This window comes from Theropithecus gelada, chromosome 13 (assembly GCF_003255815.1).
Source record: "Theropithecus gelada isolate Dixy chromosome 13, Tgel_1.0, whole genome shotgun sequence".
Lineage (NCBI taxonomy): Eukaryota > Metazoa > Chordata > Mammalia > Primates > Cercopithecidae > Theropithecus > Theropithecus gelada.
In genome coordinates this window covers 62,224,876-62,369,054 of record NC_037681.1, presented here as the reverse complement: position 1 = coordinate 62,369,054, position 144,179 = coordinate 62,224,876, and the positions used below count along the sequence as shown (strand labels likewise).

Here is a 144,179-nt window from a genome sequence, read left to right as displayed (position 1 = left end):
ATTTTTAAAAGATGTGATTAACATTTAAATCAGTGGGCATTGAGTAGAGCAGATTGCCACCCATAATGTGGATGAGCCTCATCCAGTCACTTGAAGGCCTGAAAAGGAAAAGAAGGAATTCTGTCTCTAGGCTGCCTTTGACTTGAACTATGACATTGTCTCTTCCCTGGGTCTCTAATTTGATGGCTTCTCCTGAAGATTGTGGATTTGCCAGCCCTGATAATTGCATGAGCTAATTCCTTAAAATCAATCTCTTTCCCCATCTCTCTATCCCCCATCCCTCCCTCCCCTCATCTCTTTGTCCTATTGGTTCTATTTCTCTGGAGAACCCTGACCAATATGCCAGGTAAGCAGTGTAAATTTGTAGAGCACACTTGTGTTTGGTATGGATTTGAAGTTTTGTGGGCTATCAAAACTCTAGCCTCTAGACATTAGGACCTATATTTGGATAAATATAATCTTGGACCATCAAGACATCAGCTGAGGTTTTCTACTCTGACTAGGAGTTTTCTTTTTAATTTCTGGCACCTAGAAATTTTACTTTATTTATTTATTTATTTATTTATTTATTTAGAGACAGAGTCTTGCTCTGTTGCTCAGGCTGGAGTGCAGTGGCATGATCTTGGTTCACTGCACCCTCCACCTCCTGGGTTCAAGTGATTCTTGTGCCTTAGCCTCCTGAGTAGCTGGGATTACAGGGGCACTCCACCATGCCTGGCTAATTTTTTGTGTGTTTTTAGTAGAGATGGAGTTTCACCATGTTGGCCAGGCTGGTCTTGAACTCCTGGCCTCAAGTGATCCACCTGCCTTGGCCTCCCAGAGTGCTGGGATTACAGGTGTGAGCCACCACACCTAGCCAATTTTACTTTATTTTTATGAGCTTAGCTATGTTTACAAAATTGGTTTTTTTTTTTTCTTTCTTTCTTTCTTTTTTCTTTTGCTATGTATTACCAATATTTTAATGGGTTAGTAGAGGGAGTGGAAGTCCATGTTAGCTCAGTGTGTAATGTTTCTAGAAACTGAAAATCTGACTGGGTTTTAGATTGTTGAAAACAGCTTTCATATTCCTCCCTAAGACTTCTCTAACCAGTTGCCCTTCACATGATGAGGTGCGTTATCTCCATTGGACTTTTCTTCTGCGGTCCAGTTTGTTCATGTGCTTCCTGAAGAGTGGGACCCCAGACAAAGCTGCGTTCCTCACTTATGGTTAGACTAAGAGGTCAGAACCCACTGTCACTCTACATTCTGGATTCCACACTCTTCCCCATGAGGTCTTAGGTTCCAAGAAGTCTTTGGGCTAAAACATCACAGTGCTGGCAAAGAATCAGCTTCCAAAACCCGTAGTGGGTAGAAAAAGAGTAAGAACTATCAAAAGAAGCTGGGAAGTGTGAAAGGGTAACTAGCATTTAGAGAAGTTAAGGTAAATGAGATGTGGCCCAGCCTGTGGAGCCCTGCAGGGACATTCCTAGCCCTTTCTCAGAACAAATCATTTCATGGCAGAAAGCTGCAAGAGACAGTCTCAGTGATTTTTTAAAAAAAATTATTATTTAGGTTATTATTTGCATTTGGTCTACTTTTTTTCAGGCTTAGATTTTTTTTTTTTTTCAGGATTTTGTGCAAGCACCTGAAATCTCTGTTTAGAAACCTTGCTGTATTCTGTTTGCTGTGTTTTGTTCTGATAAGCCTGGATTTTATAACTGCCAGGTCTTTCGTAGAATGGCTGGAAGCAGGGACCTGTAGCCTGATGAAGATAGTTGCTAAGGAATAATTCATTTAGTGTAGATTAAGAATCACACCAGTTATCATCTCAAAAGGGAAGGACAGAGGGAGATGGAGAGGTGGGGAAGGAGAGAGAGAGAGAGAGAGAGAGAGAGAGTTATCAGGTAGAGAAAACCTGCCATGTGACCTTTCTAAATCCCTTAACCTCTCTGAGTCTCAATTTCTCTGTCTGTAAATAGAAAGCATTTGACATTGACTCCCCTGCCTCAAATGATCTGAGCTCTGATTTCTCTGGTAGCAAAAAAAAAAAAAAAAAAGACAGTGATGTAGGGTTGTGCTGCTGGGAAGAAAATATGCTGCCTGCCTGTCCGCCTGCCTGCCCGCCATCCGTCTGTCCCTCTCTCCCTAGTTCCTTCCTTCCTTCCTTTCTCTCTTTCTCTTTCTTCCCTCCCTCCCTCTCCCTTTCCTTCCTCCTTCCCTCACTTTTTCCCTCTTTCTTTCCTCCTTCCCTTCCTTTCTCTTCCCATCCTTTCCCTTTCTCTTTCTCTCCTTCTCACTCTCTTTCTCTTTCTTTCTTTCTTTCAACAGATTCTTGCTCTGTCACCCAGGCTGGAGTGCAGTGGCATGATCTTGGCTCACTGCAACCTCCACCTTCCAGGTTCAAGCAATTCTCCTGCCTCAGCCTCGTGAGTAGCTGGGATTACAGGTACCTGCTGCCACATCCAGCTAATTTTTGTATTTTGAGTAGAGCCAGACTTTTACCATGTTAGCCAGACTGGTCTCGAACACCTGACCTCAGGTGATCGACCTGCCTCGGCCTCCCAAAGTGCTGAGATTATAGGTGTGAGCCACCGTCCCCAGCCGCATATGTTGCTCATGTTGCAGCTCCATGTCTTAGAATGGCAGTTTTAAATTCTCGAACTAATAGTAATAGCAGAATTTTCTCTAGCGCTCACAGTGGGCCCGACACTGTCCTAAGCACTATATCAGCTTGTCTCATTTAATCCTCACAATATCCGCATGAGCTAGGTACTGCTATTATCTTCATGCTGGAGGTAAGAAAACAAAGACACAGAAAAGTTAAGTCACTTGTCCAAGGTCCCACAACTAGAATGTGCCGGAACTGGATTCAAACACGAATCATGGGACTCTAGAGTTCGTGCTGTTAGCCCATAGATGTAAGAGCTGAGAGGCAGGCAGCTTGGGGGAATTCAGAAAAGCCATGAAGATACTTTTTTGTTTGTTTGTTTCTCAGATGGAGTCTTACTCTGTCACATGCCACCACAACTGGCTAATTTTTTGTATCTTAGCAGAGACTGGACTCCACCATGTTGCCCAGGCTGGTCTTAAACTCCTGACTCAGGTAATCTGCTCGTGTGGGCCTCCCAAAGTGCTAGGATTACAGGTGTGAGCCACCACACCTAGGCCCATGAAGATACTTTAAAAGCCCTGGAAAAAGAAAGAATAAAGGGGAGACAGCACAGAATGGGGGATTTGACTTAGTCTCGATGGGAAGGCATCTCAAGAAAGTATGTATTGAGGTGAGCTCTGGGGGAGAAGAAGGTGTTAACTAGGCATGGCAAGGAAGAGCCTGGCAGGCAGAGGGGTTGGATATGCTGAGGGTACACAGTGAAGTCAGGAACTGGAAGGTGTCTATGCACTTGGGGTTCAGAGAATGGGGGAGTGGGGCAAAATAAGACTGGGCAGGTGGGCAGGGGCCTGCCCATTCAGGGCTTTCTGTGCCTCTGTGTGTCTCAGGGTTTCTTTACCTTACCACAATTGGCATTTGGGGCTGAGTTAGTCTTTGCTGTGGGGACCACCCCGTGCAGTGTAGGATGTTTAGCAACATCCCTGGCCTCTACCCAGTAGGTGCAATAGTATTCTGGCTCTGAGTTGTGACAACCAAAAATGTCTCCAGTTATTGCCAAGTGTCCCCCAAGGGGAAAAATTGTCCCTGGTAGTACATCACTGAGCAAGATATTTCACTCTCTTGGTATCCTTTCTCACGAGATGTCTACACAAGGGACCCTGAGTCACAGGGTGACTTTCTAGACATAGGTATTGACTTGGGTCTCCTTTGGCCAGGTTGCACCCCAGCCCATCCAGGTAGGTACAACCTCTTGAATTCCCTCCTTGGAACCTGCCACGCTCAAGCAGAGGTATTATCGTTGTCAGGGTGGACAATGCTGAAATTAGTGCACTGAACTAGGAAATGAAGACCAGAAAAATACATCAGGTTCAGAGCAAAAACAAAGGGTTTCTTTACAACCAGGCCATCTAATGTTTCGGCACAATACGATACTTTCCCAACTTGCCCAGTCCTCTTTCTCCTGAAACCAACGTCAATGTGTAGTGCTTAACAAAGCAGGCCTTTTACAGAGAAAATGACCTTAAGTCACAAAGAATAGAAACAAGATACTTGGCATAAATGGTAATAATAACCAGATTCCTGTGAAGGGCTAAAATATTGCTACTTTAGTCAGTGATTGTTGTGGGAATTTGTACTTTTCAAACTCAATATCGAGCCCTTCTGGAACTTTTTGTCAAGTGTTTTCTGCTGCTGCCAAGTAACCCAGGGAAAAGGAGAAAGTTGTTTTGTCTACTGTGTTTCTTCTATCACCGGAAAAATCAAGTTCTAGGTGGGTTGTTTTTTTTCTTTGTCTTTTTTTTTTTTTAATGGCATGAGTTGATGCAAATGCTATAGTCTGCCCAACCTGAGATGTCCTTGAAGGATGATGTTTATCTAGGAGCTATCCCAGGCCTTCTGTTTTTTTTGTTGTTGTTGTAGAGATTCTGACTTCCCTTGCCTTCAACCTGTAGGACTTCCAAGCAGGGCACAATTTGACTAAAACATTGTAATGCCAAAAAGATTGTCCACAAAGAAAACTGTGCACTAGCCTTATTCACATTTCCTGGCCTGTTCCCCTGATTACTCGCACCTCTGACCTGAGATCATGACCTCTTCCAGACGAGCTGGGTCCTGCCTGGAGGCCACCCCCGCAGAGGAAACCCTGCTCAGAAAAGCCACTTTGTCTCTTAGCCTGGAGATCATTTGGGGCAGACTGTGGCTCTGGGCAGGGAGCCAGAGCACTCTGTCCAGGTCATAACTAACTTCTAGTTATCTGTCTCTCCTGTTAAATGATTATCCCTTTTTCACAGTTGAAAAAGGAGGCAACTCAAAATTAGAGTTGAACTTAACGCAAAAAGTCTGTGGTGTCAACAACAACCATCATGATACTAGTGAATATTAAGTAGTTATTGTCAGCCCTGTTAGGTGGTCTGTATACATTGTCTCATTTAATTATTACATTACCTCTATGAGGTAAGTACTATCATAATGCTCATTTTACAGATGAGAAAACTGGGGCTTAGGGAAGTTAAATAATTTGATCAAGGTCACACAATTTTAAAGTGGCGGAGCCAGGGCATTCAAAGCTGAAGTATTCCTTGTGCCCTCTACTCTTTGTTGCCTCTCTTGACCCTTTTAGAGACTTTACAAAAATATTTGGAGGAGGCTCATGGTGTTTCTATAGAATTCCACCTTTGGACATATGGAAGTCTTGATAACAAATCTTAAGTATTTCTGAAAAAGTTGATCTCATGTATGGCTTTTGGGCTGTGCTGGGATGGGCATATTCTCTGCCCCTTATTTAAATTATGTTGATATTCATCCAGACGCCGTGGCTCACACCTGTAATCCCAGCACTTTGGGAGGCTGAGGTGGGTGGATCACCTGAGTTAAGGAGTTTGAGACCAGCCTGGCCAACATGGTGAGACCCTGTCTCTACTAAAAAAAAAAAACAAAAACATCAGCTGGGCATGGTGGTGTGTGCCTGTAATTCTAGATACTTGGGAGGCTGAGGCATGAGAATCACTTGAAACTGGAAGGTGGAGGTTTCAGCGAGCCGAGATCGCACCACTGCACTCCAGCATGGGCAACAGAGCAAGACTCCTTCTCAAAAAAACAAACAAGAAACCAAAAAAAACCCCAAAAATTCCAAAGAAAGCTTTATAGTTATAAATATCAGTTTCATTGATCAAGTTTATCATCATCTTTGTGGGTACTATTTATAAAGATAATATGGATTTTTACCTCTTGGCATCATGGAAAACCGAGGTGATATCACTGGGCTTTGGTTTCTTTATTTGTAAATGAAGGATTTGGGCAGCTTGATCTCTACGGTCTCTTGCCTTTACACTCCAGTGTGCACATGGACATATGTACCTGTGAAGCCCACTTAAAGACCTGGCATCCTCTTCGTGAGGCATCAGTCATGGCCCACTGGCTCCCAAAATGTAGAATTCAGGTTCCAGGTGGCCAGTCAGCATGTCTGAGGATTTGTAAGCCCAGTCATCTAAGCAGCTGGACTCTTTGCCCAGGAGGGTGCTGTCCACGTACAGCCACCAGCCCTCATTATAGCTCAGGATCTATAGATCCTGTTTATAAACAGTGACAGGTATAAACTAAACTAGTTTGCCTTCAAGGAGCTCCTGCCCTTCTTAGGGAGGGCACTTGAACCAGTCTTTTCACTCTGTAGGTTAAAGAAGAAACTGAACCCAGTCCCCATCTTCCATGGGCCACAGAAAGATCAGGTCGTAGAGCTACCATTCCAGGCATGAGTTTCCTGGGGACAAACTTGCCATGGAAAAGGCCCAAGAGAGGAAGCACGCGAAGCCCAGAGTAAAGGAAAGAGGGAAGGATGATGGTTAATCCTGTTTAATGGTTAATTCTGGGTATCCTGGTTAATCCTGGGAGTCTCAGAAGATGACCCATCCCAGAAAGTTGCCTCCCCACAAGGTCTGTTGGTACTGATCTCAGGTGCAGGTAAAGAAGGACCCAGGGGAGGAAGAATGGGCTTAGCTGAGCACATTCACACGTATGAGAGAAAACTTTGCCACAGCGTAGGAAGGACTAAGTGGGTGTGGGAAGCCAAGTTGGTCATTGTCCCAACAATCCTGATGCGTAAGAGGTAAAGAGGAGAGAAAAAAGTAGTCATCTAAAATTGATTGAGGGTCAAAATTATGGCATCCCAATTGGAGGCAAACTGTGATAGACTTAAAAAGATTGGAAAGTGTTTGTTGTGCGGTGTAAAGCAGGGGTTAGCTTGCAAAGTATAGCCCGTGGGCCAGATATGGCCCATTGGCCTAGTTCTATAAATGCAGTTTATTGGAACATCCATCTACTCATTTATGTATTACCTATGGCCGCTTTTGTGTTGCAATGGCAGAGTTGAGGAGTTGCAACAGAAACCATCTGGCATACAAAGCCTGAAATATTTACTATCTGGCCCTTTACAGAAAAGAGGAAAGGACACATTGTTCCAAGTCCTGGATCCACAACTTTGGATGCATACTAGCTTTTGTAACCCACCTTTCAACATCTGAATTTCTCATCTGTAAAATGGGGCACTATGTCATGTGTGCCTGCTAACCACTTAACTCACTGAAGAGTTAAGACACTGAATGAAACGAGTGTGAAAATGTAAGTATTTGGCAAAAGAGAAAAGACAGAGAAAGTTGGTTTTTTTCTCCAATGGGGCTAAAGAGAAAATAAACAAGAAAAGTTGCCAAAGGGCATGTGTACCCTTTTATTTGTGTCAGTGAATGTATAGTTTCCAGTCAATGGAAGCTTGGTTATTAAAATTAAAGAGGAAGAAATAAAATTCACAGTCACTTTGAAAGGACTGAAGAGATTCGTTAACAGTGAGGTACAGTCACAGCGGGTACAGGTACAGGTCTGAGGTGTGCTGACCCACCTGGGAGCAACAAAGTGGGACTGAGGGAAGGGAAGAATGAGAAGACAAATCAGGAAATATCGCCTGGGATATGCTTATATGAGCAATTATTCACTGTTTATCTGGAATTCAGTTTAGCTGGACATCCTGTATTTTTATTTGCTAAATGTTGCAACCTTCCCACACCGTGAGTGGTTTTGGTAGGGCAGCCAATCACAGGACTCTGCTCCCTGATCACGGGGCTTGTTGATGTTCAGTCCTGAAATTCTGAATCTTAAGGAGAGAGAAATGAGGAGAGAAGGCAGTTGGAGCTGATCATTTGATGACAATGTTCCAGAAGATCTTCAGAGCTGTCCAGTTCTGTCTTTTCCAGGACTGTAGTTCAGGCTTGCTTTTAATTCTCCAAACTATGCCATTCGTTTCCAATCTATCCCTTTCTGTTCCTTAAACTAGTCCGGGTTAGTTTCTGTTGCTTGCCGTCAAAGAACCTTAACCCAATATCTCGAGACACCCAAAACAGTATCCAATAAACTGTGGGGATGGGTAAAGGGGTGGACAGAGAGGGGAGGAGATTAAGTAGGGAAGGCTTTTTTTGAGTGTAGATCTGGACATAGGCAGAAGAGGGGTTGGGGGAGTGGTGACAGTATTTTCAGAATCTGCCGAGTTATTTATATCTGCTATAACAAGAAGAAATAGGGAGCCACTAAAGGCTCTTGAGTAGGGGAAGGACTTGATAAAAATGACATTCAATTTAAAAAAATATTTCCAAAGTTGGCCTTTAAGTGTCTCGGAGGGGAAAATGGTGGTAGGGAAGCTGGCTGGGGGGCTGGCTCCATGGTCCAAATGATAGTCCAGGAGTCTAGTGTGTAGAAGTGAGGCACTAAGGATGAAGAGGAAGAGAAAAATGGCAAGAATCAGCTCAGAAGGAGACTGTGGGATTTTAATGACTTTCTGGTCATGGGGAATATCCAAGAGCAGGGAGGGAAGAGCTCCAATTGGGTCATGAGCTGCAGTAACTCAGCCGTAGGGGCTCCATGACCATAGGCTTCCCAGGACCTGTGGCTGCAGGGTGGGCCCATGGTGGGGGCAGTCTGAAAGGAGCAGCTCTTGGAGGCCCTTGGGCCCATGATCCTCGTTGGCTGCGTCTCCACTCTGGGGGAGGGCTGTGGTGAGTACAGGCTGCAGCCGAAAGTGACAGGGATGATTAAAGGGATGGAAAATCAGGCCCATGAAGAGAGGTTAAAGGACTGTAGCTATTTAGCCTGGGGAAGAGAGGCAGTCATGTAACAGCTCCCTTCAAGTCCATGTGGGGTGACTGGTAGACGCGTGCTAGGCAGCTGCCCAGCGCAGCTGCCCGGCACAGCTGCATACAGGGGGAGAGAGCACCCCTGGAGCAAGCACCTCTGCAGCGAGGGAAACGCATGCTCTCAGGGGAGGAGGGAGGCGGAGGCATAATTCTAAAGGCTCTTTTGTGGTTTCTGAAGGCCCCTCTCCCCTCCCCTTTGTTTTTTGCATCTGTCATTATGCTGTGCAAACCACAGCCAGGCCTCTTGACAGCACCAATATCTGCTTTCCTGAACACTCGGAAGGTAATGTGGCTATAAAATTGACAAGTTAGATAAATACCAGTACAAAGGGGAGACTGTGTGTAGCTTTGTGCAGCCTTCTGACTGGTCTCCCAACCCGACCCGGATAAATCCTCTGTCTGCCTCCCTCCAGTCACCCCCAGCCTCGTCCATTCCATCTGGGCTCCTTCTGACGGACTCCCCAGGAGCTCACATTTGCTCGGCCTCTTTGTCTAATTTGTCACTTTGACAACGTGAAAGGTCTTTTATTTCTTCCCAGGTCAAATATGTTTCATTTCATTTAAAAAAAAATTTTTTTTTTAAAGCTTCTTTTTTTTTCTGGCCGGGCCACACTCTTGCTGTCCTGGCTGTGCTGCCACAATTTTCCCGGAGGAGGCCCCAAAGCCCACACTCCTCAGATCGCTGCTAGGGCAACTGAGGGCCTACTCCTGTGGTGACTGTGTTGCCCTGATCCTCAGTGGAGGCCATGTGGGCAGCATGGTCATGGATGGAAGGCAGCTTATGAACTCTACATTCGGACACTTCAGAAATGGAGCTGGGCGGGGTGGGTTGGGGAATGGGAGGAGGAGGGATGGGGCAGGAACATTAGTCAGGATTCACCACCAAAGTGTTGGAATCTGGCTGTCCAAAAGCCCAGAGCTAAAACTCACTTGGTTTTGGTCCTGTTGTTAATGAATGGAGGGTGTCAGCAAACCTCACTCAGTGTTAGCCCAGTCTCCTGAGGGGGTGAGGAGAACCTGGAAGCCAAATCCCCACCAAGAAGTTCTGTCAGGAAGCAGGGAACTTAGACCTCACCAGATGCCTGTGGAGTGACAAGAGATCACATTCACCACCGACAGCCTCCAGCTTATATCCTAGCAGCGATCGAGGAGGTGTGGGCAAGAGATCTTTGGGGCCTCCTCTGGGAGAGACTGTGGCTTGCTGGACCCATTTTTATGTGCTGTGGCCAAAGCAGCCGACATGGATGGGGAAGGGGTACGGCAGAGGAGCAGGCACAGAGTCCGCTCATCCAGGGATTCCCAGACGAGCTGAGCCTCTCCCTAAACAGGAGTAAATGCTCTGTCCCCTTCTGCCAGGGATGTGGGGATACCCTAGGGGTAGGCCTGGCTCGTACTTCCCCTGTGAGTCCACAGCATGCAGCACGCGGCTGAGCACCCAGCGAGCAGATGGCTCTGAGGCTGGCAGTTCAACCAGTGGGGCCTCAGAAACAGGCAGAACTGCCCGCCATTCTCCAGCTGCGACTGCCCTCCTCCGCATCTGCCAAGTGGGCATGACTGGCACCCACCTCTAGAGCTGTTGTGAACATTGAGTAGCACCACACATGACCTGGGTTTGGCATGCTTGGCATGGAGTGAGACCCAATAATGTGAGCTACCATTGTATTAATAATTTATTTTCAATATGACTTCTTGAATGGAATGGATGAAGCAAAGGACAAGACTCAGCAGGAAAGGCTGGGCTTCTGAAACCTGATCATTTCTCATTTTAATCCTGCTCCCTCACTGTGGTCAGCCTGAGTGGGATCGGCTGGCCCAGCCTTTGTTTTACTTTTGTTGCCATCTCTCTTTGTGGTGGTTCTTTCTCTTCCTCCTCTACCTCCTCCTCCGCCTCAGAAGCAAAGGGTAAGGCACGGTTCTGAATCTTTGGTTCTGTAAAGAGGCGTGCCCATCTCTGTGCTCGATTCCACTGGAAAAATAAGAACAATTCCTATTATTTTCGGTTCCCAGACCTTGAATGTGTCAGGCTTCAGGTTCACTTCCTACATCTCTCCACGTCGCTTGGATCTGCAAGTAATTTAACCTTGTTTTCATAGAGCGCAAAGACGTTCCGCTTGTTTACACTGGAGACAAATTTTCCTCAATTGACGCAATCCTATTGATTAAATAATGACCTTCTTCCTCATTTAAAGGTAATTTCGGTTGGTATCATGACGTGGAGGAAGAAAATGAATGCCTTTTCTGTCTTGCTGTCTGAAGGGCAGGCAGTGAGGGCCGACTCCCAGAGCTCTGGACAGGACCCTCTCATTTTTCTCACCTGTTCTGGAGCTTCATCAGGCGTTGGAGTGGGGCTGGTGCTGGGACCCCTTGAGGAGGTTGGCTAAATAGGAACAGCCTTGATTAGGGAAATTAAAGAGCCAGCATTTGCTTTGTAATAGATGTCAAGGCTGCGACAGAGTAGGTGCTACTTTGTTTTAAAACTTGATTTGCTTTCAAGACTTATATGTAAATTATTTTTCAAGGTCACATCACGCGATATAGTCCGGGCATGTCATCTGAGCCAAGAATTTAAAATCAAAGGGAAAGGCAATGTGCCTATCAGGAAGAATTTCAGGGAACAGCCCACACAGGAAAGACACAAAGATGGGAGCCTGGGGGTGGCCAGAGAGTTGTTGGGTACTCTTGGGTAAGTCCTTTAACTTCATCTGGGTCTAGATTCCTCATTGGTAAACAGGGGTGACTGGATCAGATAACTTCTTTTTTTTTTTTTTTTGGGACGGAGTTTCGCTCTTTTTGCCCAGGCTGGAGTGCAATGGCACGATCTCAGCTCACCGCAACCTCTGCCGCCCGATTCAAGCCATTCTCCTGTCTCAGCCTCTCGAGTAGCTGGGATTACAGGCATGCGACACCATGCCTGGCTAATTTTTGTATTTTTAGTAGAGACTGGGTTTCTCCATGTTGGTCAGGCTGGTCTTGAACTCCCGACCTCAGGTGATCCACCCGCCTCGGCCTCCCAAAGTGCTGGGATTACAGGTGTGGGCCACCACGCCCGGCCTGGATCAGATAACTTCTGAGGTACTTTCTTGGTTCCATGTTCTGTGATATGATGGAATCTGGAGACCTGGTTGTTATTTGCTTCCATTCCAGATCCGTGTGCTGTCTATTTCAATAAGGATAAAACCAGTGGATGACATTTGGAAGGATGGGACCTCTGTTCCATCACCTTTCTGTGAGGTCAGGTCAGTGCATTCTGCGTTAGCAATGCCATTTAGGCACTAGGTATTCCCATGTGTTCTGTAGGAGGATGCATATTTTGTAATGATCTAAAAAATTATCCTGATGCAAATACAGAGCGGCATAAATATCATGGCTGGACAGGAGCTAGATATTAATAAAAGAAAATGAGAGCTGACATTTTAAAGGTTTTTGCTCTATTATAGGCACATCTAGGCATTCCTTCATTTTCTCTTTACCAGAGGTTGGCAAACATTTTCTATAAAGAGCCAGACAGTAAATATTTTAGGCTTTGTGGGCTATAACATCTTGGTTACAACAATTCAACTTTGCTGTAGTAGCAGAAAAGCAGTCACAGGTAACATGTAAACAAATGTGTGTGGCTATATTCCAATTAAACTTTATGACCCTGACATTTGAATGTCATATCCTTTTCTGTGTCACAAAATATTTTCTTGATTTTTTTCAATCATTTAAAATGTAAAAACCATTCTTAGCTCATAGGTCTTCACAAAAATAGATGGTGAACCAGATTTGGCCCCATAACCACAGATTGCTGACCTCTTTTCTTTATTGCAGTCCTTTACGGGAGGAACTATTTTACCGTTGAGAAAAATCAAGGCTTAAAGGGGTTAAATAACTTGCCTAGGTTTACCAGTTAGAAGCAATAGAGCTGGGAGGTAATCTAAAAGGCCAGGTTCAGGCTGGGCATGTGGCTCATGCCTGTAATACCAGCACTTTGGGAGTCCAAGGCGGGAGGATTACTTGAGGCCAGGAGTTCGAGACCAGCCTGGGCAACATAGTGAGACTCTGTTTTTATATATTTAAAAAAAAAAAAAAAAGCAAGCATGGTGGTGCATATCTGTAATCCCATCTGCTTGGGAGGCTGAGGTGGGAGGATCACTTGAGCCTAGGATTTTGGGGCTGCAGTGAGCCGTGATCATGCCCTTGCCCCCTCCAGCTGGGGTGACAGAGCAAGAACCTGTCTCAAAAATAAAAGAAAAGCCAGATTCAAGAGCTTAAACACCTACCCTTTAGGGATATCCAGCTAGAGTAGTAGAATGTGAAGGATTTTGCTCCCTCTGACACTGATGAATAGTTACAAAATCTCCTTTTTAATCATTCTTACTTTTTCATGATGGTTCACATTCCAAACATTAGAGCAAGACTGGTGTCTCACAAGGCTGGGATACCCAGCTGGCTGAGAAATTACATGGGACAATAGCTCGAAAGGTGACTGAGCAGGAGAGAGAAGCGAGATGAAGGAAACGAAGAGTTAGTTCCGTGAGTACCAGGATCCGGGGAGAGGCTTGGCCACCCTTGTTTGGCCTGGGGGCTGGCTCAGCTTCTGCATCCCAAGGAGGAGATGCCACGCCTCCACTGCCTCCCATTCGTGTTCTTGAAGATGATGCATCTTGGAAAGTTCTCTAATGCTTGCTTTATTTTTATTTTTATTTTTATTTTTTAAGACGAAGTCTCACTCTGTAGCCCAGGCTGGAATGCAGTAGCACAATCTCAGCTCACTGCAACCTCCACCTTCTGGGTTCAAGTGATTCTCCTACCTCAGCCTTCTGAGTAGCTGGGACTTCAGGCATCCACCATCATACCTAGCTAATTTTTGAATTTTCAGTAGAGACAGGGTGTCACCATGTTGGTCAGGCTGGTCTCAAACTCCTGACCTCAGGTGATTTGTCCGCCTTGGCCTCCCAAAGTGCTGGGATTACAGGTGTGAGCCACCATGCTCGGCCCCCTTAATGCTTTTTAATATTTCAAGAATGGCCAGACTGTCTCCAGAGCTACACTGTCACCTTCCAGGGGTGGCCTGTGTCTTCTCCTGTCCTCTGCACACTTGGTACACGAGGCCAGGTGAGTGAGGCCTTTCAATTCTGAAACAGGGTGCTTCAGGAAGTCGTGAGCTGCCTAATTCTGGAAGTGTGTGGTGATGCTGCTGTCAGCAGATGCTGGTGTAGAGGACCACTGCGGGTGGGAGGTGAGAGTGGAGGAAGGTTTGAAGATCCTCTCCATCCATGTAATAAACATTTGCTGGGCACCTAATGCATGTTGGATCCAAAGTCAGAAGCCCCCACATATATGATTTCTTTTGATTTTCACAACTAGCGTCTGAGAGAGGCATGTGATCCCAGTGGCTAGATGGAGAAACTGAGGCTCAGAAGAGCTTGCCTTTTTTTTTTTTTTTTTTTAGAGATGCAAGCAGCAGGGGCCAGAGTCAGTGTAGTCTGCTTTCTGCCTTCCACCACAGGCCACTCTAACGGGCTGTGCGGAGAAATGGGCTCCAGTTCTTGCTGTGACCCTTGCTAGATGTGTGGCTTAAACAACTTATCTGACCTCTCTGAGTATGTTTCTTCATCTGTTTAAGGGTTGACTTTTGGAGATTTGTCATGAAACAAAAAGAGATATTATATAAAGGTGTCTAAAACAGTGGCAGGCACGGCACAGGTTATAGTTGCTTTCTTCCTATAGTTGCTATAGTTTGCTTGAAGCAGAAGCTTCAAGATGATTTGGTTTTGTGAAGTTGACTGAGTCATCAGTCTTACTCAGTTTGGGATCTTTAGGGCCTAGCAGAGAGCCGGGCGTGGAGCAGACACTTAATAAATATTTGTTCAATGAATGGATACACAAGGCTTATATCTACTGATGCCAACCATCTGGATACTCAAATGCTTCAACATGATGGGTTCTTGACTTTTCATCTAAATATTGGATGTCATCTTAAAATATAAGCAGCTAAAATGATCTGAAACATAAATATGAACACAGGTCTCGCTGGTGCAGATTTCTTGGGGGGAAATGTATAAATCAGTGAAAGTCTGTATAGGGCTGTAGGGCTGTATTTAACGAAAGTGATCTGTTATTTTCAAATAACTCCAGCTATGTCACCAGGTTTATTTATTTACCATCTATCCACCCATTGGTGTAATCAGTCACCAGTGGCCTAGAGGGGCTCTTTGGGCCTCCTTTAATAAATAAGGAAGAAAGATTATCTGGAGCATGTTGGTTATTTGTAGATAAATAGAAGCAGCTCAGCTGCTTATGGGAGCTTGGAAACAGTTCGTGCTCAAGTGTTTTGGACATTCCTCCAATATTCTGCATACACTGTTTCTGTGCCTTGTCTGTGAAGAATCTTTATGCTAATTTACAGTCATATTCTTTTCTGCTAAGGGAGTGGGAATGCAGAGAGCTTCTGTCCATTGCCTCTGAATGTCTGCAGTGCATGTGAAGAGGAAGAGCCAACACAGGCTAGATTCCCTAGGGAGAATCTCATTCTTGATATTGAAAACAACTTACTGGACTTATAGGAGTAAAAATCCTATGAACTGGATGAGGCTGTGCCATTATTCTTGGGATGAAAGATGGATGGGAGGACTCCTTTTATAGAAATTATGTTTGATGACTCAGGAACATTGTGATACTTTCAGGTCTACTGAAATGTACATGGCTATTTGTCTCTATACTAAAATGACTCCAGATTTCCATGCTTCTGGGATTCCTATTTGTGCTTTTGTTGCTGTCCTGTGTCTTTCAGCTAACCATCCCTTTTTTGATTCCCAGTATGCCTATCACTAGCAGTTCAGTATCTTTTTTTCTAATTTGTTGCCTGCTTCCAATATTCCAGGGACTAAAAAAAAAAAGTAGTGATAATAACAACAACAAAAATTCAGAAGGGTAAGTCTGTTAGAGCTGTTGGTGAAGCAAGGATGAAAAGAATCCAAATGAGTCTGAAAGGCCTTTCTGTGACTGCTTGGCATGAACTTTGGAACCCGGACGTTGTGAGGTCTACAGTGGCTGTTTGGGGGTCTTTTTCACTTCGCTGTCCTTGACCATCAGCTGGAGAGGTGATTTCAGGATTGGTGAGACACTACTGCACATATGTCTTACCATGGCAACCTCAAGGCGTTGCTCTGAGGCCGGGAAGTGGTTTCATTTCTCAGGGGAGCAGACGGGGGGGAAACAGAAAAGTATGAGGATGGCTGTCTATGAGGCATGGCCCTTAGGATCATGCTAAATGAAATGACATGTTGGTGTGTTTACCTGCAAACAGCCACATTGACTATTCATCTATTACAATTTTGAAGCTTATTAAAACAAAAAATACAGAGTCTCGCTCTGTTGCCCAGGCTGGAGTGTAGTGGCATGATCTCAGCTCACTACAACCTCTGCCTCCTGGGTTCAAGCGATTCTCGGAACTCTGGATGTGGTGGCGCATGCTGGGATTACAGGCATGTGCCACCATGCCCAGCTAGTTTTTGTATTTCTAATAGAGACAGAGTTTCACCATGTTGGCCAGGCTGGTCTTGAACTGCTGAGCTCAAGTGATCTGCCCACCTCAGCCTCCCAAAGTGCTGGGATTAAAGGTATGAGCCACTGAGCCTGGCCTGAAGCTGATTTTTTAATAGTTGGATCAGAGCTGCTTATTTCTTGACCTCTTTCAGAGACCTTCTGGAAAATTCTGGTGTCAGAGAAGGAGCACTCAGGAATCAGGAGTCAAGAGTTGCAAACTAGGCTCGGTACCGTGGCTCAAGTCTATATTTCCAGTACTTCAGGAGGCCAAGGCAAGAGGATCCCTTGGGGCCAGGGCCAGGAGTTCAATACCAGCCTAGGCAACATAGTGAGACTATGTCTCTTAAAAAAAAAAAAAATAGCTAGGCATGTGCCTATAGTCCTAGCTACTTGGGAGGCTGAGGTGGGAGGATCACTTGAGCACAGCAGTTACAGGTTACAGTGAGCTATGATTGCATTACTGCATTCTGGCCTGAGTGACAGAGTGAGACCCGTTCCCAAAAACCAAGAAGAAAAGAGTTGCAGACTAGATCTTGTTCTGTGAGGTTGCTTAACCTCTCTGAATTTCAGTTATAAAATGTGAGGGCATTGGTTAAACCTGCCCTTTGCTAGGATCCGTTTAATAACACCCTATATATCTTTGCTTTTCTGTGAGCTCTGCAGAGCTGACCATCTCCAAGACTGGGGGAAAGTGGTTGTATAAGGGTGGTGACTTCTTGTAGGGAATGGCTGGGGAGCAGGGCTGTCCCCAGAGAGGTGATAGGCATTTGTACAGTTTTTTCAGCATCACAGACACAGGATTGACTTACACTAATGACCACCTACACCCTCCCTTGGCATGAGCCTGGGATTTGGGAGGACCTGGATGGGTGGCAGGGGGCACCAGCTCTTCACATCCATCCTTGGTTTCCCTTGGATCCCTCTCCATCAGTGTCTTTATCCATCTCAGCCTCCCCAAGTTGGAGCCACGGGCAGGCCTGTCCCGTTCTGGAGCCAGTTCTGACCAAGGCAGGAAATGGATGTGGAGCCTCCGCCTGCCACTGGAGGGAGGGGGGGCTGGAATTAGGTCTCATGTTTTCAATCAGCAACAATCGTGCCTCGGTTAAACCTCAGAGGCGACGGTGGTAGCACCACTCAAAGCCGACATTAAGTCGTTTCCTCAGATGTGGGATCCAGAGGCTTAGGCACGACTCACAGGCTCCTGGGTGCCTTTCTCCTGCGCTCAAGTCTCCTTTCCTCAAATCCGAATGAGGATTGGGTGTGTCAGAGGCAGCCTGGCTGCCTGGGCAGCTCCTGAATCCCAGAATTTCCTATTCCTCCTTACCTCCAGTGGCATCCACAGCAATTCCTGAGTCCATAATCTGACCATGGTATTGTCTGGCATCCCAGACCCTTCCTTGAGGCTCAGTTGGAGGCTGGGTGCCCGTGGGACACTGCAGCCTTCCTTCTGACTGCTGGGGATAAATAGCTCAGGGTCCTACCCCAAGCCTGGACTATGCTGACCTCTCTTCTTATCTCGGGGGTCATCTGTCAGTTAAGAACTACCCCGAGGAGTGGCCTCCAAAGACGGAACCATTAGCTCAGAGTTGCAACATACTTGGTTCCATAAGCCTGCCTCTTTTATGGCCCTAGGAAAGCAAGAGCAGATCAATACACACTTTTTGAAAGAATCTCAGAGTTTGTGGCAGAACCATCCTGAGATGTGATTAGGACTTGGGACACACGGGTCTTCCCAAACTCTTCTTGGAGGACATTGTTTGACCTGAACTGTAACTAACACTTGCTAAGCCAGAATCTTGGAAAAGGTAATATGAGGAAGGTTGTAGTGATAGGAGCTTTTGGTGTTTGAGGAGCAGAACTGAAAACGGAGAAGCCAGGGAGGGTAGAGAATTGGTCAGGGTGTCTGCCTAGAGGCAAGTAGACGCTGATCCTAGACAACAGGTGCTAGGCCTCAGACAGCGGGGGAACAGTGTGTGCTGGGACTGGCCCTAAGAGCATGCAGCACCCAGGCTCAGGTTTGGTGTCCCCAAGCACAGCCCTGAACCACTGCTGGCGGCAGGACGTTCCTTCACCTCCAGGCTTCACCGTGGCTCTGCTCTGAGTTTGCTATTTGACGAGGAGAGCCAGGAAGAGGAGTTCCCTCCCTTCCTCTGCCTGTGCCAACCCCATCAGCAGCCTGTGGTCAGAGGGGCCCTTCTACCCCCATTTCCATGGGTGCCCATGGGAGCAGCACTGGAGGGCAAATCCGGGAGGCATCTCCCTCCCCAGCCAGCGCCTCCATCATCCCCAGAGCTGCCTGGCCAGGCTTCTCGCTCACTTTCAGGAAAAGGATCACAGGGAAAGGAACCTCCAGAACCCAAGAAGGGAGACCTCAATGCCATAAGAAAGAGTCTGGCACGGGGGTGGGGTGGGGTAGGGGAGGGAATGAAGCCCACCTGAGCTGCTGAAAATCTTCCTCCCTTTGAGTCTTCCCCAGCCCTAAGGCTGTTGGTGGAGCATTAGCGACCCCTGCTGGCCACCACATCTGAGATTTCCTCTGCCCTCCCGACCTCCACCGCTTTCCCCTCTGCTTTTAAGCCTCTCCTTCTTGCCAGGTTGAGGATTCTCTTCTCCCCAGAGACCCCACTCCCGCTTCCCTACTAGCCTTGCCTGTCTGCCCACAGTTTTCTTCTATCCTTTTCTTTTACATATTCCATTCCCTTTTTCTTCTGGCAGAACTCAGCTTCTGTCTTTTGGAGCCTCCCTGCAGAAAACCATCCTGTAGGGAAGAGATGGATAAAGCAGTTAAAAGGCACCTGGTAAAGCATAACACACAGGAATGTCCAGGAGCTCGTCTGGGCTGGAACAATCGATCCCTTTAAATGTGCTATCTGTCCCTTATATTTCTTCCATTTCACTCCAAGCCTAAACAACTACAGTTTATTATTTTATTATTATTGTTTTGAGATGGAGTCTCACTGTTTCATCCAGGCTGGAGTGCAGTGGTGTGATCTCGGATCACTGCAGCACCCACCTTCCAAGTTCAAGCAGTTCTCCCTGCGCCAGCCTCCTGAGTAGCTGGGATTACAGGTGCCCACTACCACGCCCAGCTAATTTTTGTATTTTTAGTAGAGATAGGGTTTTGCCATGTTGGCCTGGCTGGTCTCGAACTCCTGACCTTAGGTGATCCGCCCGTCTTGGCCTCCCAAAGTGGTGGGATTACAGGTGTGAGCTACCGTGCCTGGCCAAATTATGGTTTACTGAATGCCTGTTCTGTGCCTGTCTCTGTGTAGGGGACATACTTTGTGCCTCACTTTGCTCCTGTCCAGAGGCACCAGTCTCATGTTGAGGCAGGAGAGGAATGGTTGTGGGGTGATGTGGGTGCAGTTGGATGTCCAGCTTGCCCTGCCCCGACCTCTCTATAACTCATGCTGGTCACAGTGATCAGGCTTTCTTCAGTCTCAGGGCACAAGATTCTCAAGCTTGGCTACCTCATTCCATAAAATAGATAAGAAGTAGCTGCCCAAGTGGAGTTCCCTCTCTTAGGCCTTTGTCAGTCTTGCTCTAGCCTTGGCCTCTTCAGTGTCCTCGCTTCTCATGGCTTGCCATCCAGATGCAGGGCACGCATGATGAGGGGTATAGGTAGGGGATACACCCATCTCAGGAGGCCAGGACTGGAGTCACCCGCCCACCCCAAAAGGGCCCCACGTAGGGGCTAAAGGCCATGGTTAAGTCAGAGGATTTTTATTTTTCTTAAAAGGGAAAAAACTGAGACACCCTAATAAAAATGAGGCTTAATGAGAGCAAAAAGCTCTCGGCCTGAGCTCCAGTTCTAACGTAGATAGGCATTCACTTCCTGGCCCAGGCCTTAATTTCCCCACTATATGGGAGCTAGGATACCCCGCAAAGGTCCTTTTTTTTTTCTCTGAAGTTCTGTGGTTCTATTTTTCTTGCTTTTGCATGGCCAGGCAAACTGGGATGCAGCTTTGATCTACCTTGCACCAGCTACCTCCCACTCACTCACGTGGATTCTAGGCTTTCATTTTTGCTGGAGTAATATTTTTCTAATGTTTATTTTTAAAAGTTCTGCATCTGCGGTGACCATCTCCCATTTGGAAAACTAACTACTTACAGATGTGTGTGGCACAACATTCTCCCAGGCAATGAAACCACTGGGGTTTGGCTATCATTTCAAAAGTAAGAGGAGGGAAGGAAAGATGTATGTCTCTGATGTAGGTGGCAAACCTTCTTGACCTTCTGTAAAATGCCCAAATGTGATTTTCTCTCAGAAATTGAAGAGTGGAGAATTTAAGGCTTGAGAGCCCAAGTGTTAAAAGCTCACATGGAAATGGTCATTTGTGGGATGTTTATGGTCATTTGTGGAATGTCTGCAGAGGGAAGGCATTAGTTGCGCGGCTGGGGCTGAGTGAACTCCTACACTGCACATAGAATACAGAGCTTAGCCCTCATCACCTCCATCCCCATGGTCAGCTGTGACCAGTCAAGGCAGCAATTTCTCTTGCTTTCCAGGATCTAGGTAAAGTGCATCCCAGCCTTGAGCAGAACCAGCAGATCCTTCTGACTCTGGGGTACTGTGAAGACTCACTGGTTTTCTACGCTGTGTCATCCACCTGACCTTGACTTTCATTTTTGGTTTCTGCCCTTCCTAGGAACTTGCACACGTCCTCCTCAAGACCTCCATCCACAGGCATCACCCTTGCTCCTCTCCTCTCCTCCCACACAACAGAAAATCATTCCAGGACTAAAAAGACATTTTGTGATATTCCAATGAACTCTCACACAAAGCTCACTTTTTGTTTTCTTATTCATTGGCCACTCCCAGCTTCCGCCTCCTCAACAGTTCTCAAATACAGGCTCAACTCGAGAGAAGGAGCCATAGCCAGCTCTTTGTGTGGATGTTGATGGTGTGTATGTGTGTGGTGTGTGTGTATGTGCAGAGTGCGATTTGTCTACGTCGAGTGTGCACATGTGCTGGTATTTGTGGCTGGGAGGAACCAACAGGACAAGAGCTCCTTTCCCCAGATGGGGCTTGCCCTGGGTCATCTTTCTCATCTGGATCTGGGACAGCTTCCTTTTAGCTATTGTTCCATTTCTCTCTCGCAGTTGATTCCTCTTGTCTTTGTTTCTTTCTACCAGAAGTTTCCGGCACCGTCTGTCCTGTGAGAATAACTAAGGATAAATAAAAATTTGAGCAGCAGAGGAACTCAGACCGTCTCTTGAGTCTAGTGCATCTGACTGCTTTAAATGTGAGAAGACTGAGGACCATTCTGTGCAATGCATTTGAACAGAAAGTTCATGCTTGTTCCACATCAGTAGGTTTAAACATTGTGTTAATGTTTTGTATTTCTGGTAAGATTTTTTGAAAGAGACACTCAAAAAGTGGAGGAGCATATGTACTATTCATTATAGGCAGATGAATGAGGATTTAGAATGTGGAGCTTTGGAAGACAAAACTCAAGCAAGACACAATTTGTTTTTAAGGGAGAAAAATTAGAAGGCAAAAAGTTAATGTCACTTATTCAAGATTGTGTAGAATAAATATGGGCGAAATAAATTGAGTGTGTGGTAAATTTATGAATAATGATAGTGTTTCCTCTTGGAATGTGATAACTATTTTAAAAAGATGGTATGCAATAATAGCAATTCAGTAGGTGATAAGGTTTGGCTGTGTCCCCACCCAAATCTCAACTTGAATTGTGTCTCCCAGAATTCCCATGTGTTGTGGGAGGGAGCCAGGGGGAGGTAATTGAATCATGGGGGCTGGTCTTTCCCCTGTTATTCTCGTTATAGTGAATAAGTCTCACCAGATCTGATGGGTTTATCAAGGGTTTCCGCTTTTGCATTTTCCTCATTTTCTCTTGCGACTGCCATGTAAGAAGTGCCTTTTGCCTCTCGCCATGATTCTGAGGCCTCCCCAGCCATGTGGAACTATAAGTCCAATTAAACCTCTTTTTGTTCTGAGTTTTGCATATGTCTTTATCAGTGGCATGAAAACTTACTAATACAATAGGAAACATTGATAAGTTGTACTCTTAAATCTTCTTTTACATATATAACAAAGAGAAACAATTTTTCAAAGAAATGACATGGAAATTTATCAACCATGTCCATCATTTAAAAGAGGCATGTCTAGACTAAGTGGGAGGAAGAAGGAAAGAAGGAGATAGATGAAGGACAAAGGCCACTGATGGAAAATGATAGCATGTGGATTAGGGTTCCCTTTCAGTAACTAGGCGAATATGGGGAAAACTTTGTTTGCATGTGAGCATACCAGAGAATATGTCTTTATCTAGTATTCTTTCATCTCAAAATAAATATCAAACAGAAGATCCATTTTAGGCTCAAATCTGGGACAAAGAAGGAAATGGATAATTGTTTTCTAAGTGATCACAATCTTTCCTTATTGTGCAAGACTTATTTCTTATTGTGAAGACTTTGAAGGGCTCCTCTGGTTGAAACCACTGCAATCTTGATTGGGGAAACTGGTTAGACATAGCCTAAATTTTAATGCGCCCCATATCTCTCAAAGATAATAGGACCCACGGTTTACACAAACGCGTAGCGTCTCTTTCTTCTGGCTACCATCTATTTTCTAGTTTACTTGGGCTTGGTCCACATGATGCCAAACAACTGGTTTGACTGACTTTTGTTGCACTAAATGGAAGAGACTGACCTATTTGACGTCCCGTGGAGACAAATCCCAGCACTGGGGCCCAGGGCTTGCTGAGAGAACAAGGCTCCCTTTTCTTGAAGGCAAATTTGAGTGTTACTATACGTTTGAGGTATTTTGATATTGTAGACCTGTAAGCATATGTTCTCAGTGGCTTCAGAGTAGGTCTGGAAAAAACAACAACCAGCCAAAGCAAACCTAGACTGGAGGTGCTGGAAACTGGGATTTAGTGACAGGTCCCAGGAGGCACACAACTCTGAAGAAAAAGACATGTAGGTGCTGTAGGCTGTTAGACGATGCTGGTGTGGTCAATGCCAGCCCCTGGGTTGTGGGAAGCTGCTGCCCAGGGCAGGGGCCATGAGAAAAACCGGGTACCAGACAAGGTGAGTGGCCGGCAGTCTCAGCCAGCTGGAGTGCCAGTCTATAGGGGCATCCAGACATTGGTAGACCACATCAGGAATATATTGCCAGTTGACTTATACATGTAAATATGACTTTTTTTTTTTTGCATGACATGTTTATAGGCCACTCCAGTAACTCTGAGTCCAGCTGCTGCTATTTGCTTGATGCTAGGTTTTGCAGTTGCTACAATTCTGAGACAAGTTGGCCCAATATATATGCTAGTTACAAATGATATACTTTATTATGCAAAATTAAGACCTTTTATTATGCTCCCCACTTTCCCCAGTAAATTGGTTTGGAAAATTACGTATGATAGATATCATGTCCTAAGCCTAAAGAAAGAAGTAAAACGTTTTATTGTGAAATAAGGTCGTTTCTAAATATGTAACTAAATGTTAAACAAATAATGAAAGGAGACTGGGCATGGTGGTTTACGCCTGTAATCCTAGCACTTTGGGAGGCCCGGAAATGGGAGGATTGCCTGAGTCCATGAGTTTGAGATCAGCCTGGGCAGCATAGTGAGACCTTGTATTTACAAAAAGAAACGAAATTAGCCAGGCATGGTGGTGTGCGCCTGTAGTTCCAGTTACTTAGGAGGCTGAAGTGGGAGGATTGCTTGAGCCTGGGAGGTCAAGGCTGCAGTGAGCTGAGAATGTGCCATTGCACTCCAGCCTGGGTGACAGAAAGAGACCCTGTCTCACAAAAGAAAAAAAAAAAAAAAAAAAAAAGAGTAGCTATGGAGTGTTGGTAGAGCCCAGGTAGTTGTTTTTGTTTTTGTTTTTGTTTTTGTTTTTTGAGATGGATTCTTGCTCACTCTGTCACCCAGGCTGGAGTGCAATGCCACAATCTCGGCTCACTGCAACCTCCACCTCCCAGGTTCAAGTGATTCTCTGGCCTCAGTCTACTGAGAAGCTGGGAGTACAGGCACACACCACCAAGCCCAGCTAATTTTTGCATTTTTAGTGGGGATGGGGTTTCACAATGTTGGCCAGAATGGTCTCAATCTCTTGACCTCGTGATCCACCCGCCTTGGCCTCCCAAAGTGCTGGGATTACAGGCATGAGCTATCGCGCCTGGCGGAGCCCAGGTAGTTTCTGTATGTCATTGTTTATATGACTCACAACAATGCTATGAGGTAGGTAGGTATTCCCATTTTACAGAGGAGAAAGTTAAGGTTGAGAAACGATACAGAACCTGACTTCAGGTCACACAGCTTGTGTCAGGGTTGGAATTCCAACCCAGGCAGTGGAGCAACAGAGTTCCATGTTTTAAGCTCTCTGCTCCGCTGATTCTGAATATTAAAACAACAACACAACATTGGATGAAGAGCCTACCTGGTTGTCAGTCTGCATGTGTTGCTTGGTCTAGCTTCATTTGGCCAAAATGCCAGAGCAGAACCTTGGTGCAGTGACAGCATCTTAATTGATATGAAAGGGTGAATATTCTTGAGGTAAATAGGGCAGAGAGTCTCAGGCTGCAGATTGGGATGGGTAGGTAGGGTTTTCAAGTGGATCCATAGAGCCTCTGACTCCCAGGAGGGGCGTCTTGAAAAATGCTATGTTAGGGCATGGAGGGATGAAGCCTAGGAAGGGGCTCTCTTGGGCAAGATAAGAAAGTGCCTTTCTCGTCAAGGAGGTGAGGCCAGGGGCTAGGACAGGAGGGCTCTAGAAGACCCACTTGTGATGAGCATGCAGAAAATACCACTCAGGTGTGTGGCGCTTTGCAACCCTAGACTTTTGCTCTCTAACACCATTCAGGCTCCAGCAAATGCTTCTCTATTTGTCCTGAGTGGTATGTCCTAGAAAGGAAAGGTGTCTGTGTTGCCATGTGAAGTATGTTTGTGGGCTGTGTTGCTACAGATATCAGAGGACACTAATCCAAATTCAGGGAGGATTTCAGTGCCAGAAACACAGGTAGGGAAAAGAAAACTACCAATAAACTTTTGAAAACATTCATCTCAGGTAATATAAATGCTATAGATTCTTACTAAATATTTTCTAGGAGTGCTAAGTATCCCTTTTCCTACTTTTCTCCAACTTTTCTCTAACTCCTGGTGCTGGAGTTATTCAGGAATCTGTGTGATATTTGCAACAACTGCATCTAAGGGTTGAGAAATATTTGCAACACCAAACAACTGATGTCACTCTTAACTTGTGTCTATGTACATCTCCATATAACATGTGTGAGGCATAGCATCCATTCTTTACTTCAGAAGGCAACCAACCAGTTAGACTTTGGATGCTAGAATTGCAATGCTGTATTGCAATTTAAAATTAAAGGACTTTGGGAGGCCAAGGCAGGCAGATTGCTTGAGATCAGGAGTCAAGGCCAGCCTGGCCAACATGGTGAAACCCTGTCTTTACTAAAAAAAAAATACAAAAATTAGCCAGCCAGGCATGGTGGCAGGTGGCTGTAATCCCACCTGCTGGGGAGGCTGAAGAAGGAGAATTGCTTGAACCTGGGAGGCGGAGGTTGCAGTGAGCTGAGATCATGCCACTGCCCTCCAGCCTGGGTGACAGAGTGAGACTCCATCTCAAAAAAAAAAATAAATAAAGGATGTTTTATTTTTATAAAAACATTAAATATGACCTAATTAAATTTTCAGGAAATTAAATTGTCACGATTATTTAAAATGTATATTCATTAATTATAATTTATATCTGACTTTTAATTTTAGTAGATAATTTTAAATATTAAAAGACTGTTAAAATAAATTAAAAATATATTGTGATATAGTTTGGCTGTGTCCCCACCCAAATCTCATCTTGAATTCCCATGTGTTGTGAAAGGGACCCTGTGGGAGGTAACTGAATCATGGAGGCAAGTCTTTCCCGTGCTGTTCTCATGATAGTGAATAAGTCTCATGAGATCTGATGGTTTTATAAAGAGGAATTCCCTTGCACAAGCTCTCTCTTTTTGTCTGCTGCCATCCGTAAGACGTGACTTGCTCCTCTTTGCCTTCCACCATGATTGTGAGGCCTCCCCAGCCACGTGGAACTGTAAGTTCATTAAACATATTTTTCTTCCCAGTCTTGGGTATGTCTTTAACAGCAGTGTGAAAATGGACTAATACATATATGTAAAATGTTTATGCATTTGATGAAATATATTTATATTGAACAAATTTGAATCACATTTTATTTTAATCTTCTTTATTATTGAGAATGGATATAAGTCAAGATTGGGGTAAAAAGATAAAATACGGTGAAGTTCAGAAGCTGAAAAGAAACAAAATCAGTGAGGTAATCTGCTTAACACTGGAGAAATAATAAAAGTGAGTAGGCGTTTGTTGGACTAGCCCACAAAAAATTTTTACACAAGACCTTACAAATTGTTTACTTAATGTAGATCTAATTAGTGATCAAAACAATGAGAATGTAAAAGGGAATTATTCATATCAAATTCACAATTCAGAAGCCACAGATGGATGCAACTTGTGCCTGCCTAGGAGACATAAAGGAAGCTACATTCATGAAATTAGCCCAATGAGAGGAGAAAGATGAAACTGAAACCTTGGGGCTTTACTGTACCTGTGGGACCCTGATTCAGGAAAATGGCCTTCTTTATTTATTTATTTTTTTTGAGATGGAGTCTCACTCAATTACCCAGGCTGGAGTGTAGAGGTGCAACCTCAACTCACTGCAACTTCCGCCTCCCAGGTTCAAGCGATTCTCCAGCCTCAGCCTCCTGAGTAGCTGGGATTACAGGCACGTGCCACCGTGCCCAGCTAATTTTTGCATTTTTAGTAGAGACGATATTTCCCCATGTTGGCCAGACTGGTCTTGAACTCCTAGCCTCAAGTCATCCTCCTGCCTCAGCCTCCCAAAGTGCTGGGATTACAGGCACGAGCCACCACACCCAGCCAAAATGGCCTCTTTATGGCAGGGGAGTGTGTCCTCAAAACACAGTCCCATCCAAGTGAATGGTTACAATTTTTGGATGAACATGGCAGAACATCCAATATTCCATTTTACACCAAAATTCTTCTGGCTGGGAAAGACATCATAGAAACTGGCTTTTATATGCTAAGTTTAAATACAAAATATTTTGTGAATTCTATACCAATTATCACCAATCTTGAAGATTAGCTTTGGTTAAATAATGTATTATGGCCAGATGAGGAAAGCCCTGTGCACATACAAAAAGTACACAATCAATTGTTTGAAAAAAAAAAGTTAATAAGCAGCAGACAATGAGTAGTAGTCAGCAAAGACAAGTAAACACCAATAAAGAACATCTGCCATAATATTCCTAAAAGAAACATGTTATTTAGCCAAACAAAATGATGCTTTTTATAGCCTTAATAATACACTTCTTATGGAAAACAGTGAAGTTTTCTGGGTTTTGTATGAATGATTTAAAAATTTGCTGCTAGGATGATCAAACATAAAAGAGATTAAAAACACACAAATGATCTCTATTGAGGATTGAGAATTAAAAGAGATTATTAAATTAAAGGATAATAAAATGATAAAAATATTTAACATTTAAAAAAGCAAATATGACTCAGTTGAACTAGCTTGCAGAGGTCAAAAGTCAAGTTGAGTGACTCACTTTTTTTGTGTGTTTGTGTTCAGGCTGGAGTTCAGTGGCGCTATCTCAGCTCACTGCAGCCTCCACCTCCCAGGTTCAAGAAATTCTCCTGCCTCAGTCTCTCGAGTAGGTGGGATTACAGGCGTGTGCCACCATGCCCAGCTAATGTTTTTGTAGTTTAGTAGAGATGGGGTTTCAACATGTTGTTCGGGCTGGTCTCCAACTCCTGGCCTCAAGTGATCCTCCTGCCTCAGGGTCCCAAAGTACTGGGATTACAGGCGTGAGCCACTATGCCCAGCCTGAATGACTGACATTTATGATACTCACTGTTAAACTATCTGGAGAGGAAAACAAGGAACTTGAAATTAATCAGTATTTTATTGGTTTTACACTTCTGAAAAATAGAGATTTTGTCTTAACTAAAGACACAGCTTTACATTTTAGCCATTGATTTAAAAGATTGTGGGTAAGCCTGTGATAATGATGTTAATGTAGTTGTTAAAGAAAAAGGTATGCAATCCAGAATTATGGTTGAAATTATAGAAACATCCTTTGAACTGTAGTTTGAATTTTAACAAGGAAATGTTGGCTTTACCTGTGCTGATAGCAGTGGTATTCCTTGGAACAATTCAAATATTATTTACATTGTTTTCTATATCTCTGTAAAGGTGGAACATATTGATGAAACACATACCAAATCTGACCTTATAACACGCTTGGATGCACAGTGAAAATTCTAATGAAACACTGTCAAAGCAATTAGATTTTATTAGGCAAGATATGAAATCCATTAATAGAGCTAAACAAAACCATAGAAAATCCTCAAAGAACAAATCTCAGTCTTTGGCAGAATGTGAAATTAATTTTAAATCTCATCATTCAGTTATTTGTTATGAACCACAGCTTGCTGTAAACAATGTTAGCTGAAAAATAAAAAAACAAAACCACGATCTCTTTAAGTTTTATTTCACTTTAAAATGGATTCTACAAATATATCTAAAGATTTAAAGAAAATTGTTATTCTAAATAAAAAAGATGCATGATAAATATGTAACAAAAGTAAAATTCCAGCAAAATACAAGGCAATTTGAACAACGAAACAAAAACATTTGCATGACTATGAAGGAGAAGGTTCACACATCTGCAATCTGGAAACTGACTTCTACAGACTGTTTTGTGGCCATTCTAGATTAAGGTATTGTATTGATTGAAGAGAAATCTAAACAAACCAATATATTGGTATTTTTTTTATTTGTAAGAATCCAGTCCAGAAAAAGTTAAAAAAACTTATGGATTAGAGTATCAATGTAGATATTGTTTTAAAAGAAGCTAAAAATAACTATATAAGTGATATGGTTTGGCTATGTCCCCACCCAAATCTCATCCTGAATTGTAATCCCCACATGTTGGGGGAGGGATCTGTGGGAGGTGATTGGATCATGGGGGCGGTTTCCCCCATGCTGTTCTCATGATAGTGAGTGAGTTCTCATGATACCTGATGGTTTTATAAGTGGCAATTTCGCCTGTGCTTTCTGTCTGTCTCCTGCTGCCTTGTGAAGAAGGTGCCTGCTTCCCCTTCCACCATAATTGTAAGTTTCCTGAGGCCTCCCCAGCCATGCAGAACTGTGAGTCAGTTAAAACTCTTTCCTTTATAAATTACCCAGTCTGGGGTAATATCTTTACAGCAGTGTGAAAACAGACTAGTACAATAAGCAATAGTAATTTCTACAATGGAATTAAAATATTTGGCTGTATTTCCAGTGATAACACTAATTAACCATAGATAACCTCATTACAATGTTTGAAATTGGTTTGAAAATTGTGGTTCATTTCCAATCTAAGTATCATTTTAATAAATTTATTGACAATTCCAATGGCTACTAGCTTAGCAGTGTTTCCCTTAAATGAAATTGCCAGTTCGGCATGACTGTGAACAATTTTGATTATAGCAACAATATTAGTGATTCACTGAAATGAAGAGCAAGAAATATACTTTTTTTTTTTTTTTTTTTTTTTTTTTAAGAGACGGAGTCTTGCTCTGTCGCCCAGGCTGGAGTGCAGTGGCTGGATCTCAGCTCAGTGCAAGCTCCGCCTCCCGGGTTTACGCCATTCTCCTGCCTCAGCCTCCTGAGTAGCTGGGACTACAGGTGCCCGCCACCACACCCGGCTGATTTTTTGTATATTTTTTAGTAGAGATGGGGTTTCACCGTGTTAGCCAGGATGGTCTCGATCTCCTGAACTCGTGATCCACCCATCTCGGCTTCCCAAAGTGCTGGGATTACAGGCTTGAGCCACTAAGCCCGGCCAAAATATGCATATTTATGGAATAAATTATACTAACTAATTACAGTTGACCCTTGAGAAACACAGGTTTGAACTGTGTGGGTCCACTTATATGTGAATTTTCTTCCACTTCTGCCACCCCTGAGATAGCAAAACCAATCCCTCCTCTTCCTCTGCCATCTCATTGTGAAAATGACAAGTGTGAAGACTCTTATGATGATCCACTCCACTTAAGGAATAGTAAATATGTTTTCTCTTCTTTATGACTTGAATAAGATTTTCTTTTCTCTAGGTTACTGTATTGTAAGAATACAGTATATAATACATATAACACACAAAATGTGTGTTAACTGACTGTTTATGTTGTCTGTAAGGCTCCCAGTCAATAGTAGGTTATTAGTAAAGTTTGGGGGAGTCAAAAGTTTTGGATTTTCAACTGTGTAGGGTGGGGAGGTGGTACCCCTAACCGCCTGGTTGTTCAAGGGCCAAGTGTAATTATAGTACACCTTTATTGTATTACCCACATAAACAGTGCATCAAGGTATGCAACCAGACATGTGCAATCAGTTCTCTTTGATATTTTGCCAACTTTTAGTCATGTAAAAACTTAGTTTTGTACACATTTTTCAATCTTGGTGTTACAAAAGTTGTATTTGTCAGGAAGGAGGAAAGGGCATACTGTATTTAACAATTTTTAGCTCAATCTATAACTTTTAAATATTTAGATATATGATATTTTAGGCTTAAATGCTGGGCTGACATCCAGGTGAATGTGCATTCAGCTTTGAGGAAAAAATTTGGGAGCCCACACTTGGAGGGAAGATTAGTAAACAAATTTGAGGTTGAATTAAGAATTCTTCCACATCTGAAGATAGTGCAAACCCAAAGCCCCTTCTGTTAAGATGGCAGTTCTCAACCTTGGTTACCCATTAGAATCACCCGGGAGGCTTTAAAGATGCTGATGCCCAGGCTCCCCACTCTGTAGAACTTTTGATTTAGTGGTCTATGTTGAGGCCTGAGCATCAGCACTTCAAAAAACTTCCCAGGGTTGGGCCAAGTGCAGTGGTGTTTATAACTAGTTGATCACAACCAGCTATAGACTTCTTGGTTTCTTCTCTATCTCCTTTGCTTCACTTGACTAGCCTTAAAAAACAACAAAAAAATCTTCCCAGGTGATTCTAATGTGCAGTCAGCACTGAAACTAGTTATCAGTAACTTGGATAGCAAACAGCAGCCTGACAGGGTTAAAAGAGTTTGAAGCCAGGTCATGCCATGGCTAGATTGTGGTTACATTATGTCAGGTCTGGGTCAAACTAAGGTTGCCAAGATTGAAAGAGACTGTCATTACAAAGAAAGAGCATGTAGACCTTGGTTTCATCCATTCAATTGACATTTAATGCACTTCTACAGTGTTTCCTGAACTGAGGATACAGAAAGGAATAAAGTATTAATTCCAAAAATGGGGAACAGATGTATAAACAAAATCAACAAAGTATTAGAAACATTATGGTAAAAGTGTATAGGGCACAGTAGAGGCACAATTCCATATAGGAAGGAGGATAGGTGGAGGCAGCCTAAGTTGAGTCTTCAAAAACGTGAGGTTATCAGGGGGCTTTCAGGGCGGAAGACCAGGAGTTTATAGGGAGACTTCTTGAATTGGGCAGGACAGGAAACCCAGGTTTATACGAGAACAAGAGGAGGCCCTTGGGAACAGACGCAGTAGAGAGAGGCAGGAACGTGGGAAGGTGTGTTAGTCTGTTCTCACGCTGCTAATGAAGACATACCTAAGACTGGGTAATTTATAAAGGAAAGAGGTTTAATGGACTCACAGTTTCACATGGCTTGGAAGGTCTCATAATCGTGGTGGAAGGTGAAGGAAGAGCAAGGCACATCTTACATGGCAGCAGGCAAGAAGAACATGTGTAGGGGAACTGCCCTTTATAAAACCAGCAGATCTTGTGAGACTTATTCACTATCACGAGAACAGCATGGGAAAGACCCAGCCCCATGATTCAATTCCCTCCTACCAGGTCCCTCCCATGACACGTGGGAGTTATGGGAGCTATCATTCAAGGTGAAATTTGGGTGGGGACACAACCAAATCATATCAGAAGACATTGCTAGGATGAGTGGCCAACTTCTCTTTGGTCTGGAGCCAATTTTATATAGGCCTTGAGTGTGCTTTTTGAGCAACATCTCAGAGAATCTTCAAACTGGGTTTACAGCAGCACTTTTCAGGAGTTTTGATGGCATGGGAAGGGACTGTATTTCCAGATCCTTAATTTCCATAGGTATTTTTCCTAAAATTTCCCTGCCTCAAAGCAGATGCTGGAGCCATTCTCTCAGCAGCTTCAAGCTGTTTGTCCTCCTGTGATTATCCTCTGTGCTTTGCACAGGTCAGCAGTGCTCCTCTCCGTTCAGGATCTTCCTGTAATCTGCTACTCTGCGGTGCTGCCTCAGAGGCACCAAATGAAAAGGTGAGAAATATCAGTTTCAGGGACCTCCTTTACTGTTAATCAAAGAACCCAAGCCTGCTTTCTGGTTTTGTATCTTACACATGTTTCCTATTGTTGATTCCTAGTCCTACTTAGAGTTAACATTTATCCCTTGCTAACCCCTCCACTCTGGCAACTAAGCAAAATGTGAAAGGCATAACGACATAGTTTCATTAATCCTCCCTTTTTGTTGTCCTACATGTTATATCTACATCATTGAGAATGCCACCAGATGATATAATTTTTGTTTTCAACATTCATACTTAGTATAAAGAACTTAAGAGTAAAAAAAAGTGCCTTCCATGATATATTGCTTTAACACCACAGTAACCCTGTATTTTTGTTAGATGGCCCCAGAAGCTATAATTCCCATGGGCACAGGAAAATGATGCCCAGCCAAGAGAAATTAAGAGATTTGTCCTAGTCTACTGCTTGTGAGTGCTGGAACTGGGTTTTATACCCAGATATTTAAAGTCAGATTTCAAAATCCAATATTCTTTTCTACATACTAAACGACTTCTCTTGTAGTGGGCATGTGAGTTTGGTTTAGGAGGCAGCACAGAAACGACATGTTATTCTACTGAGTCTTGAAGGGAAAGAATCAGAATCCCCAAGTGTACTTGTAGGAAGTAAGGAGGGAGAACCACAAGGATGGGAGAACCGGTGTGATGACTGGAATCTGCGGGAGTAACAAAAGGGCTTCCCAGGGAGGGGACCTGGCTTGGGTCAGGGGACTCCCAGGTCCAAATAGGAAAACATCTGCACGTCCCCAGCCCCAGATCTGCTGTCAGACACTGCCCTTACTTTATGCCTCTTGGTGGTAGTGGAGGCTGACAGGTGAGGGTCCTAGGGAAGCTTCTTTGACTCTCAACAGCAGCTCTTCATCAAGGGTCCTCAATATGCAAAATGGCCTGACTTTATTTTTCTGGGCCATTCTAGAAGAAAACCCTGACTTGGCAATGGGAAGGGGAAGGGAGGTTCTATAGGGGAGGAGGGCCTTGCCCGGTAGGAGTCTGAGCTGCAGGCTGAGCTGAGGGGCAGCAGAGAGCTGATGGGAGGATGACTGCAATGGAATGAATGTCTGCTGCAGCTGAATGAATGTTCCACATGTTTTGGGACATTTTCTAGTTCCCACATGTTGGCTCAGAAAATTTGGGGTGAGATGCATAAAAGCTGCAGGTATAGTAAATGGCCCAAGTGTGAATCCCTGATCCATCACTTACTGTCTTGGGGTCTTAGGCAAGTTGATTGACGTCTCTAGGCCCCATTGCCTCATCTGTAAAATGGGGATGATGGGACTCACCTGGTGGGCTTCCTGTGACACTTGGCACGGGCACCTTCATCTTAGATTTTTCTAGACTGGCCGCTGCTGGAGGGCCAGGATGGCATCACCAGTGACTTGCATACTCCCAGACTTACTGTAAGTGCTGCTTGACTGGCTGCTGACTACACATGACTATAGGGAATCAGTAGGTGTTTGTGGATTCTTGAGTCAGACAGGCCTGAGTTCAAATCCTAGCTTCACTACTTGTTAATTGTGCGAGTCCGTTTCCTCCCACCTCCCTTACCTTGTCTGTAAAGTGGAGACAACTGGAGAGCATGCCTTATAGGTAGCTGTGAAAATTAAAAGAGGAAATACATAAAAAATCATCAAGAAATCCCAGAGGCTATTACTGCAGATAGGCGTGAGGGAAAGCAAGAAATGAGGCATCAGGCAGCCTGCAACCAAGTTCCTGATCTGATAAATCACCAGCCCTCTCATCTTGGACAAGTCACCTCCACTTCATCTTTCTGAGCCTTGTTACCTGTCACATAGAGATGTTGAAGCTCGGTTGCCTCAGGACCATTGTATAGTATGGGAAAGTTTGACATGAAGCATTAACCAAATGAGGGAATTATTATAGTCTGACCCCGATGGCCTCAACCACCTCAGTCCTCTGTGGGATGTCAGAATCCTCAGGAAGGGGCCCCAAGAGTTCAGTCAAATTCCTTTCCTTTCCTGAAAATTTCTTTCCACTGGAGTTTGCTGCCCTCTGGTGGGTGTTATTGCCAAATTACCCAAACTTTTCCTGGAAAAGATTAAGCATCTTGGCTTTGCCGGCTGGAGGCTATAGCATATCTGGGAGGTGAACTATGAATAGGGGCGTTGGCCTATCTTCTAGCCCTCCAGCGGAGTAGTTCTTGGAGTGAGGCCTCTACTCGGCATCACCTGGGTGTTTGATAGAAATGCACACTCTCAGACCTACAGCTGACCTATGAAGCAGAAACCCTAGGGGTGGGGCCCAGCAGTCTGTGCTTTAATGTGACCTCCAGGCTCTTGCGTGCAGAGGTTTGAGAACCACTGTTCTAGGGACTCTAGGACCTCAGAATTGGAAGGGAGGGGCTGGAGAAGAGCTGGGAAGGGTGGTAACTTTGATTGTGTGCAGCCACATAGCTATCTAGGGTGTCAAAAATATTAAAACCACACATTTAAAAGAATGGTGGAACTGACTGGGTGCTTTGGCTCATGCCTATACTCCTAGGAATTTGGGAGGCCAAGGCGTGAGGATCACTTGAATAGCAGAGTTCAAGAACAGCCTGAGCAGCATAGCAAGACCCTGTCTCAACACAAACACTAAAGAAAAATTAGCTAGGCAGGGGGGTGGCCACCTCTAATCCTAGCAGCTCAGGAGGCTGAGGTAGGAGAATCACTAGAGCCCAGGAGTTTGAGGATACAGTCAGCTATGATCGTGCCACTGCACTCCAGCCAGCCTGTGTGAAAGAACGAGACACTATCTCAAGAGAGAGAGAGAGAAAAAGGCAGAGTAAATACACAAATATCCTTCACTAGATTTACCAGTTGTCACCAGTTTGCCACATTTCATTAATCTCTTGTTTTCTATACTTCTTTTTTTTTTTTTTTTTTTTTTTTTTGAGATGGAGTCTCGCGCTGTCACCCAGGCTGGAGTGCAGTGGCCGGATCTCAGCTCACTGCAAGCTCCGCCTCCCGGGTTTACGCCATTCTCCGGCCTCAGCCTCCCGAGTAGCTGGGACTACAGGCGCCCGCCACCTCGCCCGGCTATTTTTTGTATTTCTTAGTAGAGACGGGGTTTCACCGTGTTAGCCAGTATGGTCTCGATCTCCTGACCTCGTGATCCGCCCATCTCGGCCTCCCAAAGTGCTGGGATTACAGGCTTGAGCCACCGCGCCCGGCCTTCTATACTTCTTTTATGCTGATACATTTGAAAGACAGCTGTAGAAATCATAGCGCTTCACTCTCACATATTTAGCAGCATTTTGTAAAAGTAAGAAACTTCTATACGGCCACAGCATTATCATTACAACTAAGAAAATTAATAATTTTATAATTAATTTGCATTCTATATTCAAATTTCTACAATTGGCTCCAAAATATTTTTTATATTTGCATGTGTGTTTTAAATCTGAGATCTAATTCAAATTTATGCATTGTATTATGTCTCATATTATGTCTTTTTAAGTACCTTTTAATCTAAAGCAGCCCACTGTCCATGACTTTTCTTTCTTTCTTTCTTTCTTTTTTTTTTTTGAGACAAGCTCTCACTCTGTCACCCAGGCTGGAGTACAGTGGTGCGATCTTGGCTCACTGCAACCTCTGCCTCCTGGGTGCAAGTGATTCTTCTGCTTCAGCCTCCCTAGTAGTTGAGATTACAAGCGCCTGCCACCACGCCTGGTATTTTCAGTAGAGATGGGGTTTCATCATGTTGGCCAGGCTGGTCTCCAACTCCTGACCTCAGGTGATCTGCCCACCTCAGCCTCCCAAAGTGCTAGGATTACAGGGGTGAGCCACTGCATCTGGTCAACTTTTCTTTTTTCTTTTCTTTTCTTTTCTTTTCTTTCTTTCTTTTTTTTTTTTTTAAATGATACTGACTTTTTTAAAGAATTCAGGCCTATTGTGTTATAGAATGTCCCACAACTGGATTTGTCACATTGCATTCTCATGGTTGGATTCAGGTTAGACATTTTTGTCAAGAATGTTTCATTGGTGATGTTGTATGCTTCCTGTTGTATCAGGAGGTCAGGTTATGTTGCTGTGTATCTGAATCACCTGGGGAATTTTTTTCAGACACAGGTTCTTGGGCTATGCACCTGGAGTTTCAGTTTCCTTGGTCTGGGATGTGCTCAGCACATTCACATTATTTGAAAGCATCACAGGGATTCTGTGGTGTGGCCAGGGTTGGATCCCATGAGAGGAAAACCTTCCAGTCTCTGTCTTTCACGAATTTATCTTTTAATGCCTCCATCTCAAAGCAACAACAATTGGAGCAGTGCTACCATGTCCCTCTGCCCCTTGCTTACCCGCCGAAACCTTCCTCCACCCACCTCCTCCCACCTCCAGTGAGATCCTGAGAAATGGTTCACTCTAGGCCAGTTGCCCCTGGGGCTGAGCTGGAGCTTCAGCTCACCATGGGGTAAGATGTATGATGGGGCAGGTGTCAAGGAACCTGGAAGGAGCTCCTCCTGGGGATGGAAGGTGGAGCTGGTACGAACTACCCATTGGAGTGAGAAGGAGGGAGCTAAGGCAATCTGAGCTCCTGAACTTTATTCCCACAGCTGGGAGTGACAGTTCTGGAAAGATGAGTCTGACTTTGAAAATAGGAATTGGAAGATAAGCGGTATTCCCTCTTTATATTGTAACACATCAGTGGCAATTTCTACTATCCCAACATTTGTGTTCTCTCTCTCTCTCTCTCCTCTCTCACCCACACATAGCCATCCCGTACACTGAGGTTACGACATGTATTGATTTATAATCTCTACCTCGGTGGAGAAGATAATAGAAGTGTAAGTGAGCCTTAGAGATGTGATATCAGCATGGATGGAAAAGAGGAAAGAGGAATTGTAGTTTTGGCCTCCTTTGAGTGGGTGACTAGCAGTAGGGTGCAAAAATTAAAAAAAAAATGGCTGTCAGACAGCATGGGAATCTGATCAAAGCAGGGAGACTTGCAGGAACAGCCACTGTGGGGATAGGCACCTGTGGATTTTGGAGGAGAGAAGTGCTGAGTGGAATGGCAGAGGAGGAGCTGCAGGGGGTAAAGACAGAAGCAGCTGTGGAAATGCCCCCAAACTCAGCAAATTTGATAGTGTCTTTTAGGGCTAAAGGTCAAGCTGATGAACCCAGGGTCAAAACATGGAGGTAGAAACAAAATGCCAATAATTGCACTGGGCTAGCTAGATCAGGCAGAATTTGATGGCTGGCTGTGCTCAGTCCTGCCTGGTGCTCCTGAGCTGGAAACAGGAAGCAGCTCACCAGGCTGGACTGGTTTGAGGTAGCCTCATCAGGCTAAGCAAGGAGCATGAGCCCCTGTGATGCAGAGACTGGGGAGGAGGAGGGAGATGTGATCCTTTGAGCATTCCTGTAGCTCCTACCTCCTCACATCTGCTCCCTCCTGCTTCACATCCAAGACTGACTGCACAGCACTCCTGACCTGCATGGATGCCTTAGGAAATGTCTGAGCTCAACGAAAATCTTTACAATATGCCCTTTCCCTGCCACCGCCGAGTCGTGCGGAGGCGGAGGCTTTGGTGCATTCAAGATTGGGCTTCACCCATAACCCACCGCCACAGCCGAGAAAGGCATTTCTGTTGGAGGTGTAATGGATGTTAATACCACTTTACAAGAGGTGCTGAAGACTGCCCTCATCCACGATGGCCTAACATGCAGAATTTGCAAAGCTGCCAAAGCCTTGGACAAGTGCCAAGCCCATCTTTGTGTGCTTGCATCCAACTGTGATGGGCCTATGTATGTCAAGTTGGTGGAGGCCCTTTGTGCTGAACACCAAATCAACCTAATTAAGGGTGATGACAACAAGAAACTGGGGGAATGGGCAGGCCTCTGTAAAACTGACAGAGGCGGGAAACCCCGTAAAGTGGTTAGAAGCAGTTGTGTAGTAGTTAAGGACTATGGCAAAGAGTCTCAGGCCAAGGATGTCATTGAAAAGTACTTCAAATACAAGAAATGAAGAAATAAATCTTTGACTCACACACGCACACAAAGAATCTTTAGAATATGCCACCTTGTCATGTATTCACGTATATGTGCTCACATATACACACACAGCACACATGTAAAAACACACGAACGCTGAGCTAGGCAGGACTCAGGCCCGGCAAGTCTAGTCCCTGCTGCATAGCCTTGGGCAAGTCACGTCATCTCTCTGAGCTACAGCTGTCTTTTCTGAGAGAGAGTAAAGTGAGGTGATTCCTGAGATCGGAGAATGTAAGAGCTGGAAGAAAAGTCAGGCATCATCATCTTCCATCCCTTCATTTTACAGATGTACAATTAGAGATTAGAAGCGGTTCAGAAGCCATGCTTTCTACCCTTTCCTTGGACCACTGGGGAAACTGAGGCCCACATAGGGAAAGAAAGTGACTATTCTGTGGTACTTTAATCCATGGACTTTATCCCAGGGAGCCAGGAGACTATCTCAGAAATATCTCTTTAGTCTCAACTCCTTTCAAGCTTCCAAAGCTAGACTGGAGAGGAAGAAGATAGTGGGTAAGCAGTGAACGAAGGAGAACAATGAGGTGAACAAACCAACCACGGTCATTTTGTGGTGGGACGGCAGAAGGTGTGAGGCTATGAGAGAATGTTGGGCATGCTGCTTCAATCACTGTCTTTCCTACAAGCCCACACCTGAGAAACTCCGTGGGCACGCGTGTGGGGTCACGGAGGCAGTGTTATTTCTGGGTAGCAAGGAGTGTACTTGTGAGGTTGTGCGAGTGGCTGACACGGCCATGTTTCAAAGTGCTTGAGGGTGCAGTTTCAACCTTTTAAAACAGTTCTGTGAAACTTCAAAAGAATTGAGTCTACATTTTGCATTTTTGGTGAGTTCTCAATCTTAGCCATCTGGCTCAAACAAGAAGGCTTTAACTGCCAGGCACGGTGGCTCATGCGCGTAATCCCACTTTGGGAGGCCGAGGTGGGTGGATCACCTGAGGTCAGGAATTCAAGACCAGCCTGGCCAATGAGGTGAAACCCTATCTCTACAAAAATATAAAAATTAGCCAGGTGTGGTGGCAGGCGCCTGTAATCCCAGCTACTTAGGGCTGAGGTGGGAGAATCGCTTGAACCCGGGAGGCAGAGGTTGCAGTGAGCCGAGATTGCGCCGCTGTACTCCAGCCAGGGATATAGAGTGAGACTCCATCTCAACAACAACAACAACAACAACAACAACAACAACAATAACAAAAGCTTTAATTTAGAGCTCCCCAGAGTTTGGTTTTGGTTTTAGTGTGTGGAGTTTTAGTGCATTTCATGGAGTGGGGAAAAAATGGTTGGAAAACACCAGCGTTAATCAAGGCAGGCAGACTTCTTTACTAAGTATAAGTCTTAGGGCCACACAGCTTTGTGAGGCTGTGCTGTGCAGCGTCCCTCAGATGGCTGGATCATGGATGCTTTCCCTTGGGGCAAAGCATCTCAGGAGGCTGGAGTTATGGACCACCCTTGAGGAAACACTATGTAAGCCACAGGCGATTTTTAAGCCATAAAGAATAATACTTTCTTATTTTTAGTATAAAAAATTTTGTACCCATGCAATTGATTTCAAGCAACATTCAACTATATTGAAGGATGATAATTTTAAGTGAATTTAAAGACTCAATTTGATAATTTTTCAATGATTTATAACATTTGTCATGAGAAGTATAGGATTCACTCCTTCCATTTATATTTATATTTTATTTTATTTTTGAGACAGAGTCTCACTCTGTTACCCAGGCTGGAGTGCAGTGGCACTATCTCAGCTCACTGCAACCTCCGCCTCCCCGGTTCAAGTGATTCTTCTGCCTCAGCCTCCTGAGTAGCTGGGATTACAGGCAAGAGCCACCATTCCCAGCTAATTTTTGTATTTTTTAGTACAGATGGGGTTTTACCATGTTGACCAGGCTGGTTTTGAACTCCTGACCTCAGGTGATCCGCCCACCCCAGCCTCCCAAAGTGCTGAGATTACAGGTGTGAGCCACCGCTCCCAGCCTCCTTCCACTTTTCATTCTTCTGATTTGGCAGTTAATTCTTGATGTCTTCTATTTTTTTTAACCTGGAAATTTAACATGTATATTTAGCTTACTTTCTCAAGTTACTATCTTTACTCTTCTCCTGACCAACTCAACGACTTGGGCATGCTTAACCTCTAACCACTCCCCACTGACTTATATGCCATTGTTGCCCGGTATTTTAGTTCTGTCTTATGTCTGGAAGCCCCCAAAGTAGACATTACAACCATGGTTTTATATATCAACATTCCTATAGATTTGTTCACATGTTAACCACTTTGCTTTCTCTCTTTCATTCTTTCGTACATCTCATTCTTTGGAGTTCTCTTACTGAAGGTCTGTTTATAACAAACTCGGTTTTGCTTTGTTTACAAATTTCTTTATATCACTTTTTATTCTTAAAGGGTAGTTTTATTTGGTACTAAATGTAGGTAGTGATTACCATCTCTAAAGCTCAATTCCCTCATCTATGAAAAGTGGAGAGTAAATATCTTCCTTACTGATTTCATGAAGGGATTCTTGGGAGGATCACACGGCATAATGACTAAAAGGTTTCAGTGAACAAAGCTCAGGTGTTGACGCTGTCTTCTGTGCCCTGAGAAAACCTTGGGAGTTGTGTAAGACAGTGCTTGCTTTCAGTAAACATGCTCTTTGCCAAAATGTCCTAACACACTGTTGCTGAACCTTGTTTTCATTATTGATTATTGTTCCTGTAAGGAGCCTTTTTAGATTTTTTTCCCTAACTGCCCCCTCCTCTCAGGAAAATTTAATACCACAGGTAAACTGCAAATCCATGATGCACTGTATGTATATCTGTGCTTTATACCTAAAAGGAGTAAAGACTTTTTTTTTTCTTTTTAATTGGCCACCAAGAACCAACTTTTGCCCTCTTGAGGGCAATATCACCCTTGTTGAGAACGTGTGTTCTAGTGGCATTAGAACATTGGCAGCATTTTCAAACTGCAGTGTACCCTAAACTTTAAAGGATCAGGTGCCGGGTGCGGTGGCTCAGGTGGGTACAGTGGCTCATGCCTGTAATCTCAGCACTTTGGGAGGCCGAGGCAGGTGGATCGCTTGAGCTCAGGAGTTCAAGATCAGCCTGGGCAACATGGAGAAACACCATCTCTACAAAAAATACAAAAATTAGCTGGGTGTGGTGGCTCATCACTGTAGTCCCAGCTACTTGGAAGGCTGAGGTCGGAGGATCCCTTCAGCCCAGGACTTTGATGCTACAGTGAGCCATGATCGTGCCACTGCACTCCAGCCTAGGTGACAGAGTGAGACCCTGTCCCAAACAAAACAAAACAGGATCAGGCTTTGGAATTGGGTAGACCTGGAATTAAATCCCTGCAGTCACATCAGGTAGAGCTACTTCACCTCTCCAACCCTGTTTTGGATCTCAAACGTGGTGACAGTATTTAAAAAGGCATTTAGTACAGTGCCCAGAACATAGTAAGTATTCAATAAATGTTAGTTATTAACAAACATTTCCCAAAGAAGGTACTCGTTAACATTTTTCTTTTCTTATGGAATAACATATTTTAACATTTAGTCATTATAAAAATAAGTTATTTAAGTCCACCCCCTCACCAATTCCCCACACCATAAGGGGCATGGAGCTGGCCCAGTGAGGAGGAGGACTGCCTGAGGGGCTGGAAGGCAGCCCTGTGGCAGGGGAACAGAGAGAGGTCCTGGCAGGTTGACTCTCAGAGTGGCTATGCAGAGACCACCACTAGGATCCAGCTACCTCTAACCACACTGAAGGACATTTCTCTAAAGGTCTTAAAGAAGAATGAGAACTTGCTAAAAGAGGGGCCAGCTGGAGTTCCTCCCAAGGAGAAACAGATTTGAAGTGTAGAAAGCTTTCAACCAGAATTCAGCTTGTGAACATTTGACCACTTTTCGGAGACCTCTAACATATCTGATTAGGTTCAAAAGAAGTTGTTACTTAGAGTTCAGTTTGGTGCTTGGATTGAACAATGACCACCAACAAAAACGTCCAGGTGTTTGCCTATGTGTTAAGGACCTTCTTTGGTGCTGGCTGTGGTGACTCACGCCTGTAATTCCAGCAGTTTGGGAGGCTGAGGCGGGCAGATTGCTTGAGCTTAGGAGTTTAAGACCAGCCTGGCCAACATGGTGAAGCCTTGTCTCTACTAAAAGTACAAAAATTAGCTGGGTTTGGTGGCACGTGCCTGTAGTCCCAACTACTTGGCAGGCCGAGGTGGTAGAATCACTTGATCCTGAGAGGCGGAGGTTACAGTGAGCTGAGATCACCTCACTGCACTCCAGCCTGGGTTACAGAAAAAAAAAAGAAAAAGAAAAAGATCTTCTTTGGCAGAATATTGTTTTCTTTCAGCATGAAAATAGAATGCCAAGGCTATGCCAATGTGTGGTTTAGATAAAGTATATGTTTTGGTCCAAAATGTTTCATGAGTCCAAGGTTAACTTTGTGCTGGTGAACCTGGCCCAGTCATAAGAATGTTCTAATTTATAAATGTGTATTTCTATGTAAGTTAAGATACTTTTAAACGTTGGGAAAGAGAGGCTAGCCATTTAGGAATTAGACCAGGCTGTATATAACAGCCTAAAATGACAGTGACTTATACACATAAGAGTTTGATTTTCTCACACCAAAGAAGTCCACATGTAGGCAGTTCAAGATCTCTGTATGTCAAGACTCAGCGTCCTTTTACATTTCTGCGCTAACATCCTAGTTTGTGACTGCCATCTTTGGTGAAGGTCTTCTCATTCCCAGAAAATAGGAGGCGGGAAGGGGCAAAGGGAAAAGGGGACCAGGCCTCCCTTTACTGTGCGTCCCAGTTTTTTCTTGCATCTCATTGGCCAGTAAACTAGCTGGGAAGAAGTTGGGAAGTGTAGTCTTATTCCGAAAGGCAATGTTCCTCTCTAAAAGTCAGGGTTCTGTTATTACCAAGGAAGAAAGACTGCTCAACAGTATGTGTGTATATATGTGTATATATATATATGTGTGTGTGTGTATGTATGTGTGTATATATATGTGTGTCTATATGTATATATATGTGTGTGTGTGTGTATATATATATAGAGAGAGAGTATTAAGCTACATGATCATAAGGTCCCACAATAGGGTGTCTGCAAGCTTGAGGAGCAAGGAGAGCCAGTCTGAGTCTCAAAACTGAAGAACTGGGAGTCCAATGTTTGAGGGCAGGAATCCTCCAGCATGAGAGAAAGATGTAGGCTGGGAGGCTGGGCCAGTCTCTTCTCTTCATGTTTTTCTGCCTGCTTTATATTCATTGGCAGCTAGTTAGATTGTGCCCACGAGATTAAGGGTGGGTCTGCCTTCCCCAGCCCACTGACTCAAATGTTCATCTCCTTTGGCAGCACCCTCACAGACACACCCAGGATCAGTACTTTGCATCCTTCAATCCAGTCAGGTTGACACTTAGTGTTAACCATCACAGGTTGTGTGTAAATCACTGAAACTGGCCTAGAGTCATTTTGCAAGGGCCTTCTGCCCAAAGATGGGTGGATTCCCTGGGAGTTCGGTCAGCAACACACCAGATTCTTCTGTCTGCTTCTGAAGGCTAACTTGACTTCTGGAGGCTTCTTCCTGGAGCAGGCCTAGTTGGATGAGATAAAAGTACTCTTTGAGATCTCACAGAGTAGGATTACTTGAGTTATAAAATCTAATCATGGACTTAAAATATGTAAATAGGAGCTTTCAGATTCCAAGTTCAACAAGCATTGTTCACAGTTAGTGGTTGCTTTTGTGATATTTTGGGAAGAACATGGGCATACAATTTAGCTCTACCACTTGCTACGTGACCAGCTGCCAGTTCCTGAACCCTCCTGTGTCTCAGTTTCCTCACTGATTGTTGAGAGGAGTAAATGAAATCATTTGTGTGTGGGTTTGTGTGTGTGTCTATGCAATACAGGTTTCAATGTAGTTGTGATAATATCGAACTGATTCTTTTGAATCTTATTTTCTTTATTCAATGCCACATCATACTCATTTTCCATGTTATTACACATGTTTACAGTGTCAATATTCATTTAACCATTTTCCTATTTTTGAATATTGAAGTTGGGTATTTGCTTCCAGACTTTCTTGATGCAAAAATCTTTGAAATTATTCATTTAACTAGATTTTCAGAAATTAAATTGCTGGGTTAAGGAGATTTGGATATGTATTGCCAAATTAGTTTTCCAAAAGGCTTTAACTAATTTATTCTACCAACAGCAACAGAGAACAGAGCACATTTTTGTCATTCTTAAGCATGTCATAAGCCACATTCATACTCCAGCCTGGGAAACAGGAGCGAAACTTCCTCTTAAAAAAAAAAAGAAATGCATATTATAATTTGTAACATGACAATTTTATAGGTGAAAAATAGAATCCTGGTTTTAAGTTTTGTATGTTTTTTTATGACTAGTGAGATTGCATTTTATTCAAATGTATTTTCCAGTTTGAGTTCCATTTTTGTAAGTTGTTTGTCTGGTATGGCTCTAGTGCACTAATCTGTTGAGTATTAGAATACAGAACATCTTCAACATTCAGTTTGGTGTCCTGATTGTGAAATGACTGCATCTGTGTTATATGTGTGTGATTGTATTCAACTGGGAATATGTGCTTTTTGGCTAATGTGCAAAATGCTGGGTGCACCAGAGATGTGTCTGGAATTCATGTGATGAGACCTTTACCTATTTCTCCTTCCAGAGAATCTTTGGTTGTAGCTGGAGAAAAGCCGAGTGAATTCCTTTTGGAGCTGGGTAGAAAGGGCATGGAGTGAAGAGTCATGAAGTCAGCACATTCCCTTGTGGATTTGTGCCTGTAATATGCTGATTTCTACCCTGATTTTCTACCTCTCATTTTGCCTGAAGTGACACTGTCCCTAGACCAGTCCCTGGCCAGCCTGCATCATTTCTTTTGGGGTTATCTGAGGATCTGAGGTCCATGTGTTTCACAAGTACCCACAGGATGTGCCCACCATTCCCCTGCAATTCAATTCCAAGTCTGTGTTCTGAAGTAGAGGTTTCAGCCCTGGGGAGACACTTGTGGGTGTTGGGGGTGAGGGGTGGGCCTGGGGAAGGACTGAGTCATGAAGGTCACTAGGACCTCAAGGAAGAGAATGAGTTTCACCAGGTTTACCTCTTCAGAAGGGATCTCAGCCATGCAGATTCTTGGAGGTAATTATGAGGCTTTTAAAGTTCCAGAGATGTTTTTAGCTCTGAGCAATGTTCTGAGGAGTAAAGTCATCATCAGCCCATTTTGGCCCTATGTGGACATCTTCTTTCCCACTCTTTCCTCTTGGGAGGAAGGACTCCAGTTTCACAGCTTGCTAGGGCCTTGGGCTTGTAGTATGGGAAGAATATGGAGCCAGGTGGAACTCTTGACCATAAGGATTTCATGTCCTGATGACTTGAGTCTTTAGGCCCAGAGACTGTTCAGAATCTAAGCAGCTACAAAATTGGGACTTGAGGGGGACTCAACAAAACTTGGCTTTAAACATTAGAATTAACAACAAGAGAATGGTTAAATGGGTTCAGGTATAAAAGACTGTGCAGTAGTTAAAAAGAAATAGGAATATAGACATAAAAAGATCTTTGAGATGTACTGTTAATTTAAGAAAACAAGTAGTAGAATAAATTTAAAAATACAATCATGTTTATGCAAAAGAACAACAACAACAAAAAACCTAGCTTTCCCCCCAACATGTACACACATGAAACCATACCCAGGAGGTGAGGAAGATGCCACACTCAACGAATAACAGTGGCTGCCTCTGGGCAGTGTGTGTGAGGGTCAACCAGACTTTGTACTTTGTTTTGTTCACATTTTAAAAGATAATGTAATTACGTCTTTCTGCTGTAATCAGAAATAAAACACAGAACAACTGGCTTGAAAATCTGGGATCCAAATCCTTCTGCTTATCTGAGACCCAGGTGGTCACTGGCTCAGTCCTGATGCAGAGCAATGGCACTGACATTGAAATTGCACTCAAAGAAACCGAGCTGCAGCTCACCATGGACATGCTGTAGGATTCCAACAAACCAGGAAGTGCTCTGAGCTTCACAGGGTTGTTGTGAGTATTAAATGAGATAATATATGAATGTGCTTTGCAAAAGTTAAATTGGGAGACAAATGTAAGATAGAAATACTATACTGTGTCATTACATTCTTGTCCTAGCTCCCAAAATGAAAGTGGGATAAGAATGCAAGCACCACAACCCGATGAAGTAGATACTATTATGATCCTCTCCATTCCATAGTTGAAGAGTTAACTTTTAGTTAATTTTCTATTGGTCATTCGGCTGTTCAGCTGCAGTCATAACTTGAACCCAGGCTCCCTTCTGTTCTCAACTGCCACGGCATGTTGAAGCACTTGGACACATTTACAGCAATGTATATATATTTACCGTTTGCTTCTTGTAGCAGTTTCGACAAAGTTGAGATTTAAACCTCCAAGAACAAATATATGAAACTGATTCTAAACACTGTTGAGTATTTATGATGTGTTTGTGCTAGGCATTGTAGGAATAACAAGTGGCCAACATTTTCTGATCATCTGCTGTGTGCAAGACTCTCTTCTAAGCGCTTTACATGTATTAGTGCACACAACTTTATGCAAGAGGTATACACAATTTTATACAAGAGGTACTACTGTGCTCATTTTACAATTCAGAAAAACGCTGCACAGAGAGTTTAAATATCTTACTCAAAGCAAAGACGTTGGAGATATGGTCCCTACCCTGAGTCCAATATGAGTGAAACAAATAAAACAATGGCGCAGTGCTGCAATGCGGCTATTTACAAAGTTCCAAAGGCGCTTAGAGAGGACCATCCCTGCAGGGGAAAGCGAAAAACTTTGTGTGAGATCCTGAAAGGCAGAGGTTCGAGCAGTGGGGCCACATGTGCAAGGCCCTGGGCTGAGTAAGAACCTGATCTCACGTTCTGGGTCAGAACCGAGCTCCATCGGGACCGCAGCGCAAGCCAAAGAAATGCAGTGGCTGCTGTCCTAGGCTGGCCCTTCCGCATAACCCGGGGGCATCCGGCAAGGGGCTCCGTGTGGGCCCCCAGCTCCGGCCACACAGAGCCCCGCTCCCCTTGGGCTGCGGGATTGGTAAGCAGCAAACTGAGCTGAAGCGGCCAGGAACCCCCTTAGAGGGCAGAGTGAGGACTGGTGGGAGAGAAAAGCCTAAAGGGACTATAGCAATTGGCTGCTGCCTTTTCCACCGTGGAAGGGTCGGGCTGACACTCCCAGCGTTGGGGCTTATTCAGGTAAAGATGATGTCTGGAGCCCCCTCTTGCTTCAGAGACCTCCCGTCCTGCGCGTGTCACTACCTCCCCAGAAACCAGATGGCCCTTAAGAGACTTAGCCAATCATCATCCACGGCCATTACCGTGGAGAGCCCAGCGCTGTCAGTGAGTTTCTGATTGGCTGTTGCTGGATGGGGGGGGGCGGGCCCGGAGAGGAGCCCCGCGGCCTTGTGAAGGAGCCCTGCTTCCCATCGTTCTCTCCAACTCAGGACGGATGGTGCCCTCAAGGGGTCTGTAGGGGTAATGCCTCGCGCTGTTGCCCCGCGGAAGGCAGACTTGGCTTGCCAGACTCCTGGAGAGGAAAGCCTTTTAACCTAAATGAAGTAGAAAGAGAAAGACCTAAACTTGAATAGGAATCAGTCGTGCGGAATATTTATTTCTCAGAGAGCTCTCAGCCAGAATGCCTGTCGTCGGTTCCAGCTCTACACTAACTCAGTTTCCTTTTTTTCTTGGGCCTCATCTGTCAGATGGGGACAATGATAACACCTATCTCCAAGGGTTGCCATGAGGTTTCAATGAAATTAATATGTTTAAGGTTCACACAGTGCCAGGCACACAGTAGGTGCACGATAAGCAATAACTGGTGGGGATCAGTACACTGGTTAAGAATGAGCATTCTGGATCAGGTGTCATGACTCACGCCTATAATCTCAGCATTTTGTGAGGCTGAGACAGGAGGATAACTTGAGTTCGAGAGTCTGAGACCAGCCTGGGCAACATAGTGTGACCTTCTCTCTGCGAAAAATAAAACAAAATTAGCTAGACGTGTGATGTGTGCCTGTAAGTCCCAGCTACTTGGGAGGCTGAGGTGGGAGGATCACTTGAGACTGGGAGGTCAAGGTTGCAGTGAGATGAGATTGTACCACTGCACTACAGCCTAGGAGATAGAGTGAGACCTTGACTTAAAAAAAAAAAAAAAGCGTTCTGCTGTTTGAAAGAATGGCTGTTGAGTCCCAGCCCTGCTTAGCACTAGCATGGTGGGATTACATAGCCTCCCTGTTTCAGTTTCCTCATCTGGAAATGAGACTAACAATAACACCTACTTCATGGAATTGTGGTTTAATTGTGATAATACTGATAAAATACCCAATACAAAGCAACCAATAAATGTTGGCTCCTATTATTCATATCATTTAACTATTATGATGATTATTTCCCTCCTTCCTCCCCCAGGCAAGAGGCCATTCATCCTGAGTTGGCCCTTCTGAAAGAGGAATAGTGGCTTGCTTTGTCTGGAGTTAGTCTGTAAACCTATGACATTCACATGTATGAAGATAGGACTTGGAAAATCTGTATATCACACTCTTGTCCACAATGTGCATTATTCTTTTAGGCACTGTTTTCTTAAGCCTCACTGGTACCCAACAAAAGCATAACATTGTAATTATTAACTTTTTGGTGCAGAATTAGTTTATTAGTTTATTAGAGTATCTTTTAAGTCGACTCTAGTGTTGAACAGTATTCTGAGGGCAGTGTACATAGAAGGACATGTACTGATGAAGATAAGGGTTTCAGGGGTTTGAAATCAACGGACATAAGTCAGCATATACTCTAGGGTGAGCCTGGGTTGGGACCAATGATGGTGAGGTGTGTGGTGGTGTTTGGGTCATTGGCTGGAAGCAGGGAAGTCTGGAGTCTGAGTCATGGGAAGATTACTGGACTAAGACTTGGAGATTTGAATTCTGGCTATAACTAAATCACTCTCTGGCTGTATGATCTTGGACAGTCACTTATATTTTCTGAGAACTGATTTCTTTGAAGTAAAATGAAAATAGAATATGATTCTTTTGTGTAGTGCATTATAAGCACTCTATAACTGCTAGTTATTATTCATAGTGTTATGAATAATTCCTCCTCAAAAGTATGTTGCAAGAATCATGGAAAAATGTAATCTGTTAAATTTTTATATTTCAAGAGTGATGAGTGCCTAAGATCACCAAATTAACAGTTTGGGAGCTTGGCAAGGGTTAGTCTACCTTTCCTTGCTTTTCCATTTTGTAGTTCTTATCTCCTCTTCTGTCCTTAGTTAAAAGTCTATCCTTCAAGTCACACAAGTGACCCAGTTCAATAAGGACCTTCATAGTTCTTTGGATGCCTTCCTACTCTGCCATACATTTGACCACCTTCCATCATTTGCCCCACATACTTCCTTCCCTTCTGGCCTATAAGAGAGGACTCTAGCCAGAGCTTAGGGCCTGCATACAGTGGTCTCATGTATATTGGCAGCCCCAGGATTCCTGGGTTCTTCTTCGGGTGAATGACCTTGTAACTGAAGCCCAAAATTTAAGGGTGGTACTGCTAAGCACATATTGTGGAGGTAGGTGGGTAGGACAGCTGACACCCTCTCCAATTAATCCTCCAACTACAATTTTTGGTGTGGTTACTATAGCCTGGTGACTTTGGAGGCCACATTCTTTCATTCTGAAGATATATGTAGAGTTATTTCTCAGTTAAAAATGAAGAGAGGCATACTTTTTAGTGGGAAAATAAGGGGCTTTTGTGTTGGGCAGATTTAAATTTGAATCTGGTCCTTTACTGTGTAATCTCAGAACTAGTTGCTTATTTCCACAGTTTGCTTATCTATAAAATGGGGACAATTGGAATGCCATTCAGCAGTAAAAAGGAGTGAACTTTTGATAAATGCAATAACATAGATGAATCTTAAAATAATCATGTTGGGTATAAGATGCAAGACAAAAGGATTACACACAGAGATTATATAAAGTTCTAGAAAATGCAGACTAATCTGTAGTGTCAGAAAGCAGGTCAATGGTTGCCTGGGGATGAGCAAGTGGAGGGGCAGGAGGAAGGATTACAAAGGGAGACGGGAAAACTTTTGGAGCTGAGAGATATGTTCATTACCTTGATTGCAATATGGCTTCCCAGGTATATACATATATCTAAACTTATTAAATTGCACATTTTAAATATGCACAGTTTATGATATGTCAGTCTTTCAATAAACCTGTTAAAATGGGGTAATAAAATCTATTCATAAATAGTTGGTGATATTTTAATGAAGAAAACATGTTAAAGTGCCAGAAATACAGCAGGCGATCAGTAATGGGCACTGTCTTCTTCCCCATTTTCATACCTTAAAAAAGAACACTAGGGAATTAAGTTTGGCATCATAGTTATATGACAAAGCCTATAAATGGCACTAATACCTTAAGCAATATAGAATATACATTTTCCTGTCTTTCTTGGTCTCATAGGTACAGTATTATAAAGATTAAATGATGCAATCACATAAGGAACTTTGAAGAGTTCTGGGCATATAGTAAGCACTCATTAAATATTTTTTTGTTGCCTTTACTACTATTGTTATGATGGGTTTGATGGAAGGCATGGAGTGAATAATCAGTAAATATTGGTTACCCATAATTGTACTTCTTTTCATTATTAAAGTGGATAAGGAGGAAAGATTTGTGAAAAGATCAAGGAAGTTGACTTTCAAAAGAGTTTGCTTTTCTTGAGATTTGATAGGGCTTGGATTTTTATGTTTGGTTGGTGCTAAATTGTGACAGAAAACATCTGGAAGAAAGTTGGTCAATGTCTTCTACAGGAATATAGCAACTCATTATGATTGTTAATATAGATGGTATTAAAGGTAGCAGGAGCATTTATAATGATCAGTGAATTTAAATGGGATTAAATGGTTTCCAGCCGTAAACAAAGTGGTACCAACATTTGGTAGACATTATCTTAGCGTCAGACATAAGAATATCCTGAGGCACTCCTTAAAATGCAGATTTGTGGGACCTACCCTCAAAGTTTCTGATTCAATGGTTCTTGGATGGATCAGGAATCTGCAGTGTAATGCACACACTCAGTTGATTTTAATGCAGGTTATCTGTAGATCATATTTGGAGAAGCACTGGTCTAAGACATTTGGGACCTTGGACAGCTCCTTGTGACCTTGGACCTAGGTTTCAGGACCCGAGACAGAGCCCAGAATTTCCAACTCCATACCTTGTGGGAAATTTACTTTAATTCTCAAGGAAGCATGCTCATTTTCCTAGAAACAACACCACCACCACCAGAATTCCTTAAATCAATAATTTTGGAGACTGAAAATTCTGATTTCTGATGGCCAATAAGGAGAAGGCACACATGGTGCACCCATAGGAGAAAATAGTCTAAACCCAGAGTGCTTAGCTTGGAAACTCTGATGTTGTGAGGGTGCATGTAGTTTTCAGAGGATCTGAGACCCTCCTGAAATTGTATGTAAATTTGTGAGGAAGCTTATGCACGTATATTTTCATGGATGGGGAAATTTTTCTCCACTTCAGAGTGGAAATATTCTGGATACACCAATGTACATGCTTTTAGGTACAACTTATGTACTTTGATGGACCTCTTAAGATATGTGTGGGTGGCTAGAAAATTTTATTTAAATTCTTCCTTGTAACTCAAGCAACTAAAAAGTATATGTATCCCTTCAAATATGAACATATCAATGAAAACAAGCAAACGATCTCTGAAGGTGTCCAACTCTGACATTTCAAGCTATAATTTGAAAAACTCTCAAGTATTGTGATTGAAGTCTATTAAAGTTGGTACAGAATTCAATATATCTCACCTTGGCTAATCTAGAAACTTTATATTACTGAAAGAACTGTCTTATTATAAGCCACAGCTAATGTGAGAAATGAGGTTATTTGGATGACTAAGGAATTTTTTTCATATATTATTTGATCATTAAATGTTCTTATTTTTGACAGCCTTACCAAAAGACAAGGAAGTGATAATGGAGTATTGAATTAGGTAACATTTGCAGCAGGTCAAACTATTTCCATAGACAAGGTGATAGCCATTCACAATATTTCACTTAGAATATGTTCTCAAAGGCAACCCATTTAATAGCAAGCAAACCATCACATTCATCATCTGTGACCTGTCTGGTTGTAAACCATAGCTTAATATTCTAATATGTGCAATATATCTGTAAAGATAAATTTATTCTCTCAAAGGCATAGCTGATTTGAACTTCTGTCTTGAAAGTGTTGTTCTTTGACTATGAAGAAAATTCTCTTGAGTCAGTGCCCCAAAGACATGAACTATTCCAGTGATAGGAGGAAGCAGGGCTGTTAACATGTTCATTAACTCCACAAGAGACTACAGCTATACATTAGGAGGCAGATTGTCTCAACAACCCTGACATTTTTCTTCCTATGAGGAATAGTGAGATAGAAATTACTGGCTCAAGGCTCCAAGCAACTCAGATAGCTTTGTAAAATTATCTGTACTAATTTCAAAGCAAAGATAACCCAGAGAGTTTGTTTTCCTGGCTTCTATGACACCAGCTTCTCATGTTTCATTCCCCACTTCTAATCTCCTTGGATGCTCCCTTTCAGTCTCTTTACTGGATCCATCTTCCTTGCTTGACCTCCTAGGCACCTTTCTGGCTCTTATGTATGCCATCTCCCTGGTGGATTTCATTTAGTCCCATAATTTCAATACCATCTATATGCAGATGACTCACAAGTGTAAATCTCCATTGACCTTCCCTTGAGCCTGCGGGCTCATAAATCAAACTGTCTACTTGATGTCAGACTGCCTACCTGACTTGAATGTCAAACAGGCATCTGAAATGTAAAGTGCCCTACACAGAACTCTTTATCATCTGCTTTTTCCTCTCCCTAAACTGTCTCTGGTCTCTTACTTGGAAAATGGCACCATCTTCCAAGTTTCTTAAGATAAAAACCTGGGAGTCACTCTGTTCTTTTCCTTGCATTTAACATCCAGTTAATCTGTTTTGTCTTTAAAATATATCCCCAATATGTTAGCTTATTTCCATTTCTACAACTATCGCTTCAGTTTGAATAATCAACTTCTCTCCTCTGGACTATTTTAATGGTCTTTTAATTATTCTCTCAGCTTCTGTTTCTGTCCCATTCCAATTCTTTCTCCAAAGAGCAGCCAAAATAAAGGATAAATGACATCATATCACCCTTCTTAACACTCACCAATGGCTTCTCATTGCATTTTGTACAAGATTTGGACTTCTTTTTTCTTTTTTCTGTGGCCTTTAGAACCCTACATGATATGGTTGGGTCCATATCCCTGACTCTTCTCACACTCTCTCTTGCTGCTCTGCACCAGCCACATTGGCCTTCTTTCAGTTACTGAAACAAGGCTGTTTCCTCTGTTCCTCTTAAAATGCTTTGAATGACCATGGATTACCAATAGGATGCTGCTGACATTTGGGGACCTCTTAGCCGACCCTCTCTTTAGACGCCATCATATAAATACTTTCTATACTGAGCTCAAGTCCTTTTCTGAAGCAAAACGGTATACCAGGGATGCACATGGATTGCTAATGCAGACTTCCCTTAAGGGAGTCTCTTCTAATGATTAGAATGGAAACAAAATGAGGTTTTGTTATCCAGAAATTAAAATAACTTAAGAAGACAGGACTCAAATATACACATGCTTTGTTCTATAACACATTTTCTTTACCTTATTTTAACTTTTGTAGTATTAAACTAGTTTGGGCCTGACAGTCATCTTACACATATTTAAATGACTTAATAAAATGACATGTTATATGGTTTAAGAGAGGTAAATGCTTTACAAATTTGGAGAGAGAAAGAAAACAAAGGGGATCTACTTCTTTTCCTAGGCACCTAATTTTGTGGCTGTTAGAATTTTGTTCCCAAGTCACAACCAGACTCTCATATATGTCTCCAACACTCTTTTCCAAGGTTGTCTCCTGAAGTTCTCTGCATGGACCCGACCAGCCCACTATTTCCAATCTTTTTATTACCTGGGTCATGCCATCCTCACAGCCTGGAGATTGTTCACTTTAAGGCTCAGCCTAAATTCTACCTCATTTTTGATTCCTTCCCATCAGAATGAAATGTTTCTTCCTCCCCTAGCATGTTTCTTTTACCTCTGCTTAGCATGTATTTCATTCTGTCTTGTGTTCCAGTGGGTTGAAGACATGGTTCTCTCTTCCCAGCCTGCAAGTCTCTGGAGAGCAGGGATGACTTTCTGTCCATCTCGGCATCTCTCACTATGCCTACCCTATGCTTTGCATCCAATGATGAATGTTTTCGTTCAACAAACAATTATGTGTCTATCATACTCCAGGCACTGGTCTAAGCCCTTTAATATAACTATATAGAGAAAGCTCTCTGCCTGTGACTAAAGTTTACATTACATTATTATTTTCAATTAAATAGATTTGCATTTTACTTCAATATTGCAAGACAGGTGGCTTCTCTTCTATTTTTTATATTTTAGATGCTGGACTTAAACAGATGGCTATATTTTTGATTATATGTCATCCCCAGATTTATTCATTTTTCTGCCCTGTTCTCACTGTTCAGAAATGGAGCCAATTTCTTTATACACATGAATACACAGAGACACTTCTAGTTCAGTGGGAGGGGACACGGGTGGGTGTCTAAATCTGTATTCACCCTCTGTCATTTTAGTTGAATTACTTTATCAGAGTCTGTCTAAAAACTTTTGTTAATTGAATAAATCTGTATTGAGCATCTTCTCTGCACAAAGCACTGTGACCAGTTCTCCTGTCATTTGTTTTTCACTCATAGGAGGCACTATTTCCCCTAAACAGACACTTCCAGTCTGGCTTTTAGAGCTGGTAGTGACCGGAGAGGTGAGACTCCTGGTCATAAATGGTTTGTGTTGGGGTGAAACTAGAATTCAGGATGCTTGACTTTCAGTCCAGCACTCTTTTTACCTTATCAGTGGTTTGTTTTATTATTTTATTGTGTACTTCTCATTATGCCTGGTAGTTTGAAATGCAATGATAGTTGCAAACTGCAACTGTCTGTGATTATTATCACTACTATTACAGGTCAGCCTGAATTGAATAATAATATCTAAATGTCATTTTACAGTAAAAATCAAGTAATACTCTTCTTCTTTGTTGTCTTTCTCTTCTATTTTTAAGATGGGATTTTACTCTGTCACCCAGACTGGAGTGAAGTGGCCTGATCATAGCTCACTGTAGCCTCAAACTCCTGAGCTCAACTCCTGCCTTGGCCTCCCAAAGTGCTGGAATTACTGGCAGGAGCCACTGTGCCCAGCCTATACTCTTCTTACTATCAGCATTCACTCTTGAAACAAACCAGCATAAAACCAGCATAAAATAAACCAGCATAAAATCACCACTGAAGTGATTATTAATTTTTTGTCAAATTCAGCCTTATATTGACTGTATTAACTTATTAATTATAACATTAATAGTTGCTAAAAAGGGCAAGCCCTGAAAATCTCAGTGGTTTAACTCACAGGAGCTATTGCTCACACAGTGACAGTTTAGTGCAAGTGTTCAGTGAGAGGCCTTCCATGTGGTCTTTCACAGATCCAGGCTCCATTCCGTTTTGCGGTTCTGCCATTTTTTAGGGCTTCAGAATCTTTTTCTTTCACTGGTAGTTGGAAAACAGAGAAGGTAGAAAATGTGTAGGAAATTTCCATAGATCAGGTCTGGCACTGGAGTTGTTCCTGGTTCACAATCCATTGTCAGAAGTCTGTCCCATGGCTCTACCTAGAGGCAAGAGGAGCCATGCAGGGAACATGGCGTCTGGGTGAGGCACCCATTCTCTAGCAACAATTATGGACTGGAGCATGAATACTCAGCCTCTGCCACTATTTGGGTGAAATGGTAAAGCCAGTAAGGTCTGTCTTCTCATGCCTCCAGCTTCTTGTTTCTCTTCCCTTTGTCTCCATTTATGATCCTCCCCTCACTTCCTCCCTGGCCCTATTGGTACCCAGTCCTCTGCTCTTCATCAAAAACTGCTCTCAGAAAGGAAGCAATGGTTGCACCGAAGTCTAGTGACAGATGAGGCTCACCCCAAGGCTCTCTTCATTTTAACAGAAGAAAGCCTCTGAGAAGATATGAATTTCTGATGAGAGAATTGAAAGGCATGTGGAGTATTTTTGGGGAACAGGAAGCATGCAGTCCCTAAAATTAAACCACATGTTGGGTCTGGCTGTATCTTTCTACACAGCCCAAAACAACAGGACTCTTAAGTTAGGAGCAGAGTTTTTACTGTCTGATATAATTTGGAAACTTTTCATAAAGAGAGGTTGTTATGGGCTGAATTGTGCTCTCCGGCTCTTATGTTGGAGCCTGAACTGCCAGTACCTCAGCACATGAGTGCATTTGGAAATAGAGCCTCTGGATGGATGACTAAGTTAAAATAAGGCCCATAGAGTGGCCCCAATCAAATATGACTGGTGTCTTTCTAAAAAGAGGAAATCTGGATGTACAGGGGAATATCAGTGGCACTTGTGCACTGAGACCATGTGAAGAGGCAGCAAGAAGGTGACCATTTGCAAGCCAAGGAGAGAGGCCTCAGAGGAAACCAAGCCTGCTGATACCTTGACCTTGGACTTCCAGCTTCCAGAACTGTGAGAAAATAAATTTTTGTTGTGTAAGCCATCCAATCTGTGGTATTCTGTTGTGGCACCCCTAGTGAACTAATACACAGGTTTTCCCATTTTGTATTTAGATCAATGCTTTAAAGTATGAAAGGGGGTTATAAGAAGGGATGGGAGAATGGAGTCTTGACTGTAAAATAATCAGAGATTAGTGAAGGAGCTTACCAATATCGAGTAAGTGGGCACTAACAACTCCTTGAGAAGCCAAGGATGTAATATGTTAGATGTCCTCTCAAATGGTGAATATACATTGTCAACTTTGAGTTGGCCTCTCCAAAAGGTGGTCAAATAAATTTGTGCTTGTTTCCATTTATGTTTTGTGGACTGATTTTTCTTAATTTACATTTGAGAAATGGAAAATTTCTGTAAAATACTTTAACAATTGAAAATAAAAATTCTGATTAAATATTAGTTAAAATATTCTTGCCCTAAATGATACCCAACACTTAGCTATTGATACAGAACTGGATGATTAAGTTTTCAGTTTTCATTTGGTGGCATTGTGGTCAGCACAGTCAATTTGGAGCATTGGACTACCTATTTTTAAAATTTTTTTTGCAAAAAATTGCTTCTGAAAGTCAGCAGTTTGGTGGCATTGTGGTCAGCACAGCCAATGTGGAGTCTTGGACTACCTATCTTTTTTTTTTTCTTCCAAAAAATTGCTTCTGAAACTCAGTAATTGCCAACATGCTTTTTTACTACCCAAAGCTAAGTTCAGGACTCCAAAGTGCCTTAGGGCACATCAATACCTGGTGGGTAAAATGTTTTTCCTTTCTTGCAGACACATCAGTGGCTCTGGGCCTTTTCCAGGAAATAGGGTTGGAGAATCAAACCCAATCACAAATCCCTTGTGGGTGGACAGGAGAAAGCAGCAGGCTTCTGGCATCCAGAGATAAGAAACAGAAGCAACATGGTCCTGTCAAGTTGTTTCTACCATGCTGTGTTAGAATTCCTTTCTATTTATCTTAAGAAGCAGTCATGAGCTGCTTAGTTTGAGATTTTCAGAAAGCAAATTGTCTTTGTGGCCAAAAAAAAAAAAAAAAAAAAAAAAAAATTAGCCATCTGGCTAACTCAAAGACATCAATATTGAGAAAGGAGCCTGCACAGTGAGAGGGGGCAGTGTGGTACAGGAGAATGAGTCCTGAACCAGGACTTGGGCAACAGATGCCTATGTGTCCTGGCTAACTCCCTGAACCTTACGTTTTCCTCATCTGTTATAAGTGTGTCTTGGCTGGGCTGAGTGGGACTCTTGGTGAATAGAATGAGGAGACATTGCTATCTCTGTGTACCTATTTGTAACCATTAATTTACAAAGGGCCTAGGGAAAAAAGACTTCTTTGCTGTCCAGAGTGGTGCCAGAGGTTAAAATATCTGTAGCCATGTCTGATGAACTGATGCGTGCGTGTGTGTGTGTGTGTGTGTGTGTGTGTGTGTCTGTGTCTGAAGTCCTATTTGAGGGAGGGTGATGGAGGTCACTGAGAGAGAACTTCAAAGAAGAGAAAAAGGACTTGGGCAAAGGGAACTTGATTTTAGAATGAGACAAGTGTTGGGATACAATGTGGCAGCAGAATCTTGAACTCATCTAGATCCAGCCATCCTAGGAGAAAAGAGTTTTGTTTGTGAATCTAAAGTGCCATACCAACAAACACATGCTGAGGACCCTTCTTCCCGTGGCTGGAAATGAGACAGAAAGAACATTATCCTTCTCATTCTGAAAGGAGGTGTTGATCTTATTATGCAGGGCCAAATCACAACTCCATGGCACCATTGTGGGATGGGGACCATGGCATTGGCTATGATTACAGATTTAAGCCATGAGTACATGTATGCATCCTGGGGATTACAAAGAAAGAACTTGGAGAAGAAGGGTAATGTAAAAGACAAGACTTCTTTCTTGTCAGCAGAAAACAGAAGGCCTTGAGATTATGTAGATTGAAACATTCAGCTTCCATGAGGGAGGATATGGCTGGGGCATAATCTTTGAACTCAATTCTAGCTCTAATCTCCAATATTTTTCAACCTGAGAAAGGATTCAACAAAACATTCACAAATGTAGTAATAGTGATACATATAGTTTGTTGAGTTTGTTACCATGAATCTTCAAGATCGGTGGCAGTAAACCCAAATTAAGGTGAAGAATCTGAAAAGAAGCAAATTTGCCAAGAATACACGGTGAGCAAGTTGTCTGCAAATACATCTGATTTTAGAGTTTGTACACATTCCATTACACCTCAACATAATGGCAGAAGACATTTTAGAATGACTTTTTGACCATTTCTGATAGGATGCCCAGAGAAGATGCTGCTGTCATCAGAGAGCTGCCATGTCAGGGCCCTGAGGTTAGAACTGCAGTGATAACGAGGACCAGGACAAGAGACTGCAGCACCTTTACATCCGTGGAGGCTCTGTGGCTGGCTGCCCCATGGCTGGGACATGTAGAAAGTGCCCCAGCGGAGTCATCAAGACTGAGCCCAAAGTGAAATAGTGAGATGGAAGATATTAACAACAACCACAACCACAAAATAGGCTATTTATGCAGCATTGTTACTGGATATTGTCATGCTCAGGACTGAGCTAAAGGCTTTATAAACATATCTTTTAATCCTCTCACCTCCATGAGTTCACTGCTAGGATCCTTATGTTGCAACTGAGGCTCAGGGAGACTATGCAAGTTATTTGATGACAAAGCGCATGAGCGGCGGGCAGAGCCAGGATTTGAGCCCAGGTGAATGGGACTCAAACCAGTGCATGTAGAACCACTAGCCCACATTACCTCTCTAGATTGACACTCTGTTTAGTGCCCTCTTCACCCCATTCTGAATCTACCTCCATCTCCCCTCTTCCTCTGCATGGGGGCCTTTTATTTCTCCCTCCTGAGGTCACTGGGGTCCAGTGCTCCCCCCAGCTCTTCTCCCCAGTTATTACCCGAGGAATGGCCCTGCTTCAATCATGTATGCTGTAAGGCTGCAGAGGAAAAAGTTGAGTTATTTCTCATATTGTTTAAAAATGTTTCTGCTGTAATCACTCTTTATATTCACTTGTATCAAAATCCGTACCAGGAAAAAATGGGTGATTTTTCGTTAACCCCAAGAGGATCTGAATTGTTTTTTTGCTGGTTAATTTAATTATAACAAACTCAGTGAAGTCACTGTGTTAAACAGTAAAACAGTTAACCGTGGGTTAAACATTACAAAATCCAATTTCCTATAACAAATAAACAATGATTGGGGATTGCAATTTCCTACAACGGATAAGTAGGTGAATTTTATAGTCTCAAGGTTAAAGGCTGTATAATATTTAACCATTATAGTTAGAGAAAAATCCTACAAGAGACCTCTATGTACAAACTACTGAATTTTATGATGACAAGATACAGAAAAAATGTAAATCTGACAAAAAAAAAGCATTCTACCCTCTTACCTATCTAATGTTTGTATTCTTAGTGGGTTTAAGTTAACTGACTGGTAAATATTTTCCAGTTCTTTTCTTATCTGTATAACAAGGTGTAATTATTAGCTTAGTGCAGAGTATTCTCAGAGCCTCATGTCAACAGGTCAGTTTCTTAATCTCTCAAGACTGCTCTGTGAAAAACTTGTGACTTCTGGTTATTAACTGTAATTTTAATTAAAAGTTAATTAAAAAATTTAGGGTTTATACTTTTAATTTCCATAGCATGAATTTAAAAGTCATTTGCATTTGACTTGCCTCTAGTTGACAAATAATATCTTTGACCCTGACAAAGGAATTTTAAGAATTGCTCAAGGAACTCCTTGTTCCACTGTATTTTTTTTCTGCAGTAGAACAAGGGGTGATTTTACAGTTTCTGAAATCGTGACATTCAGAGATCCTTTCTGAAGCTGGTCTAGCAGGTTAATGCAATATGGGCATTGTTTTCTCGAAGCTGAGGTTACAGCATACAGCATTCTCCTATACGTGAATAAAGAACGCTGGTTCATATAAGGGAGGGTGCCACACAGGGGTCACCATAAGGTTGCATAAGCCAGAAAATGAGCCAGAGGGGACTGCTGAGTCCCCAGAGAGCTGCCATACAGGCTTGGATTTCTTAATTTTTTATATATTCTTGTATAGTCTGTTAAAACTACATCTATTGAGTATTCAAAGCACTGTGCCAGCATTATAGCTATTAAGGTAAACAAGATAGACTAGTATTCTCAAGTGACTTACAGCTTCATGGGGAAAACAAATAGATAAATAAGTAATTGTGAAAGGGTGTGATAAGTTTCACAACAGGGAAAGATTAGGGTGTTGGGAGAACAGAGCAGGGGGGACCCAGCCTCATCAAGTGGAGGTCGGGAAGTGACCTTTTCTGAGGTCTGAAGGATGAGTAGGGGAAGCCAGTGGAGGGAGGAGTTGAGGAATGAGGTTCCAGATGGTGAGTTCTTCTTGTGCGAAGTCCTAGGAGCAAGAGATAATGTGATGCATTGGGAATTGAAAGAAATTTACTGTGGGAGAAGAGGAGGTAGTTGCAGGATGTGAGAAGCAAGTGGGAGAGTAGGCTGGAAAGATAGGTAGGGCTCCACTAGACAGGCCGTGGTGAGGTGAGAGTTTAGCTAAAAGGCACTGAGGAACCACTGAAAGGTTTAAAGACGGAACGTGATGTAGTGAGTCATATTTTAGGACTTTAGTTATTTTTAGGAAAATAACTCATTGTGATTAAAAGAATAGATTGGAAGGGGACACAATTAGGGGCACTGAGACCAGTTAGGAAGCTACTGCAGATTTTCAGTTGACAGATTTTGGGGGTCTGGACTAAGGCAGTGTCCTTGGAAATGCAAATAGATTGAAGGGCATTGAGAAGGTAAATAGGCTTGGTGAAAAATTTAATGTGGATATGAGGAAGAAGAAGAAGAAGAATCTAGTGTGGCTGGTGTACGAAAATGCCACAGATTGAGCTATTCAGGAATAGATTTGAGATGGGGAGGATGACGTTCAGTTTTGGAGTTGTTGAATTTTGGTCCATTTTGGGCTTGTTGAATTTAGCAGGATGTGAGTTACTTGGGTCTGGAGCTTGAGAGACTGGCATGAGCTGGTAATATAGATGGTAAATGAAACCTGGGAGAAGGTATAAAGGGAAAAGAGAAGGGAGACTAGGACAGAATACTGAAACATCAGCATTTGAGTGACAGGGAGAAGAGAAACGTCCTATGGCTAGAGAGTAGGAGGAAAACCAGGGAAGCCTACGCCAAGGAAGAGTGTTTCATAAAGGAAGAGGTTAATGTATCAAATGCTGAGCACAGGCTAAGTAAGGTAAGGACTGAAGAGTGTCTGTTGGAGCTAGTACAAGGTAGACCTTGGAATCTGGTAAAGTTTAAGAGCAGTTGTGGGCCAGAAACCAAACTGCACTGGAGTGGAAAAAAGAGGAAATGAAGGCAGAGCGTTTAATCACTCTCCTTCAAAAGGAGAGGGGCTATATTCTGAAGAGGACATGAAGCTAAGGAAACATGATTTTTTCTCCTGATGGGAAAGAGGCAGTAGAGTGAGTAAGTTTGAAGATGCAAGAAACAGATGGCATAATCAATAAAATGAGGTGATGGGGAGTGGGATCCAAAAACTGAGGGGAGGAATTAGGCTTAAGTAGGAAGAGCTTTAATTTGTTGAGTGCAAAGGGGGCAAATATGAGCACAAATGTAGGCATCTTGCAGATGTGGAGGCAGGAATTTGCCACAGCAACCCACATTGGCTAAGAGATTGCAACCACTCCCATTATTCTAGCCCTCTGTCATTTTCTTTTAGCTGGGACAGCTTACGACCAATTAAGATAACATTTTAAAAAGAGCTTTGAAAATGGTAGATGATTAGAAATGTAGTGGAGTGAAATGATTATGTGAAGTGATGTGAAACGGTGGAAAAACTGGCTACGAAATTTACTTGTTGTGTGATTTTGGGAGGGTGCCTTCGCCTCACTCAGATTCCTCAGTTTTCATTTATAAAGTAGCCTCTTCCTACCAGCTCTATAGAGTTATTGTTACCTTCCAGTGCAGTGGCTTTCAGTGTGGGTTGTATGAGTATTGTCCATAAAGGGTGATGTGGGATGGGTAGGGCAAGTTTTAGAAGTGGTAACAACGAGGAAAGGGTGGCATTTGGTGAGCAGAGGGAGATTCAGGAATTCTGGACATCTCACAGTCCACTTGACAATCTCACACATATTTTTCCCATCTCCACACCACATGAGTCCCCCTCCCCCAAATAGTGTTACTTTAAACAATTAAGCTTTTCATTTTCAGTTAATTGTATATTCACATGAAATAATACTGAGCGGTCCACGCACTTTTTACTCTGTTTCCTCCAATAGTAACATCTTGCAAAACTAGAGTATAATGTCACAACCAAGATACTGACATTGACACAGTCAAGATACAGTACATTTCCATCACTACAAGGATCCTTTGTGCTGTCTTTTTTTTTTAAGTCACACCCACTTCCCTTCCTCCTCTCCTCCCTCCCTCAACACTTGGCAACCATTGATCTGTTCTCCATTACTATAATTTTGTCCTTTCAAGAATGTTACATAAAAGGTTAATGTGAGATTGGCTTTTTTTTTTTTTAAACTCAGTCCATTTTTTTTTTGAAATTCATCGAAGTTGTTATATTGTATCAATATTATTGCTGAGTAGTATTCCATGGTATGAATATTTCACAGTTGTTTCTCCATTCACCCATTGTAGGATATCTAGGTTGTTTTCAGTTCAGGGTTTTAACAAATAAAGCTGCTATAAACAGTCATATATGGATTCTTGTGTGAACATAGCTCTTCATTTCTCTGGGATAAATGCCTGGTAGTGCAGTTGCTGGGTCACATGGTAGTTGTATGTTTAGTTTTTAGAGAAACTGTTTTCCAGAGTGGCTTGTACTCATTTTACATTCTCACCAACAATGTATGAGTGATCCAGTTTCTTCATAACCTTGGAGGTTTTTTCATAACCTTGGAGGTTTTTTCATAACCTTGATCTAGTTCCTTCTTAACATTGCCAGCATTTGGTGTTATCACTATTTTTTTTTTTGAGATAGAGTCTCACTCTGTCACCCAGGCTGGAGTATAGTCACATGATCTTTGCTCACTGCAACCTCCACTTCCTGTATTCAAGTGATTCTCATGCCTCAGCCTCCTGAGTAGCTGGGACTACAGGCATGCACCACCACATCCAACTAATTTTTGCATCTTTAGTAGAGATGCGGTTTCATTATGTTGCCCAGGCTGGTCTCGAATGCCTGACCTCAAGTGATCCACCTGCCTTGGCTTCCCAAAGTGCTGGGATTACAGGTGTGAGCCACTGCACCCAGATAGGTGTTGTCACTATTTTTTATTTTAGGCATTCTGATATGTATATAGAGATATTTCTTTGTGGTGTTAATTTTTCATTTCCTTAATGGCTACTGATGTGAAAATATTTTTATTTGCTTATTTGTCATCTGTATATCCTTTTTGATGAAATGTCTATGTAATTTTCTCATTTGCTTATCTGATTATTTTTTAACTGTCACGTTTTGAGAGCTCTTTTCGTATTCTAGATAATAGTAATTTGTTTGAATACATGGTTTGCAAATATTTTCTCCCATTATGTAGCTTGTCTTTTCATCCCCTCAGCAAGTCTTTCACAGAGCAAACTTTTAAATTTTGATGAAGTCCAATTTATCATTTTTTCCTTTTATGGATCATGCTTTTGGTGACAAGTCTAAACATTCTTTGCCTATCCCTGGATCCTGAAGATTTTCTCCCAAGTTTTTTTTTTTCTAAAAGTTTTATAGTTTTATGGTTTATATTTAAGGGTCTTTGTTCGATTTTGAGTCAGTATAAGATGTGAGACTTAGGTCAAGGATCTTTTTTTGGCCTATAGATGTCCAATTCTTCCAGAACCATTTGCTGAAAAGGCAGTCTTTTCTTTATTGAATTGCTTTTGTTCCTTTGTCAAAAATGAATTGGGTATATTTGTGTGGTTCTATTTTTGCAGTCTTTATTCTGTCCCATTGATCTATTGTGTCTCCTTCCACCAGTACCACAGAGTCTTGATTATGGTAGCAATATTATAAGTCTTGAAAAGAAGTAGACACATTCCTATTACTTTATTTTTATTTTAGCTGTTCTAGTTCTTTTGTCTTTCCATGTATTCATTTTAGAATAATCTTGTCCATATCTATAAAATAGTCTTGCTGGATTTTTGATAGTAGTTATGTCAAATCTGTATATCAGTTTGGGGAGAATTAACATCTTTACTATGTTGGATCTTTGAATCCATGGACATGATATGTTTCCTCATTTATTTAAATAATTGATTTCTTTAATTGGCATTGAATAGTTTTTGACATAGAAGTTATAGTACGTGTTTTAAATCTAAGTTTTCAATTTTTTGAGTGATTTTAAGTTATATTGCATTTTTAATTATTGGTATTCATTGCTACTATATGGAAATACAGTTGCTTTTTATATGTTTGTCTTATATCCTACAACCTTTCTGAACTCACGTTAATTCTAGGAGTTGTTTTTTTGCAGATTTTTGGGGTTTTCTGTAAAGACAGTTATGTCTACTGCAAGTAGGAACAGTCAGTCTTATTTTTTTCTTTCTGATATCTATTTCTTTTATTTTCATATGCTGCCATATTGCGTTGGCTAGAGCTTTCAGCACTATGTTGAATAAGAGTGTGAAGGTGGATATTTTTTGCCTCATTCCTCATCTTAGAGAGAAGACATTCAGTCTTTTACTAAAGTATAATATTACTGTAGGTTTTGTTCCTTGTCAAGTTGAGGATGTTCTCTCTTATTCCTATTTTTTGAGTTTTTTTTTTTAAATCATAAATGGGTATTGAATTCTCTTCAGTATTTTTCTGTACTGATTGATATGATCCTGTGATTTTTCTTCTTTAGCCAGTTAATATAGTGGATTACAGTCTTTGATTTTAAAACAGCGAACCAACCTTGCATCCCTAGAATAAGCCCCACTTCATCATGGTGTGTACTTTTATTATATTCTACTTGCTAACATTAAGAATTATTGCTTTTATATTCATGAGTGTTTTTGGCCTTTAGTTATCTTTTTTGTACAGTCTTTGCCTGGTTTTGTGTTTTGAGTAATAGTGTCTTCATGAAATGAGTTGGAAACTGTTCTTTTTTCTTCTGTTTTCTAGAAGAGAATGTGTAAATTGGTTTCATTTCTTTTTAAAATAAATGTTTGGGAGAATTCTCCAGTGAAGCCATCAGGGCCTGGAGATTTCATTTCTGCTCTTTATTATTTCCTTCTTTCTGCTTGCTTTGGGGTTGTTTTGCTGTTTTTTTTCCCCTAGATTATTGAAGTGAAAGCTTATAGTATTCATCTGTTACTTTTCCTTTCTAATGTATGCATTTAGTGCTGTGCATTTCTGTCTCAGTACTGCCTTGAATGCATTCCACAAATTTTGATATGCTGCATTTTTATTTCATTCAGTTGAATGTATTAAAAATTTCCCTTGGGAGTTATACCTGATGTAAATGACGAGTTGATGGGTGCAGCACACCAACATGGCACAAGTATACATATGTAACAAACCCGCACGTTATGCACATGTACCCTACAACTTAAAGTATAATAATAATAAAAAAAAAATTTCCCTTGAAGAATTCCTCTTTGCCCTGTGATTATTTAAAAGAATGTTATTTAGTTTCCAAGTGCATGGAGATTTTCCTGCTATCTTTCTGTTATTGATTTCCAGTTTGATTCTGTTTTGGTTGGAGAACACAGTCTACGTGATTTTAACTCTTTTAAATTCTTTTAAATTTGTTCTATGACCCAGGATAACCTGGTAATCCTGGCATATATTCCATGGGCACTTGAAAATAATGCATATTTTGCTATTGTTGGCTAGAGTGTTCTATAAACACTGACTAGATTCTGTTGGTTGATAGATAGGAGTTTTTATATCCTTGCTGATTTTCTGTCTAGTTGTTCTGTCAGTTGTTGACAGAGGGGTGTTGAAATCTCTAGCTATAATTGTGGATTTGTCTATTTCTCCTTTCAGTTCTATCAATTTTTGCTTTGCATATTTTGCAACTTTATTGTTTGGTACGGACACATTTAAGATTACTACATTTTATTGGTGGATTGATTCTTTTATCACTGTATGATGTTCCTCTTGTTTCTGGTAATTTTATTTGTTCTGAAATTTACTTTATCTGATATCAATATGGCCACTTCTACTTTCTTTTGATTGTGTGATCTATATTTTTCCATTCTTCTATTTTTATTTTATTCTTTTTCACTGTTCAAGGTTTATTGGGGGTTTTAGTTGGTATGACACTTGGATAGTTGGTTGCACTGTTTATATGTAGGTCTTTTTACATTATATGGTAATGTACACTACTGATATACATAGTTCACAAAATAAGATCCTTTGTAACAATTATGTACAAGACATGCAATATTGGATTTATACACTGGATCCCAGGATGTGACTGATTGGGAAAAAATGTTGGACTAGGCATTGTTCAGTGAGGGAGCCAGGAAGTTATATAACACACAGTAAACCTCCATCTGGCTCAAGGGGCAACTGCAGCGTGTGCAGCATTGGCAGTGGTGCCTCAGAGGTAGTAGAACTATTTCAGACTAACCAGTTTAGGACTACGCAGGATTAGTACCATCCAGCATTAGGATATAGCTGTAGGATTTTACAAACCATTTCTATTTCTAACTTTAGGAATTGATGTTTTTCCCAGTCCATCTTAATATTACTGTTGTAATCACAGACCAGAAAAAAGGAAAACATGCACAACCTCCAACTAAAATCCTGTTGTAGCCTAAACAGTGAAATGGATGATATCAGAAGACTTTAAAATTGCAGCTCTGGCTGGGAGCGGTGGCTCACGCCTGTAATCCCAGCACTTTGGAAGGCTGAGGTGGGTGAATCATCTGAGGTCAGGAGTTCAAGACCAGCCTGGTCAACATGATGAAACCCCTTCTCTACTAAAAATACAAAAAATTAGCTGAGTGTGGTGGTGGGTACCTGTAATCCCAGCTACTCGGGAGGCTGAGGCAGGAGAATTGCTTGAACCCGGGAGGTGGAGGTTGCAGTGAGCCAAGATTGTGCCATTGCACTCCAGCCTGGGCAACAAGAGTGAAACTCCATCTCAAAAAAAAAAAATAATAAAAAAATTTAAAAAATACTGCAACTCTTTTTGGATCCCCCAAAGTGTATCTGTACTCTTTTTCAAACGGGCCTCTTCCTTAGGAGTCAGAGTCACCTTCACAAGGTCTGAGATTGCATTCTGTACAAGATGCAAGCAACACTAAGGAAGACATCATCCTTTATTCCATAGAAACCCTTAATCATGGTGGAAATTGGGTGTACCCGCCTGAGATTCTTCATTATACTCTCTGCCAAATCTGCCACAGAGAGTCCAATGGCCCAGGATGTGTAGCCTTTCAGTTTGATCACCTTGTAAGGACTCTGAACCGCCTGCTTGTGAACCTCTTTCCACTGTTCCTTATCTGTATCAGTCCCTAAATGTGAGTGCAGAGTCTTCAGGGAGACACCAGCAACATTCACTCCATTCCATAAAGGCACACTAGGATCTCCATGTTCCCCAAGGACCCACCCATGACAGCTTAATGGGTGAACTCCCAGCTTTCCCCCATCAGGTAACGGAATTGGGCTGAATCCAGATTGCAACCACTTCCAATAACACGTTTTTTGGGAAAGCCACTTATCTTCCAAGCCACATAGGTCAAGATATCCACTGGATTTGAAACAATAAGCAACTTGCAGTTCGGGCTGTATTTTACAACATTAGGAATGATGAATTTAAAGATGTTCATGTTATGCTGGTCCAAATTAAGATGGCTTTCTCCCTCTTGCTGACGTGCCCCAGACGTGATAATGACCAGCTTGGAGTTTGCAGTTACATTATGGTCTTTGCTAGACATAATCTTTGGTGTTCTAAGGAAAAGGCTGCCATGTTGGAGATCCGTCATCTCTCCCTTCAATTTGTCTTCCATGACATCAACAAGAGCAAGTTCATCTGCCAAGTCCTTCATCAAGATACTGATGGCACAGACCATGCCAACAACACTAACCCAAACAAATGTAATCTTAATGGGGGGGGCGGGGTCTGTTGTTGTTTTAGAAGATTATGAATCAGCTGATCCTTGAGAGTTGCAACACTGGACTTGGAACCAAAAGGAATTGGGAATGCATGTCAGGCAAGCACTGTGGGCACGCGGCAATGGGATCCGGACTTGGTGGCAACAGCTCCAGCACCTCCATCCTTTTATTCTTAACCATTTATTTTAAACTATATTATTTGCATTTAATATGGTTATTGATACATTAAAGTTTAAGTCTGCCATTATATATTTTGCTGTATTTTCTCTCAAACTTTATTTCTCAATTTTCTTTTCCCTTTTTCCTGTTCAAAATGCAGGCTGCTTGAACCTTTTGTAAAATTTCTCTTTGATTTTCCAATAGTGTTTTGAGTCTATTAGTCTATAATGTTTTGAGTCTTAGTAGTTGCTTTAGGTATTACCTCATACCCACTCACCCCAACACACACACACATCTTATCACACACACAAATGTCTGTTAGTGTCATCATTTTACAAGTTTCACATGAAGTGTAGGAGGCTTACCTCTTTTTATGTCCCTTTCCCTTCCCTATTTATAACAAAATTGTCTTAAATATTTTCTCTACATACATTCAAGACCATATTAAACATTATTACAATTTTTGCTCCAACTGTCAACATAATTCAGAAGGCTCAAGAGGATAAGGAAGATCTATTGTATCTACCTATATTTTTGCTTACTGTGTTCTTTTCCTTTTTCTTCTTTCTTTCTTCCTTTTTCTTTTCTTCCTCTCCCTCTCCCTCTTTCTTCCTTTTTCTTTTCTTTTCCTCTTTTCTTTCTTTTCTGTCTCTCTCTCTCTCTCCTTCTCTCCCTCCTTCTCTCCTTCTCTCCCTCCTTCTCTCCTTCTCTCCCTCCTTCTCTCCCTCTTGCTCTCTCTCTCTCTTTCTCTCTCTCCTTCCTTTCTTCCTTCCTCCCTCCCTCCCTCTCTCTCTTTCTCTCTTTCTCTCTTTCTTTCAACAGAGTCTTGCTTTGTCACCAGGCTGGAGTGCAGTGGCGTGATATCCCCTCACTGCAACCTCCACCTCCCAGGTTCAAATGATTCCCCTGCCTCGGCCTCCCGAGTAGCTTTCAATTTTTCTAATATTTTAAGAAACTTCTTTAACCACTTCCTTTCTATTTATAAATCTTCATTTATTCATTCTTTTAGCGTAGGTCTGCTGGTGACAAATTATCTTTATTTTCCTTCATTTGAGAATTTTTTGATCTTTCTTCACTTCTAAATGATATTTTTGCTGCATAAAGCATTCTGGGTTGACAGTTATTTTCTTCCAGCACTGGAAAAGTGTTGTGCCACTTTCTTGTGGTTTCCATGGTTTCTGATGAGAAATCCACTGTGATTTTAATTTTTTTCTTCTATAGGTAAGTTGTCATTTGTCTCTTGCTGCTTTCAAGACTTTTTTGTCTTTAGTTTTCAGACTTTTGACCAAGATCTGTTTTGGTGTGGATTTCTCTGACTCTACTCCCATGAGGGGTTTGGGGTACTTCATTATAGTCTAGTGAGAGTGGAAGTCTTGGTTCCCCACTTGGCCTTTGCTGGTATGAACTGAGGTGGGATCATAGTTTCTTGTTTGTTTGTTTGTTGTTGTTGTTTTTTCTGTGATGTTTGAATGCAGTAAAGTGGTTATATTCTTTTTTTTTTTTTTTTTTTTTGAGACGGAGTTTAACTCTTGTTGCCCAGGCCAGAGTGCAATGGCATGATCTCGACTCACTGCAGCATCAGTCTCCCAAGCTCAAGTGATTCTCCTGCCTCAGCCTCCCGAGTAGCTGGGATTACAGGCACCCACCACCATACCTGGCTAATTTTCTGTATTTTTTTTAGTAGAGATGGGGTTTTACCATGTTGGTCAGGCTGGTCTCAAACTCCTGATCTAAAGGTTTCTGGTTTGCTAGCTTTCTCATTTCCCATTGCTTTAGCTAGAGAGAGCAGGCTTTTGTTGAGACTTTATTTTCTGCACTTACTGGCTTTTCCATGTTGCCAGCTACTCCAGCATCCAGTCTGGGATATATGAGGCAAAAGGAAAACCCAGATAGCTTACCACCATGTCATTCTTTAGGTTTCAAGGGCTTTAATTGGTATCCTTTTCTTCTCTCCACCTTTCAAAGTAGCTTTATGCTTGTTTTATATATAAGGTTCAGGATTTCTATTTTTACTTATCAGGAGGAATATGGAAAAGTACATCTACTCTATCTTCACAGAAGTGGTATTCTCACTTATGGCTTTTAGTATCTTAGCAGACATTCTTGTAGTGAAAAAACTGTATTGAACAGAACCTAGACTCCAATTCTGCTTTACATCTGTCACAAATTATGTTTAGTAATTTTCTAAAAATGCTGTATAAAACAAGGGAAAGATTGTACTTTGTTTTGTTCTAAATTTTACTAAAAGTTGGTCACCATTTCAGGAAACAACATTACACAATATTGTAGTTGTTGACTTCACACGCTTGTATCTGACTACATTTGCAAGTGTTGTATTCACAGAAATTCCACATATAAGTATAAGCATCTGACTACATCATGTTTTCAGGTGTGACCATGCCAAGTACTTAAATATGAAAAATGTATTATTTTATTAGCAATTAATTTCCTTTTATTTTCTATAAAAGTAAAAGGAAAATAAAAGGGCACTATATTGAAATTTTGCAATTGCTTGTGTAGATTATATTTTACATCAATTTCATTTCAGGATAGAAAAGGAGGGTGATTCAAAATAGCTATACAAACAGATCATCAGATCTGAAAGGGTTGAGACCACTAATATAATGCAATTAGTTAATATGCTAATCAAATTTAACACACTAAATACAGTGATAGATAATACTATTAAAGATTCAATTATCTAAGTGAACCACTAGATGTCCATTGGACTCCTTTTCAGTGTGAGAGAAACCATGGCATTTCTCGATTATCAAAAGGAGCAGAGAACAGAGATAATAATAGATTTTAGCTTATCTTAGAATCTTTAAAGAAAGGCAGACAGGAGCACTACACAGGTGGTGAATGTCATGCATTTTGGAAGGTTCAAATGGTACTAACAGAAGATATAGTACATATTTTTTTAAAACCATTTGTGTGATGATGGAAATTCACCTATTTTTCTGAGCCTCATTTCTTCATTGTGTACAACAAGGAGGTTGTAGGGCTAAAGAGGATCACTTAAGGGCCTTTCCGTCTCAGTAGACAGCAGTCGACAGTCTTCATTCCTAAGCTCATTTGAAAGGATTGGGACAGTGGAAATTTGGTTTCATTTTTCATGAATTGTGAGAGGACTGAGGGCAAATGATACTTTCTTCAGAGTGAGATGACAAGATCGGGTGAGAATGAAGCAGAGAAGAGACAAAGATGTACTGAGAAAGGACATCTTTCTGTAATAGGTTTTTTTTTTGGGGTTGTTCTTGTTTTTGTGTGTGTATGTATATGTATATGTGGGTTTTTTTTTTTTCAAGCAACACTTACTAATTCTGTAGATTCTACCTATGGAATATATTTCAAATCTATTCCCACGGCCACTTTCCCATTTTAGGACCTCCTCATCTCTCATATCATCCTAATTAATTTTTTTGTCTATATCTCCTATGCACACTGACACCAAAATTATCTAAAATAAAGATCTGATCATATTATCATGCTTAAAAACAAGAGATGACCCCCTCAGCATGAAACCACACCCTTCCTCATCTGATTCTCGCCTGTCCCCCCAGCCATTGTCCACTTTGCCCGTACTCCCTCTGCTCTGGCCATGCTTGTCACCAGACATGTCATGCACTTTCATTCTCTGGACCTCTACCTGGAACTTCCCTTCCCTCTTCAACTGGCAAACTCCTCGCTTCTCCTCAAGGCTTAGCTCCAATGTCACCTTTTTTTTTTTTTTTTTTTTTTTTTTTTTTGTGAAGCCTATCCTTGGTTCACTAGGTAGAATTAAATAATTTCTCTCCACAGCCGTTTGCACATAGTCTGTGCAGGTACTTGACACACTGTGTTATAAGGTCCATGTCAAAAGGATTGGCATCCCTCATTAGACTTGTGAACCTCTCAAGGGCAGGTATTGAGTTGTATTCATTATTTAATCTTTGGTGCTTGGCACACAGTAAGTACACAGTAAATGTTTGTTGAATGAGTGAGTGAATGCATAAAGGGCTCTAACATGGTATTTTGAGTACTATATACATACAGTCCCAAACCTGACTGCACATCAGAATTACCTGGGAAGTCTGTTAAAATCCGGATTCCTAGCTCTTACCTACCATTATTTTGTAGTTTGATAAGCTCTAAGTGATTCTTATGCAGACATCCTGGTGCTGGTTCTTACATGGCCTTTGGAACCATAACCGAATCCATTATAGATGGGGTTCTAAAACTTTCCAACCAGGAATTTCACAGCTCATCCCAGGATGATATCCTCCATCTTATATTCTGAACTTTTTCCAAGAGTCATTCAGGCCATCTTGATATGCGGAAAATTTCAGAATTATTTTGGGGGCTTTAAAAAATGTACAATATACATGTCTGGGCCTCTCCTTGTGGAGTTGCTGACATGCCTTAGGGAGGAAAAAGAGAAGATTCAGGTATGGTCATTTATATTTTGAAACTCTGTAGGTGACTTTGGTAGGTCATACCTTGGTGACTCTGCACTTACAGGAAAACCTGTGTTACCTACATTTAATGCGGTGGAGGCCAGAGACTTTGGTTCATGTTTAATTTTGGTTCTGTTATCTCAGAGCCAAGACCAATAAGAAATTCAGCTACCTCTATTTTCTGGTTAACCACCCACTAAATGAGCTGGAAGGCACAACTGCTCCTGTGGAAAGTGGCTATAAAAGGAAGCTGCCATTGCTTCAAAGAGAATAAAATACCTAGGAATCCAACTTACAAGGGATGTAAAGGACCTCTTCAAGGAGAACTACAAACCACTGCTCAGTGAAATAAAAGAGGACACAAACAAATGGAAGAACATACCATGCTCATGGATAGGAAGAATCAATATCGTGAAAATGGCCATACTGCCCAAGGTAATTTATAGATTCAATGCCATCCCCATCAAGCTACCAATGACTTTCTTCACAGAATTGGAAAAAACTGCTTTAAAGTTCATATGGAACCAAAAAAGAGCCCGCATCTCCAAGACAATCCTAAGTCAAAAGAACAAAGCTGGAGGCATCACGCTACCTGACTTCAAACTATACTACAAGGCTACAGTAACCAAAACAGCATGGTACTGGTACCAAAACAGAGATATAGACCAATGGAACAGAACAGAGTCCTCAGAAATAATACCACACATCTACAGCCATCTGATCTTTGACAAACCTGAGAAAAACAAGAAATGGGGAAAGGATTCCCTATTTAATAAATGGTGCTGGGAAAATTGGCTAGCCATAAGTAGAAAGCTGAAACTGGATCCTTTCCTTACTCCTTATACGAAAATTAATTCAAGATGGATTAGAGACTTAAATGTTAGACCTAATACCATAAAAATCCTAGAGGAAAACCTAGGTAGTACCATTCAGGACATAGGCATGGGCAAAGACTTCATGTCTAAAACACCAAAAGCAACGGCAGCAAAAGCCAAAATTGACAAATGGGATCTCATTAAACTAAAGAGCTTCTGCACAGCAAAAGAAACTACCATCAGAGTGAACAGGCAACCTACAGAATGGGAGAAAATTTTTGCAATCTACTCATCTGACAAAGGGCTAATATCCAGAACCTACAAAGAACTCCAACAAATTTACAAGAAAAAAACAAACAACCCCATCAAAAAGTGGGCAAAGGATATGAATACACATTTCTCAAAAGAAGACATTCATACAGCCAACAAACACATGAAAAAATGCTCATCATCACTGGCCATCAGAGAAATGCAAATCAAAACCACAATGAGATACCATCTCACACCAGTTAGAATGGCGATCATTAAAAAGTCAGGAAACAACAGGTGCCGGAGAGGATGTGGAGAAATAGGAACACTTTTACACTGTTGGTGGGATTGTAAACTAGTTCAACCATTATGGAAAACAGTATGGCGATTCCTCAAGGATCTAGAACTAGATGTACCATATGACCCAGCCATCCCATTACTGGGGATATACCCAAAGGATTATAAATCATGCTGCTATAAAGACACATGCACACGTATGTTTATTGCAGCACTATTCACAATAGCAAAGACTTGGAATCAACCCAAATGTCCATCAGTGACAGATTGGATTAAGAAAATGTGGCACATATACACCATGGAATACTATGCAGCCATAAAAAAGGATGAGTTTGCGTCCTTTGTAGGGACATGGATGCAGCTGGAAACCATCATTCTCAGCAAACTATCACAAGAACAGAAAACCAAACACCGCATGTTCTCACTCATAGGTGGGAACTGAACAATGAGATCACTTGGACTCAGGAAGGGGAACATCACACACCGGGGCCTATCATGGGGAGGGGTGAGGGGGGAGGGATTGCATTGGGAGTTATACCTGATGTAAATGACGAGTTGATGGGTGCAGCAGACCAACATGGCACAAGTATACATATGTAACAAACCTGCACGTTATGCACATGTACCCTACAACCTAAAGTATAATAATAATAAATTAAAAAAAAAAAAAAAAGGAAGCTGCCTCTGGCTATCTTAATCACACAGATATTAGAGCAGGTTGAGTAAGAGAAGATGTTAGGGGGAGTGTGAGAATGTGTCACCATGGGAGGTTACTCCAAAAGAGTAACCCTGTTAGGTTTGATGGGCTTTTATGCCCCTCTGGATTGTCAGGGGGTCTGCGTGGCTGGACAAATCATTTAAAACCCCTCCAATGAGCTGCTGTTTTACCTCTTTCACCTTGGACAGCCAGGCTGTTGGGTATTTATTACGGCAGTGCATCAAGCTGGTGGCAGCTTAGATTTCCACTGACAGCACAAGCTAGCAAGGCAGTTTGGTCCTGTCATCTTAAATTCTTAGTCTGCTCACTCGTAAAATGGGGACAATAACAGTTTACAAAGAACATTTGAGGGAGATGCCATTGTTTTGATTTCCAGGTGACCTGTGTATTACGTTGTTTTCTGCTGCTTGCTTCTGAGTTACAATTTATGTTTTAATTTTAATTTTTTTTGAAACAGAGTCTTGCTTTGTCACCTAGGCTAGAGTGCAGTGGCGCAATCTCGGCTCACTGCAACCACCACCTCCTGGGTTCAAGTGATTATCCTGCATCAGCCTTCTGAGTAGCTGGGATTACAGGCACGCACCACCACACCCAGCTAATTTTTTTGTATTTAGTAGAGACGGGGTTTCACCATGTTGGCCGGGCTGGTCTTGAACTCCTGACCTCAGGTGATCCACCCACCTTGCCTCCCGAAGTGCTGGGATTACAGGCATGAGCCACTGCGCCCAGCCTATTTTAATATTTTATTATGGAAAAGTTCAAACACATAAAAGAAAACAATATAATGAGCTCCATGTACCTTTCATGTAGCTTCAATTATCAACATTTTGCTACTCTTGTTCCATTTACTTCCAAACATTTTTTTCAGAAGTATTTACTTTTTTGTAATTTAAATTTTAGTTTTCAACATGACACAAAATCTACATGTGGTTTGAAAACAAAATAGCTTCTAAGTTTATAATTGCAAAACACTGTATATGTTTATTTTCGACTTTTTATTTAGAAATATTTTCAGACTTACAGAAAAGTTGCAAGAATAGTAGTACACAGAATTTACATATCCCTTTGTCCAGACTCACACAAAATTAAAATGTAACCACTTTTGCTTTATTATTCTCTTACTCTGTGGATATATTATGTATACACATACAAAGCCTATATGCATATATACATATTTTCTAATATATAACCATGTATAATTTAGCACATTCTACCTAATTAAAATAACTATTTAATATCATGTAATACTAGCTGCAGTTTTCCCTGATTATCTCAAAAATGTCTTTAACAGTTGTTTGTTTTCAAACCAGGATTCAAACCTATTACTTTTAATTGTTGACTCTTAAGCCTGTCTCTATTTCTCTTTTTCTTCTCAACACTTTTTTTTTTTTAAATTATACTTTAAGTTCTAGGGTACACATGCATAACGTACAGGTTTGTTACATATGTATACTTGTGCCATGTTGGTGTGCTGCACCCATCAACTCATCAGCACCCATCAACTCGTCATTTACATCAGGTATAACTCCCAATGCAATCCCTTCCCCGTCCCCCCTCCCCATAATAGGCTCCAGTGTGTGATGTTCCCCTTCCCGAGTCCAAGTGATCTCATTGTTCAGTTCCCACCTATGAGTGAGAACATGCGGTGTTTGGTTTTCTGTTCTTGCGATAGTTTGCTGAGAATGATGGTTTCCAGCTGCATCCATGTCCCTACAAAGGACACAAACTCATCCTTTTTTATGGCTGCATAGTATTCCATGGTGTATATGTGCCACATTTTCTTAATCCAGTCTGTCACTGATGGACATTTGGGTTGATTCCAAGTCTTTGCTATTGTGAATAGTGCCGCAATGAACATACGTGTGCATGTGTCTTTATAGCAGCATGATTTATAATCCTTTGGGTATATACCCAGTAATGGGATGGCTGGGTCATATGGTACTTCTAGTTCTAGATCCTCAAGGAATCGCCATACTGTTTTCCATAATGGTTGAACTAGTTTACAATCCCACCAACAGTGTAAAAGTGTTCCTATTTCTCCACATCCTCTCCGGCACCTGTTGTTTCCTGACTTTTTAATGATTGCCATTCTAACTGGCGTGAGATGGTATCTCATTGTGGTTTTGATTTGCATTTCTCTGATGGCCAGTGATGATGAGCATTTTTTCATATGTCTGTTGGCTGTATGAATGTCTTCTTTTGAGAAATGTCTGTTCATATCCTTTGCCCACGTTTTGATGGGGTTGTTTTTTTCTTGTAAATTTGTTTGAGTTCTTTGTAGGTTCTGGATATTAGCCCTTTGTCAGATAAGTAGATTGCAAAAATTTTCTCCCATTCTGTAGGTTGCCTGTTCACTCTGATGATAGTTTCTTTTGCTGTGCAGAAGCTCTTTAGTTTAATGAGATCCTATTTGTCAATTTTGGCTTTTGTTGCTGTTGCTTTTGGTGTTTTAGACATGAAGTCCTTGCCCATGCCTATGTCCTGAATGGTATTACCTAGGTTTTCTTCTAGGGTTTTTATGGTATTAGGTCTAACACTTAAGTCTCCAATCCATCTTGAATTAATTTTCGTATAAGGAGTAAGGAAAAGATCTAGTTTCAGCTTTCTACTTATGGCTAGCCAATTTTCCCAGCACCATTTATTAAATAGGGAATCCTTTCCCCATTCCTTGTTTTTCTCAGGTTTGTCAAAGATCAGGTGGCTGTAGATGTGTGGTATTATTTCTGAGGACTCTGTTCTGTTCTATTGGTGTATGTCTCTGTTTGGTACCAGTAGCATGCTGTTTTGGTTACTGTAGCCTTGTAGTATAGTTTGAAGTCAGGTAGCGTGATGCCTCCAGCTTTGTTCTTTTGACTTAGGATTGTCTTGGCAATGCGGGCTCTTTTTTGATTCCATATGAACTTTAAAGCAGTTTTTTCCAATTCTGTGAAGAAAGTCATTGGTAGCTTGATGGGGATGGCATTGAATCTATAAATTACCTTGGACAGTATGGCCATTTTCACAATATTGATTCTTCCTATCCATGAGCATGATATGTTCTTCCATTTGTTTGTGTCCTCTTTTATTTCACTGAGCAGTGGTTTGTAGTTCTCCTTGAAGAGGTCCTTTACATCCCTTGTAAGTTGGATTCCTAGGTATTTCATTCTCTTTGAAGCAATTGTGAATGGAAGTTCATTCATGATTTGGCTCTCTGTTTGTCTGTTACTGGTGTATAAGAATGCTTCTGATTTTTGCACATTAATTTTGTATCCTGAGACTTTGCTGCAGTTGCTTATCAGCTTAAGGAGATTTGGGGCTGAGATGATGGTGTTTTCTAAATATACAATCATGTCATCTGCAAACAGGGACAATTTGAATTCTTCTTTTCCTATCTGAATACCCTTGATTTCTTTCTCTTGCCTGATTGCCCTAGCCAGAACTTCCAACACTATGTTGAATAGGAGTGGTGAGAGAGGGCATCCCTGTCTTGTGCCAGTTTTCAAAGGGAATTTTTCCAGTTTTTGCCCATTCAGTATGATATTGGCTGTGGGTTTGTCATAAATAGCTCTTATTATTTTGAGATACGTTCCATCAATACCGAATTTATTGAGAGTTTTTAGCATGAAGGGCTGTTGAATTTTGTCAAAGACCTTTTCTGCATCTATTGAGATAATCATATGGTTTTTGTCTTTGGTTCTGTTTATATCCTGGATTACGTTTACTGATTTGCGTATGTTGAACCAGCCTTGCATCCCAGGGATGAAGCCCACTTGATCATGGTGGGTAAGCTTTTTGATGTGCTGCTGGATTCGGTTTGCCAGTATTTTATTGAGGATTTTTGCATCAATGTTCACCAGGGATATTGGTCTAAAATTCTCTTTTTTTGTTGTGTCTCTGCCAGGCTTTGGTATCAGGATGATGTTGGCCTCATAAAATGAGGTAGGGATGATTCTCTCTTTTTCTATTGATTGGAATAGTTTCAGAAGAAATGGTACCAGCTCCTCTTTGCACCTCTGGTAGAATTCAGCTGTGAATCCATCTGGTCCTGGACTTTTTTTGGTTGGTAGGCTATTAATTATTGCCTCAATTTCAGAGCCTGCTATTGGTCTATCCAGAGATTCAACTTCTTCCTGGTTTAGTCTTGGGAGAGTGTAAGTGTCCAGGAAATTATCCATTTCTTCTAGATTGTCTAGTTTTTTTGTGTAGAGGTGTTTATAGTATTCTCTGATGGTAGTTTGTATTTCTGTGGGGTCGGTGGTGATATCCCCTTTATCATTTTTTATTGTGTCTATTTGATTCTTCTCTCTTTTCTTCTTTATGAGTCTTGCTAGCGGTCTATCAATTTTGTTGATCTTTTCAAAAAACCAACTCCTGGATTCATTGACTTTTTTTAGAGGGTTTTTTGTGTCTCTATCTCCTTCAGTTCTGCTCTGATCTTAGTTATTTCTTGCCTTCTGCTAGCTTTTGAATGCTCAACACTTTTTTTGAAGCACTTCAAACCTGCGGAAAATGGAAGAGTTCTCTATAGCTCCCTCTCTCTGTCCTTTGAGCTCTTGGCTCTGCCTTCTGAGCCACCCTTCCTTTTTATGAAAGCCAGAGCAAGTATGCAGGTGAGTAGTTTTGTCAGCCCTTCCACTGCCTGTAGAATTTTTGGAGTCTGACAGTCTTTATATATTTTGTACTCTTTCTATTTCTTTTTTGTTCAAGCCAATGGTATTTCTGCTGAAACATTTTCCGTAAGAACTTTGTATATCTCCTGTAGATTTCCCTGGGGTTCATTCCACTAGACAAAAGCCATATTGACAGATCTTTTTGAGATAAACCCTTCTGTCTCTTGACTTCTGCTGAGATGGCTAAGGGACCACACTTAAGTCCTCTGGTTGATTGAGAAGATTTGTGAGGCACACCTTTAATTTCTTGAAAGGGTCCTCTCCTGACTGAGTAATTTAATTTTTTGCTCTTTTTGAGGCTTTAGCAAAAGATTGTATAACCATACTCTTGGTCTTTTCTTTAGGGCTTGCTTTCCTGATATTGAATCTCTTAATTTTAGTGTCTGGAGATGCCAAGACATTTCAAAATAATCAAATTCTGGTCCATTTTTGTTTAACAGTCCAAGTTTCAATTTATCCCTCTCATACTGAATTTTGTTATAAGCAGCAAGAAGAAACAGGTAGCATCTTCAACGTTTTGCTTAGAAATCTTAGCTATATATCTGAACTTCATCACTTGCTAGTGTTGCTTTCCACATAAATGCAAAGAATAATTCTACTAAGATCTGTGCCTTACATAACAAGAATCATCATGCCTTCAGTTTCAAGTAACATGTTCTACGCTTCGTTCTGAGTCCACACCAGCAGATTCAAGTCCAGATTTCTACTAACAGTCTGTTCAAGGCAATTAAGTGTTCTCTATCATGCCACTTAAGTCTTTCAGCCTCTGTGTGCTGCCCAGTTTCAAAGCCATTCCCCACCTTTTAGGTATTTGTTATAGCACCATCCTATTTCTGTGTTAGTTTTCTATTGCTTTGTAATACCTTACCACAAACTCAGCACATGTTATCTCATAGTTTCTATGGGTTAGGAGGCTATGTAAACATGGCTTAGCTAGAGCGTCTACTCAGAGTCTCACAAAGCTGCATGCAACGTGTGACCTGGGCTGCATTCTCATCTGGAGGCTCAACTAGCAAAGAATCTGTTTCAAGCTCATTCAGGTTGTTGGTAGGATTTGTTTACTGTGACTGTATGATGGCAGTCCTCAATTTCTTGCTGTTGGTGGGAGGTCCTGGAGGTTGCGCAGTTCCCTGCCACATGATCTTCTCCATAGGCAATTCATACATAGCTATGTACTTCAAGGCCAGCTATGTTAGTCTGTTTGCATTTCTATAAAGTAATACCTGAGACTAGGTAATTCATAAAGAAGTGTTTTATTTGACTTCTGTTTCTGTAGGCTGCACACAAAGCATAGTGCCAGCCTCTGCCTCTGGTGAGGGCCTCAGGAAGCTTACAGTCATGGTGGAAGACAAAGGGGGCGCCAGCGTGTTGCATGGTGAGAGAAGGAGCAAGAGAGAGAGAGGAGGAGGTGCCAGGCTCCTTTAAAGAACCAGCTCTTGTCTGAACTAACAGAGTGAGAATGTACTCATTACAAATGGGAGGGCACCAAGGCATTCATAAGGGATCCACCCACATGATCCAAACACTTCCCACTAGGCCCCACCTCTAACAATGGGGATCACATTTCAGCATGAGATTTGGAGGAAACACACATCTCAACCATATCACCAACAGAAGAATCTCTCACTCTGGTCTGCTAATATGGAGTCTTACATAACATAGTATACTCATGGGAGTGACATCCCATCCCTAAGTCATATTCTGTTGACTAGAAGCACTTTGTAGGTTCTGTCCATACTCACGAAGAGGGGATTGTACAAGGTCATGGATCATTAGAATATGTCTGCCATACATCCTTTATTATGTCTCTATTTTTAAATGAAAACTTATGGAGGTTTCCTTTGTGACTTAATGTATGGTCAATTTTGTGAATGTTCCATGTACACTTGAAAAAAAGTTACATTCTCTATTGTTGTATTTGGGAGCTTAATATACATTTTAATCTACATTTTACTAATTATTTTGTTTAGATCTTCTATATGCTTACTTTTTTTTTTTTTGTCTATTTGACCTGCTTTGAACTGAGAATGGTTTGTTAATGTATCGTATTGTTAATGTTTTTCTGCCCGTTTCTCCCTGAATTTCTTGTAGTTTCTCCTTTAATAATATGATTGTTAATTATTTGGTACAAAGATATTATTAACTATGTTTTTACTGTAACTTATTGTTTGACTTTTAAAAATGTCCTTTATTGTTTCATATAGTGTTTTGTTTTTGATGTTTCACTGTGTGATATAAAGATTGCAATCACTGCTTTCTAGTATTTTTCATTTGCCTTGTATACATTTGCCCATCTCTTTAATTTTAGTCTCTTCAAATAATTTTGGTTTAGGTTGTATCCTTTAAAAATAGCTTTATTTAGGTATAATCATTAAACTGTACATATTTAATGACTACAGCTTGACAAATTTGGACACACGAATATACTTACGAAAACTTCGTTCACAATAAAAGTGCTTAGACGTATCCGTCACCTTTAAAATTTCCTTTTTCTTCTTTGTTATTGTTGTAAAAACTCTTGAAATTAGATCCACCCTTCTAACAATTTTTCAGTGCATAATATAGTAATATTAACTATAGACACTATGTTGATATAGATATTTAGAATTTATTCGTCTTGCATAACTGAAACTTTATACCTGTTAAACAGCAACTCCCCATTTTCCCTTCCTTCCAACCCCTGGAAGCCACCATTCTACTTAACATTTTTATGAGTTTGACTATTTTAGTTACCTCATATAAGTGGAATCATGCAATATTTTTCCCTCTGTGACTGCCTTAATTTCACTTAGCAAAATATCTTTCAGGTTCTTCCACATTTTTGCAAATGACAAGATTTCCTTCTTCTTAAAGGCTGATTGAATTTCCATTTTATAAATATATCACATTTTCTTTATTCATTTTTATTCATTTTATTCACATTTCCTTATTCATCTATTGATGAGTATTTGAATTTTTTCCATATCTTGCAGTGCGAATAACACTGCAATGAACATGAGAGTACAGATATCTCTTTGAGATCCTGATTTCAATTCTTTTGAATATATACTCAGAACTGGGATTGCTGGATCATATGGTCGTATTACTTTTACTTTTTTTGAGGAAGCTCCATACTATTTTCCATAGTAGCTACACCATTTCATATTCCTACTAACAGCTTAGAAGTGTTCCAGTTTCTCTACATCCTCAGCATCACTTATCTTATATATTTTTAATAATAGCCACTCTAACGGGTATGAGATGATATCGATTTCCTTGGGGTTTTGATTTGCCGTTTCCTGATGATTGGTGATACTGAGAATCTTTTCATATACCTATCGGCCACTCATACATCTTCTCTGGAGGAATGTCTATTCAAGTCCTTTTCCTATTTTAAAAATTCAGTTGTTTCATTGCTATTGAGTTCTCTGAGTTCCTTACGAATTTAAAATATTAATAACTTATGAAATATATAGCTTGCATATATATTATCCCATTCCATAGGTTGCCTTTTCACTCTGCTAATTGTTTCCTTTGCTGTGCAGCTTTTTAGTTTGATGCAATTCCACTTGTCTACTTTTGCTTTTGTTGCTTGCATTTCTTGTGTCTGTGCAAGAAATCATTGCCAAGGCCAGTGTCAAAAAGCTTTTCCCCTATGTTTTCTTCTAGGAGTTTTACAGTTTTAGGTCTTACATTGAAAACCTTAATTCATTCCGAATTGATTTTTTTGTGTAAGATAGGGGAACCAATTTCATTTTTTATGTATGAATATCCAGTTTTCCTAGTTTCCTTTGCTGAAGAGACTGTTTTTTCTCCATTGTGTATTTTGGTACTCTTGCTGAAGACCAGTTGATTCATGAGTTTATATCTTGGCTCTCTCTTCTGTTGTATTGGTCTATTCATCTGTCTTTGTGTCAGTGTTAGGTTGTCTCTTGAGTATACAACATAGAGTTCAGTTTTGCTTTGTGATCCAATCTGAAATGTTTTTCCTTTAGGTGGTAAGCACAGGCATTGACATTTGTGCCTGGACCCAATTCCCTTAACTGGGCCAGTGCACTTATCTTCCAGCTACTCCGTGTCTTCCCTAATACTGGCTCATACCTTCACCTGTCTTTGGAAGATTGCCTTTGGTGGATGGGAGTCACCTAGTTGGGAGATGCCTTGAAATTACGACCCCTGCCTCCAATGCCAGACAGTGACTCACTGATGTTGATACATAACAACCCAGCACTCTTGTTTCTAGATGGGAAAAACCCTGTGGTGCAATCCATGATGTAGAACTTCCTGTGGTATGGATGGGCTGAAGCTAGACTTTTTATGAATCCACATATTTGCTTAGCTGCTGCTTCTGCTCTATCTTGCTTCCTTTTCTTATAAATTTCTCTTGAGAGCACATCTTCATGAACTCACTTTAACAAGAATTCCATACCAGGCTTTATTTTAGGGGAACACAATCTAAGGCAATAAAAAGTTTGTTTACATTTATTGGTATGACTGATATATTCAGTCTCAACTCTGTGATATTATTTTCTATTATGTTTACTGTGTGTTTTATTTGCTGTGTTAGCTGAGTGTGGTGGCAGGCACCTGTAATCTCAGCTACTTGGGAGGCTGAGGCAGGAGAATCTCTTGAACCTGGAAGGCTGAAGTTGCAGTGAGCCCAGACCACACCATTGCACTCCAGCCTGGGCAACAAGAATGAAACTCCACCTCACACACACAAAAGAATGTTTGTATTTTTGTTATAGTAATTATTTGTGTATCAATGCCTTTTATACTCAAAATATCAAAACATTCCCCTTCTTTAAGCAACTACTGTTTTGTCAGGTCTCTGTGTGGCAATCAATAAACTTATTCTGTGTTTTCTTCTGTTTCCATTTTGCTTTAATTTATAAAGTTGCATTATTTTTTCTTTGTCAGGATATATAACATTTACATAGCATTTTTTAACCTTGACTCATCTTTGTTTTAGTCTTAGATTTATAATTAATTATATGCAATACTGCAATTGAATTTGGTCAAATTTCCCCAGTCATCTCTTGATTAAAAGAAGTTCATCCTCTAGTAGATTCTTCAAAATGAGCTCTTGAGGGCAGTATTCTGTAGTTATTGCATATAAAATATCTTGGCTAAACAGAAAAATTTGGGGTCACATCCTTTTTTCATCAAGAATCTTTAAAATGTTGCTTTGAAGTTGTCAAGATTTGAATGTTGCTATTTAGAAGTTCAATGCCAACCTGGCTTTTCTTTCCTTTGTAAAATATTTGGTATTTTTAATATGAAGGGACAGAGATTTTTATTTTTCTTTATATTACAAGTGAACAGTTTTGATTTTTAGATCCCACTAATAAGTGAGCACGTGATGTTTGTCTTTCTGTGCCTGGCTTATTTTACTTAACAATCATTTTCAGGTCCTTCCATGTTGCAAGTGACAGGATCTCATTCTTTTTTATTACTGATTTTAATTGGATATATAATATCTTAGAGATGACTGTTTGAGGTCAGTTTTCCTAGTTACACAGTGGACCATTTCAATGTGTTGATCCACATCTTTTATTTCTGAAAAGTATTACTGGATCAGACTTTTAAATACTGGTTTTACTATATTAAAATTGGTTTATTTCCTGTTTCAAGGCCACAATTCTATCTGTGGGGTCTTTTTTCCCACTAATTTGTATTTTTTTTTTTTTATCTTGGATATTTAATCTTTTCTCCTCCATTTCCAGTCATGTGCCGGTAAATGTTTAATAGCACTTCTGGAAAAAAATCCTTGATTTATAGCATTTGCAAATTCCAATGGTGTAAATACTCCCATTATGACTAATGTCAAGCTACCAATGGGATGTCACTGAACACAGCGTTAAGAAGATGCACACAGAATTTGCTCTGCCACCTTGGTATGAGTTGGCTCCAGTACATCATTCATTCCTCTCATAATATTTCCAACTTAATTTATTCTCTATTGAGTACTTTGTAATTTGGTTTGGAAGGGGTGACTATGGGATGATCCAGGAGTTACTGACTATTCCTCCTGAAGCACTTGTGTGGGTGGACAACTCAGAACTTGCAGAGAAATCTGAAAAGTCAAGCATATGCAGCCAGTAAAGTGGGACTAAAAGCTGGAGGTCGTAAATCAGTTTACAAAAATTTATTGCCTCTGTGTAGCCACTGGCACTGATAGTCTATAGCCAACAATCTGGTGGTGTGCTTAGGGCTACTGTTAGTTACCAGGGACTAGGGTTAGGAAATGAGGTTGAGGTGTGGAGTAAAGGAGAACAAAGACAAACTAGAACTTAGTCTGGCATCTGCCACTGTGTTTGACCACAAAGACCTTCAAAGAATAATGACTGCTACTTCTCCTCTACCTTCCATGTATCATGCATGCTCATCTTTTGATAAATTAATATGGAAGCACTCAGGGAAAGGGATTCTGGAAAATGTAGCACCCACTAAAAGGACAGTAGTACTACTCTGCACAATTTCTGGCTTGATTTTTTGATTTTTTTCCTCCAATTTATTTCCTGATTTCCGTCAATTCTTATTTCACATCTTCCTGTTTTTTTCTCCCTGTCTGAATTTATGAATTCCTTTTTATCTTTGCCATCCTGGTTTATGCTTTATTTTCCATAGAGCTTGTTTCCACCCACACCTTCTCTGGTCTCATCCACGCTCATTCCGGAGTCCAGGATCTCAGGTCTGGGGAATTTGTGAATTTCTAATTTGGAGTGTTTTTTTGTTTTTTAAACCATACACAAAATTTTAAAGGCTATATAGTTCATGTTGGGTTGAGGTGTGATACATTGTTCTTCTGTGTAAAGTCAGTTTTTTGGGGAGTTTTTAAAAGATCATCAGCTGAAACGTTATTTTTTTGTATGCTTTTTTAAAAAATATGATTTTACTGCTGTATTCTGTTCATTTTGAAATGTTATGTTTTCCTGGGCCAGCTATAACAAATGGTTCTATATAAGTGAGGGTGAGAGGTTTGAGTGGCTTACGTGGTTCAGGAGTGCCCTCTTTTGTTGGCATAATGAAATACATTTTCTTCGTTAGAATGCCTTTTTTTTGGTGGTGGGTGAGAGCATTGGTATGTCATTTGACTTTATAATTCTCTTTTAGAACTCTTTTTAAATTTTCAACTTTTATTTTACATTCAGGGGTATATGTTCAGGATGTGCGGGTTAGTTACGTAGGTAAATGTGTGCCATGGTGGTTTGCTGCATAGATCATCCCATCACCTAGGTATTAAGCCCAGCATCTACTAGCCATTCTCCTGATGCTCCCCGTCCACCCATCCCAATATGCCCCAGTGCATGTTGTTCCTCCCCATGTCTCATTGTTCAGCTTCCATATAAGTGAGAACATATGGTGTTTGGTTTTCTGTTCCTGCATTAGTTTGCTATTGATAATGGCTTCTAGCTCCATCTACGTCCCTGCAGAGGATATGATCTCATTCCTTTTAATGGCTACATAGTATTCCATGGTGTATATGTATTACATTTTCTTTATCCAGACTATCATTGATGGGCATTTGCATTGATTTCATGTCTTTGCTATGTGAATAGTGCTGCAATGAACATACATGTGAGTGTAACTTTATAATAGAATGATTTACATTCCTTTGAGTATATACCCAGTAATGAGATTGCTGGGTCAAATGGTATTACTGCCTCTACATTATTGAAGAATTGCTACACTATTTTCCACAATAGTTGAACTAATTACACTCCCACCAACAGTGTAGAAACGTTGCTTTTTCTCCACAACCTCGCCAGCAGCTCTTGTTTTTTGACTTTTTAATAATCACCATCCTGACAGGCATTAGATGGTACCTCATTGTGGTTTTGATTTGCATTTCTCTAATTATCACTGCTGTTGAACTTTTTGTCGTATATCTGTTGGCTGCATATATGTCTTCTTTTGAGAAGTGTCTGTTCACGTTCTTTGCCCACTTTTTAATGGGGTTGTTTTTTCCTTTTAAATTTCTTTAAGTTCCTTGTAGACTCTGGATATTAGATCTTTGTGAGATGGATAGATTGCAAATATTTTTTCCTATTGTGTATATTGTCTGTTTACTCTGTTGATAGTTTCTTTTGCTGTGCAGAAGCACTTTAGTTTAATTAGATCCCATTTGCCAATTTTCGCTTTTGCTGCAGTTGCTTTTGGCATTTTCATCATGAAATCTTTGCCTATGCCTATGTCCTGAATGACATTGCCTAGATTTTGTTCTAGGGTTTTTATAGTTTTGGGCTTCACATTTGAATCTTTAATCTATCTTGAATTAATTTTTGTATGAGGTGTAAGGAAGGGGTCTAGTTTCAATTTTCTACATATGGCTAGCCAGTTCTCCCAGCTCTGTTTATTAAATAGGGAATCCTTTCCCCATTGCTTGTTTTTGTCATGTTTGTTGAAGATCAGATGGTTGTAGGTGTGCAGTCTTATTTCTGAGGTCTCTGTTCTGTTGCATTGGTCTATGTGTCTGTTTGGTACCAGTAGCATGCTGTTTTGGTTAATACAGCCTTGTAGCATAGTTTGAAGTCAGGTAGCATGATGCCTCCAGCTGTGTTCTTTTTGCTTAGGATTGTCTTGGCTATTCAGACTGTATCTTGGTTCCATATGAATTTTAAAATAGTTTTTTCTAATTTTCAAACTTCATTGCTTATTTTCCTTCATCACAAAGTCTCCAAAGGATGCCTCATGTTCCCTTGGGATTAATGCCTTCTCAAGGTTGCCCACTCTTGTCTGGAGCACTTTCAAGCTTCTGCCTTTCTATTCCTCAGTAGATCTTAGATCCACCAGATCTCAGTGTTTCCCCACCAGGGTGGGACTCTGTTTCGTAGATGATTTTATCAGTGTTTTGTTGTTTCTAGTCCCCCATTGCACTTTACTGAGAGCAGAGCAGACTATGGCAACACAATAAAAACCTCTCAAGATTACAACTGAGACTATATTGAATGGGACAAATTCTCCTGCTTTTTAAAATGTAAAAGGGATAGTTTAATCATGATTAATAATGAATCCAAATATCCTTAATATCTTTAATCCAAAATTTTCTGGAGAATTGAAGACAAACAATATAGCGTGTGTTCTGATTTATGAATTAATAAATTGAAATAATCATGGCATTTATTCTTGTTGTTTTATACGTGTTTTAGGTTATAGGTAAATCATGTTTACATGGGGGTTCATGTACTTCACATGAGTTATTGCGCTTTCTGCTTTCAAGTGATCATTATCTTTTATGTCTCGTACAAATATCAAGGGAGATGGGCTTTGAGAGGTGAGAGGGTGAATTTGAATAGAGGGAAAACTTTGCAGATACTGAGAGAAGCTCTGACTACTTCTAACGGGAGGGCAAGTTCACAGGTTAAAAAAGAAGAAACAGTTGTGACAAGCTTACATGATTATATTTAACTTAAGTAATGGTTTTAAAAGCTGCCAAATTCTTAATATAATTGTGTTGACCACAAGATTTATATGAAATTGCATGACAAGTGATGTGACCCTAGAAAGACACTAATTTGAATGTTTTTTCTCTCAGTGCTTTATTCCTCTAATTATATGCATTACTCTTGAAAATACGAAAAGCTGTTTTCTAAGAGTTCAGAAGTCATCACTTGCATCTTGACAACAAGAAAAAAAGCTGAACAAACTGAAAATAAAAACTCTTCTTGGATCCATCACAGAATGGAGATCACAGGGCAAACTGCTTTCTAAAATGGAGAGAGAATCTGGAAGATATAGTTAATCACAGCTTACTAGTAGCAGAAGACCAGAAGCAGAATCCACAGTCGAAGCCACTGTTGGTAGGAGCAATTTAAACTGTAATTGACCAGTTTCTGGAGGCTCATTGAGAGTTAAAAATGCCAAGGACTTACAGGTTTAGAAGGACCTCTCCAGTCTTTCCAATTTCACCTTCAGGAACCCTGCCAAGTTTTCACTGTGAGGACCGAAAAAAAAAAATCTCTTGCTTCAAGAGATTTTCAGAATGGAAAAACAACCATTCTGAAATATACCCAGCGCTCTCTGTGCTCCTTAACAAGTCCTGCTCTCAGGGAAAACTATTTTATCAGAATCTGATTGGAGTTTTACCAAAGCCTACCTGACTAGAGAATAGCGTGTGGGATGAATGGGATAGGAAAGAGAAATATCCATCCTAGGTTCACTAAAAGACTGACACGTAATCCTATGACTATAGAATTCTTCCTCTTCTTCACATTTTACCACCATATCAAGAAGGCTTCTGTATAACAACAGGGGATTATAGCTGAAAAAACTGCAAACTTCAGATTCTAATTAAGGAGTTTCTTGGGACACCCAAGGACAACAGGGAGAAAAAAGACACTAGAGAAAATGTTAGCATTTGAGACCACAACTGCAGGAAACAGTAAACACTCTCTAACCCCTAGCCAGATAAATACAAAACCTCACACTAAAGGCCTATTGCCTCAGTTCCTTTTATCTGATATATCATGTTTGCTTTAATAAACAATTACAAGGCATGCTAAAAGGCAAAAATCACAGTTTGAAGGGACAAATCAAGCATTAGAAACAGTCAAATATGGCAGAGATTTTGAAGTTTCGGTCAGCAGTTAACTAATTATTTTATCCAGGAATTTAAAATAACTGTGACGAATATGTTAAGGGCACCAGTAAAAAAAGTGTACAACATACAAGGACAGATGGGTAATATAAGCAGAGAGAGAGAAAAAAACTAAGAATCAAAAAGAAATGTTAGAAATCAAAACCATAGTAACAAATGAAGAATGCCTTTGATGGGCTTATCCATCAGTAGACTGGACATGTCAAAGGAAAGAATTAATGAGCTTGAAAATATGTAAGGAGAATTTTCCTAGACCAAAACGCCAAGAGAAAAATGTTTATAGTTTGTGCAATAGTGCAATGAATAACAACTGTGGTATAAGAGATAGGAAGAAGGAATTGGTAACACTCTGTTATACATTACTTGTACTACACATGAGGTGGTATAGTTTTATTTGAAAGGGAACTGAAGTTAGTCATACATTGTAAACTCTAGAGCAATAACTAAAAATGTTTTTTAAAAATATAAATGATATTTTAAGAGAAGAGAAAATGGAATTATATAAAATGCTCAATTAAAACGGGAGAAGGCAGAAAGAGACAAAAAAGAAACAAATAACAAGGGCAACAAGTAAAAAACAGTTACAAATATGGTTGAATTAATCCAACGATAACAATAGTTACTTAAAATAAGAATGGTCAAAATTTATCAGTTAAAAGACAAAGATGTCAGAGTGGATAAAAAGACCCCACTACTATATGTTATCTGCAAGAAACCCACTTTATAATAACACAGATAGATTAGAAATAAAGGGATGAAGATATACTATACTAACGCTAATCAAAAGCAAGCTGAAGTAGCTACATTAATTTCAGACTTTAGAGCAAGAAAAGCTATGGATAAAGAGGGGCGTTACATAATGATAAAAGGGATCTATTCCCTAAGAAGACAATCATTTTAAATGTGTATGTGTCAACAACGGAATACCAATATACATTAGGCAAAAATGATAGAACTGCAAGAACTAGATGAGTCCACTATTATAGTTGGAGATTTCAACACCCCTATGTTAGTAATTGACAGATCCAGCAAGCAGAAAATCAGTAAGGACATAGTTGAACTGAACACCATCATCAGTCAAATGAATCTAATTGACATTTTAGAAAATACTTCATACAACAACAGCAGCATACATATGCTTCTGACACACACAGAGAACATTCACAAGGTAGACCACGTTTTGAACCATAAAAAAATTGTGACAAATTTAAAAGAATAGACATCATACAAGCATGCTCTCAGGCCACAATGGCATTAAAGTAGGAATCCCTAACAGAAAGATATCTAGAAAATCCCAAAATATTTGTATACAGAAAATGTTCTAAGTAACACACGATCAAAGAAATATGAAGAGAAATTAAAAAATACGTTGAACTAAATAAAAATATTTTCATTTACAACCCATCAAAATTTGTGGGATGCAGCAAAAGCAGTGCTCAGAGGCAAATTTATAGCATGGACTGCATTTATTAGAAAAGAATCCAGTAAATTAAGCCTCCACTTTGTAGACTAAAAAAGGACAAATTAAAACTAAGCAGAAGAAAAGAAATAATAAAAATCAGAGCGGAAATCAGTGAAATTAAAAACCAGAAAACAGTAGAGAAAACCAACAAATCAACATGTTGGTTCTTAGAAAAGATCAGGAAAATTCATAACCACATAGCCAGGCTAGCCTAGAAAATAAGAGAAAAGACACAAATTATTAATCATCAATGAAAAAAGAGCCATCACTACTAATTCCATGGACATTAGAATAATAAAAAAATTATGAACAATTATATGTCCACAAATTTGATGTTACATAAAATGGGTCAATTCCTTGAAAGACACAGTCTACCAAAATTCACACAAAGAAGAATAGATAATAGGTTTATATATAGTAAAGAAATTGAATTAGTAATTAATGATCTTTCCAAAAAGAAGGCACAATGCTCAGATTGTTTCACTGGGGAATTCTACCAAACATTTAAGAAAGAAATAATACGAATACTGTATAATCTATTTGAGAAAAAGAAGCAGAGAGAACACATCCTAGTTTATTCTATGTGGCCAGGGTTACCCTTATGCCAAAACCAGATAAAGACATTTCAAGAAAGAAAATCTACAGACCAATATTCATTGTAAATATTGATGGAAAAAAACCTCAGGAAAATATGGGGGAACTTCAAAAGTTCATGGAATAAATGGAAATAAAAGATAAAAACAAGAAATATAAACTTTATTAACATAAACACCATCCAGTTCAATATACCTTTGTAAGCAATGATACTAGCCATTTAGTCTATCTCTAAAGAACTGAGGGTCCCAGAAATTTAACCATGTCAGTGCAGTAGTTTTTACATTATTCAATGAAGAAAAATGAGTGCCCTTTAAAGATATTTTTAAAATTAGAAAACAAAAAGAAGTCAGGAATCAAAACAGGACTGTAGAGTGGATGCCTAATAATTTCCCATAGAAATTCTTGCAAAATTGCCTTTGTTTGATCAGAGGAATGAGTAGGAGCATTGTTGTGGTGAAGAAGGACTCTCTGGTGAAGAGTTCCTGGGCTTTTTCCTGTTAAGCTTTGGTTAACTTTCTCAAAACACTGTCAAGTAAACAGATGCTACTCTTTTGCCCTCAAGAAAGTCAAGCATAATGCCTTAAGCATCCCAAAAAAACTGTTGCCATGACCTTTGCTCTGGATTGGTCTGCTTTTGCTTTCACTGGATCAGTTCCATCTCTTGGTATCCATTCCTTTGATTGTGCATTGTCTTCAGGATTGTACTGGTAAAGCCATACTTCATGTTCTGTTACATTTCTTCAAAGAAATCCTTCAGGATATCGATCCTGCCTGTTTAGAATTTCCATCAAAAGCTTTAGTCTTGTTTGCTGCTAATGTGGGTACCATAGTTTTGGCACCCATTAAGTGAAAAGTTTGTTCACCTTTAATTTTTTAATCAGAATTGTGTAAGCTGAACCAGTTGAAATGTGTATGGTGTGGCAGTTGTTTCTGCTGTCAATTGTTGGTCCTCTTCAATTAGGATGTGAATAAGATTAAGTTTTTCCTCACAAATTGATGTGGATGGTCTAGTTACTGTGGGCTTCATCTTTAACATGGTCTTGTCATTTCTTAAAATGAGTTATCCATTTGTAAACTACTGATTTCTTTGGGACATTGTCCCCATAAACTTTTCATAAAGTGTCAACGATTATTTCACTATTCTTCCACCCAAGTTTCACCATAAATTTGATGTTTGTTCTTGTTTCAATTTTAGCAGAATTCATGTTGCTCTGATAGGAGTTCTTTTCAAACTGATGTCTCATCCTTTTTGTTAATGATTTCTCAAACTAGATTCTGTTTAGATATGTTACAATAAGTTAGCGTTAGTTGATTTTGATGCAAAAGTTTTTGAAATGCCTTAATAGTTTTTTTCATAATAAATATTTTCCATGAACCTTTAAAGAACCCCTCTTAGGAAATTAAACCTAGCAACATATACAAAGAATTATTTATAATGCCAATTAGAACTTCTTCCAGGTGTACAAGTATGGTTTAACAATGGAAAAATCATATCAACATACTAAAGAAAAATTATATAATCATGTCAATAGATGCAGAAAAAATATTTGACAAACTCCAACACCTCATTCATAATAAAAACTTTCAGCAAAGTGGGAATAGAAGGTGCTATGGTTTGGATACGGTTGGTTTGTCCTCACCAAAACTCACGTTAAATTTGATCCCCAAAGCCATAAGTTGGGACCTAGTGGGAGGTGTTTCGGTCATGGGAGTAGATCCCTCATGAATGGCTTTGTGTCACTCTCCACAGTAGCAAGTGAGTTCTCACTTTGGTGAGACTGGGTTAGTTCTCATATAAATGAATTAGTTCCTGAGAAAGTAAGTTGTTAAACGTTTTGACTTCTTTGGTTTTGCTGTCTTGCTTCCTCTCTCAGCATGTGATCTCTTTGTATATGCTGGCTCCTCTTCCACTTTCTGCCATGAGTTGATGCATCCTGAGGTCCTCACCAGGTGCAGATGCTCAATCTTGAACTTTCCAGCCACCAGAATCATGAGCTAAATAAACCTCTTTAATAAATTTCCCAGTCTCAGATGTTATGTTATAGCAACACAAAACAGACCAAGACAGAGAAGAACTTCCTCAACTTGATAAAGAGCACGTGTAACAAATACAGAGCTGACATCATGATTAATGGTGAGAAACTGGGCACTTTTCTTCTAAGACTGGGAAAAAGGCCAGGATGTCCCTTCTCACCATCTCTATTCGACATTGTACTAGAAGTCCTAGCTAATGAAATAAGATAAGTAAATGAAATAAAAGGTATACATCATAATAAGAAAGAAAGAAAACTATGTTTGTTTGAAGATGACATAATTGTCTATTCAGGAAATACCAAAGAATAAACAAAAAACCCTCCTGGAACCAATAAGGGATTATAGCAAGGCTATTGGTGTAAAGTTAATATATAAAAAGTAATTGCTTTCTTATATATCAGCAGTTGAAATTTGAAATTAAAGACACAAAATCATTGACATTAGAACTAAAATAATCTTAGGTATAGATATAACAAAGTGTATATAAGATCTGTATGAGGAAAACTACAAAATTCTGATAGAAGAAATTAAAAAATTAAATTAATGGTAAGACATTTCATGTTCATGGACAGGAAGGCTCAATATTGTTGAGATGTCAGTTCTTCCTAAATTGATGTATACCTGCAACACAATCTCAATAAAAATCCTTGCAAATTACTTTGTGGATATCAACAAACTGATTCTAAAGTTTTATATGGAAAGACAAAAGACCCAGAATAGTCCTTAAAATATTGAAGAGGAAGAGCAAAGTCAGAACACTGACACTATATGGCTTCAAATCTTACTATAAAGCTTCAGTAATCAAGATAGTGTGGTACAGGTTGAGTATGCCTTATACAAAATGCAACCGGAAGTGTTCTGAGTTTTGGATTTTTTTTTGGAGTTTGGAATATTTGCATATAGGAACATTGAGACCTACTCTTGAAAATCTGAAATTTGAAGTACTCCAATGAGCATTTTCTTTGAGCGTGAACTTTGAGCATTTTGTTAGCCTTAAAAATTTTCGGATTTTGAGGTATTTCAAATTTTGATTTTTTGGATTAGGCATGCTTCTTTTTTATTGGTAAAAGAGTAGACAGATAGATTGATGGGACAAAATAGAGAGCCTAGAAATAGATCCACAAAATATAGTCACTGGTTTTTGACAAAGAACAAAGGCAATGCAAAGGAGAAAGAATAGTCTTTTCAGCAAATATTGCTGAAACAATTTGATATCTAAATGCAGAAAAAAAAATCTAGATACAGACCTTACAGCTTTCATGAAAATTAAAATGGATCACAGGACTAATCTAAAATGCAAAATTATAAAACTTCTGGAAAGTAACAGAAAATTTAGTTGACTTTGAGTTTGGCAATGAGTTTTTAGATAAAACACCAAAAGCATAATTAATCAGTGGAATAAAACATTGAGTTAATTTTCTTTATTCTTTTTTTTTTTTTCTGAGGCAGGATCTCATTCTGTCACCCAGGCTGGAGTGCAATGGTGTGATCTTGGCCCACTGAAACCTCCGCCTCCCAGGCTCGAGTGATGCTTGCACCTCAGCCCCCTGAGTAGCTGGGACTACAGGCATCCACCACCATGCCTGGCTAATTTTTTATATTTTACTAGAGATGAGATTTTACCATGTTGTCCAGGGGGTGGTCTTGAACTCCTGAGCTCAGGCAATCCACCCACCTCGGCCTCCCCAAATGCTAGGATTACAGGTGTGAACCACAGTACATGGCCAGTTAATTTTCATTAAAATTAAAAATTTTGGCTCTGCAAAAATTAATTTCATGCACTGTTAAGAGATTCAAAAGACAGGTCACAGACTGGGAGGAGATATTTGCAAAACACCTATCTGATAATGGCTTGTATCCAAAATATGCAAATAATTCTGAAAATTCAACAATAAGAAAACAACTCAATAGCTGCTTCACCAAAGAAAATATACAGATGGCAAACAAGCATATAAAAAAATGCTTAGCATTATAGTCATCAGGAAACTGAAAATTAAAACAACAAGATACCACCACATACCTATTAGAATGGCTGAAATCCAAAAGACTCATGATACCAAATGCTGGTAAAGATGTAGAGCAACAGGAACTCTCATTTACTGCTGGTGGGAAAGCAAAATAATAAAGCCATTTTGAAAGACACCTTGGCAGTTTCTTATAAAACTAAACGTAGTCTTACCATATGACTCAGCAATTGGGATTCTAGGTAGTTACTCAAGTGACTTGAACATTTACGTTTACACAAAAAAACTGCATACAAATGTTAATAGTAGTTTTATTCTTAATTGTGACATTTTGGAAGCAAACAAGGTATTCTTCAATAGCTGAATGGAGAAACAATATCTATACAATGGGTACATTTTAAAATCACTAAATATTCCACTGTATTATTCCATTGTATAACTCTATACAAGGGAATATTATTCAATGATTAAAAACTATGAAGCCACAAAAAGACATGAAAGAAACTTAAATATATATTGTTAAGTAAAAGAATCCAGCCTGAAAAGACACCACATAGGAGAATTTCAACTATGTAACATTTAAGAAAATGCAAAACTATAAAAACAGTAAAAATGTCAGTGGTTGCCAGGGGTTGGGGAAGGAATAATAGGTGGATTATAGGTCATTACTAGAGCAGTGAAACTATTCTGTGTGATATGACAATAGTGGATACATGACATTGTGCATTTGGCAAAAATTACAACATAGTGAACCCTGGTAAACTGTGATCTTTAATTAGTAATAATGTACCAAGATTGGTTCATCAGTTGTAACAGATGCACCACACCAACAGAAAATGTTAATGTTTGGGGGAAATGAGAGTCGGGGGAGACAGTGTGTATAGGTTCTCTCTGTACTTTCTGCTCAGTTTTTCTGGAAACCTAAAATCCCTCCCAAAATAAAGTCTATAAGAATATGCTAAAGAGACTTGTGGATCTTTAGTTTGGGCCAAACTGCCCTCCTGGACCCAGTCTGTAATAGGCCCTGAAACAGGAACTTTGAGAAGCGGGAATGGGTGGGGGAGAGGGAGGGAGTTGGGGGGACGGGTCTCACTTAACATCCCAGCCCCCATGACAGAGTGGCACTGGAATCTGGGAATTTAACACACACCAGGCTTGCTCTCTTGAAGTTATTTTCTTGCTTTCAGGGGGTGAAAGGAAGATCATATACTACAAGTTAAGTAGCCATGCCAAAACTCAAAGTTCTGACAGTGACACTCTAGGCTTTTAGTTACATGATTCTTGTCTCTAAGGGCACTCCTTTACCGCTTTGGAGAAAGCCAGTAAGATAAAAAACACATGACCTATCAAAGGTTGTGACTTGCCCTGGAAGAACATATATTTTTTTTTCTTGGGCTGCCATTTCCCTCAGGAACCCTCACTGGATCGTGTAATTCATGTTGTGCCCCATGTGGGGATTTGGCTTTTCTGTTTATGTGAATTTTGATAATACAAGTCAGGCTGAGCATTTAGCTGGTGTCTCAGCAGGCATGTTTGTCAAATGCAAATTAACATATATAATCTTAACATACTTCCAGTAACTGAGTTGATATGTGCTCTGTTGACAAAGGAGTCTCCCAGGTAATAAATGTTGAATGCTTGGAAATAGGGAATGTATTTAAACCTCAGCCAAAAAATTGGCTCCTAAAGCCAAGATTTGAGTAAAGAGACAGTGGCTATTTCGTTATTATTATTATTTTTTTCAAAACTCTGGATGGTTAGTTAACTAGATAAAAAATAAAATATAAATATATTAAAATTATATCTTTAGTTGAGTTCTCATTTAGGAGAAATTTGCTTAAAAATAAAAAATATGAGTATATTAGGTCATTTTAGAATAACTGTATTACTCCAATTTTAGTATATGTGATGCTGAAGTGAGCACTTAGCATAACTGCATCATATATCTCTATCTCTATTTTTCTACTTGGAGTTTAATTTATATTACAATAAGAAATAACTTCACTAATTGAGTAAATTGGCTCAATGGCATGGAGAAATTCAGTTAATAGCTAAAAATGTTCCAAGTATGAAAAAATTAGGCCAAGTTGGGTAGATTGCTTGAGCCCAGGAGTTTGAGACCAACCTGGGCAACACAGCGAAACTCTGTCTCTACAAAAACGACACAAAAAAGTAGCCAAGTTTGGTGGTGTGTGCCTGTGGTTCCAGCTACTGGGGAGGCTGGGATGGGAGGATCACCTGAGCCTGGGAGGTAGAAGTTTCAGTGAGCTGAGATCATACCTCTGCACTCCAGCCTGGGCAACAGAGAGAGACTCTGTCTCAAAAAAAAAAAAAAAAAAAAAAAAAAAAAAAAAAAAAAAAAAAAAAAAGAAGAAGAAGAAATGGAATGAATACATAATGTAAATACTTTGAAGAAACAATAATCACAAATAGCCAATTAAAAATCCTGACAGATTGGCTTTAAGGAAAAGAAAAAAATATATTGTCTTTGTTACACTCAATGTTAGCAGGCAAGAAAGTTTCTCAAATACTGTTATCTGATTAATCACTTAAAATAACATATTTGTTTACTATGCTAGTGCCATTCATTTGTCAAGAAAGCTTTTCAAATTTGAGCTTCAAATTAGCGTATGTCCAAATCAGTTTCTTAACAGTGGCACCATTGACATTTTAGTTTGGGCAATTCTTTATTGTGGGGAGCTATTTTGTACATTGCAGGATATTTGGTAGTATCCTTGGTCTCTAACTGCTAGATGCCAATAGCGTTCCCCTCTCCGGGTATGACAAAAATGTCTGCAGGTATTGCTACATATCCCCTGGAAGGCAAATTTGCTTCTGTTTGATAATCAGTGGTCTAAATTATTGGAATATCCCAAACAGGGCAATTAAAATGACGAAATCTCACTGAACATACATTCTACAATGAACATAGAAGAAAGGATGCTTTTAAATCAGAGTCAGTGCGTAAATAGACCAAATTTGATGTTATCTAGTGCTGATTCCAAGGACTGAATTTGGGTGACCATAGCAAACCATTTGGTTCACATAAACTTTTATTTTCCTTGATTGGGTTTGGTGTATAACCTGTCTGCTCCAAGATAACTTGGAACAGACTATAATATTCAACATAATAGTTCAAGGATACCTGTGTTGACTAAATATATTGTTGATTTAATTACTGTGGTTTTGAATAAAAAATTTAGAACTCTTCTTTCTGAATAAGGGCTTTAGTAACCTTTTTCTTGTAGCTCCTCATCACTCTAATGACACTTTCACTAATGACACTTTCACTAATTTCAAAAAAAGTAATTTGCCTCCAAAGGCTGATAATTTCAATTACTGTGTTGATCAAGGAAGGATTTATACATCTTTGGCAGTTGGGCTGATTGCTCATTCAAGGGCTTTAATTATTCCTTGACTCATTTATTTTTAAGAGACATTCGAACTAGCCTTTCTTTTGCTCATTAGGTGCTTGACAGCTTCCAAAGTAAGCAAGGGTTGACTTAGTACACAGAGGATTTTTCCCTCTCCTTGATATCCATTCCTCCTATCACTTCTTTGGGTCCAGGTTTCTGCCTCTTAGAATGCACTTTAATTTCTAACGCTAACAACATAACTTTAGGAGCTCAAGTGAGGCTCAGGGCAGTCAGAATCATTAATTTTTATTTTTTGTTGGATCTTGTTGAACCACTTTGAGGTAGACTAAGAGAACGACCAATGTGGGGCATGTTGAGTCTAAGAGTTGGGTGGATAGGGGGATTTTTAGGGGGTGGCCAATCATTTTAGCTTGCCTGGGACTGAGGGGCTTTCCAGGACGTGGGGCTTTTGTTGCTAAAATCAGGAAAGTTACAGGAAAACCGGGATGAGTTGGTTACCCTAGGAATACTATTGCAATCCAGATGTCTTGGGATTCAGCAGCATGTAAACTCAAATATGACCACATAGCCATCAATACCCCAAAATTGATAGCTCTGGGTCCCCCATCTTACAACGGCAAGCACTTAGTGTCCTGAAATTCTCTCAGATTTTTGTAGGAGTCTCCAGAGAGTGACTCATTTGTATCCATAAAGGTGGGCTTTTCTCTCTCTCTGTTTTCTTTTTCCTTTCCTTCCTCCTCAACTTCCTGGCAGTGGTTTGCAGTCTACACACTGCTGAAAGAAGTGCCTCTATGCTGCCACTGTTGTTGGAAATGTCTGTAAAACGCTGGTGGACTCCCAGACCTTGCCTATCTGGTGCTTTCATGGGGATAGTTTTTCTCTTCTGGGAGATCCCAAAGCCTTCAGGTTATCAAAAGTGCTCAGAGAGTCACAGTCCTTTAGCTCCTGGGCCCCCTTCAGCACTCTTGGCCAGCTCTTAGACACATTCACTTGCACTCTTCCTATACTGGAAGGCTTTTTCTTCCATTATTCTTTTCTCCCTCTTTTACTCATTTGAAAGCATTCCTGAACCTACAAAATGGATAACAAAAAATCCCCATGCACACTAATCCACACCGTTGGGGGTGTGGTCTTACTCTTCTTATACACTCACTCAGCAGCTTTTTGCTGAGCCAAACCTCTGTCTTACACAACCATGAAGTGAGAGGATTTTCCAAATTAACCATGGGCTTCATCTCAGCCTCTAATTGCTTAATTGAAACCACTCATAGGCCACATGACTCTATGGCATGAGTCTTGTTCCTTTTTACATAAAATCCAAAGTTACTAGGAAGACATCAGGAAATGCAAGAGGCGTCTAGAAAGCAAGAGGTCAGAGAGATGCTGTCCATGGTGCTGCAGCAGTGCTCAATGTTGATGAGTAAAACTTTACAGACAGTCCCTGACTTACGATGGTTTCACTTCCAATTTTTTGACTTTATGATGGTGCAAAAGCAATACACATTCAGTAGAAACCGTACTTTAAGTACCATTACAACCATTCTGCTTTTCCATTTTCAGTACAGTATCCAGTAAATTACATGAAATATTCAACACTTTACTATAAAATAGTCTTCATATTAGATGATTTTGCCCACCTTGAGCCCAAATTTGAGCATGTTTAAGTTAGGCTAGGCTAAGCTATAATGTTTAGTAGTTCAGGTGTATTAAATTCATTTTAGACTTATAATATTTTCACCTTACAATGGATTTATCGGCATATAACTTGAATGTAAATTGAGAATCATCTGTAGTCAATTATAGGGCAAGTATTAGTGAGTCAAACTCTCATTTCCTCATTAGCCACCTCCATCCAACTTGAATCAGTTTTTTTTGGTAAAGATATAAGATGTAAAACAAGCTATCAGTTAGAAGGATTTTGGCTGCAAGTGCCATAAAAAAGGATGAGTTTGTGTCCTTTGTAGGGACATGGATGCAGCTGGAAACCATCATTCTCAGCAAACTATTGCAAGAACAGAAAACCAAACACCGCATGTTCTCACTCATAGGTGGGAATGAACAATGAGATCACTTGGACTCGGGAAGGGGAACATCACACACTGGGGCCTATCATGGGGAGGGGGGAGAGGGGAGGGATTGCATTGGGAGTTACACCTGATGTAAATGACGAGTTGATGGGTGCTGACGAGTTGATGGGTGCAGCACACCAACATGGCACAAGTATACATATGTAACAAACCTGCACGTTATGCACATGTACCCTAGAACTTAAAGTATAATAATAATAAAAAAAAGAATCTCTTCTTCGAGCCACCATATAGAAGAAATAAATTATAAATTCTAGGAAGAAACAAATGTAAGAAATTGCATAGAAAGTTTTGATTAGGTAGTGAGTGAACATTATTGGGGTAAGAGAGGTCAACAGCTTCTATTTAAACCCATAAAATATGTTCAGCAAATGGCACAATTGTAAAAAAAAAGTTACTTTGTAGGAAAAAAGATTCTTTTACATCAGGGATCTTTTCTTTAACTTATTATTTATTGTATTACACTGTATCGTCACTCTATTCAGTGTTCTAAGTATTGATGAGAATGTTTTATTCTGGAAGAATGTGATCCTGCTGAGATTTTTGAATAAGGAGATAAATAAAATGCTTATAAAATAAATAAAAAAAAGGATTTTGGCTGCAAGTAACATAAACTATTATCCAAACTGGCTTAAACAAATAGGACATTTATCATCTTATAGAGCAGCAAGTCCATAAGTAGGGCAAACTTCAGAGTTGATTGGCTCAGTGCATCAGAAATAGCAAGAAGCCAGATTATCTCCACATCTGTGTCATATCATCTGTACATGGGTTCACCTTCTAACTAATTCTTCTAGTCACAGATAGCTGCCAAAAGAGATTGGGAAAACTCATACCCTTGATTTAATCCATTAGGGGAGAGAGAGAGAGAGAAAGAGGGAGAGAAAGAGGAAGAGGAAGATAGAGACATGAGGGAAGAGAGAGGGAAGAGAAAGGGAGAAATTATTCCTCAAATATGAATGTAATTTCTTCCATTTAATCTTATTGGGTAAATTTTGGTCATATGCTCACTCTGATCGGTAAGAATCACCAGGAAAATGCAATCGTTGATTTGTTTAGACTAATCATGAATCAAATCCAGAGCTGGAGATGGAGTAAATCTTCCTGAGTCACATGTGCTACATGAGAAAATGATGGATAGTTGAACAAAATTGGGACTCCTTTAGGAAAAAGGAAGAAGGGAATGGAGGGCAGGTAGACAACTGACAGAGTCCCCTACAAAAATAACTCCATTTTATGCTATTTCTCTATCTCTGTGATGGCCCTGGTACTTTGGCAATAACCTTATAACAAGGTAATACTCTTACAATTTGGCAGAGTAAAGAGTACAAAGAGGATGGGTTGGGGAGCCCTATGGACCTGAATTTCAGCAATGGCTTTTCTGTCTTCTTCAGAAAAGCGAGGTCACCCCCTGAGCTTCTGTTTCCTTATCTGTTAAATAGCTTAATGCTATTGACTATGGAGCACTGTTGTGGGTATTGAAGACATAATGTATACAAAGTATGTTCTCAGAACTGGGCACATAGTAGCTACTCAAGAAATGTTAATTTTCAGCTCTTTCTTCTCCCCTGCCTTACCGAGTTGGAAACATAACTACCTATTGCAGTTATGTTCATCACTTCATCACTATCTTCATCACTCTTAGCCATCTCTTAGACACACTCATTTGCATGTCCCTTTTTCAACTACATTGCTGTGCTGCCTTGGGCCATCCAGGGGGCCAATAATGAGGGTTATATGTCTAGCATCCTTGTCCAAAAAAATGGAAATCAATGGTGTGTTATGCACTTCTTCACTGTATGATGTTGGATGGTTCAATCCCTCTGTAGGTGACTGCCCTACAGTGTCCAATTTCTTGTGTATCTGATCCTGGAACAAGCACAGGTTCGGGGTCAGAATATGTGGAATCTGCTACTTGAATATTTCTGAGAATCAGGTCTTTCATAATACAACGATGATTTTTGTGACCTTCTTTGTTGGTTATTTTTTGGTATAATAAATAGGATAATGCATGAAAATGCACTTAAAATGCAAGGTGTGAAACCATGTGAAATAAGGAAAATCTGCTTTTTTCCAGTTTCAGCCTTTTGGGTATCTGGAACTGATGATGTAGCCACAAATATCAAGATTGAATCTGGAGCGATCTTACCTAATATGGGATATCTGGTCAAATTCTTCCTGGCCCCTCTGCCATTTTACTCATTTTTTTCTTTTGATTATCAAATATTTAGGACCTATTGTGGGTGACAAAAACCAGGGGTTCATTTAAGACACTTAACCTTATGAAGTAGAAACTTCTCTGTTTCCATCCACTTCTTCTTACTTCACAAATCTAGGCTGAGTAAAATGAAATACACTAGCCCCTGAGTCTCCACCTCCATGTGTAAAGGATGCCTTCTTGCTGCCGTTGCAGCTTCTGAATGATACTCAGCATCCCTTGAGGGCCTGAGTGCTTGGTCTCAGTAGATTGTGATGCTGAGGATGAAACCACTTTCCAGAGAAGGGAAGGGCCTTGTTCAAGGCCACACAGATTATTTAGTATTGCATCCTGAGCTCTTTGTCTTCTGCTGAGCTGGTGACTGGTAAGGCTCAGGCCAAGGCTCTTTTTTCTCCAACACATGGGTTCCCATGAATTTTCATGGGTGCATCTTCTCTAGTATTGAGGGACCCACTGTTTAAAACTGTATCTTCCTCCTCACACCTGGAGTTCCATAAGCTGCCGTCTTTATAAATAGACTTGACTCTCTGTTATCAGGTTGTAATAGAGCATAGGGCTGGTATAGTGAAGACCACCATTTCAGTGCAAACTTGGTGAGGGACCATGGAAAAGTCACTATATATGTGTGTACAAATGAAAGTCAGAGTTTCTACCTTTTGGATGGCCTTCGGGGAACCTAGGAGGCTGTTTGTGAGAAAAAAGGAATGTAAGGGAAGATGTAGGATCCTGGAGTGGAATCCAAACATATGGTGTTACCTGCCATCATTTGTGTAACCTTGGGCAAATCCCCACATCTCTCTCTTCTTCCATTTTCCCCTTGGTAAGATGGTAATAATAATAAATATTTGTCTTAATCTAATGAGGGTTATGGAAGAAGCCAGTATTGCTACAGCAGTCATGAGAGAAGAGGACATGTGAGGTGGGTAAAATAATGTAGGCCAGGAGATAAGTTCTGAGAAGAAATGGAACAGAGGAAAGGGGGTGTATGGGTGGTGTCAGCAGATGCAGATGTGGGAGGACTCACAGGGATTCTATCCTGGCTGTCTCTTCTGGGAGGCTGAAGGGTTCTGGTGAATAGTGGTGTTATGTATGAATTAGAAAAAAGAGAGAGAAGGGGAGGATCTGCAGCGTCCAGAAAGAAGAGGGCAAGAGAAAAATTATTCTAGCCTGTTTGAAATTGGTAGACTTCTTTCCTTTAAGTTAAGATTGGGTTACCTAAGAAGGAGAGAACAAAGACCATCAATGTATAAAGGGTGAGATAGAGAAATCAAGGAATAGTGAGTAATCTCTGAACCATCACTGGAAAAAAATCAAAGTGGAGGTTATCAGTGGATTATGCTTTAGATTCTTTCACTATAAAGATTCGTGAGAATCTTTGAAGGCAGGAGAGAAGAAAATATGCTTAAGGATGGCATTGTTTTTCTGGAAACTTCCACAGGATACTTTTACTTACGGGCCACACCTAGCTGTGAGGGAGGCTGAGAAATATAGTTTTTACTCTGGATGGCTGTATGCCCAGCTAAAATTTCAATTACTGTGGATACTGGGAGACAACTAGAAGTCTCTACCACAAGGAATAAATAAGACAATGTATGTAAAGCAATGGGCACACTGACAGGGGTAGAGCAGGTACTTGATGAATGTCAACCATTGTTTCCATCCTTTACTTACATCAGGAAGGGAAAGGATAGCAAAGAGAGGGTGGAGTGGGGTAGGGTGAGTCCTGTGCTACTTTTGAAGCCATGGGGAGAGAAGATGACACTTACAACAAAGACTTAAAAAGGAAGCAAGAATTTTGCCAGAGATGAGAAGTTTACAGTTGCTTTTTAAGATTTCCATTTGGAAAATTGGTGTTTCAAAGAGAGAAAATCAAAATGGAAATGTGCTAAACTGGGATGGGGAAAGAGGGTACTGATAAGGCAGAAATGTGTTTAAATGTTTTAAAGAACTTTTAAATGTATTTACAGAGGACCTTGGGAGTGTTTTGCTTATGCGAATTCTAAGGGAGTATTAGACAACGTGTGAGGAAGGCCTTAAAGTCTTAGGAGGAGTTTATGCAAATCAGAGTGTTGGCATTATTAATAACAACGATAGTTTTATTATATGTCAAGCACTTTGCCCTTCCAAAGAAAAAGATTCTGTGAGTACAAAGAAGTATAGTAGCAGCAAAAATGAGTTCCCAGTGGAGGGCACTGCTGTTTCCCAGTGACCAGTGCACATCTTTATCTGCAGCAGCACGGAGGATTAGTTGCCATTTGAGTCATTGTTTAGTCACAGGGCCAGAAACCCTCCCTTTTCCTCTATTTCTTTTCTCTCCTTTGCTTTTCTCCTCTTTCTCTACCGGGGGAAGATGATATGCCTCTTTAGTCTTCAATTTCCCTTTTTCTCCTTTTGAATCCTTTGATCTAAGGAGTATTGGTTCTTGCTCTAGGCCACTGTGACTAGCAAAGTATTTTCTCAAAGCCCCTATTTAGCTTCTGCAAAAATGGGACAATAGTACCTGTCCTCGGTGTATGTTCAGAACTAGGATTATGGTAGGGGTAGTGGGAAGAGCACTGAATTTGGAAGGAGAGTAAGTGTTTCTTATTAATGCAGTTATTTTTGGTAAGTCATTTACCTTATTTAAGCAGTGATTTCTCCATTTAAAAAATAATAGTTAAAAAAACTAAGAGTATTTGTGAGTATGAAATAATGGATATGGAAGGGCTTTCAGATCAGTGAAGCTCTATACAGATGCTAACTGTTGTTATTATCATCTTATGGGGCAGAGTGGAGTTCCAGTTAGGCAAGATGTGGAGGCACAAGAATGTACTGCAATCTGTACATCTTACAAATGCAAGAGTTTGTTTGCCTCTGCAAGTGGTTTGCCCCTTTTTAGGCATAAAGATGTTTCATAGAGCCAACCATTTATTTAACAATTCCAACAGATCTTTATTTGAGTGCTTACTAAGTATAAGGTTCTGTCCTGGGCACCAGGCACAGCAATCCTTGACCTCCCGGAAAGTAGTCAGGTGAGGGAGACAGATAATAAATAAGTACACAAACAATTGAATTCATAATTCCAAATTGTGATGTGCTTAGAAGGGAGCTGACAGGATTGTGGTAGACAATTCAGTGATGTGGGCTGCAGGAAGCTGTCTTTGGTGCCCCCCTCTAGGATATGGCTCTCTGAGCTGCAAGGAACTCAGTGGCATCTCTGGCTCTCTGAGCTGCAAGGAACTCAGTGGCATCTCTGGTCTTCCCTCTCATCTGTGGTTGGACCTCCCACTCAAGTCTCCCAGCCCATCTTATTTTAGAAGAACTGCCCTGAGCCATTGGTCCGCCCCTGCCTGCCTTTCACCCGAGTGGGGGAAAGCATCTCTGGGCCATGGGATCTGCCACTTCTGTGTCTCCCACCACCTGTGCCCAGCTGAAGACAGAAGCTCCCAATTCAAGGGGGAACAGGCCCTTGCGTAAGCCCTCATCCTGCCACAGGGGTCCTGTCAGGGTTATGCAGGGGTGAGGGAAGGGATAGGGGCAGAGAAGAAGATTATAGCCGACTTGGCCGATTTCTGCAGTAGTCAGGCCAGCTTCTGGGATGCAGCTCCCAGGCCTGCAGGCTGAGTGAATCCCAGAAGCAATGATTTCGGGGGTGGGCTAGATTTTTATCAAGAAGCTAATGAAGCCTGCTTCCTTCCCATGCACAACTGCCAGGGACAACTTGGTGCTGCCTTAGGTGGCCCACTCAGCACCTGCCTTCTGGATCCGGCATCTCTCAGGCAAGCCAGCAGAAGCTTTTTGGCATTTACTTCCTTTCTCAGCTTTAAAAGCTCTGTTGTCTGAGACAGACCAAGTAATTGCTACGAAATAATCTGGGAAGTCACATCTAGAGACAAAGGGTAAAATGTAAGTGGCAAGTACTCACATTCTGTTGCCGCCCCAGGGTATAATGGTCCAATTTTGACCGGTGGAGAAGACAACACCTTAAGAAGCAACATGGTACAGGGAGGAAAGCTCTGGGCTGGGAATCAGAATATTTGGACCGTGCTCCTCAGCAGATGGGTTACTTTAGGCAAGTCACTCCACCTCTCTGGTCTTAGTTTGTTTATAGTAAAATGAGTGGGATAGGCTAGATGATGTCCCTCGACCATTCCAGATCAAATAATGAGATGTCATACTGCATTTATAGACATACACTTTGAAAGCAATACTGCACAATCTGTTCTTTATTTTTATTTTTTATTTTTATTTAAAGAATGTCCAGAAAAGGGAAATCGAAATCAGAGGCTGTTCTTCTGCTGGTGAAATGACATGGGATTCTGCATTTCCTCTAGACTGCTGACTTAAATTCGTTGTGATTGATGCATAGTTTCTGCAGAACAGAAAGGCCAATCCTGAGACCAGCCTCTGAGTGCTTCCTCATTGGTGAGTCCTAGCAAGTGATTCAGTGGTTCCCCCAATCACCAGCGGGCAAGGAGGAGGTGGCAAAGCTAGGCATTAGGCAGGCCAGGCCAGGTGGGCAGCAGGAAATGGTTGGAATTTTGGCACCTGCATCGACTCTTTTAAGCCTGTGCGACACTGCCCCTTGTGTACTGTGTGACACCGCCCCTTGTGTACACTTGGCCAGTTTCTACCGTGCTCTGTGCTGTCCTGGAGGGTCTACTCCCAGAGGGCGCATCACTCCAGGCTTCTCTGGTGGCCTGGATGGTGGAGAAGAGGGAGGTCACGGCACTTGTCACTGCTGCTTCCTTGCTGTGGCCCCTTGTCACATCCAGAACTAGGGTTCTTTCACAACTTCTGCCCTCACTAGACTCTGGTAACGCTGCTATTGCTGAGCCCTTCATCTCCAGGGAAATTAATGGCTTCCTGCTGGGTGCCTGTTCATTATTTTATCCTGTCTACATTTCTATGGTTAGTCCCATACAGGGTGAGTTCTGTTTCCTGCCAGATTTTTAACTGTTAAAACATCCAAACAGGGCATGAAAAGCAACAAGGAGTTAAGATTATATTTATCTGTGGTTGTCAACCATGGCTCAACATTAGAATCCCTTAGAGACACTTAAAAATCCTGTGCTTGGGCTCAATTCCCCCAAATTCAGATTTGATCAGTCTAGAGTAAGGCCTATGATTGGGATTGATATTTAACAATTTTACGTTTTATGTATTTACTTATGTTTTGAAACAAGGTCTCACTGTGTTGCCCAGGCTGGAGCGCAGTGTTGCAGTCACAGCTCACTGCAGCCTCGAACTCCTGGGCTCCAGGGATCCTCCTGCCTCAGCCTCCTGAGTAGCTGGAACTATAGGTGGGAGCCACCACACCCAGCTAACTTTTAAATTTTCTGTAGAGACAGGGTCTGGCTATGTTGTTTAGGCTAGTCTCAAACTCCTGACCTCAAGAGATCCTCTCACCTTGGCCTTCCAAAGTATTGGGATTACAGGCATGAGCTACCACACCTGTGACTGATATATTTAAAAAGATGTTAATGTGTAGCCTGAGTTTGAAACAACTAATACCTCTGATTAGTACTGATTGTTGGGGCTGGGGGAAATTCATCCTTTTCCTTTTCTTGGCAAAGGTCCCCTCTTTTTTTCTTTTAAAGTTTTTATTAGACAGAGTTTGATATATACACGAAAGTAGGGTGAGTAGAGCAATGAACCTGCATGTACCCATCACTCAGACTCAACAGTTGTTAATTCAGAACTTCAACTGACCGTGATGTCCAGCTTCAGATCACTGGTGTCAGGAATGGCCTGTCAATCTGTAATGCAGCTTACAAAAACACCCACAGATACAGGATGGATCTGGTGGGCGGTGTATGAAATCTCAAAGCAAGGAGCTTCTTACGGAAGTGGACTTCTAAGGAGTGGACTCAGTTTACACCTCACCAGTTACATGGGGAAGTTTAATGGCACTGCAAAGTTTAAATCATGCCAAAGATGACTTTTGGAGATTCTGACCTCAAATGTTGCTTCGTTTGACTTGTCTCTTAATGCAGATCTGGATGCTAGCTTCAGAGCCTGGTGGTAGGACATTTCTAGAAAGTAGAATGATATTGTTGATGAAAAAAAGTGGCCTTGGTCCAGAGACACATTTCCTTTTCTATAAAATGAGGAGGGAAAATTCCATGAGGGCCTAATGTTCTTTCTCTAGCAATGATACCAGAAAGTGAGCCTATGAACCTAAGAGAGTGAAAAATGTCAACAATCTAGAATAGTGTTGGTTGAGTTGGGGAAAAATTTGAAAAAAAACTTGCTAAGGTCAAATGGCTTTTATAAAATTGACTTAATTACTTATTACTACTAAATGAGAATGGAATCTTTTCCTAAGACTGAATATCAAACACATGTGCTGAATTCCCATGAGAAAAGTAGGCTCTGTCATTTTTAGTGTTACCACTAGATGGCAGATGTGCCCCATGGTGTTGGTAGAAAACCACCCTGCGTTTTCAGGTAAGGAGGATCTGCAGGAGAAATACACAAGTTGCTTAATAATTTTAAAGTAATCATGTATAGGTTCAGCCGTGGTTTGGGGAGGGAAGGTAGTGGGGTTTGGAGTGAAGATAATTTTTAAAGTAACATTGGGATTTTTCAGGAGGACGGCATGATAGATGTCTAACCGTTTAGAAGTAAACCAGTAGCCCCACCTTCTGTTATAACAAAGGGAGTACAGATTGTGGGCTGTGTACTAGGGTAGGTGGACCCAATGTGGACTTTATTGTCTCCTGGAGAAGATGACAAATGGTGGCAATGGCTCAGAGGCAAGAAGGTCAATCCCTTGTGACAATGTCTAGTTGTTTTGCAAAGTAGGCTACAGACCTCTTGATATTTTGTAAGTCTTGCATGAACACCCCTAAACTCATTTCTTGTCTCTTGTGTATGAACAAGTCAAACAGTTTTCTTAGGTTAGGGAATCTCAGCGCTGGAGCTGTTAATATATATATTTTTAATGGTTAGAAAGGTCTTTTGACATTTTCCAGTCTACTCCAGGGGTTCAGTGTCTTTTTCTTGGCCGGGGGGCAGGGGGATGGGTGGCTTCATAGAGAAGTTTTGCTATAAGGCCAAAATTAGGAAACTAAATATGGCAAAATCCAGTCATACTTAAAAAGCCTCACAGTGTCACCGTGTTGTGGGTCTGGCCACAATGAAAAGAGCTTTTCTCCAGTCTGGAAGTAGATTTTTTGTGTCCCTGAGAAAGTTTAAGTCTAAAATCCCTAACTGAAGGGTTTTGAGATCTGGATCTTTTCTTGGATACCTTACATCTGCATCTAGTCAGGTGTAGTATTCTGGTCAGGGTTTCTGTTGGCTACTAATATGTCCTCAACACACTGTAACAAAAATCTCATTTTAAAATTGACTTCTTGAAGGTCTTTAAGAAGTATTTTTCTCAACATGATTGGTGAGTTTTTAAAGCCTCGGGGAAGTATTGTGTAGCAATACCGTTTAACTTTAGTGTCAAAGTCTTCTTATTTAAAGGCAAATGGTTCTTGGGACTCTGGACTCGAGGAATATAGAAGATGACACCTTTTTAGGTATAAGACTGAAAATGAGCAAAACTAACTGATTAGAGTTGTGAGTAGTGTGTAAGGATTGGGAACTGCCAGATGGATGTTTTTGACGATTTGGTTCATGGCCCTTAAATCCTGTATAAACATATATTCCTTAGTTTTTGGTTTTTGTACTGGCAAGATGGGCATGTTACTTGGGACCAACAAGGTCTAGAGAGTCTATATTGTAGAAAGGCCATTATCAGAGGCTGAGCCCATGCCCGTTCTCTCAAGGAATATTGCTTTAGATTTGGCAGTGTTACTCCTGCATGAACCTGGACTTGTACAGCGGCTGTAGTTTTTGTTTTTCCTGGAATTTTACTGCTTATGTTTCTGAAGTCACTTCTTAGAGTATTTCTTCAGGGATGAGGATGTTTTTAAGGGCCTCTGATCGTAACAATTCAGCCTGTAGAGTACATGCTTGTTTTGGAGACATCAGGATGGTCAACTGTCCTGGAGAAAGGGTAACTGTAGCATTTAGTTTGGTTAAGAGGTCTCGCCCCAATAGAGGGAAAGCACATTTAGGCATGTATGGAAAACGGTGTTTTAAAAGAGCTTGTCTTAGTTGATAGTCTGAAGCTTGGAAGAATGATCTTGTCAGTATTTTTCTCGACACTCCAGTCATCTTTACAGTTTTTGAAGAAAGTTGAGACAACTGGGTATTTAATATTGAATTGGTGGTACCGGTGTCTATTTAAAAGTATGAAAGCTGATTTTTCCACCATCATCATGACCTGGGGCTGTACATGGGAAATATGGAGGGTGTCATTTGGGTTGGGAGGAGTCCTGGGCCCCATTATTCTTGATCCTTTTTTGGGATATCTGTCTCAAAACCCCTAGTTATCTCAGATGTTTAGTGGGCAGAGGCTGACTCTTTCTAACATTGGGCTTTCTAAGGCATGGACAATTTTTTTTCCAGTGGCCCTCCTGTTTGCTATAGGCAGACTGCTTGGGACCTGTAGTGGAATATTCTTTTTTATTGGCGGTTTGGAGGCCCAGGTGGTCTTAGACTGTGTGTCCAAGAAGGGCCCTTATTGAGGCATAGGGACTCCTTGGGTTAGAGTTGCAATTATTAAGTTGGCCTATTTTTTTTCTTTGTTGTTTTTATTTTTTTAAAACATCGATCAGCAAATACCTTGAAAGTAACTTTTACTAATTGAGACAAGGATATGTTCAAAGCCTCCTCTAATTTTTGTAACCTTTTCTCATTATCTGGGGCACTTTGACTGATACACGTTATGTTTCCTATTTTAAAATGTTTTTGTGGCTTTGTGTCAATATTTGTGTATTGTCTGAAATCCTCAAAGATTTGTTTTAACAATTCTGAGGTACCCTCATTAGGCTTCTACTTCTGAACCTTACTGAACTTTTTGCTTGCCAGAATGTAGTCTCAATAATGTTTGAACTTGGGTCCACCTCTAGGGTTTATATTTTATCCTGGGTCAGAGGTGCAAACTATAACCTGGGCAGCAGCCCTTATTGGATTACTGGGAGACTCCATGTGTGTATGGTCAGCCTTTTCTTAGCTTTATTTAAAATCATTATTTGCTGCTCTAAAGTCAATAAAGATTAAGTAAAATTTGAACATCTGTCTAGGTGGGGTTGTGGGTGACACATACAGAGGAGAATAGATTTTGTTTTCACTTTGGATCTTCTCGAAAAGTGGGCATATTATTAAGCAGGTCTGAGGTGGAGAAGAGAGAATAAATTATAAATTCCATAGGCTGGACTGTGACAGTATCAATACATTTTATAGGTACTCTTCCTAGAGGAAATTGTCCTCCTGGAGCCAGAGTGGTGCTCTGGCCAAATTGAGTTCCTTGTCAGGTGTGAGAAGGGGAGACCATTTCTGTTGTCCTGGATTGATGAACTCTTGCGGGGGTGAGGACTGTGGCTCAGGTGTCAGTAGTGCTGCTGTGGCTCCCCCATAAGATGGAGGAGGGGGAGCTCTAGGTTTATTTAATTCAACCATCATGGCATTATTATTATTTTTTTGTGACTAATCAAAACAGGTTTTTTTGGTTGTTGTTGAATCATGACTTTGTATTTTTTTCTGTATTTGTCTATTTTGTCAAAGCAACACAAAACATGATATACATGGGATTTTATCTCCCCTTCCTTTTTCTTTTTACAAAATAAATATAGCTGTAGGATGGTATTATAAGTAAGGGGACCATTTAGTGACTACCATTTTTCTGAATCTAGCAGGTATTGGGGCCAAACTGGGTTATAAGGAAAGATCATTCTTTTTTGATTCATGGGATCATAGGCAGCCCAACAGGTTGTGTAGAGGAAGTGAATTAACATTTCCCATTCCAGCTGGAGCAATATACATGTAACAAAACACAGGCACTAGTTACCCTGCTCAGCATCCAAGCATTGACCTGGCAAGGCTCCCCTATTGGCCCCATCACCTTTGATCCACTCAAGGTGGGGAGAAATGACCTCTGACTGGGAATTCAATGGGTAGTTTCTGGGCAAGATAGAAGAGTGGATGGTCACCCAGAGTTAGGCCTACTGAGTTTCTGCCAACAGCTCCTTCAGGGCTCACTGAATGTGGCTGACCAAACTAGGAGAGTTCCCTGAGCTAGGCCTGCTGAGCTTTCACCATCAGTTCTTTCAGGGATTCCTCCGACAAATACAAACACACGTAATTGAGACAAAGACAAAGGGCCTTTTAATATTAAGTTTTAGATTTCCAAAACCCAAGAGTATTATTTCCAAGCAGTGACCTTTATTTTTTTTTTCCATTTGAGAGGAGATCCCCTCATGCAAGACCCTACTTACAGCTTAGGGAGGGTCGATGAGACCTCCAAAGAGGCCTACTAATCAGGAGAAGAAAAGGGGGTGCTGGTTGCACAGAGAAAGCACACCAGAGATGTCTCCAGAGACCAGAAACTGTTTTTCTGCTACAGGCAAGGTTATGCACTGAAGGTCGACACCATCCTGCCAATAGGGCAGACCCTGGGAATGGCTCTTAGTTCAGCAGAACTAAGCAGTGGGCTCGTCTCTGGGTCTGCCCTAAAGGCAAGGGGGCCCAGGTATGTAGGCAAATGCACAGAAAGCGTGTGGTTCCTGGCTGACTTGTCACTAATTGCTACAGCCTCAAATCCATTTTGTCAAAGGATTCTGGGCAAGAGGTTTTTTTTTTTTTTTTTTTTTTTTTTTTTTTTTTTTTTTAAGATGGAGTCTTGCTCTGTTGCCCAGACAGTAGTGCAGCAATGCCATCTCAGTTCACTGCAACCTTTGCCTCCCAAGTTCAAGCAATTCTCCTGCCTCAGCCTCCTGAGTAGCTGGGACTACAGGTGCGTGCCACAACGCCTGGCTAATTTTGGTATTTTAAGTAGAGATGAAGGTTCACCACGTTGGCAAAGCTGGTCTTGAATTCCTGACCTCACGTGATCTGCCTGCTCGCCCTTGCAAAGTGCCGGGCCAGAGTTTTTAAGGGGATCATGGAGGGTAAGAGTCTGGAAAATTTGAGGTCACCGATTAGTCAGGGTAAGGAGGATGAAGTCATTATTTTTTTTTATGAGCTGGCTTTTTGCTGGGCCCTTCTGGCCAGCTGGCATGGGTAGTTTTGTGGGTATGTAGAGCCTAATGGAGAAACTCAGTGGAAAGCTTATTATCTCACAACGCCTTAGGTTTCATTTGTAGAACAATAAAAGAACAGTCTTGTGACAAGGGCTATACATCCTGGGGTAGTAAGCAGTGACGAGCCACAGGTGGGCCAAAGAGCAAACTGGCTTCATATGATAACTGTGGGTTGTGTTATAAGCCTAGTTGAAAATTATTTTTTATCCATTGATTTTATAAAATTTTCTTGGGGACAGTTTCAGAACTTTCTATCCCAGCAGAAAGGAATTTAATACGCTTCAAGGCTGTGAACTGTGCTCCTAGTATTGCCTTAAGTAGAATTTCTTCTCCTTTTTGCATGAATTGCTGTTGACACTGTTTCAGCATCTTTCTAGCTGAGGGTTTCCCATTAGAGAGTCTTGTCTCTGAGTAGAATGATACCTAAACCATCCAGGTGAAAGCTGCCTGGAATTAAGTAGAAGAAAGCCCACTAGCAACAGCCTTGTTTAAATGGTTGCTATCTTGCCTCTGCAGGAAGCAAAGCAGCATTTAAAAAATGCCACGTCAGCTAAGTTGGTGCAGTACAGAGAACTGATTATGAAAGCTTCACTATTCCATTCTGTCTCTTTAAATGAAATGATTTTCAAAACCCTAATAGTTTAGATGCCAAAGGAGTGGGAAGGAAGCCAAAGCTAAAGGTGGGGGGGGGATCACATTCCAAAAACAGGGGCTAATTTTACAACAAAAGGAAAAAATCAACTTTGAACTGCTTCAGTGGGCACAGAGGGAATATTGCAGATCTGGGCTTCAGGGCCAGCCCGCAAAACATCCAGAAGACCCTAGTCACTGAACAGGAGCCTGCCAACCAAGGTGGGTTCCAGGTCCTCTCAGCTTGCTGTAGACAACCTTCCTGAGGATTCTAGGCCCCAGATGTGCATTTAATTAGAGCATTTACTTTAGAAAACTTAATTGTAAATTCTTTCTCTGCTCCTTTGAGATGTAATTCTTGTCCCTGCTGCCAGTCAGTTTTATAAGCCGGTAATTTGCTTACAATTACTCATTTGCTCAATCTAAATGTCTTTTTCTAGGACTGATGATACCATCCCTTTGATATATAGTCATCAAGAAAGATAGTACCCCCATCTCCCAGTCTTGGTGGGAACATAGGAGACTAACTGTGATAAGTGTCAGTTAGCAAACTCAGATTAATCCCATCGCTAACCTCCTCTAAGGCCCTCCCATACATTTGCATGAATTCACCCCAGTACTCAACACCTCTCCTGCCTTTTGTTTCAGCAGTTGAGTTCATCTCTCTCCTCCTTGCAATAGTCTTGAATAAAGTCTTCCTTGCCTTTTAAACACTGGTGCAAATTCGCTTTGACTCTGCTCAATCTAAGTCCTTTTTTTGGGATCTGGAACCAAGACACCTCTGTGGAGCCACCTTTTCTCCCCAGATGGAACTTCCCTGGGAGATGCCCCACCAGCTTCTCTTGTAGGCTGAAAGAACCCACTTCCCGCTTCTGTTCCCTCCTTCTTCCATCTGTTTCCCTGGAAATGCTCATACCAGCGCTTCCTTAGGAGAGATGACTCAGGGAAAGTGAGGGAAAGAGCCATTCCACCCCATCTCTTGCTTTTCCTTGGGTCTGATCTCTATTTCCATAAGATTCTTTCCATTTTGTATTTTTCTTTTAAATATATATTTTTAGTTCTTGGGCAGGGAATAAATTAGGAATGCTATGCATAGATGAGGGGGAGAGATTTCTTGAGCAGATATCTTGGAATCCTTTGAGTAAGTGGCTGAATGGCTTTACTTTGAGAAATGTATGGTTCACTGGGTGGAGAAGATCCCACTAAGCATGGTGCTGAAGAGCTTGGGCTCTGGAGTCTGTCTGTATGGGCTGATTCTTACCTCTACTGCTTAGTGTGTGACATTGGGTGAGTTGCCTAAGTCTCTCCCTGGGCCTCAGCTTCCTCACCTATAAAGTCAGGGCTAAGAATAATAGTACTCATATCATAGGGTTGTTGGGAGGATTATAGGCTTATATGCAAAATGCTTAGTACAGTGGCTAGCATGGGTTAAGCATTCAATAAATTCTTAGACATATTCATCATTATAATAAGCACTTTTTTTCCCCTGGAAGGATACACAAGCACTTGCTAACAAGGTAACCTTTGGGAAGAAATAGAATAGGGAGGGAGATTTTTCTTTTTGATTTTTTACTTACTTGTACTGTTTCAACTTTTTAACCATCTACTTTTAAGATTTCAAATAACATTTCTCCTCTCTGGTAATTAAGGGAAACAACCTTAATTAAGAGCAGAGGAGAGAATTCTTATCTAGAAATAATGCTTCAAAAATCAGTGCTATTTCATACTTAAGATTTAGTTTTGAAGAACCCATTTTAAATAATAGAAAACTAACCTCTGAGACAATTACATAATCCCTTCTTCTAAGACTTTTTGATTTGATTGACTTAAATGCAGAGTGGCACCATGGGCTATTTCTGGGTGGAGGAAAAAATTGTATTGTTTTAAACCTGGTAAGAAAGGATGAGATTTGCTTTTGTTTAGAAAAATTTGCTATTAGCTTTTTCAGGAATGAGAGAGTGTTCCTGCTCACCCTGCCTCCTTGCCCCTGCTGGTGTAGTGGAGACAAGAATGATTTCTCTTTAAAAGGAGCTGGCAGCCATTTTAGATTCCCATGGGCAGTTCAGAAGTGAGGGATAAGGAACTCAGAGATGGGAAGGGTAAGAAAGTTGACCAGGGGTGAGGTTCTGGTTGGAAGGGGTAAGGGGGTCTTTAGAACAAAGGGGTCTCAGATTTGATTTTAAATGATCTGCTGGGTAGTAATATCCCTTTATTGTCATTGTTCCAGGTAACTACCCTCATGTAAGGGTTTTGGGGGAAATGAAGGAAAGGTACTAGGGGAGTATTGACTTGAGTAAGATAATTACTTAGGGGAAGGAGGAAATCAAATCTACAAGTGTCAAGGGAAAAATGCAACCTCTGAGAGGTACCAGTGATACTGAGTTTCCTCTGTGTCGGGGGTGGGAGACTGAATCCATTTCCTTTTAAATATTGTTGTAGAGACTTCTAATTGCCCCCCTTTCCCAATGTCTATTCTTCCTTTTAATAGAACCCACGCCCCGCCCAGTTCCTCCAGTTAGCCATAACTATGCTGTTGGAGACTGCATTTGCCTTGCAGCTGGTTGTGTCGTTTTGACCACGCATCTTGCCAAGGGAGAGTGAACAGAATGGGCAACGTTTGCAATTTCCCTTTTACTTCCTTGAAAGGAAATGATTTCTCTTTCATTTCTTCTTTCCTACCTTTCCATGATCTAGAACATGGAAATGGTGGTAAGTCCATTTTGACTACTTGGGTAAGGACAGTACTTAGAAGGCTTGTTAAAGCATAGATGGCTGGGCCTCCAGAATTTCTGATTCAGTAAGTCTGAGGTAGAATCCCAGAAATGTGCATATTTAACTAGTTCTTGAGTGCTGCTGGTTCTGCTGGTTCAGGGACCACGGGAGATGGCAGAACAACAAAGCAGAAGGAGCCTGAGTCCCTGGATGCTCCTGTGGAGCCGAGCTAGCTAACCTCTTGTGTCACCTCCAGACTGTTACCATAAAGGTGGAATAAATGTCTATTTATTTTGAGCTATGGTGTTTGTGTGTCTCTCTGTTTTAGAGCTGAACCTGTCTCTTAATGCAAATATTACAGGTAAGGGTTACACAGCAAGGCTGTAGGATGTGGGGAGTCACATGTGGCTGGCTTTTAGGTTCAACATGGGTGAATTTATTTGGAAAAACAATAAAACAAAGGCAATTGCTTGTTTAGTAATGACTTCTTTTTTGGGTTATCACAGGTAGGCAGTGGACTGAAAACATTCTTTCCACACTTGCACCAGTACTTGTTTTCTTGCCTTGGGAAAAATCGAAAAATTTGCATGTTCTTGTGTTCTCATTTGTTAAGTGATGCATGTGATTTTAGTGTTGTTGTCCAGAGAGGGGTACTTTGGGCATTGTCTTAGAAATTATTGTAAATTTAAACATTTCCTGAATGTTTCCTAGATACCAGATACTGTGTGCTCTACATGCATTATATCATTAATTCTCTCAACAGCCCTGTGAAGAAGTGTTACTATTATTTCTATTTTATAAATGAAGAAACTGAGATTTGGAGGAAACAGACAGGTCAAGATTCCATTCCAGGCCTGCCCATGGCCTGAACTACTTGGCAATATTCTGTCCTTCTGGCGAATGACCTGTTTGCAAGATCATTTTCAGACTCAGTGCATTGGGCCTACATTTGTTAACAACAGGATTTGGCTATTCTGTTTTGCATTGCTATAAAGGAATACCTGAGACTGGGTAATTTATGAAGAAAAGAGGTTTATTTGGCTCATGGTTCTTCAGACTGTACAAGCATAACACCAGTATCTGGGTTCTGGTGAGGCCTCAGGAAGCTTTTAGTCATGGTAGAGGGGAAGGAGAGCTGGAGCGTCACATGGCAATAGAGGGAACAAGAGACGCCAGGCTCTTTTTAACAATTAGATCTCACATGAACTCACAGAGGGAGAACTCGATTATTATTGTGGGGAGGGCACCAAGCCATTCATGAGGGATCTGCCCTCATGACCCCAACACCTATCTCTAGGGCCTGTCTCCATCATTGGGGATCACATTTCAACGTGAGATTTGGATGCTATATACATATGTGAGATTTGGATGCTACATACATGCTATATCAGTGTGTATGTTCAAATGCAAATATTTTTTCCCCTGAGCAGTCAGCCTGACATTGCACAATCTAGCCTGCAGTGCTTAGGCTCTAGAACCTGATGTAGGAACTGTTAGTTGGAAATAAGCAAAGGGCATGAAGTTTAAAGGGGAACAAATGGCTTTGGGTTGCCTGGATTTAAGGCTGTGAAAATTTACTACCCTATGAGAATACTGGATTCCATTACAGTGTTGGATTTAGTTAGTAATCACCTGTCTATGGGGGAAACAATGAGGAAGCCCATCTGGCAGGTTTTAAGCAGCAGCCATGGTAATTTTCCAAGTTATCTGCCTCAGGAGCAATGTTAACCCCAACAAAGGCCAGTGTGAGAGGAAGCATTAATCCTCATCACAACAAATCCATATATCTCTACAACAACCCCTCTTGGTTCTTGGCTTCTGGCTGCTTCTGAGAATCAATTTTCTCTTCAGACTCCTGTTGTTTTCTTCAAGATTTACATGTTCTGTTTCCCATTCTCTCCTCTCATCTACTTGTATCATAATAGAACAAATTTTGAATTAATTCACAATTCATTAATCCTGTTTTTACTTTGATGGGATTATTAGGATCAAGTAATGCCAACAGCAGAGTATATTTTGAGTTCTGCACAGTCCCTGGGAATGGCCTCGTTTTTAAATGAATTCAAAGCTGTGTGAGCCACTGTTCCTAAATGTGCTTGTTTGTCATTTTAAATAAACTGGAGGTCCATAGCACCCTGATTTTGGCTTGAGTCTATTATATATATTTCAAGGCTTTAGGTTGGGGAATCATAGGATCATAAACTTTTTTCATAAAGGGCCAGATAGTAAATATGTTTGGTTTGTGGACCATATGGTTTCCACTGCAACTTCTTCTTCTTTTTTTTTTTTTTTATTTTGAGATGGAGTTTCACTCTTGTTGCCCAGGCTGGAGTGCAATGGCATGACCTCGGCTCACTGCAACCTCTGCCTCCCGGGTTCAAGCGATTCTCCTGCCTCAGACTCCCAAGTAGGTGAGATTACAGGCACGCGCCACCACGCCTGGCTAATTTTGTATTTTTAGTAGAGATGAGGTTTCTCCATGTTGGTCAGGCTAATATTGAACTCCGGACCTCAGGTGATCCACCCATTTCGGCCTCCCAAAGTGCTGGGATTAGAGGTGTGAGCCACCATGCCCAGCCCATTGCAACTTCTTAACTTTGCTGTTGTAATAGAAAAGCAGTCATAGACAATAGTAAATGAGCATGGCTGTGCTCCAGTAAAACTTTATTTGCAAAATAGATAGTGGCTGAATTTGGGCTGTGGGCTACAGTTTGCATGCTCCTTTTTAGACACAAATATAACAATTTATTCAAGTTAAAATTTACGAGGGCCTAAAGCTGCTGGGGAAAAATTGGGGGAGAAAGTAGCTGATGCCATGGTTTATAGAACCAACGTGCAAAGCTATCTTGACATTCTGGCCTCTGCTCAAGACCCCAAGATTAAATACAGTAGGGATAAATAGATGATTATGCATTTTTGGTTCAAAATATGGCCGGTGAGTACACAGGGTGGGGGTTAACTTGCTGGGAGGGAATTTGCATGATAAAAACCTGAGATCTTACTTTGTCTTAAAGCTTAAGAGTCTGAGAGGCTTTGCCTACTAAAGAGATAGCCCATCTTGGGCTGCATCGCAGGTCGAATGGTTGTAGATCAGAGATGCAATAACCCTGCTGGGTCCTTTGCTGGCTCAGACAACAGCTGGAGTGTGGTGTACAATGCAGATACCTCATTTTGAGAGTCCTTTGACAAATTCAAGTTTATCTAAAGGAGGGGGACCACAGTGGTGAGGGGCCAGGAGACCACAATCTATGAGAAATAGTGAATGGCACTGGGTACATTTAGCTAGGGAAGAGAGGCCCAAAATGAGAAGTTGTCATTATCATCATGTGTCTGGATTTTTGTCATGAAAGGGAATGGAATTCCTGTGTGGACCAAGGCCATGGGCCCTTGCACACAGCAGCTGCATAATTAGTACCTGACTGAACAGTGTGCAGAGAGATTACAAGGAGAGAGAGGCTTGGGGTAAGGATAAACTTTCTCAGTGAGAGCTGTCCATTAACGGAATGGTTGTGCTCATTATTTATCACTGGGATAGTGCTGGGCGTCAAAGAGGCAGTGAGATGCAACAACAGTTCCCTTTGTATAGTAGAGAAACCACATTTTTGACATTATAACAAAATAGTTTTTAAATGAAGATAAAAAGAGTGAGACCAGATGGGTTATTTTGATTGTTGGTAAAATCCAATAAAAATATTCTCTATAGTGTACAATGTCTTCGGCTGGGCAGGCATTCAAGTATCAAGGGGGATAATGAACACAATTTTCAACAAATCGCTTGTATCATTCAATAGAGAAGAGGGAGATAATGTAAGTGCTTGTAAGTTTGTCAGGTGGTCAATACCACCTGGATCTTTTCACCAAGGTCTTTGAAGGATGGTGAATGATTGAGAAATGTATCAGAGAGTGATTTTTAACTTTATTAGGAGCTCTGCAAGAATAGTGAAGTTCTTCTTTGTTATAGAACAAATTGTCTCTCTATTCTCCAGGCTCTGTTATCCTCTGGGTCAAACCATGAACATTTGCTGTGTGTTTGGAATAAGTCTAAGAATTATATATATATTGGTTAATTTATTCCTCTACAGCAGTGATTTTAAACTATGGATGACTTTCTCCCCTCCCACAGGGGGCATCTAGCAATATCTGGAGACATTTTTAATTGTTATAAGTGAGGTGGGGGAATACTACAGGAATTTAGTGGGTGGAGGCTAGGGATGCTGTTAAACATCCTAAAATGCACAGGGCAGCCCTCCACAGCAAAGAATTATCCGGCCCCAAAGTTGATAATGCTGAGCTTGTGAAATCCTGCTGTATAGAATAGTAGGCACTATTGTTATACTCATTTTACAGATGGGGAATCTGAGAAGTTAAATAACTGACCAAAGGTCCTCCATAGCCAGAAAATTAGATAAGCATTTTACTGTCTTGTGCTTTATTTAGCAATGTAAATAATATACCCTAGGAAGTACTGTGTGTGAAGGTTATATCTACCTCTTGGAACTAGCACAAAAATGGACTTCTATTTTTATTTTTGAATTTATACTTAATAAATACTAAAATACCTAGCAAGCAATGCAGCTCTCTCTAGATAAGTTTGTTAATGGAGTCAAATCAAGGTGTGGTGACGTTCTGAAGGCCTGGGAAAAAGAGGCCATGGGCTCACTGTGCCTCTTTCCTAATTTAATTTCTTTCAGCTAATCTGTTTGCTTGCCTTTTTGACCATTTTCTTGCTAACTGCACTGTTGTATCAGGGAAGGAATATCAAGTAAATCAGTCCGATTTGCTGGCGCCTGCTGTCAGACTGGTGGAGAGGACTGAAAAATTTCTTAGGAGAATAGTCTATTGTAAGCACTAAAAAAATCAGATTATTTTCTACCTTAGCTGGAAAAGGTAATTTTGTGAGTGTCAACTTCAGGGTTGAGTACTCTTTCCCAAGTATTTATTCTGTAAGTCATGAAGTAATCACCTTGAACCTACATCTTTGAGTAACACTTGGGAAGTTTCTGCAGAGCCTTTGATGGTCATAAAATGAGATGAGTCTTTATGGTGCAGAGTGAGGCTATCTGGGTGTGTGGCCTGATAGGAGAGGCCCCTTGCAAATTTCCTCTCTGCCCCCATTCCCCACCCCGTCTGCTAAGATGTAAACTCAACCTCAGACAGAAAGATGAGCTCTGAAGTCTCATTTATTACTGAGGTTCAACGTTACTAAAATAACCACAAAGAAATGAGATGCCTTCTTCAGATTGCTGAAGAAGTAAGTGAATTGATCTGTGACTTAGAGGTATCTCCTCCAGTTAATCATTGCTGACACTTTGCTGCCTGAAATCCCTATAAATCACAATGGAACTAGAAAGAGAAATGATATAGGCAACACGATGGGAAGTGGAAATAGGCTGCATATTTCTACATGGGGTTGCTGAAATGGGAGCCCTGAGTTTTTAAGATGCAGCACCTGCACATGGAAGGCAGGGAATGACACTTGTGTCTGAATCATTTGGTTAGCAAAGCTGGCCTTGCTTGACTGATGGCCGTTTGATGGATTCTGCCCTTTCCCCATCTGCTTCACCAGTTCGTTGCCAGTAGAGAAACATGCTTACTTAGAACCATGTTCCTATCTCACATGATTTTTTTAAAATTATACTTTAAGTTCTAGGGTTCTTGTGCACAACATGCAGGTTTGTTACATATGTATACACGTGCCATATTGGTGTGCTGCACCGGCTAACTCATCATTTACATTAGGTATATCCCCTAATGCTATCCCTCCCCCCACCCCATGACAGGCCCCGGTGTGTGATGTTCCCCACCCTGTGTCCAAGTGTTCTCATTGTTCAATTCCCACCTATGAGTGAGAATATCACATGATGTTTTGATAAACCACAAGACCTTTGAACCAGCTGAAGGTGACTGGAGAAGGCGTTTCTTCTCCATTCTGGCCTGCATCAGTGTCCCTTGGTAAGCTGGTTCCACTGTAATAAGACTAAGACAGAGATCTTCTTTCCTGACCAGATGGGGGACAGCAAGGGAAGCTCTGATCTTCAACTGAGAAGGGTCCCTGGCATGCTGTGTCTACTGCCACAGTCATGGCTCTGGAAAATTAAAAAAGACAATTGTGCTCATTGATGAGACCTCTCATCCCTCTTTTGGAGGGATATCCTCTTTCATCATGACTCTTCTTAAAGGCATGAAACCCTCCTTCCTTTGGATAAGGCATTATTTAGTGTCCTTGAAGTATAACCTTTATTCTCACATCCCCAATAATTGAAGAGTTGATGTGTTTGGGACTTGTGATCCCTTTGGAACCAGACCCTGGGGGGCAGTCTCTGTGCTCTGTGGCAGTCATCCTGAATATCTACTCTCTGTGCATGTCCAGTGATTTGGTCTCCTTCCTCGTGGCCAACACTTTGACTCTGTTACTGCTATGTAATACACATCATTTGGGGAGGTGAGAGATTTAAGATGAATCACTAGCAGCAAAATCCCAGTGATAAATGATAAGGATGGTGCCAAGGGAAATGCAAAAGAATCAACAGACTTGGTGATTTCACAGCATTCAGTCATGTGGGGGACTGGAGTTCTACGCAGGTAAACTAAGGAGAAACCTAAGTGCATATACAGGGAAAGAAGAGAAAATAATTAAAGGAATAGTGGGAAGAGGAAACACGAATGAAGGAGATTTTTTGCGGTCTGGTGGGGAAGGTGATTGATTCTGTTCTTAAACAGTTCTAGAATAGGTGAGCTGGTAGTGAAAGGAGGACATTTTTTTGGTTAATGTTCAGCATGAAATGGGAAATCTCAGAAGGCACTGAGATTCAAAGTGAGTTTAGCACTAGTGAGGCAGATTTGGGTCTCTGGTGTTGACCTGGTAATAGACTCAAAGAAGTTGGTATGATTGCACAGAGAAGGATGTGCATAAAAAGAAAAGAGACTTGCAGCCCACATCTGAAATCTTTATATTTAAGAGCTAACAGGAAAAAGATGCACAGGCAATGACGATTGAAAAGGAACAGTAGAAAAAGCAGGAGCAGAGGACACAGAAAAAAAAAAAGTTTAAGGAGAGGATAACTACATTAAATGTTGCAGAAAGGTCAAATTGGAAAAGGACTGAGATGAGGCCCTAGGATTTAGCACTTAGAGACATTTGAGAAAGTATTTTTAGTAAAATATTGGAGATGGAAGTCTGATTCTAGGGAGTTAAGAGGTGTATGAGTGATGTAGAACCGTGGGTGGTGAGTGTGATTTGCATATGAGCTTGGTGGATGGAAGCAGAGTTGTTGATGTGGGGACAAGGGTGAGGACGAATGGAAAGGGCGTCTTACCCTAAGGCATAAAGGGAGGTGTTAAACCTGCAGGAGAACGAGAGGAGAATGGTTAAGGTGATAAAATCTAGGAGGCATACAACATGGGATCAAAAGTTTACTGTTAATATGGGAAAAGGGTTGGGGTTCTTCCTTTTTGCACACTGAGGGAGTCCAGGGAACCAGATGAAGCAATGAAGTTACTTTGAAATGAAGGAAACAGGAGGCGAAGGAGAGAACATTAAGTTTTTCAGTGAAGGAGGAGGCTCAGAAAGAAGTGGATAGGTTATTTGGGGATCAGAGAAAAGTAAAATAGATTGAAATTGCTGCCATATGGTGCGGGATAGATAGTTAATAAGGATGAAGAAAAGGATTAGTGAGCAGTGATGTTGAATGGCGTAGATTTATAATGGGAACTGGTCAGTAGACGATAATAATTTTCAACAGCTTGGGAACAGGAGAGGATAAAATGGATTGAATTTAGCTGGAGCTGGGAATTGGCAAAATTAAAATGATTAAAGGCTGGGATTAGATCTGGGAGGTTGACTTCAAGGTGTTTCTAGTGTCCCTATTTGACCATAAGGCTCCCCTTAATGGGTAACTATAGCCTTGAGTGCCACAGGACAAACGACCTCACTAGCTTTCTTTTACCAGAGAGCCTCTCAGAGGAGGGGTTTTCTGGTAGGGTAACTTTCAAAAGTGAGTTTTAATAGGAAGGAATGAGGAAAAATGGGAAATACAACTAAGAGGATTAGGGCAGTCATGACATTTAGAGACAATGAGGACCCTGGGAGAATAGAAGTCTCCCAGAGGGCAGGGTAGCTCCTTGGGCCCTGATCTATTTCAATAATTGCATCATTTAATTCTTTCTCTAAGGCCACAGAATAAGCACAGAAAGCTTAGACATGTGCCCAGTGAATAAAACGAGCTGGGATTCAAGTTGAGGTTTGTGAGGCGCTGAACTGCAGGAGCCAGTCTCTACCCTATATCCCCAACTTCCTCAGCTGTAGAAGGCACTGGGAAGGAAAGTGGCTGGTTGGCGTCATCCCTGGGTTCCCAGCTCTCCGGAGGGGCACAGTGTGAATAGTACCCAGGGAGGCGATGATTCCTGGTGTGGCGTAATTCCTCATGGCTCCGTTCTGGGAAGAATGCTTCATTATTTGACCTTTCAGTTCTCTACACTTAAGTCTGGAAATTTGTATTTAAACTGAAGTTTGAAATATTCTGAATTATCTCTTGCCGGCTGAATTCTACCATCCATTTCCCTCTTGGTGGAAGCAGAATGGGCTAGAATTTAGGCGAGAGAAGCATGAGTCATTCGCTCACCTTCCTGGGGAAATCTCTTGACAGGAGGCAAAAATGCATCCTGTCGCTGGCAGTGAGAAAGGCCCTCAGAGAGGGAAATATGATGGCGGCTGACAATGTGTGAACTGAAGCTCCCAAAAAAGGATGCATCCCCAGGGACCATGTGAGCCGAAGAAAGCTGCGAGTTTAAGTAGTGTGGGGAGGCAAAGCCTGGAACCAAAAGCAGGCCCAAAGGCTACAGCTAGAGGCTCACGTGCTTAGGAAATTAAAACAGCCCCCTGCCCCAGGAGCTAAACTACTCCTCAGCAAAGCAACCTTTTAGAAGAAAAACAGCCGGCCTCTTTCCATTTCAGAGCTCTATTTTGTTCATAGCTGGGAATGAGGGCAAATGATCTGAAGAAAAGACTTCCAGGAGCCACGTTTGGTTAGTTTTTAAGTTCACTGTGGTGGTAAGGCAGCCTCTAAAGTGGCCCCCAATGATCTCCACCCACTAGTATTTGCATCCATTGCAATCCACTCTTCACCTTGCACCAGCCTTGAATGTGGGCTAGACCCAGTCATTTGATTCAATAAATAGAATGGGGTGAAGGGGATATCACTTCCAAGATGAAGTTGCAAAAAGACTGTGACTTCTGTCTTGCTTGCTCTTTCCCTCTCACTTACTTTCTCTGATGGTATCAGCTGCCATGTTGTGAGCTGCCCTATGGAGGTCCACATGGGAAGGAACTGAGAGAAGCCTCCGGTCAACAGCCAGTGAAGGACTGAGGAACTGAGAACAACAATCCTCAAAGATCTGAATGCTGCAACCACACGAGCTTAGAAGGGAATCCTGCCCAGTTGAGCCTTTCCACGATTACATCCCTAGTTGATCCTGACTGCAGCATTGTGAACTCTAAGAGGACCCATCTAGCTGGGTGCGGTGGCTCACACCTGTAATCCCAGCACTTTGGGAGGCCAAGGTGGGTGGATCACAAGGTCAGGAATTCAAGACTAGCCTGGCCAAGATGGTGAAACCCCGTCTCTACTAAAAATACAACAATTAGCTGGACACAATGGCAGGAGGCTGTAATCCCAGCTACTCAGGAGGCTGAGGCAGGAGAATCCCTTGAACTAGGGCAGCAGAGGTTGCAGTGAGCTTAGATCGAGCCCCGGCACTCCAGCCTGGGCAACAGAGTGAGACTCCGTCTCAAAAAAAAAAAAAAAAAAAAAAAAAAGAAAAGAACCCATCTAAGTAGCACCCTGATTCCTGACCCTCAGAATATGTGAGATAGAAAAAAATGTGTGTTTAAGATGTTAAGTTTTGGACCAGGCATGGTGGCTCATGCCTGTAATCCCAGTGTTGTGGGAATATTGCTTGAGGCCAGGAATTCAAGACCAGTCTGGGAAACATAGTAAGATCCTATCTCTACACAAAATTAAAAAATTAGCCTGATGCAGTGGCACACACCTGTAGTTTGAGCTACTGGGGAGGCTGAGGTGGAAGGATGCTTGATCCTAGGAGTTTGAGGGTGCAATGAGCTGTGATTGGACCACTGCATTTCAGCCTGGGCAACTGATACCCTGTTTCTTTTCTTTTTTTCTTTTTCTTTTTTTTGAGATGGAGTCTCGCTTTTGTCACCCAGGCTGGAGTGCAGTGGCGCGATCTCGCCTCACTGCAACCTCCACCTCCCAGGTTCAAGTGATTCTCCTGCCTCAGCCTCCTGAGTAGCTGGGATTACAGGCACCTGCCACCATGCCCAGCTAATTTTTGTATTTTTAGTAGAGACGGGGTTTCACCACGTTAGCCAGGCTGGTCTCGAACTCCTGACTTCAGGTGATCCACCCACCTCAGCCTCCCAAAGTGCTGGAATTGCAGGTGTGAGTCACTGTGCCTGGCCATGAGATCCTATCTCTTTAAAAAAAAGATGTGTTTTGGGGCAATTTACTGCATAAAAATAGATAACTAATGCAACTATACTAATTTCCACATCACCATTCCATACTCCTTTGGAGTAAAAGAGGCTTTTCCTTGAAAGACCCCTGTAACATTGGGGAGTTACAGACAGCTGCTCCTGGACAATATGATGTTGCTACTCCTGTGTATGTAACACCCCAATGCCTCCTTGTCAAGAATGTTGATGACCTCTGGAAAGAGAACTGAAGAAGTCAATGTTTCAGTGTCTTGATGGTGCCTATTAAACTGCCTGGGCCCCTACGTGTAAAAGGCTGTGAGAATTCCCTGTTTTGTGGTTTTTAGAACCCACTGAGGAAATGGGCAGGTTAGTTAGTGGTGAAAAGATCAAGTTTTAGGCCAGGGTAAAGTAGAGGCAAGCCCTGGTCAATAGGGTACTCTTTATAGCGATCTGCCACTCTGTTTCAGATGGAGGGGCAACTCCTTCCATTCCAGACAATGTCTTTTGCTGTTCATGTCCTTACTATAGTAAACTGTGCTCAGTTTTTTGAGGTGTTAGCCATATTGCTTTTCAGTAGCCCTAGATCCTGACCAAGTGTTTTCTGACACCAGCCTTTAAGTTAACTCCCTCCCACCCCACCTTTTTTTTTTTTTTTTTTTTTTTTTTTAAGACAGAATCTCACTCTGTCATCCAGGCTGGAGTGTGGTGGTGTGATCTCAGCTCACTACAACCTCTGCCTCCTGGGTTCAACCAATTCTTGTGCCTCAGCCTCCTGAATAGCTGGGATTACAGACATGCACCACCACACCCAATTAATTTTTGTATTTTTAGTAGGGACGGGGTTTTGCCGTGTTGGCCAGGTAGTCTTGAACTCCTAGCCTCATGCGATCCACTTGCCTCAGCCTCCCAAAGTGCTGGGATTACAGGCATGAACCACCGCACTGGGCCTAAGGTGACTTCACTTTTTAATTGCTTTTTACACTGACAGTTTTCCTTAAAATTCTTAATTTTATCTCTATCCTGACTCCAGCTACCACTATCATAGCGGTACAAGAGAAACAAAGGCAGGAATTGGCCTTAAAAGCATAGGGAGAAAGGGCTTAATGTTTTTCTCTCTCAAGGCTGATGTCCTATCCTTTCATTGTACCATAGATAGGCAATGGTTAGGAAGCTCCTTACTTGGAGATATTTCAGTATGTTCTTAGATATAGAAATCTATCTGCTAAAAATGTTGCTACACGAGACGATATCTTATAATGGCATAGCTACCCTTTTTAACAAAATCATATGAACTTGTCTGTCCTTCCACACTTCCAGTACTTCCAGAAGTAATTATATTACATTTGAATTTTAGGTACTTACTGTTTAAACTAAAATATCAGTAAAATACTCCTCTTCCTCCCTACTCCCAAATGACAATGATCTCAGACCCTCTCTCTCAAACCTCCAGCGCCTTCTGTAATATTGCTGTAAGTAGGTCCCCATGCATTCTACTTTATTGAGAGCATCAGAGCATTTGGAAGAAGCTGCCACAGGCTTCTCCCCTGTCAGCTTCAGCACCTGCACACTCTACCTTTTCTAGCTAAGGCCAGTTCCTCCTCCACGTGTGCACTAGGTGGCATTCTCCTCTTCCTCTTTCAGGACGTGACTGCAGCAACTTTTTCCTCTCTTACGTCATTGACATTTTTGTTCTTTCCTGGATCATTGTTATGAACATATTATTAATCCCCCACCTTAAAATACAGAATTTTTCTCTCACTTTCTCTACCAGCTGCCACCCCATTTCTTTGCACTGGTTACAACAAAATCCCTAGAGAGCTATCTATGCTCACTGTCTCCAATTTATTTCCTCATGGTTTCCTTGAGTTACTTAATCAGTCCTGTTTTTAAATCGTTCCACAGAAATGGCTCTTATCAAGGTTACCTGTGACCTCCACGGTGTTACAGTTCATAGTTAACAGTCTTCATCGTACTTGAATGGTGAGAGGCATTTGGCACAGTCATTTATTCTCCGCTCTTCGATACACTGTCCCTGCTTGGCTTCCTGTAGGCCACACTCTCCTGGTGCCTCCTTCTTAGACTCCTTTGTGGGTTCCTTCTCTTCTCACTAATCTATTAATGTTGCCATATCCCAGGGCTCAGACCTTGGTCCTTTCCTCTTTTCTGTTTTTACTCACCTTCTTGGTTATCTCATCCAGTCCTATGGCTATAATTGCCTTCTATATGCCAACAGTTTCAAATTTTTTATGTCCAGTCCAGACTTCTCTTTTACACTCCAGATTTCTATATCCAACTGTGTACTTGGCATCTCCACTTGGATGACTGTCTTCTCAAACTGAAACTGTCCAAAACTGAATTCCTGTCCCCCGATTCCTGCCAAACCTATAGCAGCTGCAGCCTTCCCTGATCTTAGTTGATAGCAATCCATTATTCCATTTTTTTAAGCCAAAAAACTTGAAGTTATCCTTGATTCTTTCTTTCTTTCACATCCCATGTCTAAACAGGCAGGAACTATTGCTGGCTTGAAGATCTATCCAGAATCTGACCACTTTCATCACCTCTTTGCTGCCACCTAGATCTAAGCCACCACCATCATGTCTTGCATGGACTCCTGCTCTAGCCTCCAGGGTCTCCTGGCTTCTACCCTTGCATTTCCACAATTTATTTCCAACACAGCAGCCAGGTTGACAGTTTTTAAAGATCATGTTGCATCTTTCTCAAAAAATTCCAGAAACTCCACATTTCACGTTATAGTCCTTCACATGGTCTGCATGATCAGACTCCTGTCACTTCTGTGATCTTGGCTGTGCGACTTAACTCCTCTGTGCTGTAGTTTCCTCTTTTAAAATGGAGCATGGTATAATTCTTATCTCACAGGATTGTTAAAAGGATATAACAATTGGTATCCTGGTAACAATCCTGTAAGATAATGCATGTAATAGTAAAATGAGCCATTATTTTGTCAATATCATTAGGAATGATAATATTGTTAAGTTCAACGCTCTTAGCTTAGAATCCGAGACTGTTTATATTTTTTCCAATCTTTCCTTATACTGACTTTCTAATGGTTGTCCCTCTCTGTTTCTCAGTTTTACTGCTTGTAAACATGGTAACATGGATGTAAGCCACACCCTTGCTCACAGGTTTGTTGTGAGGCCGCGTGAGATACTGCACATCCAAATCCTTTATTGCAGAAGGGGCTATCGAACCAGAAGATACTGTCTTCGTACTTCTAAGGACTAAAACTCCTTTTTTCTTGTCTGTGCAGAAATGACAACAAGGTGATTTTTCCCTCAAATGTTTCACCTGGAGACCTGAAAATAGCAAACATGTATGTTGCTATGACAACATCAGAAAGGAGTTAGTACTCAAAGCAACTAAGTAGTGCCCCTGAGCAGGCTGCAGGGCGAGGCACTTGATTTGACAGATTAGAAAACAGCAGGGACCCTTGCTTCCCCCGCCTTGTGAGCCCACGTATCCTTGTCAACTCTGATTAATGAATGTTCCAGCAGAAAAGAAACACCATTCATTGTGTATTCTTCTTCGTGTTTGAAGTTGATGGGGCTTGTTTCTCTCATTTCATTGAAATGCTTCCCACACAAAACAAACAAGGTCAGCTTGTTGGATTTCCAGAGAGTATACACTCACCTGTAGGTCCAAAGCACAATCATTTCAATGCAAGTTGTGACAAAAGAAAAAAACGTGTCATTATTCAGTCATTTTGAAAAAAATCTGATGTAATGTTTGAGTTAAGCAGATGGATGGACCTGGAGAGATGAAGGACTCTGGCCTAGAACTTGGTGAATGGGCCTTGAATCCATCTTTTGAGTACTGCAAGGCTCTTGATGTGAGAACTTTGCTCTTTTTAATCTTACCGCTGCATCTTTGTCTGTATAGGATTGTCTGTATTGGTGGAACTGGACAACTTAGGCTTGGGGAGGAACGGGGAAGAGGTTCTGGAAAGAAGCAAAGCAAAGCCAGTTCTCTACAGGGACAAGTCAGACTAACGTCTCATTAGTTTCCTATTGTAAATATGAGTAGAAAACCAGGAAATGTGAACAACACAAATAAAATCTGATGCAATAGAGGTTAGAGCCACTGTCAGATACCTTATAGTAGAGTTGGTCTGCATGACATTAAGTAATTGAACAGTTATAACCGTACATATGGTATTTGAACAGAAATTTATCTTAGCACCTATTTTTGGAGTCTAGGCCATCTGCTATGCCTTGCACTCAGTGGTATGATGTGGCATCAGCAGGGGCTCTGCAGGCTAGCTTCATCACACCAGCTGCATGGCCCTTGGGCTAGATGTTGAATTTCTCTGTGCCTCAGTTTCCTCCTTTATAAAATGAATAATATGATAGTAATGATAATAATACTTTGTAGGGTCATTGTGGGAGTTAAATGAGATAATAAATGTGAAACCAATCGTAATGGAGTCAGATTCTTTGTTCCTGTGCACCTTCAGGACCATCAAAGGGTGAGATGGCCATACAAGTTAATGATAACAAAGTCTCTTTCCCCTTACGTGTGGCAGTGAAGTAAGCAGACAAATAATTTCTATAAATATAATGCAAATGGTTTAAAGCAAAGTGATTAGAAAAACAAGAGAATATGATGAATTTTGACTAGGGAGAGATCTGGATACTTTGTTGAAGTTGGGATGGGTGGATAGAGTTAGTGGTGGGGAGGTGAGGAGATTTTCCAGGGGGAGGAGAGAGCAAATGTCTAGGCCCAGGGACTGGAGAACACAGGGAACAGTGGGGTCACATTACCAGGATGACTTTCCAGGAACAGGCTGTATGGGGGGCATTAGAAAAGAAGCCCAAAGTCCAAGTAGGTCGAGACTGAATGCTGGATGAGTTGTTGAGGTTTTATTCTGTAAAATATTGGTAGCCATTTTGTTTTAAAGCAGATGTCTTAGTTCATTTATGTTGCTGTAAAGGAATACCTGAAGCCGGGTGATTTATAAAGAAAAGAGGTTTATTTGGCTCACCGTTCTGCAGGCTGTACAAGAAGCAGAACGCCAACATCTGCTTCTGGGGAGGGCTTCAGGAAGCTTCCACTCATGGCAAAAGGGGAAGAGGAGCTGGCATCACATGGTGAGAGAGGAGGAAAGAAAGAGGGGAGGGAGGTGCCAGATTCTTTTTAACAGCCAGATCTCATGGGAACTAAGAGTGAGAACCCACTCAATCCCACAGGATGGCACTTAGCCATTCAAGAGGCATCTGCCCCCATGACCCAAACTCTTCCCACTGGGCTCCATCTCCAACACTGGGGATCGAATTTCAACATGAGATTTGGAGGGGACAAATATTTACACTGTATCAGCAGGTGAGTGACAATGATTAGGTCTGTGCTTTAGAAAGAGAATTCTGGCCTTCGTATATCCGAGGGCTTATGGGAAGGAAGACTAAAATATTCCAGAAGAGAATTTGGCAGCTAATGTATGTAATCGTTGAGGCTGAGGCTAAAGCCAAGACTAGGTTAGCCTTGAAACTGGGAGCCTGGGTGACCAGGAAGATGACAGGTGACAAACTTACGGTTGTTTAATGACTAATTAGTATCACTTCTGGATCCATTTTTGGAAGGGATGGGGACAACTGAGTGAAACGGGAAACCACCACAGGATGAACTTAAGGCCCCTGGATCTCTAAGTCTGGATAGAGAGCAGAAGTCCTAGCACCTACACTGTCTAGGTACTCTGGCAGATGCAGCCTCAGTGTCCAACCCTCCTGTCTATTTTTCATGGTAGGAACCGTGGTCTGACTCTGTTCAGTCTTCCCTTTCCTTCCTAGTGGCCTACCTTCAGCATTCTGTGAGAAAGTCAGCTCCCATAACCAGGAAGAAGATGCCTTTCTGAGTATCTGCTATGAGGCTGGCCCCAGAGTTCCAGCCATTGGTCCAGCTACCAAACTCAGGGAGCATACACGTCTCTCAGCCAGAGGTTGGCATATAGAACTCAAAAAAGTAATTTTAAAATTATGATTCTTTTTATCCTTTTCCTTTGGTTCCCCTTCCTATCATTATTTAATCCTTGAGCAAACAGTTATTGAATGCCCGTTATGTACATGGCAGTGAGCTTGGTGCTGGAGTGAGGGCACTATTATAATATGAATTAGACATTGCCCTTATGCTAGACATTTATGTTGGATATACCATTTTCTCTTTGTTAGTGAAAAAGAGAACTGCCCTGGGAAAGTTAGAGAGTTTTAGAGAGTGGGCTTGCTTTTTAACTCAGTTGATCACATCATTATTTCTGGATAGAGTCTGCAGGTCTTTATAAATCTAGTCTAACTCCCTCATTTTACAGACAAGCAACAAACCCTGAGAGGAGGTCAAGTGACTTCAAAAGGTCACACAAGTAAATAATTGTAAACTGTGTTTGGAACTCATATTTTCTAGCATATGTCTTTTTAAATTCCCTTTTGTTCTTTAATGCTAAAAACCCAGAATAAGTCTTCACAAAAATATCCTAGCATAAATTCTTAATGGTGAGGGATAATCTTTCTTCTCACTCCCCATCAGTGCACACAGCGCGAATGAGACAGAAGTGTGGGATGAAACAGATGAGGAGGATGGAGCAGCACACGTGTGGGTGAGGCAAAAACAAGGGAGAAGGGCTTTGAATGTGGCAGATCCATCAGATACACCCCTGAAGCCTGCAGACAGGATGGTCCCTGGGAGGATGTGCTCTAAGAAAATGACTGGCTCTGAAAGTGAGTGGTATTAGGAGGATTCTTCATGTTCATCTTATGTAATTGTTAATTTTCCTAGAATGAACATGCTTTGCTCTGCTGTTTGCTACTCTGCATCCATTCTCCGTACTCCAGTTAGTTTTATTCTGTCTTTCTTCAGGGAGAACTACTTTCTCCCTGAATCTCAGTTCATGTGCTTTGGGCGGGGTAACTTTTGCCCCTCAGTTCCAGCTTTTGGGAGATACAGATTCAACCAGTCACCATATTCTTGGGCCCAGTAATTGCTTTTGAGATGGACTCATGTTCCATTTGGAGCCAGGAAAATATGTTTTCTATATTTTGTCTGTAACTGTGAGATGAGAATGAGAATCAAGCTCTCTAGGTGTTGAACTTGAACTTGGGATTGTGTGAGTTACAGTTGCTGATAACTGATAAAACAATATAACAAAATTACAAAAAATAAAAGATATGGTGTCTGCCAGCTACTTCACCTTATGGAATTTTATTTTTGCTACTTAAAAAGAGCGAGGCATCAATATATTTTGCCAGAGTAGATGTCAGTGGGAAGCTGCCTCCCCAGTGGTATACAGAAAACCAGGGCTTCATCAAAATAAGGAAACTAGTGGCAAGAGCCTGGCCTTCAGACATAGTACTTGTCCAACTGTGAGCTACTGCTTGTTACACTAGATACTTGCTATGTAGTCAAAAGAGCAAGAGTTAATTCTGTGATATGTTAAAATTTGAATATAATGAATAAGCCCTGTGTTCACAGATTTCAGATTCTTCCACCTCTTCTTCCCGACCTCATGCCATTTAACAATGAGCAAAATGAAAACCTTGTCAAACAAGCAGAGTAGACACAGGTAACCCAGAATGAATTAGAATTATTATTATAAATAATATTTTACCCTTTAAAATGGTTTTAGATTTACAGGAAGATTGTAAAGAGTCCTTATGTACCCCACACTCAGTTTTCCCTTTTATTAATGCCTCGCATTACTATGCGATATGGTTTGGCTGTGTCCCCACCCAAATCTCATCTTGAATTCCCATGTGTTGTGGGAGGGATCCAGTGAGATGTGACTTGCTCCTTCTTGCCTTCTGCCACGATTGTGAGACCTCTCCAGTCATGTGGAACTGTGAGTTCAGTAAACCTCTTTCCTGTATAAATTACCCAGTCTCAGGTATGTCTTTATTAGCAGCATGAAAATTGACTAATACAGTATCGTACAATTTGTTACAACTAGCGAACGAATGCTGATACATTATTAACTAAAGTCCATACTTCATTCAAATTTACTTAGGTTTTAGCAAATATCTTTTTTTTTTTTTTTTTTTTTCCTGTCCTAGGATCCCATGTGACATGGGCTATGTCGCATTACATTTGGTATTCGTGTCTCCTCAGGCTCTTCTTGACTGTGATAGAAATGTTTTTGATGACTCTGACAGTTTGAAGGACTGTCAAAATTTTGGTCAGGTATTTTGTAGAATGTGCTTGTATTGGAATATGGTTAGTATTTGTCTCATGACTGGTTTTTAAAAAAATTTTATTTTTGAATTTTAATTTTTTTGGGGGGAAGGGGGAGAAAGATCACAGAGGTCAAGTATCATCCTCATAACATCATGTCAAGGATGCAGACTATCAATATGAATGATTACTGTTGATATTAACCTTGATCTCCTGGTTGAGGTAGTATTAGGTCTTTTCTGGAAAATTACTTTTTTCTCTCACTTCCATATTGTACTCTTTCAAAGGAAGGTACTAAATGCAGCCCAGATATAAATGATAGAATGAGAAATTATGCTTCACTTCCTTGAGAGAGCAGCATCTACATAAATTACTTGAAATTCTTTTGCATGGGAGATTGGCTTCTTCTCCTCTATTTATTTATTAATTTCTTTATATTAGTGTAGACTAAAGAAGAACCATGTTATACTTTTGTTTATAACCTGATACTGCTATTTTGTTTATTTTCTTGCTTGAATTGTTCCCGCTTTGACCATTGGGAGTTTTTTTCATTTAGCTTCTGAGTCTTTGACATACCCCCATCCGTGTGGGATTTGTTATTTTCAAACTTTCTTATTTTCTAGCACAACAAAATATTCCAGGCTCATCTTATATATTTCCTTCCCTACTCCTAGAATTATCCACTTCTCCAAGGAGCCTTTTATTGGAGAATGGTATTAGAGACAAAGATCTAGGTGCTGGTAGCTGGTTGCTACTAGAGTGGTATTGCTTCCAGGTCCTCTCAGATGGCAGAGCAAGGAAACATACATATGTATGCTACCTTGCGTATACACACATATCTATAAATATTGTCTTCCATGAAACTGGTCCCTGGTGCCAAAAAGGTTGGGGACTACTGAACTAGAGTGTAGTGCTTATGCAATTATTTCTGTATATAACCAACTGTATGTATGTGTCTCTAACTCTAATCCACATAGATCATTCTAGCCTCCTTCTCTTTCCTGTCTGTAATCTTCCACTCCAACAGTGAGAAACTTGTCTCTTACCATGCACCACTCATTTACTTAATTTTTCAATCCCAGTGTACATATATAGCAGTGTCAGAATTGTTAACCCATACCCCTATGTGAAACAATTTTATCAACTGGAGCAGGGTCCCCAACCCCGGTACGGGTCCGTGGCCCATTAGAAACCAGGCCGCACAGCAGGAGGTGAGCGGCAGGCAAGCAAGCATTTCCGCCTGAGCTCCCCATCCTGTCAGATCAGTGGCTGCATTAGATCCTCATGGGAGAATAAACCCCATTGTGAACTAAGCATGTAAAGGACCTAGGTTGCGCGCTCCTTATGAGAATGTAATGCCTGATGATCTGTCACTGTCTCCCATCACGCCAAGATGGGACCATCTAGTTGCAGAAAAACAAGCTCAGGGCTCCCACCGATTCTACATCATAGTGAGTCATATAATTATTTCGTAATGTATTACAATGTAATAATAGAAATAAAGTGCACAATAAATGTAACACACTTGAATCAGCCTGAAACCATCCCCCCTCCAGTCTGTGGAAAAATTGTCGTTCAGGAAACTGGCCCTTGGTGTCAAAAAGTTTGGGGATACTGAACTACAGTGTAGGACTTATGCAGTGCTTAGTGAACTTCTTTTTACATTTTGTCTTACCGACTTCATTCATTTCCAAAGCTTGTTACTCATTTTCCCTCCACCCCCTTCAGTGAGGTTGTTTCATAATAATACACTTAGATTCTTTTAACATAGTCTACATTTCATCCTGGGATATGTCAGCCTTCTACATGAGTTTTAACTCATTTATCATTTGCATACTTTAAAGTTCTCTTTTTGTGCTGTAAAGTATATGGTATATTTCACAACGGTTGCTTTTTCTCTTCCCGTAACAGACCCATGAGGAGCTCTTTCTTGGTTCTTTAAAGTGAGAAGCTTGTTGGGTTCCTGGAGGTGAAACCATGAAAGTGTGGGGCCCTTTAAGACTATAGCTCCTTGGAGTTTGTCATTCTCAAGCTAGTACACACTCAGCCTCCAGCAATTTATCAAAATGACCATTAGAGTGTTCCTACTAGTTTACAGCTTCTGCTTCAGGTAAGTAGATCTTAATTGTGATGTCTGCATTTACCTTTCTCTCTAGACTTCAGGATAGTGGTTTGCCCTAAGACATCAATTCTTTGAGGGGTCCAAGAAAAGTCACTGATTTTTAGTTTGTTCAGTTTTCTTTCTTGTTGCAAGGATGAGTGTGATGACATTCAACCTCAACATGTTGGAGCTTAAACCAGAAGTCAATCAATGAATTTTGACTAGCTCCTCTACCCACCCATCACCAAATAAAATTCCCAGCTCTCTGAGAACATGACCCCTGCCCTACCCACGACTGAAGGAATTTTGAAAAGGGCCTGTCCTACTGAACAAATAATTGTCACCTGGGCCCAGAACACACTCACCACTTACTTGCATCTTTTAAAGCCTCAGGTACTTACATTTGGGTGCTGTGTCACAGTGGCTTTGGAACAGGGCAGATCTGGGCTCAAAACTCAGCTCCATGATTTCCTATGGATGAGACTTGAAAGCTGTTATTAATATTTTCAAAAGTAGCATTCACTCAATTCATTCAACAGTTGTTTATTGAGCACATGCTCTGTGTGAGACATGATTGCATCAGGGAATAAACCTTGACCCTATTCTCATGGAACTTATAGTTTTATCACACCAGGTACCAAACAGTACTCATTGAGCCAGAGACTTGTAGATTAATCCCATAAAATCTCGTAGGAATTATAAATAGGGTTTTGAAACATAGAGTGCTGAGGATGGGTGCTTAGAGGGACAGTGAAATTTCCTGAGCCTGTGAGGGTGCCAAAGAGGTGATTCAAAACATTCTCAATCCTCTGGGAACATCTTTGATCCTGTTCTTAGAAGGTTCTTATTGTGGTAATCCCCAGGTACAAGTGGGGCATTTGTCAGGACCTTCAGGGAAAGAAAACTCTTACTAGTTCCTCCGGGGGAGTGTTTGTTTAATAAATTTGTCTGCCTAAACTAAAAAATTATTAGGCATTTCATGGTTTTGTGGACTGTTTGGAAAGAAAATTGAAATCATGTTCTCTGAGACGGGCTGGATATCTTCTCAAGTGGAAAATGAGCATTTTCTCTTCAAGTAGATTTCAATATCAGGGTACCTGGGCAATTCTGGAATGGCCTCAGGGAGTTGGAGCAGCGCCTAACCTAGGCCAGTGCCTAACAGTTTGCTTTAAGGTGAAAATGCAAATCCCATTTACCAGGGGCTCCTTCACAGAAGCTCCAACACACATTCTTTATTGAAACCCGTTCTATGTAGATATAGGTTTTCAGTTCATAGAAAATCAGCATTGTGCCTTGGGGCAATTTTAGAAGTTTGTGTAGAAAATCATATGAATTAAAAAATATCCAGTGAGAAAAGATTAATATTAAAAGAAAAACTCTGTAATCCCAGCACTTTAGGAGGCCAAGGTGGGCGAATCATATGAGGCCAGGAGTTCAAGACCAGCCTGTAAAGTAATCTGGGTAGGGCACTGATAGCATCTACTCAAGGTGGAAAGCACATAATGTGAACTTGGAACAACTAGTAAGAGAAAGCAAGAAAACTAATGAAAATTGCTGGGGTTATGCTAAGGACTCAGGAACCAACTTGAATAGTCTTCCACTGGCCCGAGATAGAACAAGATGACATTGGTTTCAAACATAAAAAAGTATTAAAAACCATGAATTTATAAAGATTAAAAAAAAATCCAACACAACAACAACAGCACACCAATTACCTCATCCATTATCTTGGAGGATGCTAGGCCTCCAACTCCTTGTTCTGTAAGCTGGTATGTAAAGGAAAAGAATCAAGCATTTGTCCCACATTTCTGGGAAGAACTCTATTTGGATAACCAAATGGTTGGTAAAGAGTTTTTCTTTTAGAATAAGTTAACAAATTAAGAAGGAAAGATAGCCTTAGAATATCACTACTTTCAACCTCTAATGAAATAATGAATCTATCTAAGAAATGATCATGGCTAAAACAATTAAGTGAAAAGCCGATGGAAAAACGCATCATAAGTGGGGAAACCTATAATTGATGGATCAGGCTGTAAACAGCTAAACCCATTGATCAATCTCAATGGCACACAAAAATAGGCAAGCAGACATCTAGGCGTGTCAACGCTGTGCAGTAGGAAGCACAAAGCACCACCGTGAAATATTCTTGTCTCCCCAAATCAACTAAATCTAATCAAGCCTCTGGGTCTAACTACAGTTTGCAGAAAATGCAGGGAGAGAGACATATTAAATGACATTAGCAAATTAGCAAATCTGAATGAAAGGAATTCCATAGGACAAATGATGTAGTTTCTTAAATAAATGGATTTTTAAGAAAAAAATAATGGAAATAAAATGCAGAGTACAAATAATTTTTAGAGGCATATCAACCCAATGAAATGTATCTACCTTATCTGACTTCTGATGTGAGAAAAGCAACTACAGCAAAAAACAATTGTGAGACAATTGGAGAAATTTTAATATATCCTGAATATGTAATAATAACAAAACTTAAAAAAAATTTAAAAAGTTGATATCATTATATTATTGTTTGGTTAAAAAGAGTCCTTATATATTAGAGGTAAATACTGAAGTATATATCTGAGATTTGCTTCAAAATAACCCAACGTAAGAGAGAAATAGATGTGGGTACAAGATTGGCTATCAATTGACAATTTGGGTGAGTCTGAGATTCAATGGAATTTATTATATTCTTTAAATTTCTTATAAGTTTGAAATTTTCCATAATCATATAAGTGAAAAAACCAACCCTAGGTGTATTGTAGATTTAAATGTGAAAGATACAATTAAGTTTCTGGAAGTATAGGAGAATATCACTATAACTATGGGGGAAAAAGAGCACTAACTATATAAAATTAGGATCCTTTATTCATTAAATGAAACCATTAAGAAAGACAGAAAGCAAGCTATTGAGTGATAAAATGTTCTTGCAATATATATGACTGCAAATAACTCCTTTTGACCAAAAACCAAAATATTCCTACAAATCAATAAAAAACAGAGAACCCAAAAGACAGTAAGAAAATACATGAAAAACTCCTTTCACAAAAAGGATATTCAACACCCAAGAAAGAAGAAAAGTTGCTCAAACTCATTAATCAACAGGGAAATGCAAATTCACATCATAATGCTATATTTCTACTTACTTGCCAGACTAAAGTGAAGAAGACCGTACTAATTATTCGTGAAAATGTGGAACACATAGAACTTTCACATGCTGCTGGTCGGAGGCATAAATTGGTAGTATCACCTTGAAAAAGTAGCAATGTCTGCAAACGCTGAACATATATGTATACCCTATGACATAGCAATTCTACTTCTTAGCACATATGCCCCAAACAATTGTGTATAATCGTGCACTAAATGTTCAAGAATGTTTGGTGCAACCTTATTCTTTTTTTTGTTTTTGAGATGGAGTCTTGCTCTGTCGCCCGGGCTGGAGTGCAGTGTCCGGATCTCAGCTCACTGCAAGCTCCGCCTCCCGGGTTCACAGAATTCTCCTGCTTCAGGCTCCCGAGTAGCTGGGACTACAGGCGCCCGCCACCTCGCCCGGCTAGTTTTTTTTGTATTTTTAGTAGAGACAGGATTTCACCGTGTTAGCCAGGATGGTCTCGATCTCCTGACCTCGTGATCTGCCCGCCTCGGCCTCCCAAAGTGCTGGGATTACAGGTGTGAGCCACCGCGCCCGGCCAACCTTATTCTTAATAGCATCAAACCTGAAACAACCCAGATTCCATCAATAGACTGAATAAATAATTGTGATATATAACACTATACACTAATAAAAGTTAAGGAATCACTATTTCATCATTCCCACACAAAAGCAGCAAGAC

The 144,179-nt window shown here is 41.0% G+C and overlaps 1 long non-coding RNA gene and 2 pseudogenes across 1 annotated transcript; 1 reads left to right on the top strand and 2 right to left on the bottom strand.

Annotated features, from left to right (window-relative positions):
* Window positions 1-10,417: 10,417 nt before the first annotated feature.
* Window positions 10,418-11,301, bottom strand: LOC112605026. Its single transcript, XR_003115335.1, has 2 exons — window positions 11,075-11,301; window positions 10,418-10,726 (listed from the first exon to the last, which is right to left on the bottom strand). It is a non-coding gene; the product is annotated as an uncharacterized LOC112605026 (long non-coding RNA).
* A 26,291-nt stretch (window positions 11,302-37,592) lies between these two features.
* LOC112604489 lies at window positions 37,593-38,654 on the top strand (annotated as a pseudogene).
* Window positions 38,655-46,620: 7,966 nt separating this feature from the next.
* Window positions 46,621-128,009, bottom strand: LOC112604488 (annotated as a pseudogene).
* Window positions 128,010-144,179: the final 16,170 nt, after the last annotated feature.